The 144179-nt window shown below is 43.0% G+C and overlaps 2 protein-coding genes across 5 annotated transcripts; both read right to left on the bottom strand.

The window, feature by feature from the left end:
* Nucleotides 1-17113: 17113 nt before the first annotated feature.
* On the bottom strand, nucleotides 17114-19336 carry LOC147633577 (small ribosomal subunit protein RACK1-like). Its single transcript, XM_086806689.1, has 2 exons — nucleotides 18432-19336; nucleotides 17114-17441 (listed from the first exon to the last, which is right to left on the bottom strand). The coding sequence occupies exons 1-2, from the start codon at nucleotides 19272-19274 to the stop codon at nucleotides 17343-17345; spliced, it is 942 nt and encodes a 313-aa protein (XP_086662815.1). The 5' UTR covers nucleotides 19275-19336; the 3' UTR covers nucleotides 17114-17342.
* A 38152-nt stretch (nucleotides 19337-57488) lies between these two features.
* Nucleotides 57489-129754, bottom strand: LOC147633576 (ATP-dependent zinc metalloprotease FTSH 8, mitochondrial-like). Of its 4 annotated transcripts, none has more exons than XM_086806692.1 (7): nucleotides 129586-129754; nucleotides 109163-109654; nucleotides 108981-109058; nucleotides 108714-108844; nucleotides 107230-108468; nucleotides 87269-87496; nucleotides 57489-58210 (listed from the first exon to the last, which is right to left on the bottom strand). In XM_086806692.1, exons 2-7 carry the CDS (start codon nucleotides 109209-109211, stop codon nucleotides 57722-57724), a joined length of 2214 nt encoding a protein of 737 aa, XP_086662818.1. In that variant the 5' UTR covers nucleotides 109212-109654; nucleotides 129586-129754; the 3' UTR covers nucleotides 57489-57721. The 4 variants fall into 4 exon arrangements, with proteins under 4 accessions (XP_086662818.1, XP_086662820.1, XP_086662816.1 ...); XM_086806694.1 differs by having other exon boundaries at nucleotides 87214-87496; nucleotides 109163-109445; nucleotides 129586-129747; XM_086806690.1 differs by having other exon boundaries at nucleotides 109163-109445; nucleotides 129586-129747.
* Between the last annotated feature and the right edge of the window lie 14425 nt (nucleotides 129755-144179).

Here is a 144179-nt window from a genome sequence, read left to right as displayed (position 1 = left end):
ATTGGAAAGTTCTTTTTGAATTTTTGTTTCAAGGAAAATCATTTTAGACACTAGGAGGATTTTTATGTCCAAAAATATCTCAATTTTGAATTACCTCCCTCTAGACATTTTCTCTATGTTGAAATATGCAAGTGAATGGGTGTGTGCAGGAACAAGCCCTTAGCTAGAGACTGTAAAAGGGAGTCTGTAATTAAGTGGGTAGCAACAGTGAAAAGGTGAGAAGAATCTACTGAATGAGAGAATCAAGGGTAGCATGAGTGAATATAGGGGTGTGGAAAGATTCTAGGAAAAGGTGCCCCCATATGTAGGGGAGGTGGCACAAATCAAGGAGAAATCAGTGGGATTAGATGCTTGGCACCTTGTGGATGTAAAAGCTATAAATTGAGGCATTGGCCTAATGAGAATTTGCTGGTTTTTGAGTATTCATGCCTACATTATACTATTAGATTAATTATGCACTAACCTTACTTTAATCACTTTCTAATTACTTGCTAATCATGTTGATTCTTGCTTTTGATCCACCATAGCTCATCACATTGCTGCAAATTTAACAGCGGGATCATGCTATTGATCATTTATGTGGATGACTTGATTGTTGAGATTTTAGGTGACATGTAAGCTAGAGAGAAGAGTGGAGACTTATCCCACATTGATATACAAGCCCAAGAGTGTACCTCCTCATATAAAAGGGGACCGTTTCAAGAAATGAAACATAAAGCAAGCTCTCAAGCCTTTTTATGAGTACAAGTCTCAATCTTGTAACCTAATTGTGCTTGAGTCTAAAGCTTAATTAGTTTAGGCTATTCATCATGATTTTGTTCAGGTATCATTCTCCTTACTTTAAATTAACATTAATCATGTTGTTAATATAGGATTATTACACTTTCATCTCCATGAGAGCTTGATCCTCAAGTTTCAACATGGTATCAGGGCCAAGTCTCTTGCTCCCTTCACCTTAGCATTCACCCTCTCTAGCATCATTTGCACTAATCTCATTGTATAGTTATCATTTCCCACTAAACCTCAACCTTATCCTTTACTCAAGAAGAGAGGTTAAGATTGCAAGTCTCTAATCTCCCTATTCTCTTTATCATTGAGCAAGTTCTCTTAGGCACATCTTGTACCTTGGTAGGCGACCACACATACCACAAGAAATCATCAAACTCGTCGTCTATCAAACTATTCTTGATCATTGAGCAAGTTCTCTTAGGCACATCTTGTACCTTGGTAGGCGACCACACACACCATAAGAAATCATCAAACTCGTCATATATCAAACGATTTCGTTGTACAGTCATTTTTTGGTCTTTTATGCCATTCCGCCTCTACACAACGAATTCAGGAAAATGCTCTTAGTTGTGACTAGAGCATAGTGTAAGGCTCCTACAACTCAAATCTTGTCAAGTTTCTTCTACACGGATCGAGGAGAACCAGGCCAAAAACCAATCGTCGGCTCTCAGAGGACTGTGCCCGTTTTTACCCAAAAAGAGCTGGCTATTTAACTCAAGCACCAACCTTCTTATCAAGAAGAAGAATTAAATGCAAAATTCCCCAACATAGCTCTCACCAACATAGCTCTCACCAATGATCTCAATTGAGGCCTCCAAAATTCATCCATATTAATCACTATCATTAGTGTTGTGTTAGCAAAAATTGGGCTAATTAAAGTCTAAAATTAGAAAATTGGGGTGTAAATTCACTGTGGGAAGTTCTCTTTTATATCAAAATTCATTACATTCTCTTGCATTACTCAATTGAAGAGATTTTTTCATTGCCATTCTTGTACTAGGATTAGACATTGGTCGTGAATCATTATCACGTGCAAAGACCTTCCCGATATTCTCACTACAAATTTGTATGAGATTAGACATTGCTATAACAAAGCAAAATAAAATCTTGATAGTAAGACCTTCTCAGTATGGACCATGTTCAAGTTGCTTCGAGATTTAATGGTGATGGGTTTTATATTCAAAACAACAAAGAATTGGGCCTTATCGCTCAAAACCGTGATGATGATGATGTGATTATTCACATTGATGGCATCAAGGATGCCTAGTTAGCATGGTAGGAACTCAATAAGGTTTTCCACACCGACTCAAGGAGCTCAAAGATCAACCTTCTCACGTAGTTTTACAAGATCGACAAGAAGGAGATCGAGACCATGGCACAACACATCAATAAAGTGCACTAAAGAAAGTCATTGTTGAGGAATATGAATCTATTGCCATATTGTTAAAATGTGTGAATAAAGAACCTTATGAATCACTTGTTGCTACACTTAAAAATGTCCCCAACACTAAAATTCAAGATGTATAATCATCTCTACTTGAAAAAGAATCAAAATTCAAGGATAAAGAACCATTCAAATCACATTCAAGTAGGCAAGCACTGTATACAAAGGGTGGGAGATTTCAAGGGACAAATCAATTAACATCTCAACTTCTAAGATGTAATCATTGTGGCAAGCTTGGTCACATCTTTGCAAATTGTTGTTTAAAAAATAAACCAAAAAGAATTTGTAGTGCATGTGGAAGGATTGGGCACTTGGAAGAAAATTTCTACTCCAAACAAAATCAAGAAAACAACTATGTGGAAGATGGTCACTTTGTGGCAGAAAATGATGCCTCTAGCTCCAATCATCTTTTCTAAAAAATTTGTATGTCCTACCCTCTAGCACCGATGATGTAGCCAAGGTAGAAGAAATAGCCAAAATTTGTAACCCTACTCTTAGAAGAGACCTCTAGACCTCAAAGATAGATCAAGCCTCTATCAAGGGAAGGACCTCACTCTTAGAGATGACCTCTAGGCTTCAAAGATAGGTCAAGTCACCATTAAGGAGGGGTGTTGAGATTTGAGGTGACATATAAGCTAGAGAGAAGAGTGGAGACTTATCCCACGTTGATGTACAAGCCCAAGAGTGTGCCTTCTCATATAAAAGGAGACCATTTCAAGCAATGAAAAATAAAGCAAGCTCTCAAGCTCTTTATGAGTACAAGTCTCAATATAAAAAGGGACCATTTTAAGCAATAAAAAATAAAGCAAACTCTCAAGACTCTTTATGAGTACAAGTCTCAATCTTGTAACCTAATTGTGCTTGAGTCTAAAGCTTAATGGGTATTCATCATGATTATGTTTAGGTATCATCCTCCTTAGTTTAGATTAGCATTAATCATGTTGTTAATATAGGATTAGTACACTTTCATCTCCATGGGAGCTTGATCCTCAAGTTACAACATTGATTATCACTGGTGATAGTGATACTGACATACACATAAGGAGGATTTTGAAGTAAAAGTTTGAGATGAGGGATTTGGGTGAGCTACGGTATTTCTTGGGTATAGAGGTGGTGAGATCACCTCATGGAATTTTGTTATTACAGAGACAGTATGGCTTGGACAAAGACATTTTGTTACTACAGAGAGAGTATGGCTTGGACATATTGTCCAAGTATGGTATGACAAGCTATAAGTCTATTTTAGTGTCGTTGGAGTATAACACAGGACTTTCCACAAATACATGTGAGCTTTTAGAGGACCCCACTATGTACAGGCGCATAGTGGGTAGCTTGATCTACATGACCATTACTAGGCCAAACTTGAGCTATGCTATTGGACTTGTGAGTCAATTTATGCAAGCCCCTAGGAAGCCACACTTGGATGTGACTAGACAGATTCTCGGGTACATAAATTCCATAGTTAATTATGGACTTTTTTATGAGGTTTGTACAGAGATACAGCTTCATGGGTACACAGATGTTGATTGGTCTAGTAGTGTTGCAGACAAGAGGTCTACTAGTGGCTTTATGTTTTTTGATTCAGAGTGTTGCTATTAGTTGGAGCATTAAGAAATAGCCAACAGTTGCTTTGTCGAGTAAAGATGTAGAGTATAGGGGTGCTACTATAGTAGCTTGTGAGGTAGCTTAGTTTTAGAAGCTACTTGGTGATATGGGTGAGCCCATGGAAAGGGAAGTTTTCATTTATTATAACAACATGAGTAGCATATAGTTGGCCAATAACCCAGTATACCATGCTAGAATGAAGCACATTGAGGCGCATTATCACTTGGTGAAGGTTCTAGCAAAAAGCGATGTAGATCTAGTATACATGAGTACATAGGATCAGGTGGGTGACATCTTCATGAAGGCATTGAACACAGAGAAGCTCCACAAGTTTAGGAGCTTACTTGGAGTGCAATGTGTGGAATTGAGCTCGAGGGGGAGTGTAGTGTGTGGAGTTGAGCTCGAGGGGGAGTGTTGAGATATCGAGCTCAACTAATGTTTGTGGACATTGATGACCTACTTGGGTGATAGCTTTCACACTTATGCCACTGGCATAGGTGGTAAGATTATGGTTAATATGCTACCAATGGATGACAGGTTGTGTGATAGTGTCTTTGGAGTACTAGAGTTATGGGCAGAGTTATAGCGCCAACTCATATAGTCGAGGTCACACTATGGATCGACTATTGTATGTTATTGTAAGAGAATACTTTCCCTTATAGTATGTACTCTTATCTTTTTAGTTATATGATTGTAGGGAAGAGAAGAAGATAGAAGAAAATTCATCCATCCATCTCTCTTGTGTCTTGCTCTCTCTTGTGTGTGTGTGTGTGTTTTTTTGCAAGGAAGTCAAGCTCTCCCTCTCCTTCGCATTCTCTATAAAACTTTACCAACATGCACAATGGGTTATGCAATATCATCACCCATTTTCACATATTCTAGTTTTTCCATTTTCTACATATCTCCAAACCACTCACCATGACTGGTCATATGGTTAGAGGTGCCATAATCCACATACCAAATATCTCCCAATCTTGAGACATCTCCTATTGTGGAACTGAGCATGTGATGGATCACAAATAGTTGCTCACTTCTATCATCACCCTGTTTAGTTGATACATATTTTCCTCGCCCCTGTAACTTTTCACTTTTTATAGCATTCTATGTTTTATAGTAGCCCTTTGCAATGTGCCCTAGTTTTCCATAGGAATAGCACTCTGTGTTATTTGCATTTTGATTCTTTTGCCAACCACCTCAGCCTCTCTGGCTCCCCTTACCTCTAGAGTGGCCTCTTCCACCTGCTTGTACATTAGATTTATTTTGTTGCTACCCATGATTTTATTTCCCAAATAGCATGCACCTTGGCCTCTAGATGATTATCTTCCTCTACCTCTACTTGTATCTCAATAGAAGACGTGCTCACGTGAATTTCTAAAGGATCAATTCTTGGAAATCAAGAACATTTTCTCGAACTCCAATGGAGGTCTAAAAATGACTATATTCTTTACCAAGACCATTTAAGGTCATCACCGATACCATATCATCATCATCTACTCATGATCCAATAGAAGAAAGGGCATCTAAAAGCCCTATAACCTTCTCATCACTGAGTAATCATTTATACTCCTCTTTTCCTCTGGTCGTGTTATGTAGCTCCTACTTTAACTGAATCTTTTCCTCTGGTCGTGTTATGTAGCTCCTGCTTTAACTGAATCTTTCAAGCTTTAGTATTTATATTTTACATTTTCACCAAGGTATCCCAGGCCTACTTAGGTGTTTGTGCATCTTGTATATGCATAATCATAGAGTCTGTCACACTGATAGGCATGCACCTTTCTAGATCTTTCATGCCATGCTTTATATGCTTACACATCTGCTATGGGGTGGTATTTTCTTTAACAATATCTGGCTCCTTTTTATCACCTGTGATGAAATTCCATTATCATTTTCCCATAAGGAAATTGGTCATCCTAAACTTTCATACTTGGAAGTTATTATTGTCTAGCTTCTCGCTCACAATCAAGGATAGAATATTAGACATGATTACCTACAGTAACTTACCAGATAGTACTTTTAAATACTTTTACACACAAAAAACTTACAATCTCCAACTCATATGCCCTCAGGGGTCCTGATGACCACAATGCCAAGAAAGAATCTCAGCTCACCCAAATCCTTCATGTCAAACTTCTTCTTGAGAAGACCCTTTGTATTCTCAACTTCCTCTTCATTGTTGTCACCCCCAAAATAATCAAGTCATCCACATAGATGGTGATGACCACGATCTCCTGATCACTCTTTCGCACATGGAGAGAATGATAAGTATCTACCACCATAAGAAAGCTAATGGTGAGATAAGATAATGTGCAATCTTTTGATGCCATTCTCTCGATGCCTGTTTCAAGAAATAAAACTTTACTTAGCTTACACACATAACATGGGTGACTTAAATCCTCATAAACCAAGTGGCTGGTCCAAATATACTTCTTGTAGCTCACCATCATGCAAGAACGCATTATTCTTTACATCCATTTGATGCAAAATCCAACCTTTTGACATACAACCACCACTACAATAACAGCTCATGGTTGCCATCTTAGTAATGGGGTTGAATATCTCCTCATAACCAATGTCATAGGTCTAAGCATAACCTTTAGAAACCAATATTTCCTTGTAGTTGAAAATGCTTCCATCTGAGTTGTGCTTCACTTTGTAGACCCACTTAAATCCAATAGCCTTTTTATCCTTAGGCAAAGGCACTAATTCCCATGTCTTATTCGCATCAAATGTAGCCATTTCTTCATCCATGGCTTTCTCCCAATGTACATGCCCAATAGCATCCTCAAAACATGTGGGTTTAACCTCTTACAAAACATTTACCATGTCTTCCTAATGGTAAGGTACATAATCCCATCATACATCAATCTCTAAATAAGGTTTTTGATCCTATTCGACCTTCTTAGATCTTTCCTTAGTGTTGTGACTGCCTTATCCTTCCTTGCACTAGGTGTCCTAATAGCTGGAATCCTAAACTCCTCATCAAGGCTCTTCTTTGAGCCACTAGACTCTCCCTCAACATATGAATGCCTTGCTAAAATATTAGGCATACCAAGAGACTTATCAACCTTCTCTTTACTTTTATGTGATACATTTGCTAAACTTGCAAAACTGATTTTCTAATGCGGCCAACCACTCCATGGTCTATCAATAGACTCATTACTAATAAAGGACTCTCTTAGTCCACTCAATGACTTGTATTCTGTGTAACAACCTACTCTTGTGCATCAGCCCCAATGGAGTCTTTTACATCAACATACTAATTGATCATCTCATAAAAAAGAGTGCCCCTACTTAGCCTCATCTCACGTGTGACTGGGTTATAACATGTGTACCCCTTTTGCTCAAGGGAGTAACCAATAAACACACATTTTTCAACCTTTGGATCTACCTTACTACGTAGCTCATCAGGAATGTGTGCATATGCAATGCATCTAAACACTTTTAAGTGTAACAATTTGGTTTTCTCCTAGAATACTTCTTCTCTGGAGTCACACAATCATGCACTGCTGTTGTGGGGGTCCTGTTCATAATGTAAATTGCAATTCACCAACAATTGCTTCAGCCCAATAATGGTGAGGCATTCTCTTCTCAACCACCATCGATGCATGAGCAACCTCTCCAATGTGCCTATTCTTCATCCCACAACATCACCATTTTGCTGCAGAGTGTACATGCATGTAAATTGTCTCTGAATTCCGTGCTTTCTCAAGTACTCACTGAAATCATTGGAGAAGTACTCTCCCCCTCCATTTGACCTTAGGTACTTAACATGCAAACCTATTTTATTTTCAACAACATTCTAAACTTTTGAAAGTGAGTAAGTACTTCACTTTTCTCTTTTATAAAATAGTGTGGCCACACATTCCTTGTGTGGTCATCAATAAAATCCTTCCGTTAATGTCATGTTTGTTGGCCCCCATACATTTTAGTGCACCACATCAAGTACTCTCTTACTTATACTTATGTTGACATGTGGAAATACATTCTTTGTTTGCTTTTCCAAATTGACATACTTCACATACTTTATACATTCCATTCACTTTAAACTTTGGCAAACCTATAACAATTTCTAAATTTTGCATAGACTTAAATCGGCTACTCATTCACATAACCAATACATTTGTGCCAGATATTTATATCAACCCACAACACTTGCACCATAGCAACAGTCATGTGGTTAGAGGCTCCCAAATATATATACCATATGTCATCATCGTTTATGGATACATCTCCAGTCACTAAATTCAACATGTGCTACATAACAAACAACTACTCACATCTATCTTCACCCTACTTGCTTCAAGATGTATAATTGTTTTGTTGCAACATGTCATTTTTTATGTCACTCTACTTTTTACGATATTTTGCTATAAAGTGATCTAGTTTGCCATAGTAAAAACACTCCTTTGGACCTGATCTATCTTTGCTAATTGTCTCAGCCTCTCTAGCTTTCTTGCCTTGAGACTGGCCTCTTCCACCTGTGTGTTGTTGTTGCTATTGGTTGGTGAATCATTGGACTGTTGTTGTCCATAATTTTGATTTCCAAAATGACTACCACCTTGGCCTCGATCATCGTGACTTGAACCTCTACTTGAATTTGAGTAGAAGGCCTATTTTGAAGTGTTTTTGCTTTGGGAGGAAGAGTCTTCGCCCAAAGACTTCTCTTCTAACGTAGGCACCAAATCTCGAAACTTGGGAACATTCTCTCGTACAGCAATAGAGGTCTTGAATGGCTTGTATTCTTTTCTAAGCTCATTCAAATAGATGCTCACCAAGTCATCATCTTTCACTAAGATATTAATAGATCCAAGGGATTCAATAATACCCTTGATCTTTAATGGTCCGACAAAATACTGATTCCTCATTCTTTTCTAAGCTCATTCAAATAGATGCTCACCAAGTCATCATCTTTCACTAAGATATTAATAGATCCAAGGGATTTAATAATACCCTTGATCCAAGGGATTCAATAATACCCTTGATCTTTAATGGTCCGACGAAATACTGATTCCTCTTCAAGAGCGTGTGGTAGTAAGCTAGGATGAAGTCCCAAGTGATGTACTTCATGGATATATTATGAGAGTAGTCATTGTAATAGCATTAGGCCTCTTATGAGCCTAAAGTGACTAGTCAGCCACAGTTTAAGTGAGTGTGAACACTTATGGCCATGTATATAAGTGAATATCTCTCATAATACAAAGGACTCTCCCATTGTGTACAATAGAGTCTTGCTCTTGCTAATCTCTCTCTAATCCATGCTAGTGAGTATATGTGTGAGTGAAGTGAGGTGGGGTGAGAGGAGGGACAAGTACATATAGTGCAACGCAGCAGTATGATAATGCTCGCGGGAGGTGCGATGAAATTGCTTCTCAAGGAGTTGTGGAACTTGGAGACCTCAAGGGTTACGAGCTCGACCAATGGAAAGATCCTCATGACAGTTGCAGTTCACCAGGTAATCTTCTTGTTGGATGTGTTTCAAGGAGGGTTTGGGTAAGCCATAACATTTTTGGCGCCACTGCCGGGGAACCATCCCTTGGCTTTTTTCATCGTTTTTCTCTAATCTACACCTTACCCATTGCCCATTATCTTGATTAGTGGTTTACCATGAAAAAGATGTGGTTTTGTGATGAAGATTTATGTGTGATTTGGTGAGGAATAGCTCTCTTTTTTTGTTTTGTAAAGAATGCTTTTTTGCTTAATTTTTTAGCTTAAATCATTGTTTTTCTTATTGTTAATTTGGTTTTTAATATTCCTAGGGCTTGCATATAGAGTGTATTAGGCTTTGTTTTCTTCCATTGCATCAAAAAATATAATAGAATGTAATTTTTAGTGATTTTAGCTCTCTTTAGAGTTAAACTTAGAGCTAGCATCATTAATTTTTTGTTTGATTTGTGTGTTTTTTGTTTGATTTGTATGCATTAGAGTGTTAGCAAGTATTAGAAGTAAATCATTTAAAAAATTCATAAAAACTCATAAAAATCCTTGAAATCGACTAATCGTTTGTAACTGACCGGTTTTTGTCATTAAGGGGTGATTAATCTAGTTCAAGAGGTTTAAAAAAAACTAGAAAATGTATGTTATGGCTCACGCTAACCCCTCTTAAAACACATCCAACAAAAGATTACATGGTGAACCACAATTGTCGTGAGGATCGTTCCAATGGCCGAGCTTGTAACCTTTGAGGTCTCCAAGCTCTACAACTCCTTGAGAAGCAATTCCACCGCGCCTCCCGTGAGCGTTGTCACACCGCCGCGTTGCATTACGGGTACTCGTCCCTCCTCTCACCTCAGTTCACTCACACAGACACTCACTAGCATACATTAGGGAGAGAGATTAGCAAGAGCAAGACTCAATTACACATTGGGAGAACCTCTTGGATTATGAGAGAAATTCACTTATATACATGGCCATAAGTGTTCACACTCACTTAAATTGTGGTCAGTCGGGCACTTTAGACTCATAAAAGGCCTAATCATAAAAGGCCTAACGCTATTACAATGACTAATCTCGTAATATATCCATGAAGTACATCACTTGGGACTTCATCCTAGCTTGCTATCATATGCTCTTGAAGTGGGAATCGTCTTAAGTATTCCATCAAACCATTACGGACGCCCATCCAAGTTGTAGCTTTGGACACCAATGCTTCATATCTTAAATGTATGACCTTTTGGTGTATCTACCTTGACTCCTTGATGTAAGATAATGGCGGTAGCTCTTATTAATCCTAGGAATGGGTTAACATTCCCCCCTTCTTGATGGCGATCGCATTCTCGTAATTGCGTTGAAGACCTTTGTGTGGTGAGAATTGTTAAGCTTGAAGATGGCTTTGATGTTGAGTGACGTTCAATGGTCATTTCTCCTCCAGAAGGAATGAGAAAGGTTAGTTATTAAATGAAAAGGTTAGTTGTAATTGGGAATTCCTAACGAGTGGGTGGATGGGGTTTTTGCGAATGATTGCATTTTTTATATTTTTGTGAGTATTTTTTTTAGCTCACTTTGTTTTTGGCAATCATAAGCATGGTTACAAGTAATTTGTGTTAGTGGGGACGCTAAGAGATGTTAATAATGGAAGAGCAGAGACGGAAGGATCTGGAGGAACGTAGACCTAATCATCAAAACGAGATAGTGATTCTCAATTCCTCATTTAAGTCATTGAAGCGTCATCATCATTTGAAGAAATTGGCCTTCGATGAAGTCCCTTTGTGTGGCAGGATTCTTATCAAATGTTATTGAGTAGAACGTGTTCCTGTATCCTTCTTCCCATGTGCTTTTCATGCTTTTATGTATATTTAAATGCTCTTATATGAAGCAGATATACATAAAGTACAAGAATTGAGTCAAATAGACTCTTCATTAAGTTGTTGCTTTTTGTTGAAGTAGCCACTTGTTGGCGAGGATTCAAAGAATTATGTTGACTTGCGAGGTTAATATATCTTCACTAAGGATTGGAGATGCTTCTTTTTATTGAAGTAGCCACTTGTTGCCGAGGATTGAAAGAATTATGTCGACTTGCGAGGCTAATAAATCTTCACTAAGGATTGGAGATCATTGATTTGTGAAGATAGTAGCGTCGTTTGGAGAGGTTTGTAATTTGAAGGAAAATTCCAGGCAATGGGTCGTACCATTGACCAGGCTTTAGCCCACCATGGCCCCCCCAACCAGAGATGTACTTGGAAGTTGTCGATGGTGAAACTTTGGTACAAATATCCTCCAGTGCATGAGTATGGATATATACTCATGGAGCAGTTGCTACATTATCATAGCTAAAAGAATAGTAAGCTATTAGCTTAACAAAATATAATGGCTATTGAAGATCCTTGGGAGTTACTTGTGATATTCTACCACTTCTAGGTAGGCCATATGTGTGATTCCCTTGTGTTTTTTTTTTTAAAAACTTCCACCTTGCAACAAGAAACAGGTTCTTGTGGCTACTCTCCTTTTTGAAAGAATAGGTTCTAGCTTCTACACTTACACTTCACATCCAGAGGGGTGAAAAGAGCATTGTGAGTTTGTCTTTGATGCGCTCATAAGTATCCGTTGTGCGGACATGGAAATTGATTCTTGAATTTTTGGCTCAAATGTTGTCGAGGCGGTAGGTAAGATTGCTAGTTGGTTACCATTGTAGTTGCTTGAACACACAAGCTCTTGTGTAGGTGCTGAATGCACAAGAGTGGTTGAGTGACTTGCTTGGTGTTGCTTGGACCTCCATTCTTGTCAAACTTTAGGTGAAGCTGTTGTTTGGGGTTAAAGTCAATAGCGAGGCTATCTTCACTTTGTTTGATTTTGGCAACCATATGATGGAATTACCATCATAGTATCCTTGTTGTTGAAGCACATGCACAGGTACCCATCTTTGATGAATATAATAAATTGGTGGTTAATGCCTTTGGTGTGCTGATGTTTGTTTCTTTGAACATGCTTATGGGACTTTTTGATGCGCTTGGAAATCCAAGCTTTAGTATTACTTTGGTAGTACCCTTGTGCTTGTAGTAATTTTTTTGGTACCTACACTTGTTGACTTAGTGGAGTTCTTTGAGGAATTCGCATATAGGCTTTTGTGGACGGTGTTATGGAGTACTTTTGTTTTTCCTTGGCCTCTGAGTGTTGCGTTGAAGAAGGGGCTTTGATCGAGGCACCCAAATTTGATTGGCACCTTCATAGTAGCCTTGAGCAATAAGTGGCTGCTTCTCCATCCACATTTTGATACCATTAAGATACCTTGATTTTTGTTGTCTTGGTGGATTTTTCTTTTTGGTTGAAGTGGAAGGTTGTGAGCCCTCCTTTACATTAGTTGGCACTGAGGCTACAAGTTTGAGACTCATGGGTATTCTTGACAATAATGAGGCTAGAGTCTCGTGTAGAGTGGCTCTCGATGATGAGGCTTTCGAGCATGCGGTTGTCTTCTTTGCTGAGGTTTGTCGATGAAGATACATAGGCTCCGAGGCTTTTCCTTTGAGTTCCTTGGTTACACATGGGGATGGTCACCGAGGGAGCTCAGTGGAGGGAGCTTTCCTTAGATGTCTTCTCTCCCTAACTATTGCCACCACCAACTCCGTCCACCACCGCCCAGCCTAACCCAACCCCCTCGGGCCCCTCCACTACCAACCTTGCTCCTTCCTTTCTCTCTCTATCTATTACCATCGTCCCTTCCTCTCCTCTCCTCTCTCCAACCCTCACTCTTCGTATCTACTATCCCTCTCTCTATCCTCCCTCTCCAACCCTCACTCTTCGTATCTACTATCCCTCTCTCTATCCTCCCTCTCCCTCTCTATGTATCCTTCTCTTATATCGTATCCTCATTCTCTCTCTCTCTCTATATATATATATATATATATCCTCCTCCTCTCTCTCTATATATCCTCCTCTCTCTCTATATATCCATCTCTTTTCTTACTAGTTAGAGAGAGATTATTCAAGTAGAGAGAGGGCAACCAAGAAAAGCTCCCTCAAAAATCACACTCGTTACGCATGGAAAACTTCTTCAGGAACAGCTGCCGACTATGAGGTTTTGGCATCGAAGATTCTTGGTGAGGATGGGGTTGAAGGAGTAGCTGCTTTATTGGAGTCGGTCGTTGACGTAAATGGGAGGTCATTGTGTAGAGGGGCTTTCGTAGAAGAGGCTTGTAACTTTTTGCGTTCAGTATCATAGAAATCCATTAGGGCTGGATCCTCTTCCTTGCAGTATGGTATTGTCAACTTTGTGCCGTTGACCATCATGATGACCGTATCGCTGACAAAGCACAGTGGTGCTTGGGTAGCAATAATCCATTTCGTGCAATGTATGCTTGCATAGTGGGGGTTTTTAGTTGCTTTTTCTTTTATTTTAGTTTTTCAATTTCAATTTTGAATCTTCCAAGGAATATGTGTGTGTACAATTGATAAAAAGGGGTATTATGTTACATATATAAAAATGGGGTTCGACTTACCGTGTCAGCTTAATGAGAAAATGTAAAAAATCGCTTACACATCCATGATGAAAGCTTTGACTCCATTGAACTACCAACTTAACTAGTGCACTTAATTAAACTTTAGCCTTCCATTTAGTGAGGTTATGTTGTTGTGTGGCACATGGGATGGTTGTGGGATCATGGTAATTTTTTAAGCTTTGAAATCGCATGGTAAGGGAGTGTCTTGCAAATCTCTTAAGGTTTTGGCACCTAGGTGGCTCTTCTTTAATTCGAATTGCCAAGAGAGTGTGAGCACAATGCTCTTGGGGTTTTAGCATCTTGGGTGGTTCTTCTTTGAAGGGGGTACGACCATTGTACATGGACATGGTGATACAACCACGGACCCTTCCCTCCCTCTCTTTTTTTTAAGTCAACATATGTGCACATGTACACACACACACATAAACATAAACACGCACACAAGCTTAGGAAAAAGCACCCCTCCCTCCCCATTCTTTAGGACAACCCTAACTTGTCAACCACCAACCCCTTAAATGACAAACCTTGGAATGAAAAGGACACATGGGCACACACACCTTTAGCCCTCATAGCCCATGCACATGCATCACTCATAAGGACCCACACGCCTTTAGACCTCATAGCCCATGCACAACATTTGCATCACTCACAATGCTTTTCACTTCACAAGTATATTTTTCATTAATCACAAGGCTAATGATGTAAATGGATGGGGTAAAGTGAAGTTCTTGGCAATCACAATTCCTCTCAAGTCTACTTATAATATAAATTAGTCAAAGAGTGATATAAGAAAATTTTTATTGAGGTGAGTACCAAGGTCAAATGACCAAGAAAGTCATTTGATAAGTGAGTTCTTCTATATGTCACCAACCAAGGTTGCAAGGTACAGCTTTGTGTGTATAACATTTTTCATAGACCAATGATGATGTGAAAAGAGGACTATTGTTTACAAATTGAACTTTAAAATATAAATATTAAACTTATTGTGAAATGAATTCGGGACAAAAGATAGTCGTTTGTATAAGGGTGAATGGTACAAATGATTTTTGCCAGTCAAAACGAAATGAGTGTAAGGCAAGCGTTAATGCTCACCTCCATATACCATACTTGCCACAATAAACAAAGATCCAAAGAAACGAATATCCTGTATAAAAATGTAAAGTCAAGACCATAGTTTTTGTTTAATGAACTTGAAAGAAAATAATAAACTTCCATCAACAACAACAACCTTGTTAAAAGAAGGTAGCCATAAATAAGGCAAGTATCATGGCAAGATTTGAGACAAATTAACATGATATCCTAGTAGGGTGTGGGTTGTTCAAGGAACCCCAGGCATAAAATAGCATACATGGTCACAATGTAATTCTCTGTCAAGCAATTAGCTTATCAATTCAAAGGATCTTGAGATTGTCCTATATGTAGGCGGCTGGGGTAGTGTATTTTTAAAGTAGAGAGAGGGTTATAGCTAATCACCAATTTGATGTGCTTTTCATGACCGATCTGCTCACAAAAAGTGAACAGGAATCTGAGTTTGAGTTTGGAAAGAAAAATAGCTCCAGAAAATTAGAAAGGACATGTATGGAATTACATATAAGAAGGTTATTAGTTTATAAGGTTACAATACAAATAAATACAAGAGCAAGTCTAAACAGAATTTCTAGAAAAGATAAAGTTTGTATTGCAAGCCAATTAGAATCATCATGTTCATGAGATGAAGTACAAAGCTAAAGCCAAATCAACCTGAAGAAAGGCCGTCAGATTCAAAAAGCACTTAACTGTGAGCAACAACTACAACTTTGACAAGCACTAAAATGCGAGCTTCAGCACTTGGCACAATGTTGATGAGCGAGAGAGAGAGAGGTGGTGTATATGTATTCAAGCTACTCGTGGCTAAAAAATGATAACTTGGTGGCCGCCCACGCCCACGAGTTTATGTTGCACTGGAGAGATGGATTGAAAGGCCAGCAAGGATTGTCAAATATAGTAATGCCAAACCCTAACTTACAAGTGCGCTACATTGCGTGGTAAGGAGTTGGAAGAGTGAACGATTGCAGGGCCAAAACAGTGTGGGAAAACTCATATTGCATTGAGACAAAATGAGCACATCCACCAATGGAGAAGAGAGACAGAGACAGAGACAAAGCGAGCGAGCAATTAGTATTAGATCAATAGAAAATAAGCGTAACACCCATTAATGCATGGGGGGAGAGAGTGAGAGAAAGAGAGTTCTAAGATGAATAACCGGATAAGGATAATGCGTGAGTAACTTTACAACACACGTGTAGAGATATATATATATATATATATATATTTGTACAACTATATATTATGTAAACCCTTAATTCTAATGATCAATAAGAAAAAGAAATTGGAAAAATGTATAAATTCCCAGCAAAGTATATTTTTAGCTGAAGGAAAATCAAAAAATGGGGCATCAAGGCATTTGTTAAAAAAGCATTCATGAAAAAACATACTTGTGTATATACATAAGTAAAATGTTGAAAGTGCTATTTTAACAGAGAATTTAATAAACATAAAACACAAGGCAAAAAGTATAGGTCGAGAGACTAGTCTTTGATGTCAACCAAGCCAACAAACCATAAAATATTAACAGACTGCAGAGAATGAGACTTGAAACAGCAACCTCTAAGATTTTAATTGTGAAGAGAGAGAGAGAGAGAGAGAGAGAGAGGTTTTACTCGCCATACCCTACCCATGTACAAATGCTCTGTGAGACACAGCCCGAGAGAATGGGACCTGAACCCAAGATCTATCAACTGGAGGGGTAGGGAAGACACACACACACACATAGTTCTAAGCTCCAAAAGTTCAGTCCAAGATAATGAAAGGCAAAACCAAATGAAAACCACTTAATATAATGTCAAAAAAACTATACAAAAGGAAATAATATAAAATCATCATTACTGCAATTCATAATTGAGAAACACACTAAGGGGCGGGGAAAGTCTTTAATGCCATAGCAGCCGATGGACCACATATGTAAAATATGATGGCACAAAAGTGCAGGGGATTAAACCAGGGGTCTAAGAGAGTTTTTACACCTTAGACAGGCCTGCAATGTGATCCATGAGACAGCTGAAACTGCAGGGAATGGGACTTGCACCATTATCTCTAAATTAGGAGCCACTACACCAATATGAGAGAGAGAGAGAGAGAGAGAGAGAGAGAGATTTCCTACTAAGCTCCTCAAAAACAGTAAAAGATGGTGAACATACAAATGAAAAACCACGTAAAGTTATATAAACAAAACTACAAGATTGGTGTAAGACATACAAACACACTTCACCAAACTAAACGAGACTAGCATACATAAACCACCAGCAGCTAAAAAAACTTCCACCATATATAACCTACCAGTAGCTGAACAAACTTTCACCACAGTGCACCAGAATATTACTTAGTAATCCAATCTCACAAAATGAATACTGATAGAGATCCTTTTGTTCAGTTGAGGGCCAAAAAGCTGGCCTCAAAAAAAAAACTCAGGTTGTGAAAATGCCATCTCACTTGAATAGATTTACTCAGACTCGTTGATGGATGTAGGATGCACCTTTCTATCGACCCACAACCCAAACCCTGATCGCTCCGTCAGTGTAGCCACCAAACAACGTGTTTCCATCAGCACTCCAATTGATGCTCACACAATAAGGAGCCTGAAAACACAAGTTCAGATTAGTGGGCATTTAACCATAAAATAGCAGGAAGAACAAATGCCAGGACAAAACATACATATACATTTAAGAAAATTACCTACCTTTGACATGGAATGAGAAAAAATTGCCCAAGATCAAAAAAAACATTGCACTGTACCCACTTGAAGGAGAAATATTTTAAAGTGAACGAAGTGTTCAGACCATGAGCACCTTCATTAGCTCCATCTAGTCAGCAAATTTAAGTTCTCTTGCACCCATGGATAAGATGAAAAACTTCCTTCCTCAAATGAATCAGATCAGGATTCACCCTTTGAGGCGCTCATGGCAGACAGCCAGTGAAGGGCTTCACATGAGCAGCAGTGAGCCACCTAAAAAATCCCAAACTGGAAGAACTCGTCAAACAGCCAGCATCATCAGAATGCTATCCAGTAACACCACAGCACCCAAGGAGAAATCCCAAAGCCAAGCCCAATGGCATGAAGTCTTGCACAGGACAGCATAACAAGACTCAACCTTAACATGACCAGGCACTTCTTGTAAACATATCAGATGCCCAGCAATGGAGCAAAAAGTAGGCCCACATAGGAAAATACGATCCACTCATGGCACAATCTACAAGGCAGGGCAGGGGCAGGGCAGGGGCAGGGGCAACAACAAAGAGATCTGATCCCAAATGACTGGCAGCATAGTACCAACAGACAGAACGATGTGTTTGAATATAGTACAATACCCTAAGGCTTTAAGGCGAAAAAGTGAGGGAACGGTTGTATACACCGTCATCATACATTCAATAATGATTTGAAACTAAGTAACAATGTACAAGCTTAGACACATCAGTTGTGGGCATGGAGTATTAAGGGGATCTCCCCATCCCAACACATCACAGGATACATCTGCAAAATGCCTTGAAAAACCAATGAAGCATAGCATTCACTACGGAAAACACTCACAGGACTATCAAACCCCGGTATAAGGTATGCAAGACCATACCTGAGCATTCTTCGTTAGATGGAAGTCAGGGCGCAGTTCATCAACAATAGTCTTACTCTCGAGATCCCAGACCTTCACACACGACTGGGTTGCAGCGCAAAGCCAGTACCTATTGGGGCTGAAGCACAAACCATGAATGATATCACCAGCATCAAGAGAATACAAGCGCTTGCCTTCTGCAAGATCCCAGAGCATGGCAACACCATCCTTGCCACCGCTGGCACATAGAGACCCATCAGGGGAGACAGTCACACTGTTCACATAGCCGCTGTGACCAACAAGACTCGTGCGGAGCTTGCAGTTGCTAAGGTTCCATACTTTGACAGAGCGATCCCATGAGCCGGACACGATGATGGGATTGACGGTGACAGGCGAGAAGCGGACACACGAGACCCATCCAGAATGGGCATCAGCATCTTGGATGGTGTATTTGCACTCACCAAGGGTATTCCAGAGCTTGATGGTACGGTCGCGGGAGGCGGAGACGATCTGTCGGTTGTCGGCGGAGAAGGCAACGCTAAGGACATCTTTAGTGTGGCCAACGAAACGCCGTGTGGTCGCACCAGAGTTGAGGTCCCATAGCCTTAGCTCGCCGTCCCAAGAGCCGGAGAGGGCGAACTGGCCGTCCGAGGAGATGACAACATCCTGGACAAAGTGGCCATGGCCGCACAGACGCCTCTTGGTGTAACCGAAGGCCTCGTCGCGTGTGAGAGACCACACCACTATCGATTTGTCCCGCGAGGCTGAGACAATCATGTCTGAGTCGATTATTGGGCATGCTATCGCCGTCACCCAGTCGCTGTGACCCTTCAAAGTCGCCCTTAGGTTCAGCGTTTCCGCCATAGCCACAGACAATCAGACCTTCACAAGCTCAGCTACTGGCTTAAGAAAGTAAAGCCAGACCATTGTAGCTAGGTTTTATCCACCTCAGTTTCACACATGGCCGTCCATTTCCCCCTTATTTGAGTGGAGGTTTGACAAATTTACAATTTAATAAGAAACCTTAATTTCTTAACTAAGGTAGGGAGATGCATGCTAGAAGATAGATTAATGTTAACTAGTTGTCGACCCCGTGCTGTCGCGGCAGCAAGAGACTTCTTACTCAAACAAAACTCATTGATCTCTCTCTCTCTCTCTCTCTCTCTCTCTCTCTCTCTCTCTCTCTCTCTCTCTCTCTAATGTGCACCCAAAATCTTTTTTTTGGGGTTTCTATAAATAATTAATGCGTTTGGGAAGCTTTATGGTAGAACACTTGTCGTTTTTTCATACAGCTTTCACGCGTTTGCATGCATAAACACGTGGTTTGCATGCATATCCGTAGGTGTTGGTCGCCTTTTTCTTGTCCTCTCCCATTCGTGCTTTGGTCTTTCGTTTTGTGGTTATGGCGGTTGGGAGTTGCTGCTCTGACCGCTCCCATTCTGTGCTTCTAGCGTTTCCTGTGGTCATCTTTTCATGCTTCATTCTTTCTGTTTGTGGTCGTGGCTGTTGGGAACTGCTGGTCTGACTCCACTTACACAGCTCCAGTCTGTGCATCGTTCCAATTCTTGCGTGCTCATCACCAATGCGCCTCCTGCTTCGAGCACTGTTCGTTCTACTGTATGCTTCCATAGGTGGATCAGTTCTTTGTAATATTTTTCTATGAACCTTAACATTTTTTGCTCGATGACTGTTGGTATTTCTTTTGTCTGCTAACATGATTTGGTGCATATGTAGGCCAGGCGACCTTCATGTTCGTGCTTTTGAACATTTTCGCTTTTTCATTGCTTTATAAGCTCCGATCTTCACGATCTTGTCATTGACGTATACTATGAACTCCAATTTCTTCTCCGTTCGTCCGTGTTCATCATTTTTCTTTTTTGGTAATGCATGCATGCATACGCATGCATGTTTATGGCTACATCCTTGTCACTAAACGATTAATACAATGTTCATCTCCTTCCTTTATTCATGCATTATCCTTGCATACCCATTGATCTTTCTACAATTGAATCGATGTCAGTATGCGATTAATACACTTTTCATGTGCTCCCATGCAAATCAATCCATCTTCCTACACTTAAATGTATGTTGTATTTGCTGACGATTCAATTTGCTATTGACACGTAAGTCTGTTGCCATTTGTAATTTTTCCCTCTTGCCATACCGTGTTATCTTTATGCTTTTCCTCGCGTTGTGAGTTCTAGTACTCGTGTCCTATATAAAGCATGTGTGCTTGGGATTGGTACATATGAGTTGTAAGCATACTATGGTGTGGCTTTCTTTTTGTGGACACTGTTCTCCTTATTTAAGAACTTCGTCTGCTTATTTGTTCACTGAATAGAAATCTGCAGTGTCCTATTCTCTTCTAGCAAGTTCATGGAGGTCTCATTGGTTGATCTCACACATAATATGCACCAATATAAATGCAAATAGATCCCAAATACGTAAATGACTTTATCACCTAGTAACATCCATTATCTCCCTATAAACAAAAAGAGCTTGTTATTATCATATCATCATCTATAGTAGAACCTTCACTCCTTTAAAAGTTTGTGCCTGTGATAATGCAACATATATTTTCCCATGTGTAAAAATAGGTGTGGCCGAATATAACCCCAATATACTTAGTGTTTATCCTTATGCCTAGCCATTTTGAATGCCAATCACACTAGAAATTGTTTGCGTCTCATATTAAACGGCGTATTTTTTTTGCAACATATAAGTGTAATCCAAGGACGGAGAGCTCTCTTCCCAATTGTACTACTTGTGATGATTTCTACTTCCAACACCTTTAATTTAAATGCCTTGCATATCAATCGTATACCATTACATAGCCCTCGCCTTGGATCTAAGTTACGGAGCAATATAATGAGGATTCAAGTTTTAAGTCTAAGCAATGGGCTGGAAAACCTCCACCAAGGTTGAGGGTGTTTAAGAACTCAATAGAGTATCGAAAAGATTTCTCTTCACTGTCCATAACTCAATCAACACTAAAATATTGTTGTGTAGCCCAACTAGGCATAGCATCCAATGCAGTCTTATTCACAGAAACAATGCAGTCTTATTCACGAAAAACAACCTCACTATTTCTAGGAGCCAAGATAGCACGCACACTAAAATGCATAGCATAACTTTGAATATATCAAATTGACCAAGTCTATCTCATTGATGAATTTTGTAAAACCATATCTCTTGGTGGTTCTACAATGTTATTATCACTGTCACAATTTGTTCCATTGCCAATATTCATGATCCATTCCTTAAAATCATTGCTTTCATCATGGCCTATAGGCTGGTCGGGGGATGTGTGTAAATTGCCTTTGGTTTCTTAATGAGGGCCTCTCTATAAGTACTCCTCATCTCCCTATCTTTTGTATGTTGCTTTTACACTATGATAAAATACAAGTAGAACTATGTGTATCAGCAAGTATACTTGCTTAGATTATTCAAGAGTGGTAGATCCTTATGGGCATTATCCTTCTTGTTTTTGCTCTTCCAATATAGTTCTCCATGTCATCAGTAAGTGCATACATATGACAAAATAAAACATGGAGAAGATGCTCCTTAGTTCTCCTTGGTCTTTTAGGTGTTTCATATAATAAACAATTCATACAACATTATATAACATTGCCTACAAATACACAAACTACCATCGTTTCTCATTATTCTCCTTGGTCTTTTAGCTTTGCAAACTAACTTTGAGGAGAGGAATTTTTTTTTGCTTTTTATCTTAAGTTTGATAAGGACTTGTCACCTTGCTTTGCATTTGTCATTTTTTATTGAATTGATTTTAATTAGCCTAAGGGATATACATGTTCTTGAGCTTACTTTACATTTGTTAGTTTCCTTAGCGAGGCTTCTTCTTTGTCCTCCAATTCATCATTATCATCTTTGTCTTCACCACTTTTTCATCATCCTTTAACATGCCAATGTATTACAAAAAAAATATGTGAGAGGGTATACATTGCAAAAGTACCAAATTTATAAGGAAGTAAATAAATATTGAAGCTAAGAGAAAGTGGAGGAAAGCCACTCTATATTAAAATCTATCAATCTTTCATCACCTCAAGCAAGCCCAAAATTCAAAAAAGTCACAAGCGTTTCACTTTTTCAGCCTTTTCCACATCATACTAGATTTAATTTGCTATATGTGATTTATGTATGTAGAGAAAGGAAGTCTTCTAAATGAAACTATCTTCTGTCGCCCCAAAAAAATATTCCAGTAAAACCACATATTTGGGAACCGCTATGCATCTAAATGAAACTATCAGTGAAGAAGGTAACACCTATACCCCAATAAATTTTGAGGAGGTAAGGAATATAGAGAAGTCTAGGCAAGGGGGCGTCGCACTTCTTGTAGCCTACCAAGGTGAAAGAATAGTAGGAGGAAGAGAAGGGAGGACCTCCTAGGAGGAAATCACTTTTAGAAGAGGCAGTCCAATGGAGAAGCAAGAGTTCTCCTCACATCACTGGATCTAATCAAGGAAGATAGGACAAGGGAAAACAATATCGTTTGAAGAAGAGAGCAAGGGTAGCCACTCCCTTAGAACCCCTAGTACCAGCTCAAAGGAGAGCATGGGAAAGTGAAATCCTATATAATTACAAATGGAGAGCTACAAGCCAACCAACATTCAGAGGGATATCGAATAGTTGTACTTCCAAGACCATTACCAGAAACATTGGTTGGAGTACCAACCTATGGGTACGTGTTACTATACTATGCACCAATACATTCCAAAGTTAAACCCATATATGTAGCCCCGATGGCTCTAGAATCAATAGTCCAGCCTATAGAACCTAGAGTGTAAGCTCCTGTTTTTAACGAAATAAGAAGAGGGCTAGATGCTATTCCTATGATGGTGGTCAGACTGCCTAGAGGAATAAGAGATAAATATAATCATGGCCATCCAAGGATTAGAGCCTCACACATACCCAAGCTAGTGTCAAAGTTTGACGGATCGGGGATCCCTACAGCCACCTTGGTTTTTCTTTAGGATTTAGTTGGTCAAAGTCTGAGAGGTGATGGTCAAAATCCCCTGCACTAGCTATTTTTCTAATTTTTAATACCTCTCATATTTTGTCTCAGTAGGATTGACTATCCTACTTAGGCAATTGACCTCTAACAATTCTTCTAAAAAATGTTCCTTATGAAAATGATTCTACTAGAAACGATTCTAGTTAAAATGATTCAATTAAAACAATTCTATTTGTAGAACGATTCAAGAACTAGGCGATCCTACTTCGGGGATCGAAACGATCAGACCTTAGTGATTCTAGATTTTGAACAATTCAACCCTTGGATCGATGATTCTAGATTTTGAAAGATTCAACCCTTGGATCGTAAACGATTCTAGTTGATCAACGATCTGATACTTGGATTGGGCGATTGCACTTCTAGGATCCTAAGCCATCTATAATTATCATTTAGTATCAAGCCAGTGGCACCACGATTGTGGTGCAATTATTGCGCTATCTCACCAAATACAAATTTGGCCAGTACAGCATTGATTCCCACATTCACGAAGGTTGTGGTTAATTAAACGATCATTAATGTGCTTGTAGATAATCTCATATTTACAACTCCAAGGTTTGTATGCTAGGTGAACTTACAATCCTAATAGTGTGTACCTAGAGAGGGGTCATTAACATCCTGGTAGTGTATTCCTGGTAGCGTAGTACTTAGGGATTGGTCATTAACATCCTTGTAGTGTAGTACTAGGGAGGGGTCATTAACATCCTTGTAGTGTAGTACTAGGGAGGGGTCATTAACAACCTTAGCATTCACCGTGTGACGTGCTGAAAAGCCACAAATTATTTTTCATTATATATTGATAGTTCTAGGGGATGCCCTTGCACTTCGATCATTTTTGTCTACAATTGTACTATTTTGGTTGCTTAGACCACTTTGACCTTTAAAAGACATTAAGAAATCTATTTTTATTTCTTTATTTTTCAATTAGCATAAGAGGATGTTACATGAGATATCCTAGGTGCATGGTGCTTTTAGAATTACATATATGTATGTGTGTGTGTGTGTTTGCACACACACACACACACACACACACACACATTTATTTATGTGCGTGTGTGTGCATCTAGCACCCTAACAAGTGATTTATGAGGGATTCTTTGTAGTAAATGGTGTGGGTATTGTAGAAGAAACGAAAATCATAAATTAACCAAATGCTACTACACCCAATGAACAGGATGACCAAAGTGCCAGCATTGTTGGCACCCCCACAACTATTAGCTTTGCTAGCACCACCTCCTAGTGGTGCAAATATAACTTATCTAAACAAAAACCTGATTATTGTTAGGAATCCTTATAGTAGGGACATGGACATTCCACCTCCAGTGTTACTTCCTCCACCAACCCTGTCAAGAACGAGACTAGTCAAGATTGAGCTGATTCTATATTGAGTACCGAGACTCAGTAGTTGGAAGCCCACCAAGGGATGGACACCATGTGGCCCAACCCATACATTTTATGCTAGAGACACACCAGTTGTCCACCTTAATGCAAATAGCATCGAGAGTATACGTACTAAGGGATATCAACACACCAAGGCGAGCTCCCTTAGTCTACCTTGCATGCTAAGGCCCTCACAGAGTGGCTGATTTCCCAATGAGAGCTCACCTAGAAGTAGCATTGCTAGCCCAGCATTGTTGCTGGATTGATGGTGCACAAAGTGGGTATTAATGATTTGATCAATGACTTATCTCTTCAGCTAACAAGCCTAAATCTCTCAATGAGTACATCAACTCTTTGCCACCACGGGCTTAGGGATAGTTGATGTATCATGTCTGACGTTGCCTTTGGATGATGAAGTTCCATTAAAGATTGTGACAAGGGCCCAAGAAATTGCAAGATTAGGTAGCCCCATCCATAACTTCTTCTGCATCACAAACCCCTAAAAGCAAAAAAGAGAAAAGAAAGAGTATGGACCATAATAAAGTACAACACAAGCAGTGGCCAAATGAGCCTACAAGAGAACAACTTGAGCCAAGAAACCTGTTCAGATTGCCGTGCTCTAGCCAAGCTGCTCCGAAACCTGTTCAGAGGCGGTCTTGACCTTTGAGTCTGAATATGCATGTTCGTTTTCACCAAGGCGCAAAGTCCATCCACTTAGTCCTGCTTGGGCCCCCATGACACCATGATGACCTTCACATTAGCTTTGTTTACTGACTCTGCACCATCACCTTGAACCTTTAGTTCTGAATGTGTCATGACTTACTGTCAAGATTCCAATCTTCTTAGACGTCATCCCAACAAGCTCTGCTTGGATGGCTAAGTCCCAAGTTTTACCTGCTCGAACTTCGTCTCGGGATGTACCTCCTGCTTTGCACCCACTTTGCCCTTTGGCTTGATGTGAGTGATTTCCACAACCAAGTTCCCCTCGAACTTCAGTGAGCCAGCTGCCACTTTGTCCCACCCAACTACATGCACACTGCCACTTGCACATCCAGTTGTTTCCATCTTTAGGTTACCTGGGCCAAGTCTCCCTTTGGACTTTAGTGAAACGACTGCCACTTCACCTCACCCAACCATCTGCACAACTACCACTTTGCACAAACGGTTGTTTCCATCTTCCGTTCGCCTTGGCGAGTCAAACGACTTGGGTCCACTTGCCCAACTCCAGTTGTACCTGTTTAGGCCCTCACCGAGAGTGCTATGTGCCCGACACTACGGTTCCATGTCCTGTGCTTGAGCGTTTTCAAGTAGTCCCCTTCATCAAACTTGCTTTCCAAAGCCCTTCAACTCATGAGCCACATAACCTGAGTCCACCTTCTAAAGTCCAGCTATACATATTCACCCTCTCATACAGAGTGCTATGTGCTTGGCACTACGGTCCTTGTCCTGCACTTGAGAGCTTCCATGTAGTCCCCTTCATCAAACTTGCTTTCCTAAGTCACACAACTATGTGCCTCTGCAGCCCTTGCTGACCCGATTTGGCACTTTCCCGTTCAAAGAAACTTTGCCCTCCCCAGATTTCTCCAGTTCGGGCCGTCATGGCCCCCAAAGCGCTTGTGGCACCTTAGAACCCATGGGTGTTGCTGGTTGAATCCACGTGCGTTGCTTGATGGTCCGTGCAGCCACATCCTTGGACCATTGCTTGGCCCACTCTCTTTATTGAAGTCAAAGACCCGGGGCTCTTGATGCCGTGTCTCGGCCTTACTCTCACCCGAGTGCGGTTTTATTATGTGTTGCTTTATTCGGGCAGCCGGGTGGAGGAGACGTTGACTACTAGTACCAACTGAGAGAAAGCGTGTACACACGACTGGATCAATGAAGGTGCATGTGTAGCGTGTTGCGCTCAGCTATGAAGCTACTGAAGGTTGGCCGCCGTGAGCTACAGATTGCGTATGTTTTGTTCTGTTGGTTATTTGTAAGGTGCGCGGGGGAACTATGTTGTCTACACAGAATCAGGTGCCACTGCGATTGCTATTGCTGCAGCTGCTTGAGATGGACTGCTACTACGCCCCTTTTGCTTGCTTGAGATGGAGTGCCACTACGCCTCTCTAATTTTGAGTTGTGATGCACCTAAGGCTTTAGAGGTCGTGAACGCCACTGAGGAGGTACTCTTGTGCCTCAGAGCTGTGTGTGTGTGTTAAAGCTCCAATTGTAAGGCTGGCCCCAATAGGAGCTACAGTGACTCTCTCTCTCTCTCGTTAAGAAATACTAGTACTCAACCCGCGCGTTGCTGCCGTATCTAAAAGCCATTAATAAGAAGCGAAACACAAAGCCATTAATAAGAAGCGAAACACAGGAATGGAAGCCAGAATACAAAGGGTCAATCGGAGGAATTTTTTTCTCTTATTTTTTAGAAATCCAGGATTTCTTTTCTCTCTCCTCTCCTTGTGCCTTGGTTGTCCATGGTTAATATATAATAGACAATTTTAGTGGCATAGTCTCAAAAGCAAGCTTCTAGTAATAATACATATTTTACTCATAATAGATTTGAGTGGTAGATATAAATAAAATTTTAAAACTTAATTTTTTTAAATATATATAGCTCTTATTCATGATAAGTCTAGTATCATAAGCTACCTAATGTATATTAGAGACATGTCTAATATCTACCTTTATGATGATAAAACAAAATATCTAACCAAGATCCTTTCGTGAGATTTAATTAAATATATGACTTCATTTCTAATTATTATTTTTTATCTTATTGATACTAGAGTAATGAATAAAAGAAGTGGTAGAGTGTTCTATGTAAATTAATATCGTTTAAATAAATACCTTATACCAAAGAAGATAAAGAACATAACAAAAATAAAGTATGCTTATTCAAGTAGATTAAATAAAAAAATTAGTATTTTTTAATAACTTTCTTATGTTAAATAATTTCTCAAAAATATATATTTCAAAAATGAAAAATAAAACACAAATAGTTTTTATTCAAAGACCACATGAAGTATGATTATAATAGTGATTTGTGAGATAAATTTTACATAAAGTATCACTAATATAAAGTTTATGTCTTTACAAAAAATATATTTAAATAATTACTTTGAAAACATCTATTGTAAATGATGACATTTATAAAATTTAACTCATTCAATATCTAAATATTTGTTTTGAAAACACCTATTACAAATAACGACATTTGCAAAATTTAACTTGTACAATATCTTTTAATGAATTTTTTCCCTTCGATTTGAGTGGTTGAATGGCTATATTTGGACACCGCCAATAGAAGTCATGGCTACTTTGAAAACGTACTAAACCTAGTTTCACTAGTGAAACTATGATTAAAGAGTAAAAGTCATGCAATTTTATCGAGATTTTGACATATAAGAAACATGACACCACTCTTTTTTTTAATGGAAAGTAGCACACAAAGAGAAACAATTTTTTTGGTTTTCTCTCAAAACCTTAACACAAAACTCAACAAATTGTATTCTGCTTTCTATTCTTTCTTAAATAATTATGAATATCTAAAGAGAAATTCTCATACTTTTAATCGTCTCATGCATAATTTTTTCCACCAACAATTTCTTTGAGAATTCATCATCACTTAGATGCTGGGAAGTTTTTCAATGAAAAATGCTCACCCCCCCCCAAACAATCTACACAAGACGCTCTATCTAAATCCTAATGGAAGAAAACATCTAGGCATGTCCTAAATGTTAAATGTTCAAATAACAAGAACACCATTAAAGACCATATTAGGGAGTTTGGGAAAATTCTATTACTTTGGGAATTCTCTTTTCAATATACTTTTTGGTGTATCTTTAGCATACCAAATCCAAAGCTGTTGAAAAATGTGGATTTGGAACCTACTCTTCAAGAGCTTTCTAACGATATGTTATTAGATGAGCTCGATTTGACAAAAACTTAGAAGGATTTACCATGTCCTCATTTTTTAAAATCTTGCAAAAGGAAAATTGGGATTTTACCAAACTCCCTAATATGGCCTTGCTACTACGAGTCTAATTAATTCCTAAAAGAATGAATTTATACTAATCATTCACATTTGCTTGATCCTAAGCCAAGCACTAAATCACTTTATTAACTTAAGAAAACAAGGCTCTAAGACTAAGTTACTTGGTACTAAGATCCATTGCCTCCCCTAAATCATTAAATATAAGAGAACAACATGCCTTACCTTAATCTCAAAATGCATACCTTGAATGAACCCTTGCCATCCCTATGTTTACCCAATATTTTAACATGATTTTTGCACCAAAATTAAGCTACCTACCTTGCTTGAGGGGTCTTCTTGAATGAGAGACAAGATGGCACCTTGGCAGAGAAAACATGCATAGAAACCCATTAAGTTTTACTATTGAAGAAGAAGAGCACCTTGAGCTAAGCTCACATAAAGAGATCATCACACAAAAAATGTATCTATGCTTTATTTTAGTTTAGATGTGAGCTCAATACTTCCACTATAAAGAGATCAATACTTCCAAAGAGCTCACAGAGAGAGCTCATCACACAAAAAATGCATCTATGGCTTGATTTTAGCTTAGATGTGAGCTCAATACTTCCACCATAAAGAGCTCGCACACAACAAAGGCTCTGCTGGTAAAAAGTAGGTACGTAGGGGTAGAAACCAACACATAGAGGGTGCAAAAACCACAAACTCTCTTTCACTTTCACACTTCCTCATACTTTCACTTAGCTTAATGATGTAATAATGCCTTGCACAATGACTCTCAAATTGGAAATATAGAATAGAAAACCCTCTCTCACATAAAAAGTCAAAACCAAGGTCTCAAAGAAAGCATGTGACCTTTTCTCTCACTTAGGTCACACATAGAATGTGACCTCTCTCTCTCTCTCTCTCTCTCTCTCTCTCTCTCTCTCTCTCTCTCTCTCTCTCTCTCTCTCTCTCTCTCTCTCTCTCTCTCGGCTTGCCACTTAACAAAGATTAAATCTCACACAGATTTGAATATGTAGTTGGTGCTTCTCCCTATATTAAGGAGAACAAAGCACATATTTTTAATTCTTGGGATCACCCCAACTCTACTTTCTCAACTCACAGTAATGATGGTGAAGACTCTCAAAAACTCCTCACAAAGTTTACATTTGAATTTTCTTAACCATAGTTGACAAAGAACAATCTTCATAAAGAATCCACAAAGAAGCTCTCTCTCTCTCTCTCTCTCTCTCTCTCTAGCATGCCACTCATGTTAGAGAGTGGCATGAAAGACATACATTCACAAAGATTAATGAATATCTTAAAAAAGATTTTAAACGATGATTAATTTTAAGATTCACATAGAATGAATCCCTCCCACAAAGACTCTATGTCTTTCTCACAAAGCATGGACTAGATCACCTTGTCTTGTGTGCCATGCAAGAAGATGACTAAAAATTAATAAATTTCACAAAGCTTGAAAACAAGATTTTCACCACTCAAGCAAGAACCCCACACTCATAAAGGTGCTCGCTCTCAACACATAATCAAGGGCTCTCCCATGAAAGGGAGCTCTGATGAAACATAACTCATAACTTAGTAGTTCTAGTCACCAATGGAGTGGATGAGAACTCTCTAACTATCAAAGGATCTTGTACATGGAGATTTATCTTGCCCATATTAACCAAATCAATAGTAGAATTCAAATACTATGTATAGAATATTAAAACTTGCTCCAAGGATTTTAAAAAACATAAGATAATAATCAAGAACAGAAGATTGGATACAATCTCCCCTTCCCCCCTCCCCCCTTGGATGTGTGTGGCTCCTTCTCCCACATGAGATGTTTAGATCATATTAACAAAAATAGCTCTTTGAGCCATTACTAGAGCACTTTTGCAAAATTGGGCTTTTTTAAAATCAAAAGCAACCTTTGTCCAATGCCTAAGGTATCAAAAATAATATAACCTTTACCCAATAACTATGTGCAATGGGCCTAGCCATAATAAATCCAAAATGGTACACACATGTTCACTTAGCCCAAAAATAATATAGCCTTTACCCAATAACTATGCACAATGGCCCTAGCCATAATAAATCCAAAATGGTACACACATATTCACTTAGCCAAAAATAATTCACACACCTCAGCATGTGTTCACATTCAGCACCCATCATTGTTATCCTCATTCTCATAGCCTATATTCATACAATCAACAATACTAGGTCATCACAATTATTGGAATCACTCAATATAATAATACTAGCATGTCATCCTCGTTCTCATAGCCTACACTCATACAATCCACAATACTAGGTTATAATTAAATTGGAATCACTCAACAAAATAATACTAACATGTGGTTGCAATTTATTGGACTCACTCACAACCAACTACTATCATGTGAATACGGAATTGTTTGGACTCGTTCAACTAAGTAACTCTCTCATGTATGGTACAAGCACAAACACAACTTAAATCCATACAAGCATATATTCAATATCAAGTAGTATTAATTAGAATCACCCATGACATTGAGCTAAATACAATGATAGAGTAGGCATCCCTAGTGCACCATAGAGAGATAGTACACATCCTCAACTGCATATCTATTAATGTAAGTGGATAAGATCAAGATATTGAAGGAAAAATCACTCAATCGTCCACCTAGCATCTTCAATTAGATGGTTCTTAAAAGTCATAAGATACTTAGTACATACATTCTCTATTCTGGTGATAGTTAATAATAGACTTTAGAATAAGTTCTTCTTGTTTATCAACAATCAAAGGAGGTTCTTCATAAACTAGGATGGGAAGGTAAAGGTCCTTTGAAATGTCTAGAAGACTAATGTGAAAAGAGTTTTTAATCTTCTAATATGATGGAAAATGTAGTCTATAAGAGTTATGAATCTTTCAATGTGATGGAAAATCTAATCGATAAGTGAGATTATTATTGTTTTAATTACTTGAATGGTCCATAAAACCTTGATGCTAATTTTACCTACTTTAATTACTTGAATGGTCCAGCATAAAACCTTGATGCTAATTTTACCTCCGGATGTTTCTCTATGCATTGTTAGCATCTCTTAAAAGTACATAATCATCTTCTTTAGAAGATATGCCTTTATATTTCTTATTTACTTCTTTAACATAATTCTCTTTATGTGGAATGAATAGCTACATGCACCTCTCGAAGAATAGATTCAATATTCATATGCATGCGCCTTTCAAAGAATAGAATCAATATCCACACGCACACACCTCTCAAAGAATAGAATCAAAACTGATAATGAAATCACTTTGCCACCTAGATCCTATGTAAAAGCCTCGTCAAAATCATAATGGGTAAGTCTTTGCCATAAACAATCTCAAATGGTGCTCATCTAGTTGTGGTGAGGTGTGTCATTATAAGCAAACTGTAGAAATTCAATGTAACAATCCTAAGATTTTGGTTGAGTTGATGTATAGGCTCAGTTAATCTAGTATGGCATTACTTGTCACTTCAGTTTGACCATTTGCTTCCATGTAACAAAGGGGACATGCACATGGGGGATGGGCCTAGACACATGGGACTTAGGGGAATTTACATATGTGGTGTTAGGGCATGTGGGCCTTCAGACTATAAAAGGCACAAGACTTAGGAATACTGTACCTTTTGATCCCCTTTTGATACCTAATAACATATTATGGCATTTACTAGAACTCATTCTTCCTGCATGGAGAAAATGAGAGAAGTAATCAGTACTATATTGCATATTACAACACCATATAAAACACAATTATGTTATATAATGCTATATAGAAATAGTATATATAATACTTTGCTACTATATTGAAACAATATACTGATGCATGACTTCTATATAGTTCTATATAGAAATAGTATATATTCTATTATATGGTAAAATTAAGATGTTCAGATTAAGTTTCCACCACACATTTGTGGTGATGGATTTTCAGAGAAGAGGGTCATATACAACGATCCTCAGAAGGCCTTACATGAGAGAAGTAAGGCTAGTTTATGATTTTATGATTGGGAAACTAGTCACATCTGTTACACAAAGGCTAATAGTCCTCGAAGATAAACTTAGAAATAGGGAAGACCCATGGGCATTATCACCAATGCGTGTGACATGACTATCCAAACTACTTTAGTTTAACATATGTAAATGTTTCAACAAGTTTTTAGATAGTGAAGATGAGGACTAGGATTATAAACATCTCCCAAATCCTATAACAAGATTTTGGATAGTGAAGATGAGGACCAGGCTTATAAACATCTCCCAAATCCTGACGACTCTAAGGATTGGGTCCATGTCTTGGCAACCATGGACACTCTTCCACAAAAGCTTGGAACAAGGTTTTCAAAATTATATGGGAAAAAAATCAGAAGAAAATCACCTCCTTGTTTATGCTTAGTGTGGCATCCCTCTTAGGAGCTAGCAATAATTTCGATCTTGGAGTAGTTAGCGATCATCTAACGAGAAGACTCCTCTGAAGAACCAAATTCTACATTACCCATAGTCACCAGCCAAGAAAAAGGAAACCACATATAAAGCCTAAGAAGTATCTAAAGACAATACGGGGGAGAGGGAGAGCTTAAGTTCCTTGAAAGAAAACACACACATATAAGACAGAGCGAACACACACACACAAGAGAGAGCAAGACAAGAGAGAAATAGATGGCTGAATTTTCTTCTATCTTCTTCTTCTCCCAATCTAGTATATCATAAATATAAGAGTACATACTATAACAAAAAAATTACTCCCTTACTAAAACATACAAGGTCGATCCATAGTGTGAACTCTTGACTATATGAGCTAGCGCTATAACTATGCCATACTTTAGTAATCCAAATATGGCTATTATATAGCTTGTCATTCATTGGTGGCATATCAACCATAATCTCACAAACTATGCCAATGGCATAAGTATGGAAACTATCACCCAGGTGGGTCATCAATGTTTGCCAAGAACTAGTTGATCTCGATATATCAACACTTCCCCTCGAGCTCAACTCCACACAATACACTCCAAGTAAGCTCCTAGACCTACAGAGTTTCTCTATATCCAATTCCTTCATGAAGATGTCAGCCATCTGCTAATCCTCTGTGCTAACATATTACCAAATCCACATTAATTGCTAGAACCTTCTCGCTCATAAAGTGATAATGCAACTTAATGTGCATTATCCTAGCATAATAGTATGGGTTACTTACTAGCTATATGATACTCATGTTGTAAATGAAAATATTCCTATCTCCATGGGCTAACCCATATCATGAAGTAGAGTCTACCAAGCTACCATAGCAACACCCATGTGCTTTGCCTTTTTACTTGACAAGGTAATTGTTGGCTATTTCTTGTTTCTCTAACTCATAACAGTATGTCCCAAAAGAAAACATAAAGCTATTGGTAGATCTCCTATCTGTGTGACACTACCAACCTAATCAGCATCTCTATATATATGTAGTTGTATATTTATTCTGACCTCATAGAAAAGTCTCTGGAATTTATGTACTTAATAACTTGTCCAACCAAATAACTTGTCCAACCACACCTAAATATGGTTTTCTGGGGGCCTACATAAACTGACTCACAAATCTAATAGCATACTTAAGTTTTCCCTGGTGATTGTCATTTAGATCAAGCTACCCACTATGTACCTATACATAGTGAGGTCCTCCCAAAAGCTAACCTCTACCTATTTGGAAAGCTTTGTGTTCTGCTTTCATTTCCATTACACTGAAATAGGCTTATAGTCTGTCACACTATACTTGGAGAACATGTCCAAGCCGTACTACCTTTGTAGCAACAAGAAAATGTTGTGAGGTGATCTCACCATCTCTATATTCAAGAAATAATGCAGCTTATCCAAATCCTTCATCTCAAATTTATGCAGCATCATGACATCATGTATGTTAATATCACTATCACCAGTGATAATCAAGTCATCCACATAAATGACTAATAGCAAGATCCCTCCTCAATCTTGTTTGACCATGCTCTGGGTGCCTACTTTAAGCCATAAAAGGCTTTGTGTAACTTGCATATAAAATCTGGGTGTGCATCACTCTCATAACTTGGTGGGGCTACATTATGTATACTTCTTCTTGCAAATTACCATGCAAGAAGGTATTTGTTACATCTATTCGACTAACCCTTCACTGTATCCATAACAATGATAGGTCTCACAACAACAGCTGCTATTCTCGCAACCAAGCTGAATGTCTCTTCACAGTCAATGCCATAGATTTACCCATAGCCCTTGGCAACCAATCTTACCTTCTACCTTATCACTAATCCATCAGAGCTATGCTTGACTTATACACCCACATACATTCAAATGCCTTCTTTTCCTTAAGTGAAGTCACTAACTCCCATGTTGCATTTATATCTAATGCCAATGCATCTTCCCATTTTTTATTTCCAAGTGCCTGCTCAAAATAAGTGGGCTTCAACTCCTATATTTGGGCTATATATCCATTATATCTCAGCCTATCACAATAAGGTATCTAACCCTTGTAGACCTATATACACTTCGGATCACTGCCAAGTGTCCTTAAAACGGCCTTGGTTCTCCTCGCACCAGAAGTAACCACTAACAGAATGCTAAGGTCCTCATTAAGGCTCTCCTTGGAGTCACTAGACTCACAATCCACATATGAAAGACTTGCAAATTAGGCACAAAGGTAGACCAATCTTTTCCTTCCCTCTGTGTGATACATGTGCACCTACATCTGTCCTCAACTTGCTTGACCATGGACTGATTGCTACTCTGCATGTGGGACATCATTATTACTTCTTACATTTGCATCTTTCGTTGCTCTCACTGGTGCATACTAGCTACTTATCTTATTATAGACAACACCTCTGCTTACTCACATCTCACGTTATAGCATCTATAACATTTCTTCTCTAAATCATAACCAATAAAGATTAAATTTATTTTCTATTTATTTGAGTCACATAGAGCACATCAGACAACTTCTTTTCCTCACCTATAGCTACCACAAATGAGATGGTTCCAGACCCTTCGACTAGACATTTTGCATTATTACCGAAAATAGCATTGATGGATTCATGTAAAGGCTGCCTGGAACTATACTAGTCCTTTTTGCTGGTCATATGTCGGGATGCCCCACTTTTAGCCCATGGATGAATTTGTCAAGCAATTGATTATTTGAAAAGCATTCATGGGGGTGTAACAAGAGTAAAATGTTTAAACCGGCTAATAAAATCTCTAACCAACTCTTCTTTCTCTCTCTTTACTTTGTGTAGTTGTTGTTGTGAAGCTATACTCCATAATTCCCCTTTACGCATGAATTGATTTAGAAACAGTCTTCTAAGAACCGTGAAGTTCACACGTTCCTCAGCCCTAATCTATACCAAGGTGTTGGTCTTGATGATCTCATTATGTTGTCCTAGGGCCTCACAAACTTAATTGAGCACTTCAAGATGTCTCCAAGGTTCTCCATCCCTGATGAATTTGTGAGTCAATTTGGCTATGTGTGCAACCCTTCCAGAATGGGTTCGGCCATCATCTCTCATAACAGGTGCCATACTTTTAACTATCACTCTCCCTTAGAGGAACAATCTTCTAAGAACCGTGAAGTTCACACGTTCCTCGGACCTAAGAGTTATATACCAAGGTGTTGGTCTTGGTGATCTCATTATATTCTCCTAGGGCCTCACAAACTTAATTGAGCACTTGAAGATATCTCCTAGGGTCACCATCACTAATTAATTTTTGAGTCAATTTGGCTATTTATGTAGCATTAGGAGAATTTTGGACTCAACTTTGGGCCCTCTAAGAAGTGCCAACTAAGCTTAGAGAGAGATAATCCAAAAAGCCTAAAAAATAAGGTAAAATTGATTTTGGTGTATTTTCTCTTGGCATTTTCTTGAGATATAAAAGATATATTTCTATTCTTAAATGTGCATAAAAATGATAGAATATTGCTAGTTTTCGAAGTCTTCAATCTGTTCATGTACTATATGTACTGCGTGAACAATGAATTGGTCAATTCTCCAAGTTTAATGGCCTATATCTCAAAATCTCTATGTATAAGCTGAAATAGAATATTTCTTGAAATTTGAACCAAGGATCATCCAAAAATAGTTCGAGTTCCCTCCCTGCAAGAAATTTCACCTCAAATTTCAAAGGTTTTTGAGTTCCCTTCCTGCAAGAAACTTTACCTCAAATTTTAAAGGTTTTACATATCAAAGTTTGCAAGTATTGGTACCTTCAAAATCAAGGTTTTTCTTGCAAATTAGTTGGACTCTTTACTTCTTTTGCTATTTTGGCACCTTTATCTTTCCATTCAAATTTTTCTACTAATCAAGAGCAAGGAGGAACACAGAGAGAATTAAGAGGATGGCAGAGGGATCAAGAGCAAGGAGGAATACAGAGAAAAGAGACATTTACAACCTGCACATCGAGCTTGAACATGAATATGAACCTCTAAGTAAGAGAAATAAACCTAATACTTTGTGTACTGCTTCTAAAGAAATGTTGAGGATGCAAGGGAAGAAAAACATAGATTTATGGATTGATGGAAAGTTATATCCAAAAGACCCTTTTACAAACTCCACACCCCCATTTAGGAATACGACATCTCTGCTTAACTTTGTTGGATATGGCTATAATGGGCTCCTAGGATATACACATCATTTGGAAGCAACACGCAAGATTCTTAAATTAGAAAGAGATTTGTTTGAGAAGGAGGACATTCATTTGAAGAAAACCATGGAGCATTGTGTGCAGAAGTTATTAAGCAATAAGGAAACCATTTTAGGGCTTGAAAAATAAAATCTGAATTAAGACATAAGCAGACCTCATTAGGTCTCCGTAGACGACAAAAAAAACTAAGGGATATTAAGCAAATGAAGCTAGGAGGTGGTGGCATCAAGAAGAGAATACATGCAATCAAGTAAGCTCCTTTCTATTAACTGGTTTATTGTTTCTATTGTGATATTTTATGAATAGCAATCATTATTGCATATGTTCATGTATATCAATTTCTACATTTCAATATGATATTAGATCATTATTGCACCCTAATAAAGAATCAATGATAGAACCTTCTAGCGCACATTTAAGTCTTCTTTTAGATCGCCAGTATGCAGAAGCACTGATGAACAAGAAGAAATATAAGAAGGTCTCAGAAAAGCAAATAGATAACTTTTTCAAAGAGAATCAACTCAATCCATAGGACATCCAAGCAATACTTGATGAGGCTGGTATATCACAAAGAGGGTACTCAGCCATTTATAAGACTTTGCAGAAAAAGATGAAGGATTCTAGTATGAAAGGATCATTATTGCCAAATCCTTCTTTGGTTAAAAAAATGTGTAAATAAGTAAACGAAGAGGTACTGCAAGCACTGGGAACCCCATTTCATATTGAATACACCTATGCTGCACCAATAGGAGATGTGGTTGACGATAGATACAATAATATTTTCTACGACTTGGAGGCCTTACAATCATATGCTGTTCAATTGTTTAAAGTTACTCCTAAAGAATGTGATGGTGTCCTCAAATTTGTGCTAAAGCTTGATGAGTGTCAAATTGTGAAGGAGAGAAAGTTAGAAAGGGTTACCATCACACTAATGAACAGGGCACTTGATACATCTATTGTAAAAGATGATCCTAGATGGTTTAGTGTTCAATCTAAAAATAATATATTATCGTTGGGATCATTTGAGGTAAAATTTATTAGACTCGAATATGTTTGTGAAAAAAGAATTACATATAAAAACACTAAGGGGTGTTGCATTCCTATGTTTCTTATATATTGCAGGTAGAATCGGAGAATTTTGATATTCTGCATTGGGTCTTTCATAAGACATTGATATACCCGAGATCGTCAGCGAGAGCAGAGTCTTGGATGTGGAAGGTATGGGGATGATCTTAAAACTCTGAAATGTATGCACAATGTGTCAAAGGGTGCCAATTCAAAAATTCCCTACTTATATTACATGTGCAGTACAAAGGTGTTTGATAAGAGGTATTGGAAGAAGGCACTGGTTGAAAGACCCAAACTTCAAGCCAATTCTCGATATTCCATTGTCAAGTGTCCAATTTGTACAATGCATGCTCTTTGCAGAATCATTGAAAAACTCTTATTTTTATACATATGTTTTGCATGGACTCTACAGCCCAATACAACAAAGGTTACATCCATCAAAGCACTAGAGAAAGTTCTATCAGACATTCGTTTGCATGGTGGATATGCAAAAATTGAACAAGATAAAAAAAGGTCTAAGGATGGGAAGAATGTACCTAAGAAACCTTTCATTGGGGGTGTTAAAGCAAGAAGGTTTCTATTTGAACCAACACCAGAAGGTCGTAAAAGAAGACGATCAGTGCAGATCATAAAATACAACAGATGAAAGTGCGTTCACAATGCAGTAGTAGACCATGCAGACAATGGTCAAGCAAGAACACGGAAAGCCAAGGTGTGGAAATCTCTAGACACTATGTTTAAGTTCTATGACAAGAAAGTGTGGACGAAGGAGGACCATGAGATATTTCAAACAGTGCTAGATGAGTGTAGATCATAAAATACAACAGATGGAAGTGCGTTCACAATGCAGTAGTAGACCATGCAGACAATGGTCAAGCAAGAACTTGGAAAGCCGAGGTGTGGAAATCTCTAGACACTATGTTTAAGTTCTGTGACAAGAAAGTGTGGACGAAGGAGGACCATGAGATATTTCAAACAGTGCTAGATGAGTTCAAGAGATTAATGATTGATGCATGGACGGATCAACACATCACCCACTATATGGTATTAGATTGATTATGCATTGAACTAGTTTTTATACTGTATATTAAAAAATATACTAATTAATGTATTCTTTTATTCTCTTGAAGCATATTATATACCATCATAACCCTTGGTTTGCAAAGAAGTATGGTAGTTTATCAATATGGTCAACCCAGGGAATGGAGAAAACGCATTATCAAGCACGCTCCGGGTATTTCAATCATACAAGACATGGTGGAGGAGCAGAAAAAGCTAACAGTTTAGAGGAATTACATCAGTGGACATATAGGAAGCTTGTACACAAAGCCAAAAAGAAGCAGTAGTTCAAAGCATCTGAAATTAATAAAGCAGTAGTTCAAAGCATCTGAAATTAATCAAGCAGTAAAACTTGTGAATAAAGAAAGAAAACAAGATATATGGAGGAGATCTAATGCAAGTATTAAGCATGCAGAATGGCGAGGAACAAAACAAGATATATGGAGGAGATCTAATGCAAGTATTAAGCATGCAGAATGGCAAGGAACAAAACAAAGAAATGGGAAGATTTGGATACCCATAGATCCATGATTAACATTTCAAATTCAGAATTGATCATATGCAAAACTGTCATGACATTACACGAGAGAGAATATTATTACAAGAGATAGGAATATGCTACTCCTCCTTAACGTGCTCATTAACATCCTCAGGTACATGAAGCCTTGCCCTTTTTGAAGATGGCTTTGCAACATCCTGTAATAACTGGCAAACTGGAGGAACCCTCAATTTTGTGAATCTGAGAAGCTCCCTTTTGCCATAATCACTTAGCATATTGGGATCCACACGCCAATCCATAAGTAGTAAAAGCATGACTTTGTCTAGAGTCCACCTGACGGGATATGCCCCAAGGTATCTGGATAATGTCTTGATTGCAAACAAAGGAAATTCTGTATTGTCTTTCGAGAATTTCTTGTGGAATATAATGAATTGTGGAAACTTCAAACAATCGGTTTATGTACTCTCCCAGTGCTAAGTCCATTCCGAGTCCTCCCACGCATTTTCCTGCTCCGCACCCGAGAAACTCATCCTCCTCAAACACAACCAGCTGCAAAACAATATTATTGATGAGCTAACACAACAAATAGAATAAGCTACTCAGCAGCACGATAAAAAGTAATTAACAAGTAAACACACCTTTTGATTTTCGTCATTAACAAGTAAATCATGTCCATATATTGATTGTTGACTTAATGTCCTAGATCGCCGATGAGGACGCCCCTTCCCTTCCCATGTGTGAAATATTAAGTCTTTGCTAAATAGCCTGAAATTCCCCTTCAGTGTGGGAAGGCTGGATTCATAGCTTTTTGCATCCTTGTACAGCATAGATAATGTGTCGGTAGCAGAATGGAACTCACTGTCCTTGACATTTAAATCCAATAAGAGATACTTATCCAAATCTGGATCGATAAAATCTTCATCTTCGTCAAGATTCTGTGCAATGATGGCCAGACAGTAGTCTTCCCTCATGTCAAACACAGCTTGAATATCTGTAGTTAACAAATATTCTTTGTCACCAATAGGATATGTGGAGAGTAGTGGGGTTGGAATGTCCCCTACTTCCTCTATCATAGAGGGCTGCTCGTCACCTGTAACCACTAAGGTGTCTTCTCTTTCTGAGCGCATCAATATCCAACTGCTCACTTAAGTCCCTCTCCGCAGCCAAGTTTATCTCCTCCGCAATCTCTTAAACTTCATCTTCTTCTCTTGGAGGTTCCTCTGCCTTCTCCCCAATTTCTTCATTTGTAACTTTTTCATCCTCAAGCAGCACATGCAGGTAGTATAGCAGATAAATCCATAGTGGTAAGCAACCACTAAGGTGTCTTCTCTTTCTGAGCGCGTCAATATCCAACTGCTCACTTAAGTCCCTCTCCGCAGCCAAGTTTATCTCCTCCGCAATCTCTTAAACTTCATCTTCTTCTCTTGGAGGTTCCTCTGCCTTCTCCTCAATTTCTTCATTTGTAACTTTTTCATCCTCAAGCAGCACATGCAGGTAGTAGAAGATAAATCCATAGTGGTAAGCAACGAGACGACATTTGCGATTTTGAATGGTGCACTTACTGTGTGTCTTCTTCTTATCATCTGGCACATTTAAAACATCCATGTTTAACTTTTGTCTCAGGGGTGTTGAAGGCACAATATCATTCACATGCACGTACTGGACACCGTCAAACATGACTGTACCACTCAAAGTGATCTGCTAAAATTGTTGTCCTTTCTCCTCAAGATACGAACGAGCAGAAACGATCATGTCTTCGATGGAGAAATTTAAATTAAACATGCGTGAGATTTCATGATGGCGATGATGCTATGAACTTTATAAAGGAAGTCAAACAACTTTTCATTTGGGGTTTCTTAAAGGCCAGAGCATCAGACTCAACCTCAATCTCTAAAGGTTCCATCTACAAGCTAGGAAATATGTCAGGACGATGTAAGTTCTGTGTAAGATAATAAAAGATTAGGCAAGATCAGTATAACGTGATAAGCATTGGAGAAATCTCACTGACATCTGTAGTCGCATTGTAGTAATTTGATGAAATATTAGTGAGAAAATGAAATTGCAAAGAAAAATGTGCCAAAATCACTGTAACGCGATACGTGTGGGAGATTCCCAAGGAGCCCTCTCTTCACGTTATAGTGATTTGATGCAATATTTCAAAGGCAATGACGATTGTAAGAAAAATCACTACAAGAACGACAGTAGGACAAATCACTATAACGCGATATGGGTGGGAGAGTTCTCACCGACTCCCCTCTTCGCGTTGTAGTAATTTGATCAAATATTTGTAAGAAAAAAAACCAATTTCTTAAAAATCTAAACGACGAAATCTTTGAGAAAGCAAAAAAAAAAAGAACGTCAGTAGGTGTAAGATTCCTCCCTCTCCAGCTTTTGAGGTGTAAAGGTGTAAGAACCTCCCCTTCTGTTCTTGTAATTATTCCCCTCTCTGAAATAAAAGAAAGATCTTGTTTTACCCTGTTTTGGCCTAGAGAGAGAAAATATCTAGAGAGAGATAATCTAAAATTGAGATATCTTTGGAAATAAAAAATTTTCCAGTGTCTAAAATGGTTTCCCCTAAAACAGAAGTTCAAAATAAATTCTCCAAAGTGCATTAGGAATCAATTAAAAATGATTGAAAAAACCTTAGCCTAAGGGTCAAGATTTTTTGAAAATTTTAGATTATGGTCCAATTAAGGTTCCTATGAGCCAATAAGATTAATCCAAGTGTTGGGATGAGATAAATCCAATGAAAAAAGAAAATACCCAAAAATGAGTAAATGCTCACATAAGATGAAGAGTTGACTGAGTACAAGGTTTATTAGTTAAAAATTATGAGATATTACTAAAAAAATGAGATATTTTGGAGGAATGAAGAATTTTTGACACCTTGGTAAGGAAGGGGAGACCTTTGAGGTAGGTGCTTATTTCACACATGTAGATGAGTTTTTAATTCAAAAAAAAATTGTGATATTTTTATCTCTCCTCTCTCCTGGATCAAACCAAATAAAAAAGGGAGCTAAACTGGTCCAAATCTTGTCCAAATTCAGCCAAACTGAAGTTGAAAACTTCTAGAACTTAGTTAGACTCAGTTAGTGGTCTCCCTCACCTATAAATAGACCCTCATTCTTTTGTATTCTCATCTTTGAGCTATACCATGCCAGTATTACATTAAAATAATGATATTTTCTATTATCCCTTAAAAATCCTCTACTTTTGGAGAGATTGGAGCTTCTCTCTCTCTTCAACAATCCTTGAAGCTTTCTTCTCAACATACTAAACCAATTGATTGGTTGGGGGCTTTTTTCTAAGATAAAAAAGCAAGCAAAATCTAGAGGTTTTCTATAATATTCTCAATGTTTTCACTTCTCAATCCCTCTCAAGCTTGAGAAGTTTCAAATGAATTATAATTTCATGGTTTTCTATAATATTCTCAATGTTTTCACTTCTCAATCCCTCTCAAGCTTGAGAAGTTTCAAATGAATTGTTTTTCAATGCAAATTAAGCTCTCTATAAGAATTCTAATGATTAATCACAAAAATTAGTTTTTATGCTTAATTAGGATGCTTTTTATGTATATCTCTCTCTCCCCAAAAGAATAGTCATTCCTATGACTAATTCTTATTCAAATGGATACTTCTCATTGATAAATTCTCAATTCAAAAATCAAACTCTATGCTAGTTAAGCTAGAGGTTATGAAAATAGCTTTTTATGCTTTTATGCTAATAAAATTATAGTAAACTTATGATTTAATTCCATAAATTAGATTTAGGTCCAATGATAGTTATTCTATCATAATTGTATTATAAATTCTTATTCTTTTCAAAAATATTAAAAATTATCAGTAATAGTAGTGAAGCTATGGTAAAATTTTTAAGAAATTAATACATAATTCATTTTTGTATATAATGTGAAAAGAGGACTTCTTACCATATTCTAGGATTGGTCATCCTATGCTAAAAGAATGATTTTCATCACATTCATGGGAAACTAATTTTTAGTGTTTATGTATAAATAAGTAATTAAGAAAAGAAGTAATTTTGGTAATTTTATTTTTATGCAAAAAGAGAAATTCCCATGATGATGGAGATCCATGTAATTAAATGCAAAAAGAGAAATTTTGGTATATTAAAATAATGAATATTTTATTTAAAGATAAATTTATTTTATGCATGAGAAATTTTTAAATGATAAAAGAGGAATTCCCATGACATTTGGAATTCAATCATTTTAATGGTAAAAGTAGAATTCTTGACATATTTGAAATAATGGATATTTTTATTAAAGAAAAGAAGAATTTTAGATAAAATTATTTTATGATAAAAGAGGAATTCCTAAGACATTTGGAATTCAATCAATTAAATGCAAAAAGAGGAATTCCCATGATATTTGAGATCCAAGAAATTAAATGAAAAAAGAGAAACTTTTAGCATAATTCAAATTATGAGTATTTATCAAAAGTGAAATTTTGAGCATTATTGGGAAATATGGGTAGAATTGATTTTTGTAAATCCCATGAATCGTTTACAAAAGAAGAATATTAAATATATTTCACTTGAGAAATTTGAGAAAGAATATGAAAATATCCGTCGAGAAAAAGGACCTTTAACTAGGCCAAGCAATTGGCAGAAATTTAGAAAAGTCCCATCGATATAAAAAATGGAGAATGTTACTAAATGTGAATAGATGTGAATGCGATGTGATAAGATGTGAGTGGATGTGATAAGATGTGATGTGATGTAAATGAATGTGGATGGGATGTGAGGTGATGTAAATAAATGTCGATGTGAATGAGATGTGAAGATATGTGAAAGGATGTGATGTGATGTAAATGGATGTGGATATGGATGTGATAAGATGTGATGTGATGTGATGTGAATCGGGATAGATGTGAATGAATGAGATGTGATGTGATGTGAATTGGGATAGATGTGAATGGATGAGATGTAATGTGATGTGATGTGAGATGAATGTGATGTGATATGATGAGAATGGATGTGATGTGATGTGATGTGATGTGATGTGAATCGGGATAGATGTGAATGAATGAGATGTGATATGAATGGATGTGATGTAAATAGATGTAAATGGATGAGATGTGATGTGATGAGGATAGATGTGAATGGATGTGATGTGATGTGATGTGGATCGGGTAGTTGTGAATGGATGAGATGTGATGTGAATGGATGTGATGTGATGTGGATATGGGTAGATGAGAATGGATGAGATGTGATGAGGATAGATGTGATGGGATGTAATACAATGTGATTGGATGAGAATGGATGAAGAACGATGGGAATACATATGATAGAATGTGGATTAAGCAATGTGAATTGATGTAGAAGAATGTGGAATAACGAGAAATGATGTGGAACAATGTGTAAAGATGCGAGTTCATTAGAAATTATATTTATGACATGTTTTTAAATGACTGTTTTATGTCAAGAATGCTGGGAAAGCATTTTGACCATCTTGTGAATGAGGTCGTGGGTGGAGACCAAAGTGATAAAGCTGCAATAGCTGACGGAGAGTCAACGGAGGACGTCTCGTGTAGCAAGGTTTTGGCCGAGGTCTTGACTAGCCTCGGTTCGATTTAAATGGTGAGCTTCCGGTACGGTGGATGAGGGACCAAGGAAGTGGCCTATGAGTGAAGCACTAGGTGACCTGCCGAAGGATCCTAGAGGGTGCTGACCATATGGTGCTCGGGCTCTGGGTCACGGAAGATACCCACGCGTGTGTTGAGGAAGAAAATGGAACAAGGTGTTAGAGTTGTTTTCTGAACTCGGGCATGGATCTAGTTGATTGACCTTGTTGGTCCTCAAACGGATGAGTCCATGGCTCTTTTATATGGATCTGTTGGTTGATCTTGGTGATCTTCAACGGAGAGTCCATCTGGATTCTTATAAGTGAATATATTTTTGGGTACTATAAGCTAAGAACTATTGAAAAGGCCCCTGAGTGGATAAGTAGTGAGCGTTCTGGTTGCCAATGATGCCATAGGTACACCGATGAAAGAATGATTGGAAATTAGAATTCAACCGGATATTTTGGAGGATTATGATCAGTGATACTATGGTTTCATTAAAAGATTGTTTTAAAGATAGCTGAATCTGTGAAACAGATAATTTTATATTGGACCTTTCAAGGGTGAAGGGAAAAACTTGGGCGAGGCTGTGGAGAAGTTGATCTAAGCAATGGAAGAATACTTCAATGTCACCGGGTACAATGAAAAAAGTAAAATGGCTCTTGCAAGGATGAAGATAGTAGAAACAGCCAGAGTGACATGGAGAAACCACCGGGAGACAAACCGTCTGGATCGGAACACCCAGACATGGAATGATCTCAAAGTTTACCTAAGGAAGAGATTCTGTCCTCCCGACTTTTTGCAAACCAAGATGAACGAATTCTTAGAGTTAACCCAGGGGAGCAAGACTATTGAAGTGTATCACCAAGAGTTCGCTCTCCTCCTCAAATACTTGCCACCGCTAGACGAAGAAATTAGCTGATGACCAGGTTTATTCGGGGACTGAACGAACCTTTAAATATCCTAGTGAAGAATGCCAAGCCAGTTTCCATGGCCGAAGCAGTGCAGATGGCAAAGGATTTTGCCAAGGCCTTTGATGTCAAGGTCCCGGCACCATCATCTTTCAAAAGATTTCTAACTCCAAAAGGTGATTCCAACCTTCCACCGCCTAAGGTGATTTCTAATTCCAGAAGGTGATTCCAACCTTCCACCGCCTAAGAGACAACAAAGTCAAGCCTAGGATATGGAAAGTTCTAGAATGGAAGAAAGGTCCTTTTCCTGGAACTCAATCCCTTGGAATTTAACTTCAGAAGTTCCACCCTTAAACAAGGAAGTGAAATGCTATAATTGTCAAGGATTTGGACATCCATCCACAAGAGAAGCACTAACATGAGGCAATGAACCCGGGTGTCCAGTGTACCATCCATACCTGACCAGAGAAAGTTTGACCAATCTCTACAACTGGCCAATATGCATCCACGAGAGAAGTACCAACATGAGGCAATGAACTAGGCTAAGGCAAGCAATAGTTAGTTAACCACCAAGGGTCTAGAGGCTAGATCCAATCTCCTAGAACTCCAATGAAGAAATTGCTTCCTTATGCTCGTAAGTACTCATGCAAACTAAGGTCTAAGGGTTCCTTCAAGGAAATCCCAATAAATTCTAATATATGCCTTCTCAAAGTCTAGCAATAAGATGGCTAGGGGATGGTTGCTTTCCTTAGGCCATTTAATTGCCTTCCAAAAAGAGAAGATATTATCAAAGATGATTCTTCCTTGAAGGAACCCATTTTGTGTATCATGAATCACATCTTGCAATAATGGCTCCAACCTCATGTTTACTGCCTTAGCAAGTATTTGTAGGTAGTCCCAAGCAATGCGGGAGGCCTCCATTGACCAATATTTGTTTTATCATCACCTTTTGGGATAAGGTGAATAAGACCCTCAGTAAGAGAAGAAGGCACACTCCCTATGTTCCACATCTAAAGAGTCATAGTGATATGCTCCCCAAAGTCATCCCGTAATGTCACAAAAAAGATGGGTGAGAGGCCATCATCCCCTAGAAACTTACCCTGAGGTAATAGATGGAATGCGTGCCTGAAGTTTGAACTCCTCAGTGGAGAAGGGGGCATCTTTGCAGAGGAGAGGTGGCTTCCTAAATCCAGTGGAGGGGTTGCTTTTGAAGTGGACTGCTTCTGGCACTTCAAGGTACGTTCTCAGTGAGAGGGATTGAGCTCTCGAAGGGGGCCATTGGTGAGGATCATGGTGGACCCAAACTTGCCAATCATATTTGCGTAGCTATTGTGGAGCTTATGGTGGAAGTGGTTGGCCCACTTCACTAGTAGACCTTGCTTGAGGTAGGCGAGGAGGGAGAGGTTGCATCTGCTATACCTTCCCGTAGTAGCAGAGATTGTTGAGTATGGTGCGGATGTGGCCAAGGTGATATCCTTCCATTTGACTCCATCCTTGTTGAGACCAGGTCCTTGTTAATGCCGTGGACCATGCCCTATGTGCCACTCCACCTTCTGGTAAGGTTCTGTAGCTCGGGTGCAAGGCCTCACAGACCACGATAGAGACATATCAAGGGAGTTGATCCCATTACTGCATAAACCATAGGCAATTTCGGATGACATCTATAACACGTGATAGGTCCTATGACACCTGCAAGACACACATGGGCTAACTCTTTGTTTGTCTGTTGTTTGGATGGACGTAGGTAACAGGATCTTTTCTCTCAAAATATTTTCGGGTTTATACTCTACACCAAGAATATTTTCCAATTAATGGAGTCACTAGGTCCACTTACTTGTAACATGGTTATTGTCTACAAATCTATTGTTATATAATCATGTTTAACATTTTTACTAATCAAGTTGGATAAGGTTCCTGGATTTTTTCTGATTGTTGCTGATGTAGATGACTGCAAACACACACATGTATATACATATATATACACATACATACATACATATATATATATATATATATATATATATATATATATATATATATGTATGTATGTATGTATGTATGTATGTATGTATGTATGTATGTATGTATGTATATATATATGTATATACATACATATGTATAAACATATATATATACATATATATATGTACATATATATACATATATGTATATATGTGTGTATATATATATATATATATATATATATATATATATATATATATATATATAAGATGAGATGAAGCGGAAAGAGGTGGTGAGGTCAAGGCCCTAGTGGGAAGAGCGGCTAGTTCACCAAGCTTGTGGGGTTCACAGTATGGACCGTGCATTGTATGTTATAGTAGGAGAGTACTTTCCCCTTATAGTATGTAAGATCTCACCTGGATCGCAATGCCAACAGTTCTTGCAAGATGGGAGAGTGAGAGAGCATACACCAAGAAACAATGTAAGAAAACACCATACAATCCACTTGCATATGCATGGGAAGGAGAATGCAAGCAAGCTATCAACAACAGGAGCTCAACAAGACTCAATTGTGATAATGGGATTGCATCCTCTTTTCTCATTCGTGAAAATTTGTTGCATAGGTTTATATTTATAATGTTTAGCTGTCCACCAAGGGGTCCAAGAAGTTAGTGAAGTCAATACTAGTCCATGTATATACAACAAGTAAGTTAAGTTGGCAGTACAGATGTCGTAAGCTCAAAAAAATCCCATGATTATATATCATTAAGCACTTAGTAAATCTATAAAGGGTGATTTCAAAATGGTGCAACCACACAACCGAGGTATTGTTAACCTATGTGGTTATCTGGTGTCTTTTCTTCTTGTGTGATAAACAATGCTTGTAAGCTGGGAGAGATGGATAGAGCTAACAATGAGAGAGAGAGAGAGAGAGAGAGAGAGAGAGAGAGAGAGAGAGAATATACACCAAGAAACACATCAAGCAAACACCATCCAATCCACTTGAGGCCTATTTAAAGCCTCCTTACTGTCCACACTATCAACTTATATGTCCTTAAAGTCAACCTTAAAGCACTCCGCATCCCTTACATCATAACAACTTGGAAAAACACCTTCAATGACTACCGGGTAGGGCTATCTACTTGGGCACTCTCCTCTTGAAAAAGATCCTATCACATATTGAATCCTTATAATCCACAGGGAGCTCCTGCTCCTTGTTGAATTCTCCATGTCATGATCCCTCTTCTTTATAGCCTCTGGAGCTTAGACTCCAAAGCCCTCATAAAATAAACATACTCTATGACCAAAAAGAGCTATCAAAAGAGCAAAGCATACCTTCTAGCTGATAACCCCAAAACGTGTCCTAAATTCCAAGACCATTGCTTGAGCTCTTCTACCTATCTCCAAAGCTCCTCTTTGACCTCACTCTGCTCAAACTCCTCTACTAGACCCCTTGACAAGAGAGCTTCTACTTTGTTTGTACATGCTCAAGCAACCCAATAAACCATGCAAGCACCCCACCCTCAAGTACTTGAGGTACGAATAATGCCTTATGATTCCCATGAATGTTAAGTATCATGCATTGATTATGCTTGAAACACTTTAAGAAACCATGTACATTATCTAAGCTATCCCCAAAAAAGTGCCTTCTTGGAACACCCATAGTTGAAGCTAAAGGCTAATGACAAGCTCAACCTTGACCACAACTCCACCTAAGAAGTATGTGAGAGAATTTTCAATAAAGCATGCATACTTGAAATACGGCCTTACATGCCCTTGGGCATTGGGTGATGATTGGTTAGGTTGTCCCCATTAGCATTACAACAATACTCCCATTATCACCAAACATAAAAGTCATAAAATTCCATAAATACATGAGATACACACCATCATATGCTTGCAAACCTAAAACAGAAAAATCAATAAATATTTGCACACTAAGAAGTTTGAGCTTCACCATAGGAACTCTTGCATCAAGAAGTTTGAGCTTCACCATAGGAACTATTGCATCAAGAAGTTTGATTTTAACCATACTAACTCCTACACCAAGATCAACATTGCATCTACTTCTCATCAATATCTTTGCATATATAGCCATACATATCAAGCAACTATTGCTTTAATCACACTTTTAACTAAGTGCACACACAACACCCAAGCTCATTGCTCAAATGCACACTTCAAAATCTCACCTACATATCCGTGCTTTACCATCTCCTCAAAATTGGATCGGACCACCATAAAGAGAGTCGCCACTCTCTTAGATGTTGGAAGGGACACCAAATAAATAGGCTTCATATCTTAAAGTACATAATGCTAGAAGGGAAGTGGGTTTGAAGACACCTATCCATGACCTTAAGCACACTCGGGAGCTTTTCAATTTAGGCCTCAAAACTGTCTCTAGACTAGGCTTGCTAGCCTCCAATCAACACCAAATTCTTGATCTTGATACAAATAAGTAAATGGGTTTGAAGACATGCCAGTTCCTATCCATGACCTTAAGCACACTCGGGAGCTTCCTAATTTAGCCTCCAATCAACATTAAATTCTTGATCTTAATACAAATAAGGAAGCCCGCAAATGACATAACATCCTAACAAAGAAGGGAGGTGGCAAGAATATGCATGCTACCTTCTTTTGTATACGTGAAAAGGGGCAAAATGGAACGAAAAACCCTAAAGTCTTAACGCCCACTTTTTAATTCAAGCAACTTCATTTCTCCTCACGTTGGCAGTGGATTTTTTTTTTTTGTGGTCTTTCTAATGGCTGACTGAAAGCCAGGCTCGATGAAGCCTTTTCTTTGTTTTTTCTTTAAATAGTAACGATGCACGCTGGGCTCCTCTTCTTTTTTTTTTGTACTCTCGCCTCGTGCCCGTACCGTTGGTTTGGGTTATGAAAATCGTTGCCCATTACTAGCAATTAAGCCTTGCTGTAATCACCATACCCCATTGCGCAGCTAAGCTAAGCCTCTCTAGTTGGACGGCGATAAAGCCAAGCCATGAGAGAGAGAGAGAGTCTGTGCACACAAGATTAAAGACTCGATTTTTGACAAGATTTCGAATGGGCCTGATAACCCAGAACATTTAGTTTTCTTTTATTTTGTCGGGTGGATAGTTTTGTGGCATATTTGGTTAACTACAAATACACCTTCATATTTGATGCAAAAGTTAGTATTACAGCTCACATAGGTCGTATAAAAGGGCTACTATTATGGCAAGTCTCTTCCTTGCGATCAGCTCATTTGGTAGAGAGTGACACGGCTATATATTAGATGAGCTACACTTGTGATTCAAGTAATTAGTGAAGAAAAGCTAGTATGTCACATGACGGTCATGTGACCATTTTGTAAAATATTTTTTTATAATATATCTTCTATTACGAAAAAAAGTTAAAAAAATGGCGCACGCAATGAAACGTCAGCTTTATCGCTTTCTTCATGCCAAAACACCTTCTTCTCCTTCTCGCCATGGGGCTCTTGATAGCCGGCGACCCCCTCCTGCACGCCTTGCACCACATGACTAGTGGGGACGATGACCACCTACACTGCGAGTCCTCCTGTCTTCGTCTTGTAGACGTGCCCGGCCTCAAGTCCTCCAACATCGTGGTAACTATTGAGAGGGTGGAACGGGATGCCAAAAGAGAATTAATTACTTCCTTGGAAGAAGCTTCAACTTCTAATTATCCCAAAAATGGATTGCAAACAACACTTAAATAATCTTTTACAACTTTCTATCAAAGCTTTGCAAGATTTATCCTTTTCTTGATCATTAAATTGCCCAAATTGCTTCGAATTTGTCAACAAAGTCTCCTTAAGATTACTTACTAATCACAAGATCATCGCTAATACAATATTGTTAATGACTTTCTTGGTCAATAAGTTGTTCCAACTATCTTAGATCATATCACATAATCAACTGTTATAATCTTGCATTAAGATGTACTAATCTTGCTTACTTGCATCAAATTAAGCAAGAACACCACAGTTGTGCATATCTTATGTCAAACTTTGTAATATTTCTTGATTTCTTGCAGTTTCAACAAGTATCTCTTAAAGAAACATAATCCTTGCAAGAAATGATCAACAGAATTGCACTCTACACTATTTTTTTGCTGCACTACACACTATAATCTACTCAATATACATCAGAACTGTAAATTGCACTGAAATTTGTATAGAATCTTCAAAAACCTCCAGTATCCTCCAAAACTACCAAGATTCCCCAAAAACTAGGCAAATATAGAAGGAAACTAAGGTTTATGAATAGATTTGATGAAAAGAAACACTAATCAAGGAGATTTAACAAGAAAAGCACTCTGGAAATCGCTAAAAACCTTAATTCGAAAATCAAGATTCTCTCAAATCTATGTAGAAATTAGGGTTTCTAAAATCTATGATGAGCGTATATCCGAAAATGATTATCATTAATCCTATTGCTAATCCACTCAAAACATAATCAAGAAAAAAATTAAAAACTGTGCAAAAGCACTAATCTGAAAATAGATTAAGTATAATTACTCCTTAATCAAAACATCAAGATCCAAGCCAAGGGCCGTGATACCAATGGAATGAAGGGACCTAGGGGTTTGCACTCATTAGCATGGAGTACACACATCCCACTCATCCTAGGGAGTACATGGAAAGATTGGCATGAATCAGCTATGAGAGCTTGGGCATAAGCTCCAAGAAGACAAGATGTCTGTATCGAATGATCAGGTGATAAAAGGTACAATAGCCTGGACCAAAGTCATTTATATAATGCATGGCCATTTCACACCGACTAATCAATATGCCCATGCCTCAAATCTATGCTCATAGGACCCAAGGTCCACGTGCCTAGGCCCGCCCATATGGACCCATGCATATATAATTGCTTCATTACATATGCATTGCTGACTCCTTTAATTAATGGAATGGACCATTAATTTCATTGTAGTCTTCTTCGTGAAAGGCCCTAGTATTGTTCTATACCAAGGGACACACTGTGTACCATTTGATATAAGGTAAGAGCTATAAGTTAAGAGTTGTGTCGCGAGTAAGTGGGCATTAGGCTTCCATAGTTTGACAAAATCTAATTAGTCTTCCCTGGGCGCTAGGTGAAGTGGTAATCCCATAATTGTAAGGGCCTCTTTTGGGCGTTCCCTCTTTTTGGGCTAAACCACTGACCAGCGTGGGACGCAGCCCCAACTCAAAGTGTCCACGTGCTGAGATCTATGCCGTTGGTCGGGATGCTAGATAAACGGCCGTAGAGTAAATTCTGAACCAAAAAGCAGCTTTTTGGAGCCCATGCTTTTTCGAATCGTTTAAAAACATGGGGTTTCGCTTCCTTTACCCACCAATTCTCTCTCTCTCTCTCTCTCATACAGGAGCAAGAAGAAGAAGAAGCAGCAGCATGAGCAAGATGACTGAGATATGTGTGACCAACTATTCTGGGTGCACTGTGGAGGAATACGAGCTGCCAGACGACGACCCAAAGGTAGAGATGGCGAACTTGGATGATGCCTGCTATTGGGACTTTGGAGAAGATGAAGATTATGATGAAGATGATAGTGTAAATGAGAAAGAAGATGCTCATTCAGATCAAGCAACAATTAGCCATGGCAAAAAGGAACAAGAAAAAGAAGACCATACCATCAACCTCAACCTCAACATACCACCACCCTTACCTAGCCTCCCCAACGAAGAGCAAGCTCTCAATGTTCCCTTATCGTCCACACAAGAAGCACCACCTCCTCCTCCTCCTTACTAACACAGTCCATACCTTTGTAACGTATACCACTAGGCACAAGGCCATATATGTAGTAGACTTTGAAAAGTTAACCCATAATCTCATTCCAAGGATAGACTTCTAATCCTCAATGCATCTATAGGTGCCTTTTAAAGGGTACATAATGTATTACTTCAACCTTGAAGTGCTAATCCACAATGCATATGTAGGTGTCTTTAAAAGGGTAGGTGATTGATTTGTTCAACCTCCTCCGTGTGTACTACTCTAGGCTGTGATTTTCCATATTGGGTAAGGAAGCCAATTTAGGGGCAATCAATTTTTTTTCATGGAATCCTCCTCATAAGTAGTTTTTTCTCAAAGTTATTGAAAGAAAGGCATCTCTTTACTTCTTGGTGTTGTGCATTATTTTTGGAAGCAGACCTCTCGGGAAACAATGCGCCAAATTATCTTTTTTGAATCAAGAGCATCAAGGAAATTCACACAGTCTAGAAATCAATTGTTTGGCATATTTGAGCAGTCTGTCCCACTTAGAATGGGTCCAAATTTGATATGCCAGTGCTCCTCAGTTAGTAGAAAGTTTGGTTTAGTGCATGGGTTAATTAGAGAAAAATAATGCCTTCACTGGGTCAAGTGGGGAAAGCTGGAACTTCCAAGACCCTGGTTGCCAAATCTTTGTTGGAAAGTCATTTTAGGACTCCTGAAAATAATGCCTTCACTGGGTCAAGTGGGGAAAGCTGGAACTTCCAAGACCCTGGTTGCCAAATCTTTGTTGGAAAGTCATTTTAGGACTCCTGAAAATACTTTGATGCTGCGAGGAGGCTAAACTTGACATGCTTTTAGTACAGTAAAAGAAGAACTTATGTATTGCTTTGTCCTAGATTCTTAGCTCGAAAGGGCCCTCTTTAAAGAAGGCATGGACAATTGTATGCCAGGGGTGCAGTTGTTGTCCAAAGGCAGGAGTGAGCCAATAATAGCTAATATAAAATTTACAAGCAAGTTATATGCTTCAAGTATTCCCAACTAAAGAGCTTATATTGGTGATGGTCTAGAAAGTACTCTCTTACTGGCACATCTACCCTAAAACTATGCGTGCACATGTGTGTGTACGTTTGATGTTAAGAACATTTCTATGCTCTTGAAGTTCCAAATGTTCGATCTTGTAAAAACCATACATGGTACACGTGCCGTGATTTGTAGTAGGCTATTAAACATTATTTACAGGTGGGCAAACATGCTTAATTTATGGTACGTGTTCTGAAACATTATTGACACTTTCAAGACGTTTATTCCCTACTGTATCCTGGCATGATAAGTGTCACACTGTCCTCACATGAAACAACGTGATTACGCAAAGCACCATTGTTATGATTTTCCAATGTCTCTTTCTCTCCATCATCTCAATGTAAGAGGATCTTTCAATAGGTTTAAGTCCATGAATTTACTAAAATCTGTGCACTAGGAAGAGAAAAACCACAGTAACTACATTTAAGAGGCTTTATTCACAAGCATCACACCAACTTATTGGTTCCCATGTCACATCTAGTTTTCTACAATGAGGGAATTGACACTTTTTTACATACAAGGGCAGAGGCCATCATTGTGAGTTTCAGAATATTATAATAGTGTAGACAGTAGCACTATATTATCTCCTGGAAAAAAAATAACTATACATAGTGTCAGAAAGAAAGTTAACTCCCACTTCAGATTTCTTCAAGGTGTATGAAACATCAAAATTCTTCAAAATGATATATTTCACGCTCAGCAAAGTGGATATGCTTACTTCAACATCCTGTGGAATTAAAAGAAGTGTTTATGCGCTCGTGTGTATGTGACACATCTCTTAGGTCAATGCTCACATGACAAATGTTCACATGTCATACTTGAACACAATAATTCTTACTTCTTTTTATGGAACTGAGCACTTATAATCTGACTGACACAAAGATCCAAAATCTGCTAAAGTTAAAATTGCACCCTTCATGTTCAGCCATATTCAAATGCAAAATGTCATTAACCTCTAGGTAGTCATTCATTTCTGATAGAAATCCTCTTTATGTCAAAAGGGGGCTAGAAGCATATTTCACAACATCTAGGCTGTTTCTTTGGCACGCTACCTCTAACTCTGGCATCCTGTTTCCTCTAGAAAGCTCACTTCTCTTCCCTTAGCATCTTGATATGAGCACTATGATACAGAGCAATAAGCAGTGCTAGGATATTGACAAAGCAACCCCTTTAGCAGTTCCCCTTTCACAGCAGCCTTTCAGACAACACCATAACTTTCTTGTGGAGTCATTAGAGCCTCCACATCCATGCTTCACCTTCAACTAGAAGCTTTTGGGTTTTTCCTACTCAGCCAGCATTAATTAGTGAAAGGCACTAGTGCCAAACCCCTGATCAACCAACCAATAGCTCCCTTGTTGATCTGCTTCCATTCACATACCTATCCTATCTTGGCTGCTATGCTTTTGGGAAGCCCCTCTCTAGTGTCCAATGGGACCCACAAAGTTGAAATTGGGGGGTCCCACTTTGGTTGCCTTTTTCCACAAGATTGGGAGACAAAGTTGCAGATGCGCCACAATAGATATACCCCCTCTGAGGGGCTCATTGGGCAGTAGACAATATACTAATTCCTGGAGGCCGTCCAATAAAAGATCACCTTATTTCTCTCTATTTGTACATGATGTGATGCATGATTGAGATTTATAAACCAACCAGCTGCTTACATTCCTGAAAGGGCAACCCAGGAGACCCAACTTATTGCTCGAACTGCCCAGAGCCCTTGCAGATCCCTCACATGGACCATGGCAACAGCTCTAGAAATATGACACTAGGATGGACATGACTTAAAACAAGATTAGCTTACCTCCACATAGGCCCACGAATGGGACTCTTCAAGCCCTAAATACTTTCCAATTCTGATGGGACCAACATTATTCAAACCCTTTGGGGATACTAGGAGCACATCAAAGGCCACTCAATAAAAGCTAGGAGTAGGTGAGGCCTTCCTCCAGACTTGGAATAATGGCAGGCTTTCATGCCTGGTGTACTATTAAATCTTCTGGTAGAAAAATATCTTTCAGAAAGGAATAAAAAAACTTTTTACACACAGGAAAGGGAAAATGGACGAGTTAGAGAAACATGTGCGTGTGTGCGTGTGTTGAGAGAGAGAGAGAGAGAGAGAGAGAGAGAGAGAGAGAGAGAGAGAGAGAGAGATTTTAGTGTCTGAGCCAAGAACAGCACATTATACGAGTGTAGTGCAATGTTGCATGAAGCACAGGACAATGCCTATGGCATCCCCCTGAACTCCTACTGAGAAGATAAAGGTATGAATGAGAGCCTACAGAAGAGAAGGATAGTTGAGAGAGAGTTGTGTTGTTGAGACCAGTTGGAATAATCATTTAATACAACAGGGAACAAGGTAAGAGTAATGGCCAAAGTAGTGTACATTACACAACTGCAGGAGTGCCTTCCATGGGTGGTGTCGATTGGGACTCGTCCTCCTGCTTGCTGTCCTCTTGAGGACCCTCACCTTCTCCCGCTCTCAGGGGCTCAAAGCCCAGCTTGAACTTGTCATAGTTGCTCATCTCACTGCTTTTAAATGGCCTTTCCCCAAGAACCTTCCTTAAGTCATCTTGGTGAAGGACTTCCTTGTCCAACAGCTGCTGTGCAATCTGTTCCACACCAGCTTGATGCCTCTTGATAAGTTCTACGGTGCGGTGGTAGGCGCTCTGAACCCATTCTCGCACCTCGCTATCAATCAACTCCGCTGTGCCGTTCCCATAGGGTTTCAAGGCCCCAAATCCTTCCTCCCTCTGCGGGTAGGAAAGGAGACCGACCTTCTCACTGAAACCGAACACAGCAACTTGTTGATAGGTCATTTTGGTCACTTTCTCAAGGTCGTTCTGAGCACCTGATGAAATCTTGCCCAACAAAACCTGCAAACAGATGTAAACTTAGCAGTTTCCTCACAATCCTAAACAGACGCCAAGTTTTGCATTAAACACAAAAAAACAGCAACTTTTAAAGATGTAATGTTTTTTTTGCAATATGAGCAACTTGACGAAATTTGCAACAGCCCAAAAACCCAACCGTATTGACATTTTAACAGAGTAAGTTTACACATCATTCTATAAATGTTAAAGGAAAGACCAGACACAAGCATCAAGGATGTAATTAAGATTGGCTTTTGAATTTTTTTAATGCACATTAGAGTACAGTAAAAGCATGTGTATAAGGTATAATATTCACATGTGAACTATACTCAAGTAAAAGTAATGCATGATGATCTAATCCATGTGGATGTGGAATTGTTACTTTCACATGGCACAACAAAGGCTCTCTCAATAAGGTCAGCTAAGGGGTCCCTATTGACCCAAGCATAAGCAACTATCCAGTTGTTGACCTTTTGATTGGATAGGGTCTTATTTCAGGCACTGATTGAATGAAGGTTCTATTTCAGGCTTTCGCCAATCATTGTGAAATTAGTTCACCCCACATTATGAAAGAAGCAGCTAGGACGATCATCACAATCCTACCAATTTTCTCACCCTCCCCAATAGCCACCATGGGCTTCTCCCTCTAGAGGTGGGATACCCTGTCAACAACTCATTCTACCTGTGGTTTCCAATCCGCTTACAAATACATCTGGATTCATTATAAAATTCGTTTAGAGAAATGGGACCAAACTTGATCTAGCAAGATTCTTTACAAATATTTCAACTCTATTAATATCAGTAATATACACTGGATTAGCTATCAAGTCTTCTGTTGTCGCTCTTTCTTCTCTTTCTCGTCTCTCTATATCTTCAGTTTTCATTTCAAAGTAGACCAACAACCACACTTCTGGTGGTGCACTCACATTGGTAACGAAGAGGGTCTTTGGATTTGGGACATGTGGCCGATAAGAGAATAAAAGTGAGCAGATCCTGTAGATAGTGGGAGAACTCTACCACTGTGCTGCGTCGACTGACGACCTCGCCTGCGAGCTCCGCTTCTCCCCCCCCCCCCGCTGCTTCTCGCCATCGCGCCCCCCTCTCCCCCCGCCAGTCCACCGCTTTCTCCTCCGTCCTCTCCCCCGCCTCCTTCATTGCGCCCCTCTTCGCCATCTCTCCCCCGCCTGCTGCCTCGCGTCCTCCCCCGCCTCCCTCCTCGTTTCCGCCTTCTTTCCCCCCGCCTTCTCTTCCTTCGCCACCTTCCACGCTGCCTTCCCCGCCATTCCCCCCGCCGCTTGCTTCCTTCCCCCGTCATCTTTTCCTCCATCGCCCCACTCACTTTCGAGGTGGGAGAGGGTGGCCAGCTTCAGAGGACACGACTAGATTTGGATGGGCTCCAGGGATGTATTCTTCAGAGGGTGCGGGTGGTCGGCTTTCATCAGAGACAGTGGCATGTAGACCCCTCACCGGCCTCGATAGGGGAGGACTGTTCTTGGAGATTATGGGCCTGGGATAGCAAGCCTCTTATTCGCCTTCAGTGGGATCCAGGTGAGTGGTTTTGGCGAGATCCCTACTTGGCCCCTACCAGCCCAGGCATCCCCTTTTTTCAGTACACAGCGAGGCTGGGGCGGCGGATTCAGAGACACAGGATAGCGAGCACCCCGGCGGTGGCCGAGCATTGGCGGCGACAGGGGCTCTCCCCTGCCTTTCTTAGGGACTTTTGGCAGCGCCTTTGGGCCAGCTTCCGGCCCTGGAAGGTGACGCTGTTTCTTTGGCTCACAGCGCATAGAGGACTGGCTGTGGGGGCTTGGCTAGCTTTCGGCAGTCACCCAGCGTCCTGCCCTCGGTGCGGCCATGCACAGGAGTTGCAGCGGCACTGCTTATGGGATTGCCCACAGGCACAGCAGGTCTGGCAGCGCGCTCTCAAAATGGTTTTTGCAGGCTCACCAGGTGAGATGCTGGTGACGTGGGGTGCGGTGGCTTGGGCCACGGACAGCGGCCCGGCCCTTGGATATGAGGACATCCCTGGCAGTGCGACCATCCAGGTCTCTGACAGGGTGATGGCGGTGGTTCCGACGCCAGACTTCTCTTCGGCAGCCCCTCAGGAGGGGGTCGGGCACAGATGGGAGTTGATCAGCAGCATGACGGCTTGGCACATTTGGAGAGCCCGATGCAGGGAGGCCATTGACCGCCAGGCGACTCCACCGGCGGAGGTCATACAAGCCCTCTGGGTGGACATCATTCACACCTTGAGAGGACACTGGGGGAAACTCCAGGGCGACTCGGATCGCATGAGAGGGCGCCGCAAGGCTTTCCTCCGCACTTGGCAGCCTGGCCCTTTCCTCACCGCGAGGGGCGAGGATGTCACTTGGCACTACAGGCCTCCAGTTTGGCTTTTCTCACCTCCCACATGTACTACTAGGTAGCCCCCCCCAGAGAGCGGCCAGCCACGGGGGTGGAGCTCAGGAGTTCACTGGGTTTTTTATCCCTCCTTGCGAGGTGAGCTTTGTAGCCTTATGGCGTTTTCTCATTAACTAATAGAAGGATCTTTTTTCCGGAAAAAAAAAAAAAAAAAAAAAGAGAATAAAAGTGAGTCAAGTGTCCTCACACTTGCCAATTCAGCTCTACACATGGCATTGTAGTATTTTCTTGCTCATTTGAACATGAGAGAGCGAGTTTGAGCTTCAAGCAAGTTTTTGAAGGCTAAAAACTCTGATTTTTCATCATTTCTAAGCTCACCATAGCTAGGGAAAGATGATTTTCACTACTCTACATTCACTTGCACACCCCATATGACTGTTTTTCAGCATAACACTCCTAAAGCTTCCTGAAAATTATAAATTTGCTATAACAGACGATCTGCTCCTGCGAGCTCCGCCTCTCCCCCTCCCGCTGCTTCTCGCCGTCGCGCCCCCCTCTCCCCCCCGCCTGTCCCCCGCCTTCTCCTCCGTCCTCTCCCCCGCCTCCTTCCTCGCACCCTTCCTCGCCATCTCTCCCCCGCCTTCTGCCTCGAATCCTCCCCCGCCTTCGCTCCCCCGCCTCCTTCCTCGCATCCTCCCCCGCCTTCTCTCCCCCCCCCCCCGCCTTCTCCTCCTCCGCCTCCTTCCTCGTTTCCTCCCCCGCCATTTCTCCCCCCCGCCTCCTTCCTTGCTTCCTTCCCCCGCCATCTCTTCCCCCCACGCCTTCTCCTCCTTCCCCCGCCATCTCTTCCTTCCCCCCACGCCTTCGCTTCCTCCCCCCGCCATCTCTACCCCCCACGCCTTCTCCTCCGCCTTGCTTCTCTCCCCCGCCATCTCTTCCCCCCCCCCCCCCCCCCCCCCCCCCCCCCCCCCCCCCGCCTTCTCCCTCTCCTCCCCTTCCGTCTCGCCCCTCCCCCCACCGATATCCCCCGCCTCAGCTCCCCCCTCCCCCCCCCCCGCCCCGCCCCCGCTATCCTCTAACCTTCCGCCTCTCCGTTTCCTCGTAGGGCTGTGTCCCTCCCGTTGGTGACCCCGATTTCTGGCCTTTTCCCTCTGGAGGACTCCATGGAAGCCGCTCCGACTACCCCTGCCGATTCCGGTCTCCGTCTGGAGTTCACAGCTGCAGATCATCAACTGTTTGTTTCCACAGTATCCGCTCTTGAGGCCTCCTCCTTGGTCTGCAAGATAGTGGGTAGCCGTCCGATGCGGAGAGAGCTTCGCGACCTTCTGCAAGGTAGCCTCGTTGGCGTGCCTGCCAAGATCGTCAGCGTCGATTTTTGGGGACGTGGCTACTACCAGGTGGATTTCGAGTCCCCCCAGGCAGCTCAAATGGTGCTGGCTCGGAGCCCCATTGCCCTCCGCTCATCCCGGCGTTCCTGGCGCGATGGACTCACGGTTTCGACCCCGCTTCTGACCCGCTAGCAGGCGCGACAGGTTTTCCCATCACTATCTGCTTTCCTGGACTCCGTAGGGAGTACTTGCCCCTCTTGCCATCCATTGGCAAGGCGTTCGGGCAGGTGGTGGAGACGCCTCAGACAACGGCCTTAGTGATAGCTCGGGCAGCAGGACTCCCGGCCATTCGTGTTGTGGTTCCGTCACCGGAGTCCCTCCCAAAGACGATCCTCCTCCCTTGTCTTTCTGGAGGACATCTGATACAGCGCGTGGAGTATTCGGGCCTCCCCGGCCAGTGCTACACCTGTTGGGAGATGGGCCATCTCGCACGCGCCTGTCCCCGCAAGGGGGTTCATCCTTCACGCTCTGCCGCCTCTGGACCCCCAACAGGAGACCCGAGGGGTGGCCATCCACCTCAGAGACCGGACATCCCTGGCTCGTCACAGCAGGCGCCATCATCTGACGAGCAAGCCCCGGCGGAGGAGGCCGCGCAGACCCAGGAGGCTGGCGGATGGCAGGAGGTTCACCGGCGGAAACGCCCGGCCCGCAGGGACCGTCGCAGACGCCAGCAGGCTGGCGGACAGGCGACTCCGGCTGGCGTCCAGGCACCTACCCGCACTTATGCTCCAGTCAGGGATAGGCGGCCAGCAGGTCCCACCCCGATGGACGAGGATTCAGACTCAGTGCCCGTTGAGGCCGCCGGTGGAGCCCCCCACGTGGAGACCCCGCTCCCGCCTCCCCCCCCGGGGGGCCCCGCCCCCTCCATGGAGCAGATTCCTGAGAATCCCGGGCAGCACTCTGCGACCCCCGGCTCCTCTTCCCCTCACCCGGAGAGCACTCCTTCCACCCCCCCCTCTCCCCCCCCAACCCCCCCCTCCCGCCTCCCCCGGCGGCCCCCCCTGACACCTATCCTCTGGCAGATGCCTCTCCACCCTCTCCTCGCTCTCCCCCCTCCTCTCCGTGAGCCCCCATCCCTCCCTCGGCCTCTCCAGGATACTTCGCCAGACCACCCACTGCCCCCGGGCAGCACAGCTGGGTACGCCAGAGTTCAGTCCAGCGGCTGTTCCACCGCCACTCCGCGCCGGTGGAGATGGCGATCCTAGCTTCGCCCGCCACAGAGTTTTCTCCAGCCTCCCCTGGGGGGCCCCCGCGAGTGATGGGGCTTGTAACTTGGCTGAACACAATGCTAATCAATACACTTAAATACACTAAGATTTGAAGGACACTTGCTCAAATACAAGAAGTAAATTGCTGAATTGACAAGAGGCACACAATGAGCCGGAACGGCCGACCCCTCCCTTGAGTAAATTGTATTACTATTGGAGAAATTCAATACATAGCTTCACGGGCATCCATTGCCAAATCCTCCATGCCAATGCATATGAAATTCAGCATTTAGAAAACAATGGTATGTCGATGTAGATCACCAAGGAGCTGCCTTGATGCCCGGCCCGACTTCAGTGCCCATATTCTCTACCATTGGCTCTATGTTCTACCAAGCAAGGTAGCAACATCTTCAAGAGCACATAGGACAAGAGAAATACTACACAGGGCGGCTAAACAAGGAGTCCTGCCCTTCTACTGAGTAAGTAATGACAACACATTGTCCAATTAGCTTACCAGTCTTCATAGAAGTTGTTGCAAGCGGAAGCCTTCGCGTTGGAAGCTTTAGAAGTGTTGATATCTTCGATTTGCCGCAATCCTTCGCGACAAAAGTCTTCAAGAGGATGAAGGGAACCTTGGGAAAGCTTCCCCTATGGTTCAACTTGAGAAAGGAAGGCTGAAATTAGGGTTTTCAGCAAAAAGACCAGAAATTACAGCAAAAATGAGAGCTGTTTTGCTGAATTTCAATCATTGGGAGTGAGTAGGAGAGTGATTAGCACTTGGAAACACTCTTGGAAGCTTGGAAAACACCCTAGCAAGTTGGGTATGGCTATGGAGAGCTTGGAAATGGAGAGAAATGGTGGAAAAAACAGAGTTTTCAGCCTCCAAAAATCCTCATGAAGAGAAAACACGAATTTCTCTTAATAAGTAAGTGAATTGGGGTCCAATCAGGGGAAGGGACATGGGGAGATGCCAATTTATGAGTAAAAGGGGAGGATCAGGTCCTGGACATTGAGTCTTGTCCGCCTCGGGACTTCAGTGAGTGTGAACTTGGAAGCGGTCATAATTTATAAGTGACTTTTGGACGCCCAAACTTTAATGAAATGGGAACGCACTCACTTATAAATATTGGCTAAGTCCTAAGGGCTATTTGAGCCTAGATTGGGTAATACTTACCACCTGTTCACATGCCACACAACCATGTCAGCAGACAGATTCACACGCACGGTTCACGGGCGGGCGTCCCCTAGCCCGGAACTACACATAGGTCATGCAGGCATGAAAACAGCATGCAATTTCATTAGCAGGCAAGCACATAAAGATGCTATGCAATGCAGCATTGGCATGAGCAATTTCCGTTCATGAAACCATATAAGACCAGGCGTTTCCAGGCAAGTATATGCGATACCAGACCCAGTGGAAAGCCAATCCTCCAGGCGTTTCCGGGCATGTACACAAAGGCACAAGTCCCAGCGGAAAGCCAAGTCCTCCAGGCGTTTCCGGGCATGTACACAAAGGCACAAGTCCCAGCGGAAAGCCAAGTCCTCCAGATATTCCGGGCATGATAACATCAAGCCCTAGCGGAATTTCATATCCAACTATACAGCATGACACGTGTCAATCACCTGCATAGGCATATTCCATAAGCCATGGACACCAATCCAATATGTACATAGTGTGAAAGCAAGAGTGAACCATTTGGGTGGCCAAATGGTGATATTCCCCCCCGCAACTGAAATGCATCCAAATATGTCTGAAGCACATGCAGGCAATCTTTGAAGAACTCTTCATCTACCCATTTAGCATCAATGGGAAGATAGTTCTTAAACTTCACAAGGTAACGCCTCACAACTTTGCCTGTAGCAAGCTTGCGTTCCTTGTGATACACAATCTGCTCTGGCTGCAAGATCTCCTCAAGGCTCAGCTTTGATGGTCTTTTTGACCGGCAAGAAATGAGCTTGCTTGCTAAACCTGTCCACAATTGTCCAAATTGCATCATTACCCTGTTGGGTACGTGGCAAGTCCATAATGAAATCCATTGTAATACTTTCCCATGGCTGCGTGGGAATAGGCAATGGCTGAAGCAAACCTGGTGCCTTTTGCATATCAAATTTGACCTTTTGACAGGTGATACATGCCCGTACATGTGCCTCTATGTCCTTCCGCATACCTGGCCAAAAGAAATACCGCTCAATCATGTGCGTAGTAGGCATTATGCCTCTATGACCAACATATGGAGGAGCATGGCACTCATCCAAAACCTTTTGCCTCATGTCAGACACCACACATAGGCAATTATCTTTCATGAGATAACCCTCTTTGATCACATATGAGGCATGTGCATGACCAGCCATCAAATCAGCCCAAATAGTGGCAAAATCAGCATCCGTATGATACAAATCACGCATGGTAGACAAGTCCCCATGAGAGGCAACCGAGATAGCTGCTACATACGGCTTTCGTGACAATGCATCGGCCACTACATTCTTCTTTCTCGGGGTGTGCAAGATCTGAAAATGAAACATAGAGAGGAAATTGGCCATCCTCATATGCTTCTCTGACAATTTAGTTTGAGTAAGAAAATATCTCAAACTCTGGTGATCTGTCTTCACAGTGAAATCAGCCCCAAGAAGGTAATGTTTCCATATAGTAAGTGCATGAATTACAGCCAAGAGCTCTTTCTCATAAATGCCAAGAGATAGCTCTGCATCATGCAATCTACGACTCTCATAAGCCACGGCATGTCCCTCTTGATTAAGGACAGCCCCTATGCAATTTCCAGATGCATCACATTCCACACAAAAAGGCTTTTGCAAATCCGGAACGATCAACATTGGACCATGAGTAGTTGCATCTTTCAATGCGAGGAATGCATCTCTCTCTACATTAGTCCATTTGAACACGGCCTTCTTCTTTGTCAAATCATGCAAAGGAGAAGCAATCCATGCAAAGTGCCGAATGAACCTGCGGTAGTAAGAGCATAATCCAAGAAAACTGCGGATCTCATGCACCGAACTCAATTCGGGCCAATTCCGAATTGCATCAATCTTTGCAGGATCCATCCGCACTCCATCTTTGGACACAATATGCCAAAGATAATGTATCTCTGACAAGAAGAACTCACTCTTCTTTGCATTTATGAAGAGTTTATGCTTATGGAGCTCTTCAAAAACAATAGCCAAATGAGCTTTATGCTCTTCTTCGGTCTTCGAGAAGACTAGGATGTCATCAAAGAAGACACCTGTAAATTTCCTGTACCCACGGAATATGCGATCCATCATTCTATTGAATGTAGCCGGGGCATTTGTAAGACCAAAAGGCATAACAAGATACTCATAAAGTCCAAATGCTGTCCTGAAAGCAGTTTTGTGTACATCCTGAGGCACTACACGCACTTGATGATATCCACCCTTGAGATCAATTCGGCTAAAGCATGCCGATCCATCCAACTTGTCAAGGATGTCGTCTATGCGTGGAATCGGAAACCGATTCTTGATGGTAAGGCTCTATAATCCACACACATACGAAAGGATTCATCCTTCTTTTGAACCAAGAGGACGGGTGAACAATATGGAGAAGAGCTTGGCTGAACCAAACCCTTCTCAAGAAGCTCATTCACTTGCTTCATGATCTCCTCTTTTTGGGATGCACTTACACGATAGGCTGGCCTATTAGGTGGTGAGCTACCCGGCACAAGATCAATGCGATGATCTTCCGGCCGTACAGGTGGTAACTCATTTGGTAACTCATCAGCAAAACAATCATTGTGCTCTTGCAAAAATTTCAGCCTATCATTACTAAGAGTGTTTACATGTACATTATTTTTCTCAACATGATCTCGTACAAAAATCAAGTACGCAAAAACACTCTTTTTCATTACTTTCTTAATTTGTACATGAGATACAAGGGGAATGGTATCACCCTCTTCACCAGCATCAATTACATGTTCTCGGCCTTTATGTATGAAGGTGATCCTGTTAGTCTTGTAAGCCTTGCACGGATCAATACGTGTATGCCAAGCCTTTCCAAGCAATACATCACAGCCATTCAAAGGCGCCACAAGAAAATCCTCATGATCCACATAGCCTTGAATGTGTATGCGCAACTTGCCAAAAATAGGCATGACCTGCACTTCTCTACCAACAAAGGCAGCCCCTGCTTCAATTTGAGGGCCCATGTCCTCCACTTCAATACCCAAAGCAGCTGCCATCTGAGTGGATATGAAATTCTCCGATGCACAATCATCAAACATGAACAAAGCGGGTTGATCTTTGAGCTGTCCCCAAGCTTTACATACAACCCTATCTTTGCTATCATGTGAAGTGTTGCCCTGCACATCCGGAACCATATGCACATTAGGCTTCGGTACATTAGCATTTTCAGCTTTGTTCTTCTTATTTGGGCATGCTCTTGCCATGTGCTCAGTGCTGCCACAAGTAAAGCATTTGCCTTCACGCATATATTGCTCCTTCTTCTCAGCACTAAGACCAAAGTTTGCCGGCTTATAAGGGCGCTTGTTAGCAAACTTATTTTCAGCTTTTGGACCTGATTTGGCTTGGTTTTGGTCCCTTTTAGGTGGCTGTCCATCATTTTGCAGGTTTTGGACAGCCCTCTCTTTGCCTTGAAATGAGGGTTTAGGCTTATTGGATCGACTCAATTTGAGTTCCAATTGCTCGGTGGCGGTGGCGGCTGCGATTAATTGGTGTAAGGTATGACCAGGATACATTTGTAATCCCGCTTTGTACACGGGTTGCAATCCCGATTGAAATCTTCTCTTCCTTTCCGCCTCGGTGACATGCATAAATGGAGACACCTCCAAAAGCACTTTCCAAAACTTTTGTACATATGCATTTACCGATTCCCCCTCATTTTGCTTTACCCAATCCCACTTCATTGTTATCTCATTCAATGCATTGGGAGGCAAGAATTGAGCATAGAACCTCTCCTTGAACTCTTTCCATGATCTAACAGGATTCGGTGAGAGCTTCTCCGTGAGCCACCAATGGGCAGCAGTGCCTTTCATGAACATGCTTACATGCCGGATCATGGATTTTTGAGTGAAATCCTCATCACTGAAAGCAATATCAAACTGGGCAATAAAAGCAAGTGCCTTTGATGCATCGTATTCCCCATGATATGTGTCAAACTTCACAGATTTGTCTCCGGCTTTGAAGTCACGAGACTTTGATGCATGTGTGTGCATCTCAACATGTTTTCCCCCATGTTTGTCCATTGGGACAGTCCCTGTAATTGGCATCATTTTTGGACCAAAAGGTGATGCATAAGGCATAGATACATGTGCCCTGTAAGCATGAGGCATGCCTGGCCCCTCAACATGCATTGATACATTTTCAGCCATAGCTTCTCCCTCACGAGCACACTCGAAGGCATGAGTGGCATGAGAGATACGCAGAATACCTGCACCAACAGAAAATTGCAGCCCATGTTGCATGTGTTGTGCATGTACATTTTCAGCCGGCAATGGCATTTGAGATACATTTTGACCACTGCCATAAACATTGTATCCTTCACGGGCTACATGAGATATTCCTGCATGGCGTGAAGTCAGTGATTGTTCCTCTCCCATAGCATGGAGATTCATCCTCTTAGACATAACTTCTTGTTCGGGCACTTGTGGGTGATTCCAAGACATGTGGGATGGTTGCCTTTTCTGCATAGGCATCCTCGGTACGAGCCAAGTATGCACGTGCTGCATCCCTCGGTTGCATGTGCAACTCTTGAGCAATCATTGCCATTGCATGATCCATATAAGATTCAGCTTTCTTGGTCTTCAAACGGTCATGTACCAATGGATCCTCGCGGCGATAGAGATTCAATTCTTCTTGTTGTGCTTGGAGAAGAGCCTGCATACGAGTAAGTTCAGCCCTCAAGACTATCGACTCTTCTTCTTGCATCTTCTCTTTGCCACGAGACGGCTGTCCCACATATTCATGTTCCCTATTGTGCACCACATGAGTTTGCTCATCCTGTAAAGCATTGGAGGCATGCATTTCATTGTCCCTGCCTCTTGTATTAGCATCTCCAACATTCATTGTATGGCTGTCCATAATGTTCTAAGTGTAGAGATAGCTAGTGTTCACGGTGATCGTCTCTCACGATAGAAGTGAAAGAGAACCATATGCTCTGATACCAATGTAACTTGGTTGAACACAATGCTAATCAATACACTTAAATACACTAAGATTTGAAGGACACTTGCTCAAATACAAGAAGTAAATTGCTGAATTGACAAGAGGCACACAATGAGCCGGAACGGCCGACCCCTCCCTTGAGTAAATTGTATTACTATTGGAGAAATTCAATACATAGCTTCACGGGCATCCATTGCCAAATCCTCCATGCCAATGCATATGAAATTCAGCATTTAGAAAACAATGGTATGTCGATGTAGATCACCAAGGAGCTGCCTTGATGCCCGGCCCAACTTCAGTGCCCATATTCTCTACCATTGGCTCTATGTTCTACCAAGCAAGGTAGCAACATCTTCAAGAGCACATAGGACAAGAGAAATACTACACAGGGCGGCTAAACAAGGAGTCCTGCCCTTCTACTGAGTAAGTAGTGACAACACATTGTCCAATTAGCTTACCAGTCTTCATAGAAGTTGTTGCAAGCGGAAGCCTTCGCGTTGGAAGCTTTAGAAGTGTTGATATCTTCGATTTGCCGCAATCCTTCGCGACAAAAGTCTTCAAGAGGATGAAGGGAACCTTGGGAAAGCTTCCCCTATGGTTCAACTTGAGAAAGGAAGGCTGAAATTAGGGTTTTCAACAAAAAGACAAGAAATTACAGCAAAAATGAGAGCTGTTTTGCTGAATTTCAGTCATTGGGAGTGAGTAGGAGAGTGATTAGCACTTGGAAACACTCTTGGAAGCTTGGAAAACACCCTAGCAAGTTGGGTATGGCTATGGAGAGCTTGGAAATGGAGAGAAATGGTGGAAAAAACAGAGTTTTCAGCCTCCAAAAATCCTCATGAAGAGAAAACACGAATTTCTCTTAATAAGTAAGTGAATTGGGGTCCAATCAGGTGAAGGGACATGGGGAGATGCCAATTTATGAGTAAAAGGGGAGGATCAGGTCCTGGACATTGAGCCTTGTCCGCCTCGGGACTTCAGTGAGTGTGAACTTGGAAGAGGTCATAATTTATAAGTGACTTTTGGGCGCCCAAACTTTAATGAAATGGGAATGCACTCACTTATAAATATTGGCTAAGTCCTAAGGGCTATTTGAGCCTAGATTGGGTAATACTTACCACCTGTTCACATGCCACACAACCATGTCAGCAGACAGATTCACACGCACGGTTCACGGGCGGGCGTCCCTAGCCCGGAACTACACATAGGTCATGCAGGCATGAAAACAGCATGCAATTTCATTTGCAGGCAAGCACATAAAGATGCTATGCAATGCAGCATTGGCATGAGCAATTTCCGTTCATGAAACCATATAAGACCAGGCGTTTCCAGGCAAGTATATGCGATACCAGACCCAGTGGAAAGCCAATCCTCCAGGCGTTTCCGGGCATGTACACAAAGGCACAAGTCCCAGCGGAAAGCCAAGTCCTCCAGGCGTTTCTGGGCATGTACACAAAGGCACAAGTCCCAACGGAAAGCCAAGTCCTCCAGATATTCCAGGCATGATAACATCAAGTCCCAGCGGAATATCATATCCAACTATACAGCATGACACGTGTCAATCACCTGCATAGGCATATTCCATAAGCCATGGACACCAATCCAATATGTACATAGTGTGAAAGCAAGAGTGAACCATTTGGGTGGCCAAATGGTGACAGGGCTCCCAGTGGATTACGGTTTTTTCAGGTGCCTCTAGCTGGATGCTGGCCCGTTCGAGACACTGGTCGCGCCCTTGCGAGTTTGCGTGGTGTGCCATCCCTCTCGTTCTCCTTCAGTGGTGAGCATCATGGTGGCCTTCTCCTTTCCTCTCAGTGTTGCCCCAGACACAGCATGGGATTGCAACTCTGTAGAGGAAGTTTTGCGTGATCAGATACTGGAGTTTTCTCACCACTTCAATGACTTGGGGCTCACGGACCTATTGCAGACCCAATTACACTCAGCCCGCATGAGCTTGTTTGGTATAGGAGATGGGCGGGCGGATCCGGTCCACACCTCAATTGAGGCGGTGCTACTGATTCTCCTCCATGCCGCCCCGAGGGTGCAGCCTACCTTTAGATACATATATGCAGAGGATTGATCTCACGCCTATGCCCGAGACAGGGCGAAGGCGGAGTGGGGCTGGACACAGAGACAGGTCACCCTTTTTTTGGAGAGACTCCGCACCCGGACAGACAGTGACTATTCTCCCTCCAAGCCGGCGCCCAAGACTCACAGAGTGGAGGGCAGATCAGGTCTCGGTGGACATCGCTGCTACATTGGTCGGGCAGACTTCGCCAGGAGATCCAGAGGGCTCTCGTTGGAGGACCCATAGATATCCTTTTCATCCAAGAACACCACCTTTCTGCCGGGCGTACCCGCACCTGCGGGAAGATCTTGCCAGGCAAGAGTCACACTTTTTGGTCACCGGCATATGGCTCCCAGGGGAACCAGGGTGGAGTATGCATCTCAGTCAGCGAGCAGCTTCTATCCGAGGTTGTGGATTCTGGCACTATGGTCCAGGGTCGAGCGCAATGGATCATCCTTCGGGTTGGGGAAGACCGCATTGGCTTCCTCAACTTCTACGCCCCTAATGGGGCGACCAGGAGAGCCGAGTTCTGGAGCACCATTAGGCAGTCCCTCCCCATGGCAGACCATTGGTGCCTAGGGGGGGATTGCAACATGCTGGAGGATGCAGAGGACAGGATGGGGGGCAGCCAGGAGACCATTCATGGGCCGGAGCTCGCTGCCTGGGAGGAACTACTGCTGCAGGTGAGAGGCCAGGATCCGTGGACTCTCTCGGAGTTTGGTAGGTTGCAGGGGAGTTTATCTTTCTCGCGCTCGGATAGATGGGCCACAGGAGTTAACCTTTCCCGCATCGACAGGTTTTACATTGATGAGTGGGCTTGTGATAGAGGTGGCACTGTGGGCATACTTGCAGGCTCCTCGTTTTCAGACCACTTTCCAGTGCTTCTCCAGATCGAGGACCCTACGAGAGGAGAGCGAGGCCAGAGCGTCTGGATTCTAGATTGTCTCATAGAGGAGCCCGAGATTGCGACCAGAGTTGAGCAGGTCTGGCAAGAGCTGCAGTTCAGGAGAGGATCGACACCCAGCGATCTTGCCAGGGGCTTGTAACGCGCGGAAGCTCTGGGTAGTCTTCTTCCAGCCCTAAACACTCTTGAAGACCTCCTGATGCAAAAACGCACCATGATGCAAAAACGCAGGTAGAGAGAGAGTAGAGAGAGAGAATGAGAAGTGCTGGAATTTTCAGTATATACTATGTACAAAAAAGGTACAAATCTGTACAGCACTTGGCTGCCCACTTGAAAAGGTGATGGCCCCCTATGGGACCCTCCTACTGACTCTCACCCCTAGTGGGTGGAATGAGTAAAACATGGAGCACTTGGTGCCTTTTATAGCACTCTTGGTCAAGGTAGGAGCTGGCCGACTGCTGGTCGGCCAGTTTTAATTCATTAAATCCCTTTAATTCAGCCGACTGGTCCTGGTTCTGGTGCCTGCCTGCTGCCCTTATCTGCTGGCTCAGCCGACCACTCCAGTATGCTGTCGACAGCTCTTTGACCATGCTGATGTCAGCCGACAGCATCCCTTTGGTTCTTTCTCCAAGCCTTGCTTCAGTCTGCACTGCAGAGGTGCTCTGAGTTCTGTGCTCCATCATCCTGACTTTATCTGGTTCCTAGTCTTTATCTGGCTGCCTCTTCTGGATCTAGCCCTGAGCATGTCCATGGCATCTGTGATGCACATGACATCCCCCTCTGCTAAACTTGATGACGGGAATCCAACCTGCTCTTGGATGACTGTCATCAAGTTTAGCAGAGGGGGATGTCATGTGCATCACAGATGCCATGGACATGCTCAGGGCTAGATCCAGAAGAGGCAGCCAGATAAAGACTAGGAACCAGATAAAGTCAGGATGATGGAGCACAGAACTCAGAGCACCTCTGCAGTGCAGACTGAAGCAAGGCTTGGAGAAAGAACCAAAGGGATGCTGTCGGCTGACATCAGCATGGTCAAAGAGCTGTCGACAGCATACTGGAGTGGTCGGCTGAGCCAGCAGATAAGGGCAGCAGGCAGGCACCAGAACCAGGACCAGTCGGCTGAATTAAAGGGATTTAATGAATTAAAACTGGCCGACCAGCAGTCGGCCAGCTCCTACCTTGACCAAGAGTGCTATAAAAGGCACCAAGTGCTCCATGTTTTACTCATTCCACCCACTAGGGGTGAGAGTCAGTAGGAGGGTCCCATAGGGGGCCATCACCTTTTCAAGTGGGCAGCCAAGTGCTGTACAGATTTGTACCTTTTTTGTACATAGTATATACTGAAAATTCCAGCACTTCTCATTCTCTCTCTCTACTCTCTCTCTACCTGCGTTTTTGCATCATGGTGCGTTTTTGCATCAGGAGGTCTTCAAGAGTGTTTAGGGCTGGAAGAAGACTACCCAGAGCTTCCGCGCGTTACATTGGTATCAGAGCATCAGGCTCAGCAAAGCTAAACACTGATTCAGTCCCATATGATGGTGTACAGGTCCAAGGTACAGGAAAGTACACGGATTCGAAGCCCAAGACGGGAACACAGATCGGGAAGAACTCCCAGGAGGTTTGTTGGTGGTGTTCCACAGTGCCAGATGGGGATGTCAGTTCCGAGAGCCAGATGGGTTCTAAGGGAACGGTCCCAAGGGAGGTTGATCCTCCAAGGGTGATGTGAGAGTGCCAGACTCAGTTCCAGGAACGAAGACCAAGACGGTGTTCAGAGCCAGGGCAGGAATGGATTGTGGACTAGAGGAAGACCAGATGCATAGATCTTCATCAGAGACAGAGTGGTTTGGAGAACAGACCGGATTTTCAGAGAAAAAGGTTTGCCAGGGATGGATGATGACAGAGGGACTTCAGAACAGGATTGGGATGATGACAGTCATCCAAGAGAGCAGGTTGGATTCCCGTCATCAAGTTTAGCAGAGGGGGATGTCATGTGCATCACAGATGCCATGGACATTTCCAGGGCTAGATCCAGAAGAGGCAAGCAGAAAAAGACTATGAACCAGTAGAGCCAGAATATAGGAGCTTCAGGTGTCTCATCTGAGGTGGACATGGAGCAAGGCTTGGAGAAGAACCTACAGAAGCTGTCGGCTGAACCAGGAAGGCAAGGCGCATCAAGGAAGATGTAGATACCACAGTCGGCTGCAATAAATGAATTTTAATGATATATTAACTGGCCGACCAGCAGTCGGCCAGTTCCTCATGAACTCCAAGGGGCTATAAATAGCCCCTCTTGCTCTAGGTTTTACTCATTCCACCCACTAGGGGTGAGAGTCAGTAGGAGGGTCCCATAGGGGGCCATCACCTTTTCAAGTGGGCAGCCAAGTGCTGTACAGATTTGTACCTTTTTTGTACATAGTATATACTGAAAATTCCAGCACTTCTCATTCTCTCTCTCTACTCTCTCTCTACCTGCGTTTTTGCATCATGGTGCGTTTTTGCATCAGGAGGTCTTCAAGAGTGTTTAGGGCTGGAAGAAGACTACCCAGAGCTTCCGCGCGCGCGGAAGCTCTGGGTAGTCTTCTTCCAGCCCTAAACACTCTTGAAGACCTCCTGATGCAAAAACGCACCATGATGCAAAAACGCAGGTAGAGAGAGAGTAGAGAGAGAGAATGAGAAGTGCTGGAATTTTCAGTATATACTATGTACAAAAAAGGTACAAATCTGTACAGCACTTGGCTGCCCACTTGAAAAGGTGATGGCCCCCTATGGGACCCTCCTACTGACTCTCACCCCTAGTGGGTGGAATGAGTAAAACATGGAGCACTTGGTGCCTTTTATAGCACTCTTGGTCAAGGTAGGAGCTGGCCGACTGCTGGTCGGCCAGTTTTAATTCATTAAATCCCTTTAATTCAGCCGACTGGTCCTGGTTCTGGTGCCTGCCTGCTGCCCTTATCTGCTGGCTCAGCCGACCACTCCAGTATGCTGTCGACAGCTCTTTGACCATGCTGATGTCAGCCGACAGCATCCCTTTGGTTCTTTCTCCAAGCCTTGCTTCAGTCTGCACTGCAGAGGTGCTCTGAGTTCTGTGCTCCATCATCCTGACTTTATCTGGTTCCTAGTCTTTATCTGGCTGCCTCTTCTGGATCTAGCCCTGAGCATGTCCATGGCATCTGTGATGCACATGACAGGGCTTGCAGGAGATCAGTAGGATGCTCAGACACGCTGCCCTGGACCGTCTGGAGGCCTTCAAAGAGCAGGAGAGGAGCCTGCGGAGGAGTCTAGCGTCCCTTCAGAGACTCCAGGAGAGGGATCCTACGAGCCCTTGGATCTCAGAGCAGATGGAGTCAGCTCGCACAGCGATCAGATCCATCGAGGAGAGGAGGGTGGAGTTCCGATTCCATGCTCGGGCTTCTTTTTGGACACAGGCTGGAGACAGAGTGACTCGAGATTTCTTTGAGGCGACAGGGCCTCACTTCAGACGAGAGGGTCTCAGGCGTCTTCGGCAAGCTGATGGCCAGGTTGTGGTGGATCCCCCCAGGGTTCGGGCGATAGCCACAGATTTTTACAGGGATATGCTCTCTGCTGAGCCAGCAGATGACAGGGTGAGAGAGGCTCGGGAGGCAGTCTGGAGCTTCACGAGACCGGTTGTGCCGGCCCATTTGCAGCACTCCCTTCTCTCCCCCTTCTCGGATACGGAACTGGAGGAGGCTCTTCAGGCACTTCCTCGGGGCAAATGCCCAGGAGAGGACAGTCTCTCAGTGGCTTTCTTCCAGAGGTACTGGGGTCTCTTACATAGGGGTTTCAGATTGGCATTCCAGGAGATTATGGAGTCCGGAGACATGCCGGACAGCATGGCAGAGGGGTTGATTCACTTGATCCCCAAAGAGGGAGGAGACAGACTGGAGATTAGACAGTGGAGACCGATCACCTTGCTAGGCACGGCCTACAAGGTCCTAGCTAAGGCGATCAGCAGGCGGCTTCAGCCTCACCTTCCGGACATCATCCACTCCACGCAGACAGGCTTCATCCAGGATAGGAGCATCCTGGATAACATCTTCTCTTTCTGGGAGGCTACGGCTTTGGCTAGATTTCGGCAGGAGGATCTGGCAGTGCTCCTTCTCGACTTCGAGAAGGCATATGATCGGGTGGACTGGGCCTTCTTGGAAGGCACTATGGAGAGGATGGGCTTCCCCCCTCAGTGGATCCGTGGGGTCTCTGCACTCTACACATCGGCTCATAGCCAGGTGCTGATACAGGGCGTGCGCGGAGAGAGGTTCCAGCTCTCGCGCTCGGTGCGGCAGGGGTGCCCCTTGGCGCCCTTTCTTTTTCTTTTTGTGGCGGAGGCCATGAGCACTTTCTTGACGGCTCAGGATACAGGTTTGCGGGGCCTCCAGCTCCCCATCCGCACCTCGGAGGAGCTCCTAGACTTGGAGTTCGCGGATGACACTGCTGTCTATCTTCAGGGAGGGGAGGAGAACCTCCGCCGCTTCGCCTCAGCCATGGACAGGTTTTGCAGAGCTTCGGGCGCTTTGATCAACTGGCACAAGTCGTGTGGGTTGTGGGTCAGTTCTATGCCCCCCCCGACTTGGAGGCTAGTTGATGGTTTTCAGTGGCTGCCCCCCGGCACTACAGTGCGCTATTTGGGATGCTATGTGGGCATTGACATATCTCCGGAGCAGCAGATAGCCCCCCTTCTTCTGAGCATTTGGAAGAAGCTTCTGTATTGGAGTACCGCTCGTTTATCTCTGGCTGGCCGAGTGGTTGTGGCCAACCAAGTTCTGCTTGCTACCATGTGGTGTATTGGAGTACCGCTTGTTTATCTCTGGCTGGCCAAGTGGTTGTGGCCAACCAGGTTCTGCTTGCTACCACTTCTTGCTGGGCCTTCTCTCGGGCGTGCATTGGCCAGGTGCAGAGGCTCATCAGGAACTTTCTTTGGTCCGGTGGCGACGGGCGGCCCGCCAGGGCCAAGGTGGCATGGGCTGTGATCACTCAGCTGAGGCCTGGGCATTGTTGATCCTATTTGCCAAAGCCGAGCTTTGCTTGGCAAGTTGGTGGTTCGTGGCCTCCTACCAGGCGCTGAGCCGTGGAAGGAGTTTCTTGTTTCCAGGATTCTCAGCCACACTCCTTCTCTTAGCGGCCCCTGGACCCCCAGCATCAGGTGGATCTTTACAGAGCAGCGATCCAGAGGAGTGGGCCTTGGCTTCGAGGAGCGTTTTGCAGCTAGCCTTCTCAGGGCCTGGGCACATCTGAGGCCGTCACTCTTCCAGACTCCCCCGGGGCACCGATGAGGAGCGCCTGAGGCAGCCATTGATCTGGAACCCCTTGATCCGACTTCCCAATGGTCATATGGTTGGATCGCGGTCTCACGTGTCGTGGGGCCCGTTGAGCTCCGGCCCAGCCCAGTCCCTAGACGACTGGATATGTTTTCAGCAGCTGCCTCTAGAGGCTCAGGAGAGGAGACTCAGCGGGATGAGGGGCAGAGAGTTGATGAGACAGGACATTGAGGCGGCCATCCCCCGGGAGTGGCGGACCCCAGTACAGGACCCTCCACCTCCACAGTGGATGGGCGTCTTTACTCGGCATGAGATCCTTCTAGCGGTCTGCGGCACAGCAGAGAGAGTCGCCCCACTCACTTTCGAGGTGGGAGAGGGTGGCCAGCTTCAGAGGACACGACTAGATTTGGATGAGCTCCAAGGTTGTATTTTTCAGAGGGTGCGGGTGGTCGGCTTTCATCAGAGACAGTGGCATGTAGACCCCTCACCGGATGAGCTCCAGGGTTGTATTTTTCAGAGGGTGCGGGTGGTCGGCTTTCATCAGAGACAGTGGCATGTAGACCCCTCACCGGCCTCGATAGGGGAGGACTGTTCTTGGAGATTATGGGCTTGGGACAGCAAGCCTCTTATTCGCCTTCAGTGGGATCCAGGTGAGTGGTTTTGGCGAGATCCCTACTCGGCCCCTACCAGCCCAAGCATCCCCTTTTTTCAGTACACAGCGAGGCTGGGGCGGCGGATTCAGAGGCACAGGATAGCGGGCACCCCGGCGGCCAAGCATTGGCGGCGACAGGGGCTCTCCCCTGCCTTTCTTAGGGACTTTTGGCAGCGCCTTTGGGCCAGCTTCCGGCCCCGGAAGGTGACGCTTTTTCTCTGGCTTACAGCGCATAGAGGACTGGCTGTGGGGGCCTGGCTAGCTTTTGGCAGACACCCAGCGTCCTGCCCTCGGTGCGGCCATGCACAGGAGTCGCAGCGGCATTGCTTATGGGATTGCCCACAAGCACAGCAGGTCTGGCAGCGCGCTCTCAGGATGGTTTTTGCAGGCTCGCCAGGTGAGATGATGGTGACGTGGGGTGCGGTGGCTTGGGCCACGGACAGCGGCCCGGCCCTTGGATATGAGGACGTCCCTGGCAGTGCGACCATCCAGGTCTCTGACAGGGCGATGGCGGTGGTTCCGACGCCAGACTTCTCTTCGGCAGTCTCCCAGGAGGGGGACGGGCACAGATGGGAGATGATCAGCAGCATGACGGCTTGGCACATATGGAGAGCCCGATGCAGGGAGGCCATTGACCGCCAGGCGACTCCACCGGCGGAGGTCATACAGGCCCTCTGGGTGGACATCATTCACACCTTGAGAGGACACTGGGGGAAACTTCAGGGCGACTCGGATCGCATGAGAGGTCGCCGCAAGGCTTTCCTCCGCACTTGGCAGCCTAGCCCTTTCCTCATCGCGAGGGGCGAGGATGTCACTTGGCACTATAGGCCTCCAGTTTGGCTCTTCTCACCTCCCACATGTACTACTAGGTAGCCCCCCCTAGAGAGCGGCCAGCCACGGGAGTGGAGCTCAGGTGTTCACTGTGTGTTTTTTATCCCTCCTTGTGAGGTGAGCTTTGTAGCCTTATGGCGTTTTCTCATTAACGAATAGAAGGATCGTTTTTCCAAAAAAAAAAAAAAGCTTCCTGAAATTTCTGGTTTTATGCAATATACAGGGTGTTTTACACGTTTTGGCGTCATGGATGCGACATACATGCTGTTATACTAGTTTATGCGCTGCCACATGTGCTGGTTTACAAGTTTTGAGCTCATGAATGAGCCACATGGGTGCTCATGGAAGAGCCATATGGGTTGTCATACAAGTTTATGTGTGTATGGAAGAGCCATATGGGCTGTTATACATGCTTGTGTGTAACTATTTTGGTCCTCCAAGCTCTTTTCACATGATAGAACTCATGCTCAGACACATGGACAGGATGATAGACACACGGAAACAGGGTTCCTAATGTTGGCATTGGAAAAAGCATCAGTCTTGGTCAAAAAGCAAGAAAAAGTAAAATTCAAACTTCGTTGACCAAAAAGCTGAGGGCACCATTGGAAAGAGGACATCGAACTGGATCAAAAAGCAAAAAGCAGTTCCAGAAAAAAAAGCAAGGCCTTGAAGATTGTAAAAGCAAAAATCAAGAATTTTGACTATTATTAATATTTAATAAAACAAAAGCAAAAGCAAGGCAAGGCAAAAGCATGGACCCCTCCCATCAAGTATATAAGAAGCTTGTACCCTCATGGTGGAACATAGAAAGAATTCTTGGAGGAGAACTTGTGTAGACTCATCATCATCTTCTTCCCTCTAGCATTGCCTAGCTCTTCCATCTCCGCTGGCAGTCGCCCCTGCAGTGCCCACATCCGCCAATGCTCCGCCACTCAGCACCAACCTCCGCCAATGCTCCGCCACCCTGTGGCCCTGCGCCTCTACCCTGTGAGCTTTGCCGCCGCCGTCCGCCAGTTGTGCTGCCTTCGACCTACCTGCGCCGTGTCCGTGTGCTGCCTCCCCCTTGTTGCGCCTCTGCTTGCACTACACCGCGCCGCTCTGTGAGCTCTACGCCGCCTTTTCCCTGAGCACCAACACTGCCCTGCTGCACCTCCTCAAAACTGTCTGTGTGTGTCGCCTACTGCCTCCAAACGCCACTAGTGCCAGTGCCAGTGCCAACACCACCTTGGTCCTCCAAGCTCTTTTCACATGATAGAACTCATGCCCGAACACATGGACAGGATGATAGACACATGGAAACAGGGTTCCTAATGTTGGCATTCGAAAAAGCATCAGTCTTGGTCAAAAAGCAAGAAAAAGCAAAAGTCAAACTTTGTTGACCAAAAAGTTGAGGACACCATTGGAAAGAAGACATCGAACTGGATAAAAAAGCTAAAAGCCATTTTTCAAAAAGCAGCTCCAGGGCCAAAAAGCAAGGCCTTGAAGATTGTAAAAGCACAAATCAAGAATTTTGACTATTATTAATATTTAATAAAACAAAAGCAAAGAGGCAAAGAAAAAGCAAGAAAAACAAAACAAAAGCAAAGAGGCAAAGCAAAAGCAAGGCAAGGCAAAAGCATGGACCCCTCCCATCAAGTATACAAGAAGCTTGTACCCTCATGGTGGAACATAGAAAGAATTCTTGGAGATCTTGGAGGAGAACTTGTACCCTCCAGCATCGCCTAGCTCCTCCATCTCCGCCGGCAGCCACCCCTATAGCTCCCACATCCACCGGTGCTCCACCGCTCAGCACCAACCTCCGCCAATGCTCCGCCACCCTGCCGCTCTTCGCCTCTACCCTGTGAGCTCTGTCACCACCGTCCGCCAATTGCGTTGCCTACGACCTGCCTGCGCCGCCTCCGCCCTCAGCGTCGCCTCTGCCTTGTTGCGCCTCTGCCTGTACTGCATTGCGCCGCGCCGCCCTGTGAACTCTACGCCGCCTCTGCCCTGAACGCCAACATTGCCTGTTGCACCTCCTCAGAACTGCTTGTGTGTGTCGCCTACTGCCACGAGACGCCACCAATGCCAACGCCAACACCACCTAAGACCACTGCTGCCACCAGCTTCTCTAAACCCCCAAGAAGGAGGGGGTTACCTTGTGGAGACACATACTCACCACCTTGGTGTGAGCCTCTTGAGATTGCCTTTGTCCGGATTGAGTGCAGAGAGCCTTGTGGATATTTGGGAACATTAGTTTGATTCAGACATTGGATTTCCGCACTAGCCCGGTGTAAGACTCTTGTGGGTCATCGTCTTGGTGAGCTCAGCATCAGTTATCTTGTGCCTCGACATCGACTTCAGCCCGACCTTGACATCGGCACTTTGTTTGATATTGTATTCATTTGTTGTATTGGTCCTGGCATGGAAAAGCCCATGGATTGTTCCTGAAATAAATTCCTGGAGAGGGGGTGGGGCCTGTTCCCCGCTCAGCATGGTGTACTGTGTGAAACCCCTATACCCATCTCTCTCCCCCTTCTCTCTCTCTCTATCTATATCTCTTGTACATGTCATTGAATCTGTCATTGCACGCTCTGTTGGGCTTACATTGTGTGCCTATGGAAGGACCCATATTAGATGAAGGACAGGTTTATGGTTGTATATGGATAATCAGCCATCTCCCATGGGGAGAGTAAGGCCCTCAAAGCTTGTACATGTTATTTTTCTCCTTGGATAATGAAATATTCCAAGAGGGGGGTCGACCCATTCCGGCCTCTATGCGGTGTTATATGTGCAACTTTTGTTTTTAGCTTTGTGGCATATGTTTAAGGCTATGGCCAATTCCATTGTTTAATTGCATTAATGGTCAAGTGTTTTGCGAAACCCCCAGGCCTCCCCAGCAGTTACACCTGCTGTGGGGAGGACTCGATTTTCAAACCAGATTTGGAGGTTGTTTCCAGCCTTCAAATAGCAATTCAGCCTCACACACAGTAGCAAGAAGGACAACGTGCAGCTGTATTCCTACTCTGTAAGTGTTAGAACTAGATGACTTTGGATTGTGTAGCATTGCCATTGCAGCACAGACATGAATTTTCTAGAGCCACAGTCCTTCACAAGCATCAGTAGATGACATGATCATGTACATGGTGCTTCAGACAATACAACACCACATACAATGGATGACAGAGTGCGAGAATCACAGGGCAAAGCATGACAATGCATTGAGGAGGTACTAGGAGAACCAGCTTGTATTGTATGTTAGAGATTCGCCAGCAAGCCCAATTTCAGTGAAGTTGAGGAAAGGACCAAGGCTGGTTTTCACCAAGGGTCTAAAATACGAGGGGGTTCCTCAACAGAAAAAGGACTTTAAGATGCATAAAATTTCTGCAAGTTTGAACTAGTGACGATGAGATGCCACTCAGCAACACAGATCAAACAACAAGTTCTACAACAATAGAACCACAATCAGATCCAAGTTTCCTTACATTTTAAGAGCTAGATCAAGACCCTCCAGTTGGAATAGCACCAATTCTAGTTGATCTGTTGTTGCAATAGCACCGGTTCTAGTTGATCCATATCCATCTGGGTGAAGCATTGGGGATAATCACCCTTCCTGCTCTTCCAAGACATGCAAGACGGAGACCATCCGCTCCATCTAGATAGATATCATTCACAACCTCCAAGGCCAATGGGACCTCTAGGGCAATGCCCGAGTGATACAAGAGCACCGCGCAGCTTTGGAGCCTGGGACCATTGAGGACTGTAATCCACCTTTGAGCATTTGTGTTCCTTTTTACACGGGTAGTGTTGAACGATTTAGGTAAAGTAAAAACTGCATTCAACCATGTGGCATGACGTGGTTTGCCATTTTTTTAAATGAAAAAGCGAGCAATAGGGCGCACAGCACCTAAGCAAGGCACGCATCAGAAATAGCACACAGCAAGCAGCTTGTTTTAGTGGAGCAGAGAAAGCACGTACCACTCAACAATTGGTTTTAATTTCTGCAGCGCACAATTTTGTGATATGAGTGTTTTTCAAATATCTATTTCATCTATGTGCTTCTTATGATGCAGCTTATGTGTTGGAAATCAATGCTCCAGCCGTCATCATTGTGTATGTGCAGGTGACGGGTTACTCTATTTTGTAAGGTCCCCATTATGAGGAGTAGCCGTTGTGGGTTGAGAATGCCCAATCGCCCGACGGTGCCCAGTCTAGACACTAGGGTTGGCCATAGGTGGCCAGATGGTTGTGAGACTACTTCTGTAGACTCGGCACCATGCCAAGTAGGATGCATGCAAGTGCGGGTTGATAGACCGCACTTTAGGGTAGAACGAGATCTTCCCGGGACACCTTGTCCTCCGGTTGTGGAGCCCAAACAGGCACTTGGAAGCCCTTGGATGGGCCTAGAAGCTGCGCCAAGACCCATGGTTTAGTCTATTATTGTATGATGTGGTTGAAGACCACACGTACATTTGCTGACCTACGATATGACCAACCATGGGCAACATATATAGATGTGTTTGGCAGCCTCTCTGTCATATTGAGATCATCGAGTTGAGATCTATCTTCATTGCATTGTACGCTCTTGCTAATGCATGACATCCTCGAACTCAAAGTCTACCTAGATTGCCATCAAAGCTCCTTGCCGGAGCACATTGGGTAGGTGGATGCCATTAGTTTGTAATTTGGTTGGCAAACATTAAATCAATATTATTCTTCATCTCTCTTGCATTAAGTTCTTTGTCTTGTGAAAAATTTTGCTCTTTGTGTGAGAGCCCTAAGTCGTATTTTCTTACATGGTATAAGAGCACACGCTCTAGACAAAGCTTTTTGGCAAGTGGCTCTTTGGTGGTAGATTTGGAGAAATGGCTCAACCTACAAATAATGCACCCACAAGGGCTCGACCACCACCATTCGTTCAATGATGGTAAGTTGGATGGAACCAAGAAGTTCAAGTTCAGGTCCATTTTTTACTCACGGGAGACCACCACTGGGTATGATGCGAGGCCAGAACCAAGTCCAAATCCGATAGATCCAACACAAACAGTTCCACCAGCTCCAACACAACAAGTCCGCCAGATCCAGCTCTTGCTTTGGCATGGAAGAGAAGGAATGCAGTTGCTCTGTGTGCCATCATCACTGATTTTGTTCCCCGACTCTGATTCAGCATACCACTACCACAGCAGAGGCATGGTTGGTTTGTAACATACAGCGAAGTTATGCGTTCTAGGCTGTGAATGAATTCTGAAAATGAATGAATGCATGTGTTTTACCTTCACCAGAAGGACTATAGCAAAATGATGATGATATGAATGTTGGAAACTGGTTGTATGCTGAAAACGCTGAATGTTGATGGGGCTGAATGTTGTGTTTTGTTGATGCTATGCTGAATGGTCAATCATTTATGCTCCTTGTGCTGAAGGAAATGCTTGAAGGCTTTGATCCTGAATTATGAGATAATTGATGGGATGAGCAAGTGATGCTATTTATATGCACTACATGAGCAAGTCGGCTGGCTGAAACTAGCCGACTGCTTCATGTCTTGCAAATAAATGAATAATGGTGATAATAATGTGGAAAAATCCCAGATAAATACTATAAAATATGGGAAAAATACCAGATAATATTCTGAGGCTTCTGCAATGGTCTCGGTGGTCTAAATGCATATGGGATGAATGCTATGCAAAAATGCAAACCTGTCCTGATGCAAACTCTAAGGCTTCTATGACATCTATATGCATGAATGATTCTCTCCAAGTGGGTTAAGGAACTTTGACTCACTGATTGAATCTCTAAGGTTGAGGAATGACCTACGTGCTCGTGCCTAACATATCCTGGACTAAGGATTACAATGGGGTCACGACGTACGACAAATATCAAATCCTAAAGGGTTCTACTACTGTATAGTGTTGCACTGATGATGAGCCATCTTGTCACCATGCACTACAATGCAGAGTGCATGTGACATGGTTCTAAGAATCCAGTATGAAACGAAGAATCGGATAAGGATCCAAAAGATCTACGACGAACCATTGGGTGCTAAGGAATGTTTTGCCTTTGCAAATCTCTTGGATTTCTACAAAGGGTTCCAATTCCACGCCGACACTGTAATTTGACTCCTTTTTGGATGGCAGCATTTCACCATCTTCTGCTGCTTCTTCCTAGTTGCAGAAGAGGGGTTACCAAAGTCACAATCACCACCATCTTTAGCCTGTGACATGTCTCCTCCTCTAGGAGCATAGCACTGAACTCCTTAAAATTTAGAGGAGGATTCCTCACCTAAGTGTTCAATGAAGTGACCAAGCCATCATATTTCTAGTACAAGATCCTGATACACCTTCGTGCCAGATCTTCACTTGACTTGTTGATCCCAATGGTCACCATCCGATTCGTGGATTCTTGATTCTTGTAATGAACTACTCCGTTGCTTCTCCATTTGAGAGTCTCTCTAAAGCTAGATGATTTCAAGGATCGAGACTAGCCACTTAGGAGGACTCGTACACCTCCCCACAGCCAGTAGGAGAGTCCATCTTGGTAGCTGTGCAAAATGATGCCAAATGCCCTACAAAAGACACGCGTACTATTTCTTTTATTTCAAGCAATCGTGGTACTAAGAAGTTGTCAGATGTACTCTATGTACCAGATATCATTGCAGCCTTTACAGACCGTGACCTAAGATTCACTTTGATCGGGCTGGTATTGCTTTAAGAATTCTCAAAGATGTGAGTCCAACAGAATTTGCTACCAATATGTTGAAGTTTTCAGTGTGGCTTCATAATATTTTTGAAGCTCCGATGAGTCAAATCAGTGAGAAGCATGTAACATGCGGAATCTTAGAGACAAGATTATACTTCAGATAATGAATATTCAGCACCTCGGTTCTTGATGATTTCACAATGTAGCGGAAGTAAGAGTGCAAGAGAGGGGGGGGAGAGAGAGAGAGAGAGAGAGAGAGAGAGAAAAGAGAGACAATAAAGACACAGTACACCGGACTGGGTCCCAAATACCCTTTGCAGGGCACCCACCAAGGATGGTGTATTTGCTTACTTGAATGATGAGAAAAAGACTCAAATCTATAGATCCTTCCTTGGCTGTAAAACTTCAGCCTGTAGATGTGTTCTTGACCTTGCATTAGGCTCCCTCTGGCTGTCCTGGCCCTTGGAGTTCTTCGGCAGTTTGAGAATTATGAGATGCCTAAAGCCTTGGCTAAGCCATGCTTTTATACTATTCCTATATGCTGGTCGGTGGTTTATTGAACCTGCCGGCCTGTTTATGTTGATGTCCATGACTTGTTTATATGCCATTTTAAATAGGCGCCTTTTTACTTTGGCCGCCTTGCTGTCCAGACTGCCCATGGCCTTGCTTGGCCTGGCCGACTGCCTGGACTGCCCCTCAAGGGCTGGCCGACTGGCTGTGCAGCCCTTGGGGCTGCCGACTGGGATACAGCCCTTGGGCTGGCTGCCATGTTGGCCAAGCTTGCTAGAAGCTGGCAGACATGCTGCCCATGCCCTCCTAGGAGACGCTATGGGGCTTCATGGGCCAAAGTCATGGCCCAAAGTGTAGGGTTCCACCCTACACTCCATGCAATCCACATGTAACTACATGCTATTCCTCAGATGCCTGGCATCTAGCTACAAGCCAAATACCTGGTACACAGCACGGACTAGCACAGTACAGACTGGCACTGTTCCATGTGCGGGACTTGCACACTTGACCAAGACCACGTACGGGACTTGTACAACTGACCTTGGATGCTTAGAGCGGAACGCTGGCTATTCTTGCTTCGAGGTATCCGTACAATACACTCATTTTCTATAATAAGACATTCTTTCTTCACGGCATTTGTACAATACACTCATTTGCTAGCTATACATGACAGTAGGATCCTTATTTGAAGACTCGAAGAGTAAATACTGAAGATGGGATGCAAGCAAAATGCACCATAAGCGCACACAAAGAGGGAAGCAAGCAGAAGCAAACAACAAAAAAGATGTTAATTAAACCCTATGCTCTCCCTTTGCATGTATCCACGTTTATGCAGTACAAGAGGGGTGGGTTAGTGTGTGCCCACTCAAAGTAAGGCCTGCTCCTTTGTAAGGGGAACAGGAGGAAGGCTGGTACTTATGACAGCCAAATAACAAATGATTTAAACTAGCCATAAAGCATTAATGTGCATTATGCTTTCTTTCTACCTGTAAAAACAAGGAACTTGTAATCAAGCCAATATCTCATCCATAAAGAATTCACCTCTTCAGAAGCTCGACCCCCGAGTGTCATGCATGTCATATCTAGCAACTGTTCCTTTGTCATCAAGAGGTTTTCATTCGGCACATACTGGGCAAACCCTAAAGCTGCAGTGCCCCGTGGCACTATGGTCACTTTCAAAAGAGGTTCGGCATGTTCCAAAAACCAGCCTGCCACAGCATGGCCTGCTTCATGATAAGCAACTGTCTTCCTTTCCTCCTTGCTGATGACCTACACAAAAGAAACACACGACGGCCATGAACTTAGTTGCACTTCACTAATTCAGCCACACACAAGCAGAATGACAGCACCAAAATGCTTACCTTGCACTCAGTAATTAGAAAGGAACAACAAGTCAAGGCGCTCACAATGTGAAAGTACCAAGGCAAAAACTGTAGTAAGAAGCACTACATCCCAATGGTCAGTGAGTGGCCAGGCCCCCCCTTCCCTCCTTTGCAGAGAATTTCTTTGCTTACTATGAGAATTAAAGTACAAAGGAAAAATCTGAAACCTCTCTGTGCTACACCAGACCAGGAATGGAGGAAAGACTCGGATTCTTCTCCTCCAGGATGCACAGACTGCTACAAAATAAAAATTCTGATGATCCACTGAAGTTCTGCTGACATCTGGAACTGGGTACTGATTGGTGCATTAGAGGGGTGCTCAAATAAGGCTTGGGCGGGCCAGAGCAGGGGGCTGTTTATAGCCCTTCTTGCCCCAGTCTGCTGTTTGGCCAGCTGCATTACCAGCTTTCCCACCCTGTTGCCCCCTCTTTGGGGGGTTGTTCACATGCCCAGCCCCTGAACCCAGCTTGTCATTAACCTACTTACGTGCACACTCACAGCCTCTGACCCTTTAGATCTGCTGAGAGAGACGCAAGACTGTTGGCTGAATGCTGATGTCTTCTTCTGCCGCCTTGGACTGTCGCATATAATAAAGTGCTTTTGCTGAAGATGTATGAACAAGTTAGAAGACTCAAGCACACATGCTAAAGGCTATGTTTGACTGCTGAATTATGAAAGAATGAGATGATTTATGCAGGACTGAAGGCACCTTTTATAGATCACCTACATGCTGGCCAGTTTCCCCATGCAGCTGTCGGCCTGTTTATATTGCTCACGACTTGCTGAATTAGCATTAATTGCTATCGCTTTTTATACGTGTCTCTGGGCTGCATTTGCTGCTGGTTGACAGGCCTTTTGGGGATGGCTGACTGAGCAATGGGCTGGCCTATGGCTGGACCCCATGCCAAGGTTCAAGTGTTTGCCCTTTCTTGGTACCTAATGGTGGTCCTTGGTTGGCCCCCCTTTGGTGGGCCCATGGGCTGCCATGTGTAAGGCTTCTACATGCTTTTATATGCTTGTTTATATGTTCCTAAGCTAGGATGACCTACATGCTCTATTCTCCACATGGGTTAAGTGACAGACCCTGATACCTAAGGCTTGGAAAGACCTACATAGCTCGCTCACACTGGGTCACGGCGTACGACAAAAAAGGTACTAATGATGTACAAGTATAGCATTGATGCTGAGCCAGTGCGTCACATAGCACCTCAATGCATGGGTGCATGTGACACACAAGTGAGCCAGCCAAGATCATTTGAGAAAGTAGACAAAGAGAATCTTTATTACCACCAATCTACATTCCAAAGAGGTTAAGATAAAGAATTGAAATATCTTAAATCTTGCCATTGATTCAAATCCTATTCTCACCAATAGTTTCCTTGTAAGGATCATTGAAGCAAATATCCTAGTCACATAAGAAGACACTACCCATAGTAGGTCTATCCTTTAGTGAACCTTGGTCTTTAGAACCTTATGATTTCAACTTCTTCACATATGGCCATTCACCAATGTCATGTTCTAATAAACTTCAATGGGGTAGGTACTGCTACGCCCAAGATAGGTGAACGCTAGCACAAGGTCAAGCTGGAGGCCGGACACGAGGCCCCTAGTGAGGAGATATCCCTAGCATGGGAAGAGTCTTATAAGTGGAGGCATCGTTATAAGTAATTAGGTTAAAAGCTTATAAAATCACTGGGGCCGATTACAAAGCACAGTGGACTATATAAGTGGAACCTAGGCTCATAAGTTATTACATCGTCTAGTCTAACATCATGGGGCTTAAAATTAAGCCCCCTCCCACTATCACAGAAAAAAGCTCACTTATGTTTTTTTCTTAGTTCATGCTTTTTCCTATTTTAACTATCACACCTCTTTACCCTTCTTTCTCCCACACAGTCCATCACACTCAGATGTGTGCAACCAGCCTTGTATGGCCCGCTCCTCTACTCGTTGTCCACCTGCGCGATTGCCCAGCTTTTCCGCACTGCTCAGACCCCTGCCTGCACTGCCCAGGCCTCTGCCCGCTGCCCGCGCTGCATTCCGTGCCCCGCACGACTGCCCAGGCAGCTATCTATTGTCGTGTGCTGCACTCTGAGTACTCCAGTTGGCCACCTATACAGCGTGGTCTGAATGGGCCTCACTATGCCCCCTAACTGGCTGGCCTAGCCGCCTTCCATAGGCAGCCGGGGCTAGTCCTTATGGGCCGTGAAACTTGCCACGGGTGCCCGGGGGACTAGGGCCTTTGACACACTTGTTGATACCATCAATGCATATTAAAACATTTAAACATAAAGCTGGACAAAACATCCACAAATGCTGAAAATGGAGCTTGCACATGTGACACCACATAGAAGCCGGAATGGGCTGACCCCCCCCCCCCCCCCCCCTTGGAGTATTTTATTACCCAAGGAGAATAATATCATGTACAAGCTTTGAGGGCCTTACTCTCCCCACGGGAGATGCCGGATTATCCATATACAAATGCCATAACACAGCCCAACATGAGGAAACCAAGCCGGAACATAGGCTGTAGAAATGCCAAGCCAACAATATAATCCATATACCTCCGTGTGGGTACTGATTCTTCCCCAAAAACCACGGGTCTTCATGCAATACAGCTGGTACAGCAAGTACAACTCTCCATTCAGCCGGTACAGCAAATACAATGGTTGGTTCAGCCGGTATAGTGGCTAGTGGCTGGTACAGCATGTGCAATGGCTGGTACAGCCAGAACGGTGGCTGATGCAGCAAGTACAGCAAGTACAAATGCTGGTACAACATGTATAGTGACTAGTACAACAGGTACAGTGGCTGGTACAGCAAGTACAAAAGCTGGTACAACCGGTACAATGGGTGGTACAACAAGTATAACAAGTACAAGGACTGGTTCAACCAGTACAAGGACTGGTTCAACCAGTACAATGGCTGGTACAACAAGTACAAAGGCTGGTACAAAAAGTACAATGGCTAGAAATCATAATAAATGATTAAATACCCTTGCCTTCCGTATTTCTTCGCGATGGAAGCCTCCAAAAGCCCACAAGTTAATGCTAAAGGTAATGATCCCACGCAGATTCCTTTTACAGTCGAGCACGAGGTAAGGATGGAGCAAAGTCTCAACACTTTGCAAGTTAATATGAACACCGTGACTAGTCATCTCACTGCCCTTGAAACTACGTTACAGACCATGACCAGTCATCTGCCGCCCTTGAAACTATGTTACAGGCCTTGAGTTGGCTCTTGGCTCTCAAAACCAATTACACTTTCAAGCTATGCCTTTTTCCGGAGGGAAAAAGGAGTGCGAGGAAGCTATATTCGGAAACTCATTGGACCAGTGGACGAGTTACTTTGGCTTGATTGATGCGCCCGATGATCGAAGGATTTCACAAGCCCAAATGTTCTTAAAGAACAAAGCCTATATCTCGCGGCGTGGTTTTCAGCCCAAGCACACGAAGTGGCAAGGGTTTGTGGATGCTTTCAAGCAATTTGCCACGATAGACCTGATAGCGGCCAATTGTAATTGCAAGAGTTGGTAAACCGTTTGAGCGTTATTTGAAAGACTTTCGTACTTATAATGGGGCACTGTAAAGTGGAACCTTTCCACACCATGGAAATGTTTATGCAAAGATAAGAACCCTACTTTGCAAATTGATTATGAAAACCATATTATTACTTAATTGCACAATGATTACCCCATTGTTATTAAGGAGCCCCATTTTGTACCTCCTCAAGAGAAGGATACTCCTATTGTACTAGTGATTGATGTGAATGAGGAGTTCACATCTTCTGAGTATGATGTGTATCTGTGTCGTTTAAGTCCGTTTAAGGGCAATATCTCTTTGCGTGATTCCCCATTCGCGGGGATGGGCTCTATTGAATGTGACACATTTTGATAAATGGACGATACCATCATAGAATCGGACAAAACACATGCGTTAAGGGTATTAAACATGAGTTCGCAAACGTGCTCCCAAATGATTTGCCTAAGCGTTTACCACTTGAGAGGGACGTGCATCACACTATCGAGTTTTTTGCCTGGTAGTCAGCCTTGTACGAAACAACCCTATCGGTTTAGTCAAACCAAGGAGGATGAAATTCAAAGGCAACTACATGATTATCTCGAGAGGGAGTTTGTACGGTCCAATAAGTCTCCATGGGGGACACCGGTGCTTTTGTCTAGAAAAGGGACGGCACAATGTGCTTCTGTGTTGATTACAAGGGGATGTGTTGATTACAAGGGGCTTAACAAACTCTCAATTGAGAATGGGTATCCATTGCCACACATGGATGATCTCATGGATCAACTTCGAGGAGCAAAGTACTTCACAAAAATCGATTTAAGATTCGGGTATCATTAGATCAGGCTTCGATATAAGGATGTTACTGAAGACTGGTTTTGTACTCGATACGATCACTATGAGTTTTTGGTCTTGCCGTTTGGTTTGACCTATGCTCCAACTACTTTCTAGCAGATCATGAATGATTTACTTGGACCATATCTGGGAAAGTTTGTCGTGGTATTCTTGGACGACATACTTATTTATAGTAAGTCATTGCACTCCGGCATATCAAGACCATCTTGTAGATATTGAGACAAGAGAAGCTCTACGCAAAGGAATCTAAGTGCAACTTTTTAAAGCAAAGCTCCTTTATTTGGGTCAGATCATCACTCAAGATGTGGTATACGTGTAGACCCAAAGAAAGTGAGAGGTTCTTGAGTGGCCAATGCCGTAGACTATACAGTAGGTAAAATCCTTTTTGGATTTTATGGGCATCTTTCGAAAGTTTATCCAAAATTATACCAAGATGGCAGCACCATTCAGGGGCTTTGCCAAGAAGATCATTTCTTTGGAAGGATCTAGAATCTTTTTCAGACGAGTGGAAGCTCAGGAGGTCTTGAAAGTCCGGATACCCAGATGAGCCACGCTGAAGAGACGGAAGTTCAACAGTATTCCATTCACAATGGATTGTTAACGTGAAAAGATAAATTCTATGTAGATGAGTCGTGCTGAAGAGAAGGTAGTTCAACAGTATTCCATTCACAATGGATTGTTGTAACTCGCGGCGGTGCCTGGCGGACTAGGGCCTTTGACACACTTGTTGATACCATCAATGCATATTAAAACATTTAAACATGGCCGCAGCCTTAACACATCCATCATCACTTTGCATGAAACATAAAAGCTGGACAAAACATCCACAAATGCTGAAAATGGAGCTTGCACATGTGACACCACATAGAGGCCGGAATGGGCCGACCCGCCCCTTGGAGTATTTTATTACCCAAGGAGAATAATATTATGTACACGCTTTGAGGGCCTTACTCTCCCCACTAGAGATGCCGGATTATCCATATACAAATGCCATAACACAGCCCAACACGAGGCTACCAAGCCGGAACACAGGTTGTAGAAATGCCGAGCCAACAATATAATCCACATACCTCCGTGTGGGTACTGATTCTTCCCCAAAAACCACGGGTCTTCATGCAATAGAGCTGGTACAACAGATTCAACTCTCCATTCAGCCGGTACAAGGACTGGTACAGCCAAAACAATGGCTAGCACAGCTAGTACAGTGGCTGGTACAGCACGTACAAGGGATGGTACAGCAGGTACAAGGGCTTGTACAGCCAGTATAGTGGCTGGTACAGCAAGTACAAGGGTTGGTACAACAAGTACAATGGCTAGAAATCATAATAAATGATTAAATACCCTGGCCTTCAGTATTTCTTCGCGATGGAAGCCTCCAAAACAGTCCCCACCAGCCGGTATTCTTCATGGGCAGCCTTCAAGAGAGAGAGAAAGAGAGTAGCCATCATTAGGGCAGCCTGTAAAACGGTGGTAGAGGCTAGTGTGGAGCAAGAGAGCCTCCATTAATGAAGAGAGAGGGCTCCAATTTATAGATTTGGGCCTCCCATGAACTAAAATGGAAAGAGAAGACTATGATGACAAGTGGAGAGCCATATGTAAAGGTGGAGTGACAAGTGTGAGGCCACTTGTCTCACTTTGATCCACTTTCTGACAAGTGTGAGGCCACTTCTCTCACTTTGATCCACTTTCTTGCCACATGTCCCAATCTAAGAGATGGGTTCTCCCATAATCTTCACCTCTAAAAATATCCCAACTAGTACACATTCTATCATAGGCACTTTTGCCAACTCTAGGTATCTGTTTAATTCCAGATGTAATGACACGAACAAAATTTCCATCGGAGTCGGGCCAAAAATAGCAACTCTTAAATTTTAGGAGTGTGGTCCTTTGTATTCTAGGATAATCCCCCATTCCCAAAGCTTGTACTTTCCAAATATTTAGACATCCTAGAGTCCACCAGACCCCTTTTATACTAGGAAATGTCTAGGCTGGTGACAATTGTTAAGACAAAAAGAAAAATTCTGTCTGCAGGTGTTACGACCCTGTGTTTTTCCCTCTGGACAACAAGCAAGTGGACACGGGCACGGGATATACAGACCCATATATGGTGGCTAGCCCAAGTGTGAAAGGGGACAAAAGGGATTTTTAAAGTTTATAAAGTTTAATAACCTTTGAAGGCTTAAAATATTATTTTTATTTGTACGCATTTTTGCTATATTGCTTTTGGCGTTTTTGAGAAAGCAAATCGCCTCCTTATAAAAAGGCGAAGGGTGGCCATGTGACGGAGGGTGGTCACCGTGTGGTCAGCGGCGGCGAGTGCCGGGTGGTGGTCATCGTTGGGCAGGTCACCGTATGGAGTCGGCGCTGCTGCGCATACGTGTGGAAGACCCGGGTGCTGCTGCGCATGGGCTACAAGCAGGTGCTGCTGTGCATCGGTTACAGGTGGGCGCTTTTGCGCATGGGCTACAGCCGGGTACTGCAGTGCACATGGGCTACAGCTAGGCGGGCTACAGTCAGCTACGGGCGCAAGGTGGGCTGCAGCCAGTCAGGGCAGCCAGGCGGGTGTCGGGTGGGAGGCTCTCTACGAGCGCCAGGTGGTTGCACGTATGAGCTTCAGCCAACAACGTGCGCAATGCGGGAGACTCTCTACAGCCAGTCGGGCAGCTAGGAGGACTGCAGGCGGCCACAGAGGCGCAAGGGCAGAACAGTACGACTCTATCTCTCTCTTGGAAGGAGGCGAGCTGAAGGGAGCACCAAGGGGCTTCTCTCTCTCTCTCTCTCTCTTCGCAAGCAGGCGGGGTTGCAGGAAATACACAGCGGAGAGACCTTTCTCTCTCTCTCTCTCTCTCTCTCTCTCTCTCTCTCTCTCTCTCTCTCTCTCTCTCTCATCATGGATTGCAAGCCTTGTTTACGGGATTGGGATACAGAGGATCAAGCTAAGATGCACAGGATGATGTTCTTGGAAGAGATGTGTTGTTGCTCTTCGTCTTGGACTTATGTGTATTCAGGGATGGCTTGACACGTCCTCTATCTTTCTCTCTCTAGGTCTTGGCAGCCATGCTTGGATGGTATATCTGTCATGGAAATAGGACTTTGGTATCGAGGAAACAAGCCTATGGTTTATGGATACAGGTCTATGGTTTATCAGATAATACAGGTCTCTAGTTTCATGTGGAAAACATGCCTTTGGAATTCATGTGGACGGGTTCTGGTTTTCTCGAGGTTACATGCAAGCTGTGACTATAGGATGGACATGTGGTTTGGTACAACCCTATTGCTGTTTGGGAAAGGGTTTGTGGTTTGGTACAACCCTACTGCTGTTTGGGAAAGGGTTTGTGGGATCCATGGTAGAGATGGAGAAGACCTTTTCAAAGCAGGGAGGTGTCGTACAGGTGTGCCTTCTCTATGGAATGCTTTGCTGTAATAGCGAGAGTTCTTATTTGGAAGTCCTGGGTGAAAGCTTCGAGGGATCCTATTGGTAGAGGATTCTACAAGTTGTACTTTGTACTCATTTTTTATCAAGTAAAGAAATACCGCAAGGGGCGTCACTGCTTTTTGGGGCCAATCGGTGTCCTTGTACTATTTGCAGGAGCACTCTAGCTCCACCTGTTTGTTTCCTTTTCCAGGTTCCCATGGGAGATGAAGTGTTTTGTGTGCGAGTGTTTCTTTCACCGCCCGTCAAATTTCTGAAGGCCGATTTCATAGTTCCATCGCCGAGATATCGTCGACTTTCTCAAGGAGGCGAGCCCGTGGTTGTCACATCAAAAGCTTCAACATGTGAAAAGTGAAAAGGAAGTGCAGGAGACAGTGCAGGATTGTGAGTCTTAGCCATTATGAGGTGAAGAGGAAAAGCTAAAGATGAAGCTCAAGAGAAAAGACACCAAGGACAAGAAGTAGTCAACCAGGAACAAGCAGCAGTTGAAGTGTTATGGTGCAAGAGATGGGTAGAAGGCTATGACTTTCGACATTTTGTCACCAGTGGTATCTTCACGAAGGCTTCATGGGTTCGGAAGGCAGCTTCTTTCTATATTTAGCAGTGGTGATCTACTATGCTTCATTAGGGACTTGTGCTTACCACTTGGGTGGAGTGCAAGCAGGTTTTGGGTGCCTGAGGATGTATCAGATGAGGCTCAGATGGAAGTTGAGGAACTTGATGAGGTTCTTATTCCCGAGCAGATACTGGCACATTAGGAAAGAAAGGTACAAGGTAAAGTTTTCCATCGCTATCTTGTGAAGTTCAAGAACTATTCACCGATGGATGCGAAGTGGATGGAGGAGGGTGACTTAGCAGATTCACCTCAGGTATTACAGCTTTATCTTGATGCCTTTGAGTTGGAGCCGACTCTTGCGACGGCTTATTTAGGTTCAACAGAGCTTGGGTTTGGAGCATTGCCTAATGCTCAAGAGGGGGGTAGCACCTCCACTCCCTTGTTACAGACAGGCTCAGTTTTTCATCTAGAAGTCGCTTGGTGACATCTTTGTATTCACCTGAAAGTACTAAGGCTGACAGTACATCTGCTTATGGGACTTCTATGATATTGTGTACTAGTCACATGAGATGGTAAAGTTGGGTATGATTCACAGTCGGCCGCACCATGAACTATATCTACAACTATGGATGGTTTTTGCCTTTGGAATGGCATGGTTTGGTTGAGCTCAAAGTTTGCAGCAAACCGAGCTAACACTTCGAGACTCTATGGAGGGCATAAGTCTTGCGGGCAGTCCTAGAGTTGATTTGGTTCATATATGGATTGAACTCTATTTGTGCATGTATGCATACACTTTTTGAGGTATTATGGTATTCTGGTGCCATTAGATCTTGGTACCCTTGAGAATACATTAGGCAATGGGTAATACTCTGGATGTGTCAGGATGAGATGCATGTATATTGGTATGATACACCAAGTACTTTATTATGTTCATGGGTGCATCACTGAGTGTGACTTCTACGGGATAGCCATGAGACATGTGGGAAGTACTTCGTGGATGTACTGTTTGGATGCATTGAGTGCTTTCATATGCTCATGTTGTACCTCCAGTCATGGATATTCATGGGTGTAAGGCTTGCGAGCAACCTTGAGACCGTTATTTTGGAGTAAGTAGAGCATCTTGAGGAGCATATTGTTTGTGAATGCATATATGTATCATGCATATGTGTGTCATATGTAGAATGATGCATGGTTTTGTTTCTGGCTAACACAAGTTACGTGTTTCCACTTGGTTTTAGACTTTTGCTGCAGGTTTCTGAAGGAACAAGCAAGAGTTGTTTGTCACTTTGACGTGGCAGTGTGGCCTTATTGTCCAAGATGATTGTTTCATCACCCAGATGCACTGGAGGGGCATTGCTTTGGTCATATGGGGACTCTTTCTTCATTGGATGCTTACTGTGTTATTGAGTGCAATCAAGGACGCTTGCTATTTTTCAAGAGGGGGGTATGTTACGACCCTGTGTTTTTCCCTCTGGACAACAAGTGGGTGGGCAAAAAGGAAACCCATATATGGTGGCCAGCCCAAGTGTGAAAGGGGAAAAAAGGGATTTTTAAAGTTTATAAAGTTTAATAACCTTTGAAGGCTTAAAATATTATTTTTATTTGTATGCGTTTTTGCTATATTGCTTTTGGCGTTTTTGAGAAAGCGAATCGCCTCTTTATAAAAAGGCGAAGGGTGGCCATGTGATGGAGAGTGGTCGCCATGTGGTCGGCGGCAAGTGCCGGGTGGTGGTCATCGTTGGGCAGGTCGCCGTATGGAGTCGGCACTGTTGCGCGTACGTGTGGAAGACCCGGGTGCTGCTGCGCATGGGCTACAGCCGGGCGCTGCTGCGCATGGGTTACAGGTGGGCGCTGCTGCGCATGGGCTACAGCCGAGTGCTGTTGCGCACATGGGCTACAGCCAGGCGGACTATGGTCAGCTACGGGCGCCAGGTGCGCGTGTCAGGTGGGAGGCTCTCTACGGGCGCCAGGTGGTTGCACGTATGGGCTTCAGCTAGCAACGGGCCCAAGGCGGGAGACTCTCTACAGCAGGAGGACTACAGGCGGCCACAGAGGCGCAAGGGCTAAACAGCACGACTCTCTCTCTCTCTTGGAGGAGAGCTAAAGGAGGCACCGAGGGGCTAACAGCCAAGGGGTTTCTCTCTCTCTCTCTCTCTTCGCAAGCAGGTGGGGTTGCAGGAAATACACAGACGAGAGACCTCTCTCTCTCTCTCTCTCTCTCTCTCTCTCTCTCTCTCTCGTCATGGATTACAGGCCTTGTTTACGGGATTGGGATACACAGAATCAAGCTAAGATGCACAGGATGATGTTCTTGGAAGAGATGTGTTGTTGCTCTTCGTCTTGGACTTATGTGTATTCACGGATGGCTTGACACGTCCTCTATCTTTCTCTCTCTAGGTTTTGGCAACCATGCTTGGATGGTATATCTATCATGGAAACAGGACTTTGGTGTCGAGGAAATAGGCCTATGGTTTATGGATACAGGTCTATGGTTTATCAAATACAGGTCTCTAGTTTCATGTGGAAAACATGCCTTTGGAATTCATGTGGATAGATTCTAGTTTTCTCGAGGTTACATGCAAGCTGTGACTATAGGAAGAACATGTGGTTTGGTACAGCCCTACTACTGTTTAGGAAAGGGTTTGTGGGATCCATGGTAGAGATGGAGAAGACCTTTCCAAGCAAGGAGGTGTCGTACAGGTGTGCCTTCTCTATGGAATGCTTTGCTGTAATAGCGAGAGTTCTTATCTAGAAGTCCTGGGTGAAAGCTTCCAAGGATCCTATTGGTAGAGGATTCTACAAGTTGTACTTTGTACTCATTTTTGATCAAGTAAAGAAATACCGCAAGGGGCGCCACTGGGTTTTGGGACCAATCAACGTCCTTGTACTATTTGCAGGAGCACTCTAGCTCCCCTTGTTTGTTTCCTTTTCTAGGTTCCCATGGGAGATGAAGTGTTTTGTGTGCGAGTCTTTGTTTCACCGCCCATCAGATTTTTGAAGGCCGGTTTCAGTGGACGTTGATTTGTGAAAAAGAATTCTCTTCGAGTGTCATGATGTTCCAAGTGCAAGGGACCTGACATTTAAAGAACTCTTGCATTAATCAAGAGATATTTCTATTGGGCAGAGATGCGGTCCTATGTGGAGGATTATGTTAAGACGTGTAACCACTAGCAAGTGAATAACTATGACATGCAGAAGAACTATCTGTCTTAAGAACTATGAAAAATGCAAAAATGAATAGAGAGGAGAGAGAGAGAGCTGTTGTTGAAACAATGTTTTCTGTATATATGTATCAAGGTGTACATAGATCCTAGCCAATCATGGCCTCAAAAAGGTGACATGTGCCTATGACATGTCTCACCTATGAGGGATCAGATGACTACACAATGAACTACTCTAGCCTACTTATAGGCTCATGGAATTGTCCCTACCTGTACTACTCGACTGTTGTCGGCCAGGTCCTTGGACAAAAAAACAACTAAACACACTGTTTAATGCCTAAAAAGGCTCCTAAATCCTAGCTAAAATAGAGGGTTAAGTGTGTCCACAACTGTGCATGTGACATCCCCTCCTGCTAAGCTTGATGACGAGAATCCAACTGATCTTGGATGATTGACATCACCCCTTTACTACATGTGGACTCCATCCTTGGCATCCTACTTCCAAAACTTGAGGCACTCTTGACCACTTGGATCTTGTCTTGAAAACCTCCTACTCCAATCTCTAATGCTCTATTCTACCTGCACCTGTTCTTCTTGTCCCCTCCTTGGGCTGAAGCCTTGTACCTTTCTTAGGCTAAGAGTTAGATCCCTTCTTGGAAACTTGCAACCCCCTTGTACCTTTCTTAGGCTAAGAGTTAGATTCCTTCATCCTTGTACCATGGCTGCCGGGCTCAGCATATGGGGCCTTCATACCCCATGATACCCACCGGGGGGCTCTATACCTCGTGGCTGCCCTCATTCTCGCACCACTAGGATACCTGATGTTGAAAAACCACTTGGCTGCGTTTTCCTGTCTGGACCAAAAACAGCCACCTTTGTTTTCCAAATCTGCATCGATTCAGCACCTCTAGGACTTCCACCAAGGCCCTGATACCAATGTAACATGCGGAGGAACTACCTGTCTTAAGAACTGTGCAAAACACAAAGATGAAGAGAGAGAGAGAGAGAGAGAGAGAGAGAGACGTTGCTGAAACATTGTTTTCTGTATATATCTATCAAGATGTACATAGATCCTAGCCAATCATGGCCTCCAAAAGGTAAAATCTATGCCTATGACTTGTCCCACCTATAAGGGATCATATGACCACAAAATAAACTGCTCTAGCCTATTTATAGGCTCATGAAACTACCTGTGTACCCGACTGCTGTCGGGCAGATCCTTGGACAGCAAAACACCCAAAAATTCCATAAACAGTTAATGCCTAAAAAGGCTCCTAAATCCTAGTAGCTAATATAGAGGGTTAAGTATGTCCACATCTGTGCATGTGACAATAATGCTAGTCGCCTTAGGTAGGGTGGTTTACTTCATCCTCTCAAGATACCAGAGGCCAAATGGCAAAGTATCCCCATGGATTTTATCATTAGGTTACCTCTAACCAATCAACATGATGCTATCTAGGTTGTCATGGATAGACTGCTGAACAAGATCTCCCCACACGGACTACAACTAAGAGTCATGAACTGGCTGCTTATGCGTAAAACAGTTATACAAGCTTTATGGTTTGCCTGAAGAGATAGTAAGTGATCGCATTCCTAAGTTCCCTGCAGGATTTTTGCGAGCAGACTTCACTAAATTGAAAATAGGTTAAGTATGTCTTCCTCTAATCATCCAGAGAGTGATGGTCAAACTAAGAGTACTAATCAAATTTTTGCGAGCAGACTTCACTAAATTGAAAATAGGTTAAGTATGTCTTCCTCTAATCATCCAGAGAGTGATGGTCAAACTAAGAGTACTAATCAAATTTTGGAGACATGCCACCGGCCTTTGTTTCAAAAAGGCGGTCGGAATGGGAAAGGTACCTTCCACAACTTGAATTCGTGTACAATAGCAATAAGCATTCACCAACACACTTTAGTCCTTTTACGCTTATGTACGGTTTTCAACCTCAATCACCAATTGCTTTAGAATTGGGTAAGATCCATGATTGGCAAGCAAGAGATTTCTTGCAAGATACACAAGAGATGCTTAACATTGCCAGGGAGAGTCCAATGAAGGCTCAGGATCGAGCTCAAACTTATGCTAACCAAAAAAGATCTGCTACGAATGGAATACTACTGAACTACCTTTTCTTTGGGCATAAGATAGGTCTGCCATTGTTCTCCATTGTTCACACATGAACTCCATGTGCTCGTTCATCTACCTAGTGGATCTGGGTATGCATAGTGGCTTCAAAGTTGTCTTCAGTCCACTTGATGGTTCAGTCAATGTTTGGTCTACCTTGTCCTTATGTTTGGCACTCCTCAATCAACCACCCTAAGTTTTCTACATTGTAAAAGTTCTCCAAAGCAATAAAGCAAATACTCTTGCTTGCGGGATGGGGCCCTTAAATGGGTAGATTAAGACCCAATCTGGTGTCAACTCTACATATTCTCTATACATTGTAAAAGTTCTCAAAAGCAATAAAGCAAATACTCTTGCTTGCGGGAGGGGGCCCTTAAATGGGTAGATTAAGACCCAATCTGGTGTCAACTCTACATATTCTCTCTATATCTCTACCTAATGTATTAAAAAATAAAGTGGATTGCTTCATGCTCACTAACATAAAGGTATAAATAAGGCCAAAAGCATTTTGGTATCCAAGAAGTTGTGGGAAATCATCTCTGGTGATGAACCTCGTCATCCATTGGCAGAACCACCCACGACTCCTAGGACTGTTGCTCAAGTGGTTGCGGCAACTAGTCCACAAGCACTTACTCTAGATCAAAGAAGGTGGGATTCTCATGATGCCCAAGCCATGTCGGTAATTAATGGATATCACAAGAGATCACACATGGAGCTATGGAGGATGAAATGTCATCATCATGGTGGAGTGTTAGAAAAGAGAGAGGGAGAGAAAGAAAGAAAAAAAAGAAAGATATATTAAGCGTCTACTAAAGACCCAATGGGCCTATGAGACCAAAGTGATACAAATTACAATAATGTCCATGGCATATCTCATCATGGAATAGAAAAAAAAACAGAAAGAAAACATAAACATAGCTATCTCACGAGGGTGATACAAAACTGTCCAGGGAGAGAGAGAGAGAGAGAGAGAGAGAGAGAGAGAGAGAAATGAAATGAAATGATATATTAACGTCCTCAAAAGGCCAAAATGACCTATGAGACCAAAAAGGTTACAACAATTGGTGTGATATAATGTCTGTGTAAGAAAAGCTAAAACAACTAACTGAAACTGAAACAACAACTATGAGGAAAAGTAAGGTACTAGGAGCTCCTAATGGATAGCATCTCGGAAGGAAAACTCCAGCAATAAAGGTAAGCATCATATACATCACTATCCAAAGATGTCTCTCATCAGTCGATGGCGGATATCCTCAATGTCCTCCATGGTGAGTACTCTGACTGAACGTCTCCCATGCCGTGCTAGTATGGTCCTGATCCTCTGTTGTAGTCTCCGCCGGTGTCAAGATGAGCCTCTCATCTTGGGGCGCCTGGACCGCCCCAGCTCTATAGCCCAATCAATCAGTGTACCTCTGGTGCGGCTATACTCTGGGGCTAGCTGCAATGCCTGCTGGCCTGACTGCTCAATCTCTGGTCCAAAGAAGTCTATAATCTGCCTCTGTAGGTGTCTCTCCCTCTCTGATCCCCTCCCTCTCAAGAGACCCTCTCTATGTCTACGTAGCTCCAACAAGTATAATCCGAGGCATCTCTGATCCTGGTATCTCATGACTCTGGAAAGTGGTCCGAAACCCTCTCTGAACAGGCAGTGAAAACGGCCTCGTATCTCATAATATACTAGACAGTGACATATGTAATGTAACTCTGTCTCTGGCTCCATCTGGCACAACTGACAAATCCTAGCCTCAGCTGGTACTCCTCTGAATCTGCCAGTCTCAAACTCTAGCTGGTGTGAGGATGTGCGCATCTGACCAATAGCACACCGTACCCATGAGAAAGATGAGTATCCATGTAGCTAGGTCTAATCACAAACCCATCCTCCGTGAGCTGGAGAAGATGATCTCTATAGAAAACCATCTTCGTACCAAGCTCGTGTGTCGGCTGTATCCATGTCCTCCTAGTGTCCAGCTGAGTCAAGTCCTGCCTGATAAGTCTGGTAATCTCTGCCCGTGTGAGAGAGAGGGAGGGTGCATCCAGGGAGTACTGAAATGGAGATAGCCAGTCCATACTAAAGCCATGCAGTTGGAACCAAGCTGTCATCTGTGCATACCAACATGATCCGTCTCCCTGTGATGCCAACTGTCGTGAAGACTTAACAGCTAAGCGAGCATATCTGTCTCTAGGGAGAGCCCAAGTGCTATGTATAAAGGAGACTGATCGAGTGAGTGCCTCTACTACCAACGGGGGGGCGGCCATCTCTACACGGATAATATCATGTGGTACGGAGGCCTTAGCCCTAATCATCCGAGAAATCATAGAAACCAAGGGTCTCTCCATACATCTCCATCCATCAGTGCTACCGGCTCAACTGTGGTGATCCACTGAGGGTCCCCATATCTCCGCTTCATACAACATGGCTGAAGTGACCAAAGTGTCAAAGAGCCAGAGCTTTGTTCGAGGTTCCTGAAACTGAACCTGCGAACACATCCTCTCTAGTCTCCCCAATGCTGCATAAGCTCTGGTCAATCTGGTCTCCACTGCTCTCCTCAAGGAAAATAGTGGGCCACTAAAAACCACACCAAGGTAAGTATATGCATCTGTATACTCCACTGTCTCCTGACCATATGTAAAGGTGGGTGCTGACCTCCTAACCCACTGTGCTGTGGTGTTAAACACCATCACCTTGGTTTTACCAAGGTTAATAGACAATCCATTGTCCTATGCAAACGTGTGCAATGCATCCAAATGACGCTGCATCCCCTCTGGAGAATCTGAGATCAACACAATATCATCAGCATACAATAACAGCGGAATCCATGTCCCTGCTAGCTGTGCTCCTCTGTCACCCTCCCGCTCTACATAGTCCGAAACCTCATCCACATACATCCCAAATAAGGTGGGAGAAAGGGGGCAGCCTTGTTTCACCCCAAATAGTGGAGTGAACCATCTCAGATATACCCTGAGTAGTACGTACCTGCCCCACAACTGTCCTGTATAAAGCCATGATTCCCCAAATCAGCTCTGCGGGCACTCCCATCTCTTGTAGTCTGCGCATCAGTCTAGCTCTCGGTACTGTGTCAAAAGCTTTGCGGAAATCTACAAAGCAACAATAAATCCTCCTGCCATATGATCTGCCCTCCTCAATAACTCTGAGTGTCAAGATATGGTCAAGAGTGGAGAAACCTCTCCTGAACCCTGCCTGCCCTGATGCACGTATGCCCTCTCTCTCTCTGCCCATCTACTCAACTCCTGCTCAAGAATAGATGCATATAATCTAGCCAATGTGTGACCAATCATGATGGTATGATAATTCCCAGGAAGCATGGGATCCCCTAACTTGAAGATAGGCACAATCGTGGACATATTCCAAGTCTCAAGAAAACCCTCACACATGGCTTGGTTAAACATCATAGCAATAAGCTCTGCAAGCATATCTCTGGCATGAATAAAGTGCTCTGCTACCAAACCATCATGATCATATGCTCTCCCAGTCCTCATCCTGTCAATAGCTTTCCTTACCATCTCAGCAGTAAAGAAAGCACATGTCTCTGGGCATGGCTCCAATGGGTCTGGCAGGGACGGCTGTCCTGGTGCTGTGTACAGGGATGCTGCATACTCACCCCAAATCTCTGTGGAGGTAATGGCTGGTGATGGTGAATGCTCATGGAATAGTCTCCATGCCTCGCCTGAGTCCTGACTCATAAATAACTGATACAAATCCCTCTCTAACTGAGCAAGATAAGCCCTCTTCTTCTGTCGCACTAGGCGCCAGAACGTAATCCGTGACTGTCTGTGAGTGGTAACACCCATGAGCACCTCTCTCTCTAATCTGATCCTCATCTCTCTGCACTCCTCATCATACCAGCTGTTCTGGGGCATGTTCCCAAATCGTCTCCGTGTAGACTGACTATGGGGATATGCCTCTGATGCTGCAGCATGAAGCGTCTCTATCAATATATGAGTGAGCTCATCTAATGGCCGTCCCGGCTCCTCAGCACATAAGCGTCTGTATATCTCATCCGTGTACACGGTGTCACTCTCCCTCGTAAAGGTATAACGAGTCTGTGTGGAGACCTGTCCCAATGGAGCTGTGCTGAACTGAAATGTGAGAGTGAAGGACAAGAGGTTCTTTATTATTATGTAAGAGACACAATTCTTGCAGGTGTCATCAACATCATCTACTGTCCAACTCAAGACAACGTGGCAAACATCTTCACAAAAGGCTTCCCAAAGATAAGTTTAAAGCTTTTCACAAAGCTTTAAGCTTGATACAGTTTGTGATATGATGTTACTAGGGGGATTGTGATAGATATGTTACTAGAAATGTGTATTAGACTGTAGGCATTAGTATTAGTTAGGTGAAATTTCCCCTAGCAAATAAAGTGTCACATATAGACTATGGTTTGCAGTTTATAACATGACTGCCGTTAGATCAGATGCCACTTGTCATGATATCTTTTAATCTTATTATTAGTAAGGACTAAACACATATAGGCCCTTTCTTTTATGTAAGTGGAACTTTAATCTTATCAAGATATAGTCATGGTTTTGTGTGGTTGACATGTATGTGTGCTTTTTCATTCTGTACCTGCACATTCCCTCTCTCACATGTAACCTAAGTACTACAGTGGTATGAAACACGTGTGGTGGTAGACTAGTCGTGAAGTGGTCTAGAGATCTGAAGAGTCAAGACCTCATGCTAACGTGGTGCATGTGCCTCTCTCTCTCTCTCTCTCTCTCTCTCTCTCTCTCTCTCTCTCTCTCTTACATGCACTTGATGCGGAAGCGTTTAATGATAGTAGAGATGCATGAAAACAATACCGAAAACCGAGATGAGGGTCGCGAGGTAGAGAAGTACACAAGAACATAGTCTCAAGAGCCCCCACCGCTATCCGGTGTATTTGCTTGTTGTATTGCAAGACATCCAGTGTATGCAAAACCTAACTTAGGGTCCACTACACCCTATATCTCTTGCACTACCTTATACATGTCCACTAAACCCTATATCTCTTACGCTACCTTTAAACCTTATACATGTCCTCAATTGTCTTGGCACATGCATCTGAGGGGACTGATGCATGTAACACTCAGCTTTTCCACTTTGCAACGAGTGCTTATCTGCCTTAGCTTCCTGCTGGGTGTGTTCTCAGCCCCAAGCGAATCTCCATGGGGAACACCAATGCTTCTAGTGGGGAAAAAAAAATAAGACCATGCATTTATGCATGGATTAAGAGTCGACATATCACTAATAAGATTTTTAGTCTTATGCAAGAGCATGTTTAGCAAAATGAAAGCGATACTGACCTAACTTTGATACTAAATGATGAAAATGAGAAGAAGATGCAAGTGAGGAAGCAAAAACTTGCCTGCCAAAACAGACTACGTCTTGCTGAGCTTGAGCTTACACAAAAAGTGTGAGTGGAATTTCAATTTTCATTGGAAAAGGACCTCTCAGGCAGAAGCTTACTTGTCACATGCATCAGGCCTCAAATGCATGTACCATGTCTACTAAGTTCATGTGCATGCCTTTGTGAGCCCTAACCAATAAATGTACGAAACAATTGAGTGTACAAACAAGTAGGACGCACTAGGGTACAAATAGGTGCATGCCTGTGATGGAAATTCTTGTGTCCCAGAAGCAAAGGCCTATGAGGATGTGCAGGCTGACATATTGAGCTAAGTGGGCATAAGTTGCAGCCTAAATTTTTACCCATCTCCAAAATTCTCAAGGAGAACACTCAGTTTCTTTTCATAAAATTCAATAATTTGTCACTGTATGTGTAAATGCAAACTTGCAGATGCCCATATAAAAGTGCATACATATGTTTAGAATCAAGGCAAATTATCCAAGATGCTATACCACTATGGTTAAGGAGAGGAAGAAACAGATCATGAAAGGCCAAAATGGCCCAACACATGGAGAAGAAAATGCATGGGGAGAGAGAGAGAGAGAGAGAGAGAGAGAGAGAGAGAGAGACCTTGTGCTTCTTTTCAAGCCCACCTATAATCCTATCAATGGCTGCTTCAAAGCTTTCCATGCATACTCCTTTTTGTTCATTTCTAGCTGCAATGAGTGCTGCTTCATTGCAAACATTTGCAATATCAGCACCAGCAAAGCCCGGTGTAAGAGCTGCCAATCGTTGTGAATAATACGAAGCCTCCTTATCAAGTTTTAGCTTTGCCAGATAAATTTGGAATATTTGTTCTCTTCCATTCAAGTCTGGATGATCAATGGTGATTTGCCTATCAAATCGGCCGGGCCTTAGTAATGCTTTATCCAGTACATCTGGTCTGTTGGTGCCAGCAAGTACCACCACCCCTGAGGTAGTGGCAAACCCATCCATTTCCACTAAGAGCTGGTTCAATGTACTCTCTCTTTCATCATTTCCACCAACAAATCCCCCTCGACCCCTGGCACGACCTATGGCATCAATCTCATCAATAAAAACAATACTAGGAGCCTCTTCTCTAGCCTGCGCAAATAAATCCCGAACTCTGGAAGGACCCACGCCCACAAACATCTCAATGAAATCAGATCCACACATGGATAAGAAGGGTACACCAGCTTCTCCAGCCATTGCCTTAGCAAGAAGAGTCTTCCCAGCACCTGGAGGACCCACCAGAAGAGCTCCCCTTGGTATCTTGGCACCCAAATCTTCATACTTTTTGGGGTTTTGCAAAAAATGCACAAACTCCATAATTTCCAACTTTGCTTCGTCACATCCAGCAACATCTTTGAAGAAGACCTTATCTTTGGTGTCCTTGTTAAGCTTAGTCACTCTTGCCTTGCCAAAACTGAAGAATCCTCCCATGCCTCCTAGCCCTCCTTTGCCCTTGTTTGTGCCGAATCTGTTCTGTATTATGCGGGGCAGAAAGAAAATTGCAGCAAAAAGAAGGATTGCCGGGGTGAATCTCATCAACTCATGTAGCCAGCTCACATGATTCACAAATACAGTTGGCACATAGCCATGTGGATGAATGCCCAGTGCTTCTTGAGCTTCTTCAAGTTTGCGCTCGAAAGACTCTACACTTCCAATGTTAAAAAAGTACTTGTACTGACTGCTACTTGAGCTGGTGGAGTGTTGTTGTCCATGACTTGTTGCTTGTTGTGCAGGTGAAGTCTTCACAAAAATTTTTGCCATGCCCCTATTCACAACTTCAATATGATCAACTAGTCCTGGCTCAAGCAGCTTTATTTTGAATTCTTGATAGCTGATCTGCAACCAATACACCAAAAGAATTGTCAGACAAAGCATGCACATATATATGTATGTATTTATGTAGGTATGTATGTGGGTGTGCACGGATGTATGACTATCTCATGTGTGTATCTCACGTGTGCAAGTGCATGTGTAGCATGCAAGCATCGTATGTACATACGTACGTATGTATCTCAATTGTGCATGTGCATGCGCGTGCACATGGGTGTGGGCATAGGTGTTGGCATGGGCTTAAGCATGACCTCTTGGGCATCATCTAGAGGGAATGACCGCGTGCCAAGCACGGCTATAGCAGCAATAGCCACTGCAAAATACGTCATTAAGGGGTGCTTTTCTGCCAAATCACTGGAGCTTGGTTGATCCTCGGACTTCACTGCAAGGCATCAAATTATTGGGCCATAAATACAAGCATCACTGAAACCTTCAAGAAAGATATCATTCCAGCCTGATCTACTCATTAAAAAAAATCATAGATGGGGGTTATGTGTAAAGGATGAACTCAAACCTACCATGCTTAGGCTTGCCTTTGCCAGCATCATGACCCTTTGGCATTCCTTTTGCCCTTTTGGGATAGAACTTTTCGAAACCTGGAGAAACCATTAACAAGCAAAGAGCTAGCAAATAAGCTTGCAAACTAAAAATGACAAACAGCCTATTGAAATCAAACCCATAAAATTGATTATACACTGACCACTTTTCTTCATCGATTCACTTGAAAAGCTTCTCCATAGCCTTGCCATGTGGATCGGTAACCTTTGCAACACCTGGCCATGAGGCCCTTTGGCAAATGCACCATTAGCATGTAGAATGTGTTCAGCCGGTTGGAAGCTTCTACCAGATAGCTGCTGAAAACTTCTAGAAATGTTTGATGCTGTTGTACACCTCCGTGGCAAAGACGATATGATTTGTTGATTGTTTGACCGTTGTAGACATAAACACACGTCTGATGAGCCCTCAGTAACCAAAAGTTTCTCCTAAAATACACATCATTTCAAGTTGATGAAGCAATCTCATGCCAGAGTAAAGCAAAGACTAAAAATACGGCTGGATACAGATAGATCCCCGCCCGTTGCAACCGTTGTGACGGGCCAAGGCTTGGATGTGTAAGATTGCCCATCCAAGCTTCACAAGCAGTGGTGATGCCTTCCCCTCCCCATGGGTAGGGACCTTATATATAACCAGCCTGATTGGAGAATCAGTACAATTACGACAAAACAAAAGCAATTATGTGACACCACTCACCTACGTATAGGCTTTATATGTAGAACACTTGTGCCCATGTGCTAGGTTTTGGGAGTAAGTACAGCGGAATCAACATTCAGAACACACACAAGAGTCCTAAAACTATTGTGACACCACTCACCTACGTACAGGCTATATATGTAGAACACTTGTGCCCATGTGCTAGGTTTTGAGAGTAAGTACAGCAGAATCAACATTCAGAGCGCACACAAGAGTCCTAAAACTATTGTTATGTATTATGCACAAGAAATAGTTTACAATTGAATTCCTGAAAACAAAGGAGATATGACTGAGTCAAAATGTCAACTACAGCCTTGTGTCCTACTGAATACTCCTGGTTAGCACTTCCTACAGGGCAACGCTCAGTGAAGCCCAACACTGAGAAATGCAGATGATTTTGACCAAAATCCCATGCGTGTATATATGTGCATCATCATTGCTCGTCGGCTTGTTTTATTGATGTCAGGAAGCTCCATAGGACAACCCACAACTTGCACCAGTAGCCGATTGCCTTGTGGCTCGGCGGACTGCCAGATGGCACACGCGGCTATTGGAAAACCTGCCCGCTTGTTCTACGCACCTGAACTAAAGCCTTTCTGCTGTCTGTATGGGGGAAGATGTGTCACATTCTCCCCCACTTGCATTGCACTTGTCCTCAGCTGCACAGTTTCCACATGAAGAGCCGTCTTATAAAAGGAAAAGATTCCACGACATCACAAGAAGTACGCATCTCCGAGCTGACCCCCCCCCCTTTCGCCCCGGCGCGTGCACAGCACAAACCTGTCACCCTCCCCCCAGCGCCGCCCTTGCTTGGTCGCCCCCCCTCCCTACGCAATCTAGGGGCGCCAGCCTCTGCACTCGCTGCCCTCCTTTGCGCCCGCTGTCTCTCCCGCCTGCCCTGCCCGCCCTTGGGCTCTCCCCTGCCACCCTTGCCTCTCCCACCTCCCCGTCTGCCAGCCTCTGTGCCCCAGCCTCCTCCTCGTCCCTCTCCACCAACCCTCCTCTTCCGTCGAAGCCCCCTACTATGCACCACCCTTCCTCCTCCTCTTGCTCCTCCATTTTCCTTGCCCGCCCGTTAGCTCTCCCTTCCCTTCAAGTTCTTGCGCTGGGGTTTTTTTGTTCTTTTGGCAAGCTTTTGGCTCCTCTGGTCTTTCCCCGTCAGGAGGACTCCATGGCAGCCGCTCCGTCATCCCCGACCAAGACCGCCATCCCTTGCCCATCCTTTTCTGAAGTGGACCTCCAGCACTTCACATCAACCATCACCTCCCTAGAGGCCTCCACCTTGATTTGCAAGATTTTGGGTAGCCACCAAGCGTGCGGACAGCTTAAAGATCTTCTGCAGGCTGGCCTCATTGGCAAGTTGGGAAAGATCATTGATATTCATCCTCTTGGGAGGAGATATTATCGGATGGAGTTTGATTCACCTACAGCATCGGATTCCAATGCTGTAGGTGAATCAAACATGATCAGATAGGGTCATGCAATTGAGCCCCGTCGCATTGTGAATGGACCAAGCCTTCTTTGCAAAGTGGCAGCACGCCGACCCCCTCGCAGGTGTCTCACACTTCCCGGTCACAATTTCCTTTCCTGGCCTCAGGAAGGAGTACTTTCCACTACTCTCAATGATTGAGTTATCGGGAGAGTAATAGAATCCCTCCCCCAACAACTGTTAGTAGTCATCTGAATGAGAGAGAGAATTAGGGTTAGGTTTTTCATGCGGGAGACATACACACAGAGAAGCAAGGGAGAGAGAGAGAGAGAGTTGTGGGGATAAGTCAACTCAATAGCATTGAGTGTGTGACTCCCCTATCACACATGTATATTGCACTAGTACACATAGTGCACTTAGTACATTAAAAGTACTAAGTGTACTATGTACTATAACTTATGGGCTTGTACACACTATAAAGGTGGGCATAATGGCTTTACCCCAACAACCTCCCACTTAAAGGCAAAGTGCCCTTAAGTAAAGGAAAAGAAAAATCAGCATGTACATGATAATATACAAGGCCATATCAAGGCTGAAACTGGCCTCATCCAATGCCCATCAAGTGTCTGCAATGAGCAAACCGCTCCGGAGGCAAACTCTTTGTCAACAGATCAGCCGGGTTGTCATCCGTATGAATCTTAACAAGCTGAATTTGCTTGTTCTCTATCACCTCTCTGATGAAGTGATACTTCACATCCACATGCTTCGTCTTTGCATGAAAGACAGGGTTCTTTGCCAACTGGATGCCACTCTGTCTGTCACAATGCAACAATGGAATATCCCCTGTATAACCCAAATCAACCACTAACCGAGATAGCCATAATGCCTCCTTGCAAGCCTCTGTGGCTGCAATATACTCGGCCTCTGTAGTAGATAAGGCAGTGCACTTCTGCATCCTGGATATCCATGACACAGCACCTCCTGTGAATGTAAACACATACGTAGACTTCCGGTTATCTGGATAACCGGCATAATCCGAATCCGTGTAACCATGCACTAATGCATCCTGTTTGCCAAAGCATATGCACATATCCTGTGTGTCCTTCAGGTATCTCATGACACCTTTCACTGCTTCCCAATGCTTCTTGCCAGGGTTGGCCATGTATCTAGAAACCACTCCCACTGCAAATGCAATGTCCGGCCTAGTAGCAACCATGGCATACATGAGACTGCCACAAGCTGAAGCATACGGAATCTTGGCCATATCAGCCCTGCCACTATCTAACTGTGGGCTGTCCATAGCACTGAGTTTCACATATGGAGGCAAAGGAGTACTAGTCTTCTTCCCCCCGTCCATATTGAACCTCTGCAAAACTTTGCCAATGTATTCCTTTTGAGACAAATACAACACATGCTGATTTCTGTCCCGAAGTATCCGCATACCCAAGATGTGATTTGCATCACCCAAATCCTTCATATCAAAGGTTTGATGCAGCCTCTTCTTCAAGGCATCCATCTCCTTACGAGATTTCCCGGCAATCAACATATCATCAACATACAAGATGAGGATCAATAGACTGCCATCCAAAGCTTTCTTGGTGTATAAGCAGTGATCTATGTCACTTCTCCTGAAATTCTGGGATTTCATGAATGTATCAAATTTATGATACCATTCCCTTGGTGCCTGTTTGAGCCCATAAAGACTCTTTTTCAGCTTGCATACAAGCTTCTCCTTTCCATTCACTGCATAACCCTCTGGCTGTTGCATATATATCTCCTCATGGAGATCACCGTGGAGAAAAGCAGTCTTCACATCCATCTGAATCAAGTCCAGATCATCATGTGCAACCAAAGCTAACACAGCTCTAAGTGTGGTCATTTTGACCACTGGAGAGAAGATCTCCTCAGAGTCCACACCATATTCCTGCTTGAAGACCTTAGCCACTAACCTGGCTTTGTATCTTGGCTTTGCATCTGGTGCAACTTTGAGCCTGTAAACCCATTTGCATGGCAAAACCTTCTCGCCTGCAGGTAAATGCACCAACTTCCATGTTCCATTTTTGTGCAGAGAATCCATCTCTGACTTCATGGCACGCTCCCAAAGAGCCTTGTCTGTCCTCTGTAAAGCCTCCTTATAACATGAGGGCTCCCCATAGTCAGTGAGCATCAAGTAGTCAACCCCTGGAACAAACCTGTCAGGGGGTCTGGAGGGTCTTGTGGACCTCCGTACCCAATGACCATCATTTGCAGGTTGCTGTCCAGCCTGCATATCACCTATTGGTGGCTCCTGTTCCATGCCATAAGGCTGAAAAATCATGCCCGGTATCTCCTCTAACTGTGGTATATCCATAGGGATATCTTCAGCCATCTCTGGCTGTCCATTTGGACCATTTTCAGCACCATTTAAGGGCTGGTTTTCCTGCTGTAATGGCTGATTTACAGCCCTTGGTTGTTGTCCATGATGTCCATCATCATCAAAGATGACTCTGCCAGGCTCCTGTTGCCTTGCAGGCTCCTTATACATGCATGTTTCATCAAAAATGACATCATTACTGTGTATAATCTTTCTATTCACGGGATCCCAAAGTCTATACCCCATTTCACCTCTGTCACCATATCCTAGGAATATGCATTTGTGAGACTTAGGATCAAGTTTGGTGCGCATTTCCCTGCGTATGTGCACGTACGCAACGCAACCAAACACTCTCAAGTGCTTGTATGACGGAGACTTCCCTGTCCATACTTCCTCTGGCACTTTCCCACCAAGCCTCGTGTTAAGTGACCTGTTTATAAGATGAACGGCTGTCATAACAGCTTCAGCCCAAAAACCATGAGGTAACGCAGCATGTGACAACATCGAACGGACCTTCTCCTGAATAGTCCTGTTCATCCTCTCTGCTGTCCCGTTTTGTGGAGGATCATAAGGAGTAGAGAGCTCCCTCTTGATGCCTTTAGCATCACAAAAGTCCTGAAACTGTTTGGACATATACTCTCCACCATTGTCGGAACGCAAAGCCTTCAATGTTTTGCCAGTTTGATTCTCAACATGAGCAACAAACTTCTGAAACACTGAGAATGTATCACTCTTCAAACGAAGAGGATATACCCACACCTTGCGTGTGGCAGCATCAATAAAGGACACAAAATATTTTGCCCCTCCCAAAGAAAGCTGAGGCATCTCACATACATCTGTATGCACAAGCTCTAACTGAGCATCTTTCTGTCCAAGAGCTTTCTTGTGGGGGCACTGTAGTTGCCTACCATATATACAATGCTCACAAAACTGAAAACTTGAAAACTTTAGAGAAGGCAAGTAACCCAAACGAGACAATTGCTCCATTCCTTTGACACTCATGTGTCCCAACCGGCTATGCCACATAGAGATTTCCGGCAGCTCGGTTGCATTTACATTAGCATGGTGACAAACACCTGCATGCATGAAGTAAAGAGTGTCCACCTTAGAGCCTCTGGCAACAACCAGTGAGCCCTTACTAATCTTCCACTTTCCACGACCAAATGTGGTAACATAATCAGCATCATCAAGCTGTCCAGTAGAAAGCAGGTTCTTCTTGATCTCAGGCACATGCCTGACATCATGGAGCATAAGCTGTGAGCCATCTGAAAACACAAGCCTCACATCACCTCTGCCAAGAATCTTGCATGCATGGTTATCACCCAAATAAACTACTCCTTCATTGCCAGCAGTATACCTGACAAACAAGTCTCTGCAACCTGTGACATGAAAGGAGGCACCTGAATCAATGATCCATGAGTGCATACCATGACCATCTCCTGTAAGAAGTGAATGGGCATCAAGTGAAGACGTGAATAGGACCTCATCCTCACTGTCACCTGCATGTGACACATTGATTTCTTCAATCTTGACTCCACTTTTGCCCTTTGGCTTTACATCTTTGGCTTCATCTTTGTCTTTGTCTTTGCCTTTTCCCTTTTCCTTTTGATCATTTTTCCATTTGTAGCATTGCTTTTTGATGTGTCCCTTCTTGCCACAATAATGGCATTCCAAATCCTTTTTGGAGCGAGACTTGCTCCTTCCCCGTTCTTGGCTTTTTCCCCTTTGCTGGGATCTCCCACATGCATTCATTGCATTGGACTTTCCAACAGAGTTGTTTTTCCTGTTCATCTCTTCTTGAAGAAGAGCACCCTCAATATCTGCATATGACAGCATAGCATTCGAATTGCTAGTGGCTGTCCTAAATGTGTCCCAACTCTCTGGCAAAGTGCATAAGAGAAAAGTGGCTTTGAACTCATCGTCCATTGCCAACTTTTGATTTATAACTTGGCTGACAATACCATTAAACTCATTTAGATGGGCTGTCATAGACGCCCCTTCCTTCATCTGAAGACCTATGAGTTTCTTCAACCAATACACTTTGCTTGAGGCACTTTGCTGGGCATACAAGTCCTACAATCTCTGCCACATTCCCCAAGCGGTCTTCTCTTCACGAATGCTGAAAAGTAAAGAGTCTGACACAGACAACATGATAGTAGATCTTGCCAGCTCATCCATATCTTCCCACTCTTCAGCAGTAAGAGAAGCGGGCTTTACACCCCTTTCTTTGTGCTGCTTCTTCTGGAGCAACACATTATAGCACTGGGTTTGCCAACTATCATAGTTATGTGAGCCTTCAAGCTTCTTGATGTGAAGCAATGAAGAGCTCTCACCTGTGGTTGCCATAGCAATATGCAACCTGTCAATGCCTGACTCCCTGCAAAATGTGCGAACACTGCACCAAAAGCACACAAAGTGCTCACAGTTGTTCTCCCAAGCTTTATCTCCCACTGCGGAAGCACAAATGCAACTTTTCTCCCACTTTATGTGATGAAATCACCAAAATCTGGTTGCTGCAGATTTAGGACAGCACCTTAAATGTGCTCTGTTCCCCTTCCAAAGTACTGTACAGCAGTACTAAGTGCTCGCCTGTGATGTACCAAACCTGTACCGGCAAGTACAGCAGCTGAAATTGAACCTTTTCCTCACTCAAATCAGTGTACAGCCATGCCAAAACTTGCACAAAGCTGTGCCAAATCTGTACCAGCAGGTACAGTAGCAATAAATGCTCTCCTGGCTGTCCAAATGAGTGAAAATCAGACTTTTACAGTCCCGTACACTGCATACAACAGTCCAGAACAGAAATTGGGCAAAAGCCCCTTGACTGCAAGCTGATTTCTGAGGATTCAAGGCATAAAAGTCTTGCCTGCTGCTTCGCCGAGCTCAACAAGCATAAAATCTTGAAAAGCCCCTTGATTTAAGATCAATTTCTGATCATACATGGTACATTGACGCACATGAAGGCATCCAGAGTCTTCGCGATGCTTCCCCCTGGCCACATATACATCCAGTACATAAAAGCCCCTTGATTTACAGGCACATTGAGTGCTTGACAGGCATCAACACATTGCCCAAAGCATCAATTGCGAGTGCCTGCATGCAAATCAACTTAATCAGCACAAAAGCCCCTTGATTTGCACTGCAATTTGGTGCAATTTTGCCCAAATGTGCGATTTCTCACATCATACAGCATGTATGAATGCCCAATTGCACAAATACATCAAAAACCCCAAATTTCGACATCCAATTTCCTGCAAATTGATCCTGATTGTGACCAATGTCACCCAATTTTGCCAATTTTGCTCAAAATTGAGCAATTCGGCACCTGTACCTGCTCAATTGATTGAATTGATAAGAAATTCCCAAAATTGAAGGCAAATACCTCTTAATTTTTGAATTTCTCTGAGATTTGCAGGCTGAATTCTTTGTGTTGATGCTGTTGCAAAAAATCTGATGCTGTTGCAAAAGGGGGGTGATGAATTTGGTGCTCCTCTACGCCCAGCCTCTCGGCTGCATCCAGTACTGCAGGGCAGCGTGTAGGCGTACAAGGCTTCTCCCAGCCCTAATGATGATTGCAAAAGCCTTGTCCAGCTTATCAGAAAACAGGGTCTAGCGAGGAAACGGCGAAGTAAGCAACCCCGACCATGGCAGCAAAAGTGTACGTTCGCACCATCCTTGGAGATGCAGGCTCGCGCAGTGGGAAACGGCGAAGTAAGCAACCCCGACCATGGCAGCAAAAGTGTACGTTCGCACGGCTGTTGACGCTGCCCAACCGAGTCGGGAAGAAGATCCCACGGGGACAGTTGAAATCGCCCAGCGATAACACGCCTGCGCTTCGACGGCTCGCTTGTAGGCGTGGTTTTACGCCTTCGCCTAGTAGTTCGCTACGAGCTCGCTTCACGGGGACACGTGTTCGTTCGTTGACGCCGCCTCCGACCGGTAGCTCTACGCCGTCTAACGCCCAGCGCTGACACCCCTGCGTTACACGTTGACTCTTCGCCTTCTTCTCCACCTGCGCCTGGGAGATCTGAGGGCAGCTATGGTACCCGCACTGGTACCTCTGGCTCGGGCTATGGCACCACTTCTACAACTGGTTCGGGCTATGGCACAGCTGCTGCTGCCCCTGGCTCATCCTATGGCAGCACTAGTGCTAGTGCGTCAAGCTACAGTACCCCCAATCTCCCCAAAACCCTTGCCACAACCGGCACGGTACCAACCTATGGCAGTACCCAATCAGCACCCAGCTATGGAAGTACTACAAGCTCTGATACCAGTTGAATGAGAGAGAGAATTAGGGTTAGGTTTTTCATGTGGGAGACATACACACAGAGAAGCAAGGGAGAGAGAGAGAGAGAGAGTTGTGGGGATAAGTCAACTCAATAGCATTGAGTGTGTGACTCCCCTATCACACATATATATTGCACTAGTACACATAGTGCACTTAGTACATTAAAAGTACTAAGTGTACTATGTACTATAACTTATGGGCTTGTACACACTATAAGGGTGGGCATAATGCCTTTACCCCAACATCATCTCCTGTCTATATAGAGTATCCACCAGGGCCTTTGTTGTGGGTGTGCCCGCCCATTTTAGGTGTTCCCCCATTTTTCCTCACTTTCCATAGTTTTTTCCCATTTTTTCTAGCTGTGGAAGGGCTATCGGCTGTATCTTCTGCTAGCCGACTAATCTGATGCTGCCCAACCTGTTCTGCAGTGCTGGCCGACTGAGCTTATGTGTGTTTATTGCTGGTCGTGAGCATCTATTGCTGCTGTCGGCCTGTTTTGGGCTGGCCAACCCGCAGCCTGGGGCCATATAAATTGGCCTTGGCCCCCCACACTCGTCTTGTATCATTTCCGGGATTTTCCAATGTATATAGCGAGTTCATACAGCATCTCTCTCCCTCTCCCATCTCCGTTTTGCTCTCTACAGCTGTTGTCTTCATTTCCGCTGTGCATTCTCGCATGGTATCAGAGCCCCAAGTGGCTTGAAGCTGGAGACAGTGGGACCTTGAGGGTTTGCTAATTTGTGGTGCTGATTGGAGATTGATTGGGCTGTTTGGGACTTGGAGATCAAGTAGAAGGCATCCATCACCATTGGACAGCCACCTTGCATAATATTTGCAGCCTCTTCTTCATTTTTTTTTCCCACCCACACTCCCTTCACAAGCCCTTGTGAACCCTTGAGATGGCAGACTTGCTTGAGATGGCTAAGAAGCACGTGAAGATCCCTACTCTCCCCACGTTCCCGGTGGATCAACAGTTGGACGGGAATAGCTACGGCATATGGAAGGTAATGATGGAGTCTATCTTGGAGTCTTATGACTCGGCTGATTTCATTGTGGTTGGTGTTCCACGGCCGGAGTTGGAGGACAGGGAGTTGTTACCCTCTACTCGGAAAGAGCGGGAGGCTCAGGCACAGTTGTGGGATCGTGTCAATGCCCGTGTTCGTTCTTTCATCTTCCTTAATTGCACACAATAGGTGATTAATCATATAAAGCATATTACGCTGGCCAGAGGGATTTGGCAGCATTTGGCTTCTCTGTATAACAGGGTATCACCCATGAGGCGGATCTCCTTGGAAGTGCAGATGCGGGTGATGAATCCTGCATAGTCTTCGACGATGCGGAAGCACATCAACAAGTTGCAGGCTCTTTGGCAGGAGGTTCTTCAGGCTAGGAAAGAGATATCTTCAAAGAACATGGCCATCACGTTGTTGTCTCATTTTCCTTCTCAGTACTCAACATTTTACTCCTTATTGATTACCAATGGCAGGCTCAGCACCATCACATGGGAGGAGCTTGTGCCTATGGTCTTGGAACAGGAAGAGTGTTTTACGAACCCTCCATAGGGCAGAGGTTCTGAGGCCTTGACTGGCCAGCGATCGAAAGGCCATAACAACAACAACAATAAGGGCAAAGGGAAGTCTTCATCAGAGATGTCTTTTGAGAAGAAGCCCAATTTAGACCGTGAGAAACTGAAAGCCGAGCGGACCTGTAACAATTGTGGCGATAAAGGCCACTATTGGAGAAAATGTCCTACGCGGAATACCAGGAAGAGTGCTGATTCTTCAGCTTCAGCTGCAAAAACTCCTACCTTTGTGCACTTGCAGATTTTGGACCCAGATGCTTCATCTTCTTCAAGCGAGGAGGCAGTTGGCTTCACTGCCAAGGATACTCGGGAGTGGATTCTTGATAGTGATTCTTCCAGGCACATGACTCCTTTCCGTGAGTTCTTACAGGATCTTCAACAACAGTCAGGTTGCATTTTCATTGGCGACAATCCCACTATACCGATTCATAGTGAGGGGAGGATGGAGATTATTCCCGATGGCAAAGGGGGGAAGTATTCCTCTCGTGTTCTTTACGTTTTCGCACTTGGTTTTCATCTATTGTCGGTCCATGAGGTTTGCAAGACTGGCTTCCGGGTGGAGTTTGAGTAGCATTTTGTTGCTCTAAGGGATAGAGAAACAGGCCAGGTTGTATGGGAAGGTGGAGTGGAGAACGGTATCTACAAACTCTTAGCACTCTCCTCTTTGACAGGCACTGAGATTAGTGACTTGTGGCACTTCCGTTATGGCCACTTGAATGTGGGTGCACTGCGGCGGGCTTTCCGGGACCAGATGGTGGATGGCTTGCCAGATGTTGGCAACAGGCAAGGACGCTGTAGTTCTTGCATCCGTGGTAAGCAACACTGGGGGGGCGGGCTTCAAAACCTTTGGAGTTGGTACACACTGATTTGTGTGGACCTATGTAGACCCCATCCTTGGGAGGTTCTTTGTACTTTATGCTGCTTGTTTATGATTGTAGCAGATTCACATGGGTATATTTCCTTTCCTAGAAGGACCAAGCTTTTGCTCAGTTCAAGGAGTGGCATGTGATGGTGGAGAAAGAGTCTCGATTGCAAATAAAGACTCTTTGGGCTGACAAAGGAGGAGAGTTCTCTTCTAATGCATTTGTGCAGTTTTGTGTGGAACATGGCATCAAGCGGGAGCTGGCCAATATAGGTTCGCCTTGACAGAATGGAGTGGTTGAGCGTAAGAACCGGACTATGGTGGAGATGGCGAGGACGATGTTGGAGCATCATGATCTTCCTCGTCCACTTTAGGGAGAGGCTATGGCTACGACTGTCCATATCCTCAACCGATCTCCGACGACTTCAGTATCAAAGATGACTCCATTTGAGGCTTATTTTGGCAGGAAACCAGATGTCTCCCATTTCTGTGTTTGGGAGCGATGCCTATGTTCACATTCCAAAGAAGCAAAGGGGGAAGCTTGACTCAAAGTCCCAAAAGCTTGTATTTGTGGGATATAACTCTCTTTCCAAAGGATACACGTATGACCCGAAGCAGAACGAGGTTGTTGTAAGCACAAATGTCTTTTTTGATGAGCATGTTCCAGCTTCCACTGTTGATGAGCCGCCACTTCTTGGAGACCCAGATGAGTCTGATGATGATTCCCAGTCCATTGTTCCAGCTGGACAGCCTCAGTCAGTTATAGAGGTTAAGCCCGCGGCTGGAGATGAGCCCCCGCAACAGCAGGAGGCTCCGTGTTTTGTTCGAGTACCCGGGTGGTTATTAGACACCCTTCGGGAGTCCGATGTCATGGAGCTCCCCTCCGAGTGGACCATAGATGACGGACCTCGAAGATCGCATAGAGTTCGTGACCCTTAATGGTGACTTGTAGGAGGAGGTGTACGTTGAGCAACCTCTAGGCTTTGAGGTTCTAGGATCAAAGGGGATGGTTTACAGGTTGCAGAAGGCCTTGTATGGTCTTAAGCAGGATCCCAGGGCTTGGAATCAGAAGATTGGTTCCTTCTTTCTACGAACTAGATTTCAGAGATCAGTTGCCGATCCTAACTTGTATCTTTTTCAATAACGCGGCTTGGTCACATTGATTATCCTTTATGTGGATGATCTCATTCTCACTGGCGGTCATGTGGAGCACATAGCAGCGATGAAGGCTGCCTTGTCAAAGGAGTTTGAGATGACCGACTTAGGCTTACTCCACTTCTTCTTGGGATTGGAGATTCGGCAGACCCACAGGGGGTTCTTTGTCTCTCAACAGCGGTATGTTCATGAGTTGCTTGAGGCCTTTGGGATGGAGAACTACAAGTCTATCACATCACCGATGGACCCACAGTGAATGATCCTTGCGAGCTGGTTGATGCCTTTCTGTATCGGAAGCTTGTTGGTTCATTGATTTGGTTGCTGAACACCAGATTGAACTTGAGCTTTCCCATGGGACTATTGAGCTCGTTCATGCAGACGCCTTTCAAGACTAATTGGGACGCAGCATTGCGGATCTTGCGGTATCTGCAAGGTACGAAAGATCTTGGACTCTTCTACCACACTGGAGGGGAAACAAAGGACCGAGTCCGTCTTGCTTGTTTATTGTTCGACGGAGGACAATGCGGCGGACCTCTTCACGAAGTCTCTACCTCACGCTATGCTCCAGCAACACTCCAACTCACTAGGGTTGGTTCCACATCCAAGAGCTGAGAGGGGGTGTTAGCAGTCATCTCCTATTTGTATAGCATACACCAAGGCCTATGTTGTGGGTGTGCCCGCCATTTTAGGTGTTCCCCCATTTTTCCTCACTTTCCATAGTTTTTTCCCATTTTCTCTGGCTCTGGGAGGGCTGTCGACTGTATCTTCTGCTAGTTGACTGATCTGGTGGTACCCAACCTGTTCTGCAGTGCTGGCCCACTGGGCTTATGCTGGCCAACTGTGTTTATTGCTGGTCGTGAGCATCTATTGCTGCTGTCAGCCTGTTTTGGGCTGGCCGACCAGCAGCCTAGGGCCATATAAATTGGCCCTAGCCCCCCACACTTGTCTCGTATCATTTCCGGGATTTTCCAGTGTATATAGCAAGTTTAAACTTTATACAGCTTCTCTCTCCCTCTCTCATCTACGTTTTGCTCTCTACAGCAGCTGTCTTCCTTTCCGCTATGCATTCTGACAACAACCGCCTCAGTTCTAGCTTGAACAGCCGGGATTCCCTCTCTTCGCATATGCATCACCTCTCTGGAAGCTGTTCCTCATGTCATCTCTCTTCCATGCCTTCGGGGAGACTCCATTTTGCAAAGAGTGGAGAATTATGGCCTCCCTGGACAGTGTTTCATTTGCGTCAGATGATGTCCTTAGCAAGGCAGAGGGGGGGCATTGAGCCCTCAGAATTCAAAGCCCCAGCCCTGAAGGATCCTGGAGTAGGAAAGTGACAGGCTGCCGGTCCGAGGCAGAACCGCTGCCACGCCTCTAGGGCGGAGCGGAGCCGATGGCAGGCCCGCCAGCCCAATGGACCCCCGGAGGATACAGTTATGTCAGAGAACCGTTTTGAGCATTTATTATCACATCACCACGCGGACGATGATGGGCCCCCCTCTCACGTCTCTATTGACTCAAGAGCTATGGCGGGTGTGTACGCAAGAGAGCCATGGCTAGAGAAAGAAAGAAAGAAAGAAAGAAAGAAAGTTGTATTAACATCTACTAGAGGCCGAACTCGACCTATGAGACAAATCAATGTACAACTGTCAATGTCTTCTGGATGTCCAAAAAAAAAAAAAGAGGACAATGAACATGAAATAAACCATGAAAGTGCTGAGCTAGTGGGAGGGTGTGATGGATGGAGCACTACTGCTAGAGGCTCAGTATGCAACCTATATGCGTAGGGTATACAAGAATGCAATGCAGATCTGTCTAGCTCCAACCAATACCATGATGGGGGTGTAATATGTGATACATAGGCGATGGCGAGGCAAAAATACCTCGGAGCATGATCTCCAGGTGATGTACTATAAAACTTATGGGCTTGTACACACTATAAGGGTGGGCATAATGCCTTTACCACAACAACCTCCCACTTAAAGGCAATGTGCCCTTAAGTGAAGGAAAAGAAAAATCAGCATGTACATGATAATATACAAGGCCATATCAAGGCTGAAACCGGCCTCATCCAATTCCCAACAAGTGTCTGCAATGAGCAAACCGCTCTGGAGGCAAACTCTTTGTCAACAGATCAGCCGGGTTGTCATCCGTATGAATCTTGACAAGCTGAATCACCTTGTTCTCTATCACCTCTCTAATGAAGTGATACTTCACATCCACATGCTTCGTCTTTGCATGAAAGACAGGATTCTTTGCCAACTAGATGGCACTCTGACTATCACAATGCAACAATGGAATATCCCCTGTATAACCCAAATCAACCACTAACCGAGATAGCCATAATGCCTCCTTGCAAGCCTCTGAGGCTGCAATATACTCGGCCTCTGTAGTAGATAAGGCAGTGCACTTCTGCATCCTGGATATCCATGACACAGCACCTCCTGTGAATGTAAACACATAACCGGTAGTAGACTTCCGGTTATCTGGATGACCGGCATAATCCGAATCCGTGTAACCATGCAGTAATGCATCCTGTTTGCCAAAGCATATGCACATATCCTGTGTGCCCTTCAGGTATCTCATGACACCTTTCACTACTTCCCAATGCTTCTTGCCAGGGTTGGCCATGTATCTAGTAACCACTCCCACTGCAAATGCAATGTCCGGCCTGGTAGCAACAATGGCATACATGAGACTGCCACAAGCTGAACCATACGGAATCTTGGCCATATCAGCCCTGTCACTATCCGACTGTGGGCTGTCCATAGCACTGAGTTTCACATATGGAGGCAAAGGAGTACTAGTCTTCTTCCCCCCCTCCATATTGAACCTCTGCAAAACTTTGCCAATGTATTCCTTCTGAGACAAATACAACACATGCTGATTTCTATCCCGAAGTATCCGCATACCCAAAATGTGATTTGCATCACCCAAATCCTTCATATCAAAGGTCTGATGCAGCCTCTTCTTCAAGGCATCCATCTCTTTACGAGATTTCCCGGCAATCAACATACAAGATGAGGATCAATAGACTGCCATCCAAAGCTTTCTTGGTGTATAAGCAGTGATCTATGTCACTCCTCCTGAAATCCTGGGATTTCATGAATGTATCAAATTTATGATACCATTCCCTTGGTGCCTGTTTGAGCCCATAAAGACTCTTTTTCAGCTTGCATACAAGCTTCTCCTTTCCATTCACTGCATAACCCTCTGGCTGTTGCATATATATCTCCTCATGGAGATCACCGTGAAGAAAAGCAGTCTTCACATCCATCTGAATCAAATCCAGATCATCATGAGCAACCAAAGCTAATACAGCTCTAAGTGTGGTCATTTTGACGACTGGAGAGAAGATCTCATCAAAGTCCACACCATATTCCTGCTTGAAGCCCTTAGCCACTAACCTGGCTTTGTATCTTGGCTATGCATCAGGTGCAACTTTGAGCCTGTAAACCCACTTGCATGGCAAAACCTTCTTGCCTGTAGGCAAATGCACCAACTTCCATGTTCCATTTTTGTGCAGAGAATCCATCTCTGACTTCATAGCACGCTCCCAAAGAGCCTTGTCTGCCCTCTGTAAAGCCTCCTTATAACAAGAGGGCTCCCCACAATCAGTGAGCATCAAGTAGTCAACCCCTGGAACAAACCTGTCAGGGGGTCTGGAGGGTCTTGTGGACCTCCGTACCCAATGACCATCATTTGCAGGTTGCTGTCCAGCCTGCATATCACCTATTGGTGGCTCCTGTTCCATGCCATAAGGTTGAAAGATCATGCCCGGTATCTCCTCTTACTGTGGGATATCCATAGGGATATCTTCTGCCATCTCTGGCTGTCCATTTGGACCATTTTCAGCACCATTTAAGGGCTGGTTTTGTTGCTGTAATGGCTGATTTACAACCCTTGGTTGTTGTCCACGATGTCCATCATCATCAAAGATGACTATGCCAGGCTCCTGTTGCCTTGCAGGCTCCTTATACATGCATGTTTCATCAAAAATGACATCATTGCTGCGTATAATCTTTTTATTCACTGGATCCCAAAGTCTATACCCCATTTCACCTCTGTCACCATATCCTAGGAATATGCATTTGTGAGACTTAGGATCAAGTTTGGTGCGTATTTCCCTGCGTATGTGCACGTACGCAACGCAACCAAACACTCTCAAGTGCTTGTAGGACGGAGGCTTCCCTGTCCATACTTCCTTTGGCACTTTCCCACCAAGCCTCGTGTTAGGTGACCTGTTTATAAGATGAACGGCTGTCATAACAGCTTCAGCCCAAAAACCATGAGGTAACGCAGCATGTGACAACATACAACGGACCTTCCCCTGAATGGTCCTGTTCATCCTCTCTGCTGTCCCGTTTTGTGGAGGATCATAAGGAGCAGAGAGCTCCCTCTTGATGCCTTTAGCATCACAAAAGTCCTGAAACTGTTTGGACATATACTCTCCACCATTGTCGGAACGCAAAGCCTTCAGTGTTTTGCCAGTTTGATTCTCAACATGAGCAACAAACTTCTCAGACACTGAGAATGTATCACTCTTCAAACGAAGAGGATAAACCCACACCTTGCGTGTGGTATCATCAATAAAAGACACAAAATATTTTGCCCCTCCCAAAGAAACCTGAGGCATCTCACATACATCTGTATGCACAAGCTCTAACTGAGCATCTTTCTGTCCAAGAGCTTTCTTGTGGGGACACTGGAGTTGCCTCCCATATATACAATGCTCACAAAACTGAAAACTTGAGAACTTTAGAGAAGGCAAGTAACCAAAACAAGACAATTGCTCCATTCCTTTGACACTCATGTGTCCCAACCGGCTATGCCACATAGAGATTTCCGGCAGCTCGGTTGCATTTACATTAGCATGGTGACAAACACCAGCATGCATGAAGTAAAGAGTGTCCACCTTAGAGCCTCTGGCAACAACCTGTGAGCCCTTACTAATCTTCCACTTTCCACTAGCAAATGTGGTAACATAACCAGCATCATCAAGCTGTCCAGTAGAAAACAGGTTCTTCTTGATCTCAGGCACATGCCTGACATCATGGAGCATAAGCTGTGAGCCATCTGAAAACACAAGCCTCACATCACCTCTGCTAAGAATCTGGCATGCATGATTGTCACCCAAATAAACTACTCCTTCATTGCCAGCAGTATACCTGACAAACAAGTCTCTGCAACCTGTGACATGAAAGGAGGCACCTGAAGCAATGATCCATGAGTGCATACCATGACCATCTCCTGTAAGAAGTGAATGGGCATCAAGTGAAGACGTGAATAGGACCTCATCCTCACTGTCACCTGCATGTGACACATTGATTTCTTCAATCTTGACTCCACTTTTGCCCTTTGGCTTTACATCTTTGGCTTCGTCTTTGTCTTTGTCTTTGCCTTTTCCCTTTTCCTTTTGATCATTTTTCCATTTGTAGCATTGCTTTTTGATGTGTCCCTTCTTGCCACAATAATGGCATTCCAAATCCTTTTTGGAGCGAGACTTGCTCCTTCCCCGTTCTTGGCTTTTTCCCCTTTGCTGGGATCTCCCACATGCATTCATTGCATTGGACTTTCCAACAGAGTTGTTTTTCCTGTTCATCTCTTCTTGAAGAAGAGCACCCTCAACATCTGCATATGACAGCATAGCATTCGAATTGCTAGTGGCTGTCCTGAATGTGTCCCAACTCTCTGGCAAAGTGCATAAGAGAAAAGTGGCTTTGAACTCATCGTCCATTGCCAACTTTTGATTGATGACCTGGCTGACAACACCATTAAACTCATTTAGATGGGCTGTCATAGACGTCCCTTCCTTCATTTGAAGACCTATGAGTTTCTTCAACCAATACACTTTGCTTGAGGCACTTTGCTGGGCATACAAGTCTTGCAATCTTTGCCACATTCCCCAAGCTGTCTTCTCTTCACGTATGCTGAAAAGTAAAGAGTCTGACACAGACAACATGATGGTGGATCTTGCCAGCTCATCCATATCTTCCCATTCTTCAGCAATAAGAGAAGCGGGCATTACACCTCTTCTTTGATGGGCTTGTGCTGCTTCTTCTGGAGCAACACATTATAGCACTGGGTTTGCCAAATGTCATAATTATGTGAGCCTTCAAGCTTTTTGATGTGAAGCAATGAAGAGCTCTCACCTGTGGTTGCCATAGCAATATGCAACCTTTGACACAGTCAATGCCTGACTCCCTGCAAGATGTGCAAACACTGCACTAAAGCACACAAAGTGTTCGACGGAGGACAATGCAGCGGACCTCTTCACGAAGTCTCTACCTTAGGCTATGCTCCGGCGGCACTCTAGCTCACTAGGGTTGGTTCCACATCCAGGAGCTAAGAGGGGGTGTTAGCAGTCATCTCCTGTTTGTACACTATGTCAGGGCCTCTGTTGTGGGTGTGCTCGCCCGTATTTGGTGTCTTCCCATTTTTCCTCACTCTCCATATTTTTTTGGAGCTATGTATGGGCTGTGGGGAAAAAGTATGTGCACATAAATGACATTGCGGAATCTCCAAATGGCAAGAAGAAGCTTAGAAAGAAGTTCAATATGCTCATTGATGGCGAGAAGGTAGTCCAAGGAAGTTGCCCATGACATAATCGAAAGAGAAGTAAAATGGTTAGAAAGGATGTTGGATTGATATGCTACCTAATTGCACATTGAGGGTGGGGTGTATGCAGAGATGTGTGCAGCCATGGTTTAGTCGCAGGTGGGAACCATGGCGCAAGATGCCCTGTAGGCAGAGTTTCATATGGGTGTGCAAAGCTGAGAGAGAAGCAAAGGGTATGAGCCGCCTATGGTCTAATGCAAGAAAGCATGTGTGTGCTTGGCTATAGTTGTAGGGGGACTAGCATACTAGGGTTTGGTCTTTTTCATGTAAGCAAGAAGCACACGCATGTGATACAGGCTGTCAGAATCCAGAAGCAGCCGAGGAACAGTAACAGCCAGCCAGTAGACACGAGGTACGAACAGTACACTCTATGGACTGCACATGGCAGCCATACAGGTGTATAACATGAATACAACTCTCTCTCTCTCTCTCTCTCTCTCTCTCTCTCTCTCTCTCCCCCCACACACACATGCGCACGCGTACATGTGACAAAGAGAAGAAAGAACATCAGCGGCAGGACAAAATGACCGATGAGACCAAATAAATAAATGAAAACCATGGAGGTCTTATGCCAAATCTGTGATCTCAAGAAAGAAACATCAAATCAAACTCTAAGTCGTAGTGTTCGTCTACTATGCTAGTAGAACATGAACATTTATATCTATAAAAAATTGGGGGCCGCCACATGTCAGTGAGGTTATGTTGACAACAGGCACCACTTGAGAAGCAGTAGGTTTCAAGTTGCGGAGATTTTGAATAAAAGCTTTTCTATCAGCCCATTTGCCCTCTTTACATGCTGCTCAAAATTTAATGAGTTCGCCACCTTTTTGCTTCAATTGTGCTGGGGTGCAGGTACCCTTCAGCTTCCTTGACTGCTTAAGGATATCACCAGAAGAATGGTGGAATTATGGGCTTGGTTTGAAGGAGGGATTGATTAATGCAACTCGAGCAATGCAATGGAAAGGGTTGACAATAATAAAGAAGGAAGTAATTGGCAACACAAAGTCCTTGCCTATGCTACCAAAGCCAACAAGGTGCAGATATAGAGGGCCACTGACTCCCTCCACCATTCTCCTGGTAACCCTCCAACTACTGCTCCTGGTCCTTTACCTCTTCCTTGACCTTGGCAATGATTTCCTCTGTACGTTTGTTGGGCATTGGGAGTTGGGCTTGGCTTGTTTGCCAAGGTGGCAAAGCGATCTTCTAGCGGATGGCAACACAATCTGGCCCATCTGTTTTCAATTCATTGGAACAAGTGGCAGGAGGTTTCCTCAGCGTTTGCCAACACACCCGCAAAGTTGAGGGGGAGAGGGAGAGAATGAAGCCTACATATGCACATATATCCATACCTACGTACGGATGGATGTGCATATGTTTGTATGTATGTATCTATTTATGTAATCATGATGGGTGCATCTAAGTATACGTTGATGTATGGATGTAGCTAAGTATACGTTGATGTGCATATGTTTGTATGTATGTATCTATTTATGTAATCATGGTGCATCTAAGTATACGTTGATGTATGTGTCTGTACGTACATATGGACGTGTATATAACAGAGATATTGAAAGGCTGAAAACCGACTTACAAAGGCGAGCTGGAAAGGACGCGCTAGCCTCCGCTTTGACATGGCGATGTATGTGTCCACGATCAAGCTTCGAGCAACAACGTTAACATTGTCGTTCACAATGTGCTCGCCGTGCCGGAGAAGATTTCTTCTTAATTCACGTGCAGCATAAGGTTTCTTTCTTAATTCATACTTTGTTCCGGTGTCCGGGCTCCCTCTAAAGCAGTGGGGTCATTTCACACTTTCAAGTGTCATGTTCCTTTTTTATTTTAATTGAATGTCTTCAAGAGAGCAAGGGGGCCACGAAGAGATTCTTTAATGCACTTTTCTAACCAATCAAAAGATGACAATTTGGCTTTTGTGCCTATTTAGTAACTTTCATGATGCTTCAAAATTAGACCCCTACAATAGTAGACACCATGTGAGGAGGAGATTCTCGCCTGTCATAGCACTCCAAATGGTGCATGAGCACAGAGATGCAACACCACATCTAGGTTGATTTCCAAAGTCGCCCAAGGAAGGGTAGCGACTCCAAGAGCCCCACCCAGCCCAACCACACCCGATGCACACGTCGTGAAATCAGAGTGGAGATCAAGGTAGCAACACACACATAGATGTAGCAAGCAAGAAGAGATAGATGTAAGCACAACACAAAGTAGATTGATAAGAATGAGTGAAGTACAAGTGAAGTGACATGATAGAGTCACTTACACACACTCATAAGAGTGCATACATACACTAGGCCCATTATTAGCCTACATCCACACATGACTACCATATATAAATGGCTACAAATCCCCCCTTAGTGATGATGTGAACATGTACATGGTTCACGTACCCAATCAATCCCCAAATGGTAATAAGCCCAAAGCTTTGCGAAAAGCTTCATAAGAGAGCCTTCATGAACATATATGCCACATTGTCATGTGTAGAGACATAACCCAGGCTAATCTCTCCTACAATGAGCCTCTTCCTGACATAATGATAATGCACCTTAATGTGCTTTATGCGAGCATGAAACACTTAGTTCCTCACAACAATGGACTAATGCACTTTGGCTATTTGTTAAAGATAGAGATGCGAGACTACTGTCCAATGCCAAGATTTGCAAAAAATCGTCTAAGCCATACACACTCTATAGTTGCTGTAAAAGCTACCCTGTACTCAGCTTTGTAGCTCGCAGTGGACACTGTCTACTTCTTGTTAAGCCACATGTGATATACATAAATCACTAAGATGAAAGCAAAAGCCATGACACTCACGTGTTATATTATCTAGTCCAATCAAAATCACTCAAACCATGTAATTAGACTGGATAATATAACACTCGCCTGTTATATTATCCAGCCCAATCAGAATCACTCAAATCATGCAATTGAATATCACCCAGCATAGAATAGGCCAAGGGATCAATGCCTTGTAAATATCTAAATACGTGCTTTGCAACCTGTTGCCAATGCTTATTTTCGAGACTGTGCATAAACCTGCTAAGAGACCCCAAGCTGAATGTTTGGCCTCGTATTACACAAATAAATGAGGCACCCAACAACGTGCTCTGCTGATAAACTAATACATTAAATGGTTCACCTACATCCTAGAGATTAAGCTTAGCACCTATCTCTATCAATGTAGCAACAGGCTTATAGTCTTGTTTTATGAGAATCAGTCTTGTGTTATTGGGAGTTATATTTCTTATTTTATATCGGGGACGCTTGTATGTGTGTCATGCTACCAGTGTGGTGGGTACGTGTGATTTAATATTATGATTGCCTATTTCTTATGACAACGTTGGGATTGTTTGATATGATTTCATTTGATTGTTTAACTAATGTAGATTATGTTTATAAGTATAGGTACTAAGATCTACGAGAATATCAATTAAGGTGTTACATTATACGAGGATACCGATTGAGGTGTCATACACGAATGGTGGATTGATCGATGGTGTGAAGACAAACATCATGTCTTAATCGTGATATTTTTGTATTAGCATTTAATTGATCATTTGTAGCCTATCATGTGCTAGAGTCTATGTGAGTGTGTGCACAAGTAGTTGAGTATGTATAGACCCATTTGTATTTATTATTGGGCAAAGGTTTTATGTAAACCTTATGAACAAGGTTATTTATATGTAAAGCAAAAGCTCAAAAGTAGAATTAGCATGATATTTTTGTATTAGCATTTATTGATCATTTGTAGCCTATCATGTGCTAGAGTCTATGTGAGTGTAGTTGAGTATGTATAGACCCATTTGTATTTATTATTGGGCAAAGGTTTTATGTAAACCTTATGAACAAGGTTATTTATATGTAAAGCAAAAGCTCAAAAGTAGAATAGGTGCTATTTATGGTTCCAAGGACTGAACATTTGAATATGACATAAATACCATACATGGGAGAAGGAACCACACACGTCGAGGGGGAGATTGCACCCAATACTTTTGTTCTTGTGTTGTTGAGTATTTCCTTATGTTACGCTATGGTGTGTTGATTTAAGGTGTGGAATTCTTGTATTTTTGAATTGCAAGCTCACGTAATTACTTGGAGATAAGGTCTTGTTTCAGTGATATCAGAGCTTTGGCAAGTACAAAAGAAAAAGAGATCATGACTTGGAGAAATCAAATCAAATGTTTTAAGAATTAATTACAAACGCAAGAGAGCAAAATTAAAAGAGCTAGCTTCCTATTAAGCTCCCCATTGAGACCAAACTCATTATTAATACTTGATCGTAAAGACTAAAAGTTCATAATTGCCAAAAATCTTTTGGTTGAAGCACTATGACTTGAACATCTCCCTATGACCCTTATCCACACTTAAGAACTTCTACGACTTATGTTAGAGTGTACTCGACTAGCTTGTTTATCAAAACGAAATGCGAATTTATTTCAGCACTTGCGGGCGAATCTTAAACAATAAACCAAAGGATGAATGGTAAAAAATCTAGATGAGATGATAAAGAGTGCTTCTTCATGATACCTATTGGCAACACCAGAGTTTTCACTCTAACATTCATTTTTGTTAAATCATGGAGCATCAGGATATCATTCAGGGGTACATCATGATTGATGATCCAACAATGATGTGATTGATGAAGAATTTCTTACTCATTTTTAAATCTAAGATACCATCAACAAAAGTATTAGTATCAGATCATACTCTTATTGTTAGAAGACTATAAAATTTACTATTATTAACATTAAAATTAATTTCAATTTTATTTTGTAGCAAGCAACTCATCAATATAAGGTAAGACTCTCCTACTTCAATATGAATAATTAGTTTAGATTTTATTGTACGATGTCAAGTTTTATTTGAATAGTTGTTTTTCAAATACATTACACAACTTTAAAATCAAATCTAGATGTTATTTTTCTCTCTTTTATAAATTTTTTATTTTAACAAAAGTTTATACATTATATTTATAGAAAGTATATATATTCATGCTTAATAAATATGTTTTTGGAGTATCAAATTATTTTTCAATGACGTTGACAACAAAATGAGATATGTATTTTCTAACACTCTTCTCAATATACGTTCTTTCTCAAGTTTCAGCTATGAAAGATTTATCACAAAAAATGTGTCATTACATGTTATAGATATCATCAAGAAGCAATAAGAATCAAACAAGAAAATAGACACATATGACCCTACTAATAATAAAGAATGTAAAAAATGTGTCATTCCATGTTATAGATATTATCAAGAAGGACATTATGCTAGAGGTTGTTCAACAAAAAAGGAGTCCAAGTTCTTTCCTCCATGCACAACCGCCGATGGAAAACATCTCAAGCAAGAGGGTATCACCGATACACTATCAAATGGTGGGGTAATGTATTCACTTCCACTCTTAGGTTTCCTGCATCTTTAAGCTCTAAAGGCACGTTACAGGTTTCATCTTTGATTCTAATCTCTCTTTGTGCTTCCTTGTTATCCTAAGTGGTCCTATGATTGTTGATCTTTTTGTGATTTCTAGCTTGAGACACTACCCTCGTGAGATGCTTAGATGATTGGCTCTAGAGGTTTCAATGTAGGAATCTTTTGTGGAAACATCACGATAGGTCCTGCTAATCCCTCTATTCTAACTGGGCCCACAGTATGGAGTCTTGTGCTTCATTCACATAACCTCAAGATCTCTTCTCTCGGGGTAGGGTATTCTTATAGCTTTTTGGGAAGGAGTTCCTCATACTTTAGTCTCAGTTTATATCGTCCTTCCATAGCCTTCCACAACTTCTTGGCCATTTACAGGAGCTCATTTATTCTATTCATCAACATCCATCCATCACTGCTTTTCATTCTATCCCCATCAACATCCATCCATCAGCTTTTTATCCCTCGTTCCTTGTCTAAAGTGATTTGAATTGGAAGTCTCCAAACATCTTCAATCTCAATGTATCCTAGATCATCTCTTTGATTCCTTATTTGTTTATGTCTCTTTGTCCCTATGGGCTTGTAATACTCTCTGAGATTTTTCCCTAAGTTCTTATGTTTTGTTGAGGAGAATTGGCTCGTAAGGGTTTCCCATTCCCCTCTCTTCTTCTAAGGTAATTTGAGTGGAGGAATCTAGAACATCCTAAATCTCAAAATAACATGGTAGGTCACTAGGGTCTTTCTCTTTTGTTTCTTTACTACCTTAGAACTTTGGGAAGTTCTTGGCTCAAGTTGTTCTCTTGGGTACTCAATATAGAATCAGCTCAATCTTGACTAGTCTTGTTCTTGACAGGGTTGGTGGAGGAAGTAACACTAGAGGTGGAATCTCCATGTCCCTACTATAAGGATTCCTAACAATAATCAGGTTTTTGTTTAGATAAGTTATATTTGCACCACTAGGAGGTGGTGCTAGCAAAGCTAATAGTTGTGGGGGTGCCAACAATGCTGGCACTTTGGTCATCCTGTTCATTGGGTGTAGTAGCATTTGGTTAATTTATGATTTCCGTTTCTTCTACAATATCCACACCATTTACTACAAAGAATCCCTCATAAATCACTTGTTAGGTGCTAGATACACACACACACACATAAATAAATGTGTGTGTGTGAGTGTGTGAGTGTGTGTGTGTGTGTGGTGTGTGTGTGTGTGTGTGTGTGTGTGTACATGCACACACACACACATGTGTGTATATGTGTGTGTGTGTGTGTGTGTGTGTGTGTGTGTGTGTGTGTGTGCACACATATATATATGTAATTCTAAAAGCACCATGCACCTAGGATATCTCATGTAACATCCTCTTATGCTAATTGAAAAATAAAGAAATAAAAATAGATTTCTTAATGTCTTTTGAAGGTCAAAGTGGTCTAAGCAACCAAAATAGTACAATTGTAGACAAAAATGATCGAAGTGCAAGGGCATCCCCTAGAACTATATATATATAATGAAAAATAATTTGTGGCTTTTCAGCACGTCACACGGTGAATGCTAAGGTTGTTAATGACCCCTCCCTAGTACTACACTACAAGGATGTTAATGACCAATCCCTAAGTACTACGCTACTAGGATGTTAATGACCCCTCCCTAGGTACATGCTATTAGGATTGTAAGTTCACCTAGCATACAAACCTTGGAGTTGTAAATCTGAGATTATCTACAAGCACATTAATGACAGTTTAATTAACCACAACCTTCGTGAATGTGGTAATCAATGCCAATGTACTCGCCAAATTTGTATTTGTTGAGATAGTGCAATAATTGCACCATAATCATGGTGCCATTGGCTTGATAATAAATGATAATTATAGATGGCTTACGATCCTAGAAGTGTGCAATCGCCCAATCCAAGTATCAGATCGTGATCAACTAGAATCGTTTACGATCCAAGGGTTGAATCTTTTAAAATCTAGAATCATCGATCCAAGGGTTGAATTGTTCAAAATCTAGAATACTAAGGTTTGATCATTTCGATCCCCGAAGTAGGATCGCTTAGTTCTTGAATCGTTCTACAAATAGAATTGTTTTAATTGAATCATTTTGACTAGAATCGTTTCTAGTAGAATCATTTTCGATAAGGAACATTTTTTAGAAGAATTGTTAGAGGTCAATTGTTGCCTAAGTAGGATAGTCAATCCTACTGAGACAAAATATGAGAGGTATTAAAAATTAGAAAAATAGCTAGTGCAGGGGATTTTGACCATCACCTCTCAGACTTTGACCAGCTAAATCCTAAAGAAAAACCAAGGTGGCTGTAGGGATCCCTGATCCGTCAAACTTTGACACTAGCTTGGGTATGTGTGAGGCTCTAATCCTTGGATGGCCATGATTATATTTATCTCTTATTCCTCTAGGCAGTATGACCACCATCATAGGAATAGCATCTAGCCCTTTTCTTATTTCGTCAAAAACACGAGCTTACACTCTAGGTTCTATAGGCTGGACTGTTGATTCTAGAGCCATTGGGGCTACGTATATCGGTTTAACTTTGGAATGTATTGGTGCATAGTATAGTCACATGTACCCATAGGTTGGTACTCCAACCAATGTTTCTGGTAATGGTCTTGGAAGTACAACTATTCGATATCCCTCTGAATGTTGGTTGGCTTGTAGCTCTCCATTTGTAATTATATAGGATTTCAGTTTCCCATGCTCTCCTTGAGCTGGTACAGGGGTTCTAAGGGAGTGGCTACCCTTGCTCTCTTCTTCAAACGATATTGTTTTCCTTTGTCCTCTCTTCCTTGATTAGATCCAGTGATGAGGAGAACTCTTGCTTCTCCATTGGACTGCCTCTTCTAAAAGTGATTTCCTCCTAGGAGGTCCTCCCTTCTCTTCCTCCTACTATTCTTTCACCTTGGTAGGCTACAAGAAGTGCGACGCCCCCTTGCCTAGACTTCTTTATATTCCTTTTGCCTCCTCAAAATTTGTTGGGGTATAGGTGTTACCTTCTTCACTGATAGTTTCATTTAGATGCATAGTGGTCCCCAAATATGTGGTTTTACTGGGATATTTTTTTGGGGCGATAGAAGATAGTTTCATTTAGAAGACTTCCTTTCTCTACATACATAAATCACATATAGCAAATTAAATCTAGCATGATGTTGAAAAGGCTGAAAAAGTGAAACGCTCTGTGACTTTTTTGAATTTTTGGGCTTGCTTGAGGTGATGAAAGATTGATAGATTTTAATATAGAGTGGCTTTCCTCCACTTTCTCTTAGCTTCAATATTTATTTACTTCCTTATAAATTTGGTACTTTTGCAATGTATACCCTCTCACATATTTTTTTTGTAATACATTGGCATGTTGAAGGATGATGAAAAAGTGGTGAAGACAAAGATGATAATGACGAATTGGAGGACAAAGAGCCTCGCTAAGGAAACCAACAAATGTAAAGTAAGCTCAAGAACATGTATATCCCTTAGGCTAATTAAAATCAATTCAATAAAAAATGACAAATGCAAAGCAAGGTGACAAGTCCTTATCAAACTTAAGATAAAAAGCAAAAAATATTTCCTCTCCTCAAAGTTAGTTTGCAAAGCTAAAAGACCAAGGAGAACTAATGAGAAACGATGGTAGTTTGTGTATTTGTAGGCAATGTCATATAATGTTGTATGAATTGTTTATTATATGAAACACCTAAAAGACCAAGGAGAACTGAGGAGAAATGATGGTAGTTTGTGTATATGTAGGCAATGTTGTATGAATTTTATGAAACACCTTTGTTATAAAATTCAAGGGCAATAATAAAAACTACAAAATTTATAACATGTCAATAAATAATTAGCATAAATAATAGGGCCAAATAATATTAGTGAATGGTTGGAATTATATAATGCAACCTAGATCTTATATGGGCTACGAGAATCTTCTCCATGTTTTATTTTGTCATATGTATGCACGCACTAATGACATGGAGAACTATATTGGAAGAGAAAAAACAAGAAGGATAATGCCCATAAGGATCTACCACTCTTGAATAATCTAAGCAAGTATACTTGCTTATACACATAGTTCTACTTGTATTTTATCATAGTGTAAAAGCAACATACAAAAGGTAGGGAGATGAGGAGCACTTATAGAGAGGCCATCATTAAGAAACCAAAGGCAATTTACACACATCCCCCGACCAGCCTATAGGCCATGATGAAAGCAATGATTTTAAGGAATGGATCATGAATATTGGCAATGGAACAAATTGTGACAGTGATAATAACATTGTAGAACCACCAAGAGATATGGTTTTACAAAATTCATCAATGAGATAGACTGGTCAATTTGATATATTCAAAGTTATGCTATGCATTTTAGTGTGCGTGCTATCTTGGCTCCTAGAAATAGTGAGGTTGTTTTCCGTGAATAAGACTGCATTGTTTCTGTGAATAAGACTGCATTGTTTCTGTGAATAAGACTGCATTTTTGGATGCTACGCCTAGTTGGGCTACACAATATTTTAGTGTTGATTGAGTTATGGACAGTGAAGAGAAATCTTTTCGATACTCTATTGAGTTCTTAAACACCCTCAACCTTGGTGGAGGTTTTCCAGCCCATTGCTTAGACTTAAAACTCAAATCCTCTATTATATTGCTCCGTAACTTAGATCCAAGGCGAGGGCTATGTAATGGTACACGATTGATATGCAAGGCATTTCACTTAAAGGTGTTGGAAGTAGAAATCATCACAAGTAGTAAAGTTGGGAAGAGAGCTCTCCGTCCTTGGATTACACTTATATGTTGCAAAAAAAATGCCGTTTAATATGAGACGCAAACAATTTCTAGTGTGATTGGCATTCAAAATGGCTAGGCATAAGGATAAACACTAAGTATATTGGGGTTATATCTGGCCACACCTATTTTTACACATGGGAAAATATATGTTGCATTATCAGAGGCACGAACTTTTCAAGGAGTGAAGGTTCTACTATAGATGATGATATGATAACAAGCTCTTTTTGTTTATAGGGAGATAATGGATGTTACTAGGTGATAAAGTCATTTACGTATTTGGGATCTATTTGCATTTATATTGGTGCATATTATGTGTGAGATTAGCCAATGAGACCTCCATGAACCTGCTAGAAGAGAATAGGGCACCAACCGCCGGATATAGATCCTAGCCGGCTAAAATAGCCCTGACCGTCCACACATGTCCGGACTCCCCTGAACTACTCGACTCCCCCTAGTCCTACCCGTGTCTTGACACTACTCCCCCCTTTTGGAAGAGTTTTCATCCTTGAAAACAAAGGTAGGATATCAAGTCTTGAAAGTGCTAACGTCCTCCCAAGTTGAACCTTCTTTCGGTCTATCCTTCCACTTAACTAAACATTGTTGTCTAATTCTGTGAGTGACAAGTTCAATTCTCTTAAAAATCCAAGATGCGCTTTGGCTCGTGTGGTAACACCGGAGGCTCAATTAAATCTACAAGAACACTTGTATCCACCACATTGGCATCTTCGTCTAGTTGTTTCCCCAGACGACTAACATGAAAAATTGGGTGAACCTTGGAATGTTATGGCAAAGCTAACTTGTAGGCAACTTTACCTACATGCTGAAGTATTGTGAAAGGTCCACAATACCTTGGTGACAACTTTGGCACTTTGCCCGTCATCAAAGTTTCTGAACCCGGGGGAACCTTGAGAAATACTTGGTCACCTTTCTCAAATGTGACCACTCTGTGGTGCATAATGCTTGTAACGATCTTGGGCTCGTTTAACATTTTCCTTAGCGATTTTAGCATATTGATTATCTTGCAAAAAAATCTTTAACCTTTTGAATTTTTGCAGTAGCTAACCCCACAGCTGCTAGAGATTGGGGTTGATAGCTATACATAAGCATGAAAGGACTAAAGCATGTAGCGACATACTTTGTACTATTATAGGCAAATTCTAGAATTGGTAAGTAATCTTTCCAATTTGTTTGTCATTTACTCTCACATATGCTCTTAGAATATCCTTGAGTACTTGGTTGACCCTTTATGTCTGACTATATTAAAGTTCTAGTCTCCATCTCACTGACTATATTGTGGCTGGCAGCCCATAGAGTTGATAGATATTCTCAATGGAAAGCCAAGCTAACCCTGCCATTTTCACCGTTGTTTTAATCGGAATAAATTGAGACATCTTGGTCAACCTGTCCACTACAACTCAGATGGCATTGTGACCTTTGCTAGTTGTAGGTAGACCTATAATAAAATCCATAGAGATGTTTTTCCACTTACCATCAGGGATCTCTAATGGTTGTAATAGCCCGCCTATCTTAAGATGCTCAGCCTTATTGACGTTGCATTTTTAACAATGCAAAATGTATTCTTGGACGTCCTTGTTGTGACGTCCAAGCCAATAGAATTCCCTTCTCACTAGGGCATAGATCTTCCTAATTCCAGGATGCACTTGGACTATCATGACACTCATAAAGTATTTGGCACCTAGTGTTGGAGTCTAGGGGTACACACACTTTTCCATTGTGTAACAAGTACCCATTATGATGGAAAAATGCTTCCAATGATTTAGCTCATCCCTAGAAAGAGAAGACTTGGGTGTGGAACTATCATTTGCACTTCGCTAGTGCGGAGTGGGAGGGATCCTTATGTGTAACAACTTTCCACACCTATGCATACGACTGATCATGTTCGCATTTGCCTTTGAGTGAATCTAAAAATTCAATTTTTAACTCCATGAAACTCAACGAGTTTACTTGAGGCATGCGACGTAAAGCATCAGCCCCATGACATTGTATCGGTCCTTGCGATGCCTTAATTGAAAGTCAAATTCTTAGAGGATTTATGGCCACCAAGCTTTACGACCTTTCAAATCAGTTTGAGTTGCCAACCATTTGATGCTCTCATGGTCAAAGATAATCTCAAACTTAGCACCGTTAGAGATAATGTCTCCACTTGCCTAGAGCATAAATGATGGCATAAAGCTCATGATCATATGCATAATAATTTTGCTGAGCTCTATCCAACTTCTTGCTCTCAAAAGCTATCGGTCTTCCTCCTTGAAGAAGCACATCACCAACTGTATGGTCACTAGCATCCGTCTCAACCATAAATGGTTGATTAGGATCTACTATTGCCAAGACAGGTGCAGTAGCTATGGCAACCTTAAGGCAGTCGAAACTTTATTGTTGGTCAGTATCCCAAATAAAGTTGTGACCCTTAGCCTTTAATTGGTCTGTCATAGGAACCACTAACTTAGCATAATCTCGGATGAATTTACAATAGAACCCTGTCAACCCAAGGAATATCTATAATTCCTCCAAATTGGTTGGATGAGGCCATTTAAGCATTGCCTCTACTTTCCCAGGATCCATCCGAAATTATGTGACCCAAATAATGGATCTCTGAGGCGAAGAACTCACACTTGCTCTCTTTGGCATAAAGTGCATTTTTCCTTAGCAATTTAAACACTAATCTTAAGTGTTGCAAATGCACTTCCTCGGTGTGTAAAGATCAAAATATCATCAAGAAATACTACAACAAATCGACCAAGATATAGGCATAGGATGCTATCCATAAGCGTCATAAACATTGCTGGAGCATTAGTTAGACCAAATGGCATAATTAAAAACTCATCAGCAGTAAGCATAATTTACCAATGCCCTTCACTGGGTAAGAAGCATTATTGGCACATGTGACAGTATTCCCATTAGGGACAGCCTCAAGAGAAGTGAACATATCACGATGCGAGGTAATGTGCTTTGTAGCACCACTGTCAAAATACCATACATGAGAGTCAACAGAAACTGCCAAACATGCATCATGTACAGATGGGTCATACTGGCAATACACGCTAAACGCCCATTCTGTATCCTGCACAACATTTGCAGAATTTGCATTTGTAGAAGCATCCGCTATTGTGGCTGCATTTGACTCTTTCTTCTTTGCCTCTTTAGCCTTTAGCTTAGGGCAATTCTTAATGACATGATCAGTTGCCTTACAATAGTTGCACCTCATTTTTTTCTTGCCTTTATCAAGAGCCTTCTCAGACCTATTGTTGCTACCTGTGGAAGGAGAAGAAGTTGCAGACCTACTAATAGGAGAAAGAACAATGGAAGGGGCTACCTTACCACTTCTTCTTTGCTGGGCAGCAATAAATGCCTGATCAACTGCACGCTGCCTAGCCCTGTTTTGCCTGGACTGCGCTTCTTGCAAGAGCTTGTTAACTAAAGTATCATACTTGACAACATCAGGTCTGTCCTCAGTGTTGACAAGTCTCCACGTGGAAGCAAAAGTCTAATATGACTCAGGTAAAGCATCAAGAACAGTCTACACAAGAAAATGATCACGAATAATCTCACCTGCAGAAATCAACTGTTCCTTGAGATCTTTAATCTCAGCAAGAAAAACATTCATGTCATCATCTTCCTGCATAATCTTCGATTCTAGCTCTTTACGCAGGCAAGAGATTTTTGCCTCGTTATGACCTGCATACAAACCAGCTAGAATATCCCAAGCCTGTTTTGCTGTTTTAGCTGAACAAATATATGGGGTGATGTTACGTTTGACAGAAAGTGCAATCAAGGCATGAGCTTGCGCATCTTTACCATCCCAACGAGCTTGTTCAGCAGTGGGTAAAACAGTAGCAACAGTAGAGCTGCTAGAACCTGCAACATCCTTAACAGATCCTACATCCACAGAACCTAGACGTACATCCATACCCTGCACAATGTTCCACACTCCTTTTGCAACCAAAACATGCTGCATCATGTATGCCCAAAGTGGGTAGTTGCTGTCTCCATCCAGTTTATCATTAGCAGACAACATGCGAAATACATCATTGCTGTTATCAGCCATGGCCACTGACTGAAACTGATGCAAAAGCTACCTGTAATAAAGAAAAGACTGAACAAAAAACAACTCGTGCTATGTAGCACGGTCCACAATAGAATACGTATGCCTGTTTTGCAAAAAACTGCACTGTCAAAATTTCTGCACAAAATGACGAAAACACATGTGCATAACTTGAAATGCAAAAACGGAGTCCGAAACGACCTCAGATGCAATTTCTGAGAACGTGAGTCGGAGGGTGCTGGCGGCGTAGCCCTGGGAACTTGAAATGCAAAAACGGAGTCCAAAACGACCTCACCTGCAAAAAGCGCTCGTGAAAGCTCACCTCAATCGGAGAACGTGAGTCGGAGGGTGCTGGCGGCGTAGCCCTGGGAGCCGATGCCTGCTCTGATACCAATTGTTGGAATTAGGGTTGCAAGAAAGCACACAAAGCTTGGAGAAGAAGAAGCAAGAATGCACACAACACAAAGTGTATTAGATTGTGTGTGTACAAAAGATAAGATAGCCCTAGAAAGATGGGCGTATATACAAGTCGGGGAAAAAAACCTCCTAAAGAGGGACAAAGTGCCCTGGCGGTCCTAAGTGTGTTCACACACATCACTGCCTATATATATATGGCAACAGAAATTAGTTACCTTTTAATCCCATATTGATCAGTGTACAATGTCATTATTAATAAATGGGTGTCTGAACTTACAATGTCTAGTCTTTCAAAATCATAATAAGTGTCCAATATGTATTTAGCATGTATCAAGGTCCTCCATCCACATGAGTACCCATCTTTCTGATGTGGAGTCTAGACATGCATTAAAAATCATAAGCAATCTGTTACATCATATTGAAAACCAGCATGTGTAGAGGGAAGGGTAGCACTTACAGGCATGGAAAGAGGTTTAACAGAGTCTAGAAGATTGACATTGAGGGGAATGTGATCAAGGGCATTGAATAGTCTCTTCAAGCATCTACAAAAGAGAGATTTACTTATAAACAATTCCAAAATAACCTTACCAAAAAATAACAAAACTTGTAGAAGGGAAACATACAGACTAAGCTCTTGATGGGTCCCATATAAGGAGTTGAAGAGAAAGCATTCATGATCATGGACATCAATGCATACAAAGCTCCAATGCCAACTGTAAGAAAGACAAAAATCAGTCAATCTTCAAGTAGACATGGTGAAAAGATCAAGATGATAGGCAGCATTCACTTACTCTGAGTGATAGGGAAAAATGATGGTATTGACCCTATGAAAGCTACAGTGTGTAAACCATTTGGCTAAGCTTGTTACTAGCTCTCTCAAATTCCTTATAGCCTAGGAGAAGTGGGGGTCTAGAATATACACCATTGGTTGGATGTCTAGAGGTAACTTGGATCTCATAATGCTATCAAAATTTTTGGTCATAGTAGGCTCTCAAAAAGTCATTGCCAACATTGTACCAAACACTTAGGATCTTACCATAAACAAGAAAAAATAATTGAGTTTGAGACCTCTCTATAGTTTTGTTCCTCTCAAGATCCCTGTGCATTCTTTTGACAACAGAATCTGTCTATCAGCATCAACCTCCTCTATTTTGATCGTAATTCTAGACCCCAAGTCTAGCAAACTCTACAAGTTCTTCACATCTTGAATGGCAGTAACATGGGATAGATCCTGAGAACCAGCATCCTTTTGGCTTTTTATTGACTCCTCATAGGTAGACTTTGCCCTTGTGCCTCTATTATGTGTTACCTCCTGAGTCTTTGGAATTTCTTCATCTTTTGGCTTCCTTGTTGGTGGTACCATGAGAATATCCCTTATCTTCACATCTACCCAGTTAGTAGGATGAAGGAGCTGGTCATATCTCCAGAGCGCCCTCTTGATGGTTTCCATGTCTTTGAGCATGATTGTACACCTATGGGCATGTGC

This window comes from Cibotium barometz, chromosome 12, assembly GCF_041138505.1.
Source record: "Cibotium barometz isolate CiBa-2024 chromosome 12, ASM4113850v1, whole genome shotgun sequence".
Classification (NCBI taxonomy): domain Eukaryota; kingdom Viridiplantae; phylum Streptophyta; class Polypodiopsida; order Cyatheales; family Cibotiaceae; genus Cibotium; species Cibotium barometz.
The sequence above is the reverse complement of the archived record's forward strand: the minus strand, read 5'-3'. Positions and strand labels throughout refer to the sequence as shown.

Coding starts and splice junctions, on each gene's coding strand:
- LOC147633577 (XM_086806689.1), bottom strand. CDS start 19,274: ATGGCGGAAACGCTGAACCTAAGGGCGACTTTGAAGGGTCACAGCGAC. Junction 17,442..18,431: donor ATCTAACGAAGAATGCTCAG/GTATGGTCTTGC, acceptor TTGTGTTTTCAG/GCTCCTTATTGTGTGAGCAT.
- LOC147633576 (XM_086806690.1), bottom strand. CDS start 129,627: ATGTCAAAGCGGAGGCTAGCGCGTCCTTTCCAGCTCGCCTTT. Junction 108,469..108,713: donor CTCTAGATGATGCCCAAGAG/GTCATGCTTAAG, acceptor TATTGGTTGCAG/ATCAGCTATCAAGAATTCAA. Junction 87,497..107,229: donor GGCTTGAAAAGAAGCACAAG/GTCTCTCTCTCT, acceptor TCTTTTGTGTAG/GTCATCAGCAAGGAGGAAAG.